This window comes from Gorilla gorilla, chromosome 1 (assembly GCF_029281585.2).
Source record: "Gorilla gorilla gorilla isolate KB3781 chromosome 1, NHGRI_mGorGor1-v2.1_pri, whole genome shotgun sequence".
Classification (NCBI taxonomy): domain Eukaryota; kingdom Metazoa; phylum Chordata; class Mammalia; order Primates; family Hominidae; genus Gorilla; species Gorilla gorilla.
Window position 1 is genome coordinate 93,560,429 of NC_073224.2, and position 144,179 is coordinate 93,704,607.

The following is a 144,179-nucleotide window of genomic DNA, read 5'->3' on the forward strand; positions in this document are numbered from 1 at the left end:
AAAATTATGAGAGTACTGTTCAATTCCAAATTCAGAGCTTTTCTTACAGATTATTCAGTGCCACTTTTTTTAAAGCCTGGACTCATGCCTACCTTTTAGGCATTTACATTTACAGATTAATTTATCAGCACCTTGGGCCCCGACAAGATAAGACACAATTCAGGTAAATTTTGGTAAATATTCCTTGAGTGATAGGAAGCAGGAAAAGTTTGAAGGAGAAGGAAAGACAAGCCTAGGCAAGGATGGCTACGGTGGGGAGGTACAAAGAATTACAAAGCATTAGTCATCCAAGCAAAGAATAATCAGAAGACCACTGACAGAATTAACAGAGTTCAGAGATAATATCATTATACTCAATCCCTACTAAGATTTTGGTGTTTGGTCTCCTAGATCACTTTTTTAGTACCTTCACAGACATATGGATTCATAAAGAATATATAGTAATTATTCATATTTGTTTTGATTTATATAAACAGTAATCTTGTCTCTCAGCTCCAGAAAACCTTGCCTGGTGCTTCCTGAAGGCTCACAACATCCCAGCCCGGCCTCCATCACTTACTTATAATGTGTTTTGGGGTCTCGAGGGCAGGGAGCTTTCTCTTTCTTCTCTGAATTCCTAGCATCCAGCTGAGTGCCTGGCACTTGGTAAGTATTCACATACACATTCCTTGAATTCCCTAGATTTCAGTTTCCTTCACTGTGAAACAAAGTGGGCTAAACGATCTCCAGGAGCCCTTACAGTCCTAAGAATCTATGACTTTGACCGATCTGAAGTGGTCCAAGACACTTTGCTTCACAGGAAGCTCACATCTTCCTTGTGATTGGCCTGAGATTAGGAGTTCAAACAACCAATGACCTGTGCACAGTTTAGGGCCTAACCCTGCCCTGGCCGGTTAGCAAGAGAGTGTTGTGATAAGAGCAGATGAAAGCCTTATGCCACAGTAGTGCCTGTAGCAGAGAAAGGATTCCCTCCTCCACCTCAGGACCCACTGCTGCTGCTCTCCAGCCTGCAGTTTCCTCTAAGGCTCTGGATTGGCTGGAAGAGCAACAGAGGGCTGGGAAAGAGCTTCTATATATACCTCAGGAGGAAAGGCATCCCAGACAGTTTTGAAGTTTTCAAAGACTGGCTCTGCTGTTAAGAAGTTGTACTTAAAGCGGAGGAGCTAAGCCACTGCCAAAATGTGCAAAGGACTTGCAGCTTTGCCCCACTCATGCCTGGAAAGGTGAGAACCAAGTTATTTTTGTTTAAGAGATGCAGATATGGAGAATCTTTACTCAAGGGAGGCTGCCCAGGGGTAACAGAGGTATTGTAGTTTATGGCTAAGCTGAGGTGAAACAGGTGCTTGACTGTAGATTGGGTGTTATCTCTTCTCTGTAAACAATATAGAGATTTTGAAAGATCAAGCTAGGAGATTAATACAATATAGAGTATTTCATACATCATTTAATATCCAGAACATCATTTCCTTCAAGAACATGCCTATTCTATAAGTCCTTATTTAGAGTAAAAACTGTATGGTTAAGGATATAGATTCCAACATTAAACTGTCTAGATTAGAACCCTGGCTCTACTACTTACTATTTGTGTAAGTACTATTTGGGCAATTTATTTAACCTCTATGTAGCTCAGTTTCCTTATCTGTAAAATGGAGATACCGAGAGTTCTCTACCTCACAGGCTGGTTATGAGGACTGAATGAATTAATATATATGAAGCACTCAGAACCATGTCTGGCACCTAGTAGACTGTATAAATGTTAATTTTTATTAATGTACAGGGACTGGGAGAGGGAGGCAAGTTTGCAGTGAGGAAGAGGAAATTTCCCATTGTTCTTTGTTCTCTGACCTCATTAGATAGAAGTAACTGGATGGCTAGACAGAGAAAAAGCCCTTGGGACACAGGGGTTATTTATTAGCTAGCATTCTTTTTCAGATAAATGCATCAAAATCTTTGAGGCTCCCTGGTTGTCCGTAGGCTGGACAATATTCTGGAGAGAATCCTAGGTATCTAGGCTAAACAAATAGAAGAACAAATATCTTACTTGTTAGAAAACTTAACCCAACCATCCTCTCTGATGGAGAGAAGTAGGGATGTTTCTCCTTTTATTGAGAATGGATTTGATTAAATTGGGTTTGATCCCTCGTTATTTAAAGTAAATAAAGAAGATCCTTGCACAGATGTTCAGCCCTAAAGGCATTAGCAGTGTTTGTCTCGGGAGATTTTATTGTTTAAAGGGCCATCTATGACTTCTGTCTCTTACAAGTTCAGGTCTTCTTTTTGATGCCTTCCACTCTAGAAATAACCTAAAAATAATTTTTAAGGAGATAACATTGTAGCATATAATTTTTTCTCCCAACAATACTATCTAGTAACTGAATATGAAACCTCCAGGGAGACTTACTCTCTGAATTATGGCTTTCAAACTTTTTTTTATTATGATCCATAGTAAGAAATATAGTTTACCTAATGACCTTGTGCATACTTACATATTGATAATTAAATAAAAGCATAGAATATTATTATTGTTTTTTAAATTTACATAAAAGAAACTTGTAGCTGTTAAGTTGTAGAAATTAGATTGTAACTAGGGGATCAATATTGTCTATTGTACCAACCCTGGGGAAGAGGATAGGTTTTAAAGGTGGATACTATTTATTGCTATTAGCCTGTTCTTTCCTCTTACCTAGTATATAGAAAGCCTAAGAAATAGGGAGAGTTTTCTGTGCCTTTCCAGAAACGCACAGGAAACTCCTTGAATATGGGACAATGTATAATTATTTCCTTTGCCATTTTTGCAACTATGAGAATTGCAACTTGACTTTAATGGATGCTTTTAGCCTACTTATTGTTTGAAATTGTGTACTCTTATGCAGTGAATAAATCTTATCTTATTAATTGGCAAACAATTGACTTTAGAATGATTGTAACATCAGTTTGCCAAGCATTTTGTGATTCTATGACACATTGCTTGGCATTTGGTGAGAAATCAATAAAATTTCTGTTGAAAATTTGCCATGTTAATTATTTTGCTCTATGTTTTCTCATAAGTATGCATAATATTCACTGAGATATATGGATGGAACATTTCTTTCAATGATTCCTATTACTGTATTATATCTGATTCACTAGCAACATTAATATTGGATCACTTTATTTTTTGATGCACAGCAAATTCTTATGCACCAGGATATAGCTAATGTTCATGTAGAATATTGAAGAGTGGTGAGTGGTAAAGGAGTGAGCTTATTTTCCCCATAGGTTGACTGAGTCTTTTATGTATTGGGATGTGGTAGAATACGCAATTATTGTGAGCTATTACATATTGTTTCATAATCTGTTCTCATCGTAAATAGGGTCATTGTAATTTCTAATTACCATGCTGCCTGAGAAGAATGTTTTGGAGAAATGGAATTGTGGAGCTGTGAAGCTGTTAGTACTTACCCATGGAAAGGGTCTAACACTGTCTGTTCTAAGGGGAAAATGACACTTGAATAAATGCTTCCAAACCTGCCTTCCATGGCTCTATTATCTGACTCCCACCTTCCTCCCCCACACAGGCTCCTGTCTTTGCATTTCTTCTCTCCAAGCCACAAAAGGAACATGGATATGCTTCAATGCTTAGATAAAAATATTTAAAAATTCATACTAAATAAATTAGGGCAACAAATACACATTATGAAAAATCTGCTTTAAATGAAAAGCTCTGCTGAAGAGTTCAGTTCTGACTTCCATATGGCATTAGAAATATAATTCACTTTACAAAAATCTGAATAGCATGTCATTATTTGTCAGAGTGGAAAGAGTACTAGTTAAGGAGTAAGGTGCAGACTCAATTTTGTCATTATCTGAATTTGTGTCCCTGAGCAAATTATTTCACTTTCCCAGGACTCTATTTTCTAATTTAATAGGTAAAAGTTGGATTCATTGTTCTCTAACATGTTTTCGAGTTCTAACCTAATGTAAATGAAGTGAGGTACACTTAGTCTCAATGACTACTAAGAGATGTGATTAAAGGAAAATTTTCCTATTTTTCTATAAAAGTTTGAGAGCAGGTGGGGCATGGTGGCTCATGCCTATAATCCTTGCACTTTGGGAGGCTAAGGCAGGAAGATCCCTTGAGGACAGGAGTTTGAGGCTGCAGTGAGTCATATTGCACCACTGTACCCCAACCTGGGTAACAGAGCAAGAGCCTGTCTCTAAAAATCAATTAATTAATTAATTTAAAATAAAAATAAAGTTTGGGAGGAATGAAGAATCAAATAATGAAAAATAATCAAGGACCCAGCCCTGTGCTGAAACCACTGGGCCATGGCAGAAGCAACCTGCTCAGTGATTCTAATGCTGATTTATAAGAAAGCAATTATAAGAATAATTTGCTTCCTGTAAGGGGAATTGTTTTTTGACAGCAACTCTTTATTAGCAAAGAATATAAAATAAACTTTTTTTTAACAACAAAAAGAGAAGTTTTTTTCCATAAGATTAAAGGGTGGAATATATATAATGGGTAAGGATATCCAAAAATCTGCCGCATAAAGTAAGAAAATTTCAACAATTAACAAAGATTAACTTTTCCATGACATGTAAGGAGAAATCTAATCCTAGAAAATATTCCTTTCTGAATGTCCAGGGAAGCTTTCAGCCAAAGTCAACTTTGATATATTTGTATAAACTATTCTTTATTTATTTAGATTTTTAAGACTATTGCTTATTGAAATTTTAAGTAGGCCTTGCAAACTTTTATATGTTTAAAGAGGCAAATAATTCAAACATTTGGGCAATGAATAACCATAAGCACACAGTTTCTACCCTCTGGCATATTGAAACCTGTACTATATGGGTGAGAATCTTATACTGTCAATGAAAAAGAAAAGAGTCGTGTCAATTTAATACCTTATTTTTACCCATGATTTTCAAGTTTGAATTTTAGGCTTCTTTTGAAAATTTATTTTATTTTCAGAGTCTGTTGAATTTCTCTAAACAAGTTTAAATTTTAAAGTAAATATTGCTCTTTGGGAAAAGATGAATGTATTATGAAACAAAAAGTATTACTATTGGCCAGGCACATTACTCCTGCCTGTAATCCCAGCACTTTGGGAGGCCAAGGTGGGAGGATCACTTGAGGCCAGGAGTTTAAGGGCAGCCTGAGCAACACAGGGAGACCCTGTCTCTAAAAGCAAACAAACAAACAACAACAACAACAAAAATAAATAAAAACACCACAAATATTAGCCAGGCACAGTGGATAGCACCTGTAGTGCCAGCTATTCAGAAGCTGAGGTGAGAGGACTGCTTGAGCCCAGGAGTCTGAGGCTATAGTGAGCTATGATCGCTACTATTGCACTCCAGCCTGGGTGACAGAGTGAGACCCCATCTCTGAAAAAAGAGGATTATTTTAAAAAACTGATAATACTAATAATTGAACTGGTTGCTTTATGTTATGATGACAACTTTGATTTTTAGGCTTAAAACTGTGTGCTTATGGTTATTCATTGCCGAAAAGTTTGGATTATTTGTCTCTTTAAATATATAAAAGTATATGAGGCCTCCTTAAAATTTTAATGAGCAATAGTCTCAAAAATCTAAATATCATCATAATATAAAGGAACCAGTGCAGTTATTAGTATTTTAAAGAGCTACAAGCCCTTTGCTTCTCTGGGTGACTGGCATAGATCTGATTTCTGTTTCAGACTGAAAAGGGCTAAGGGTATAATGTGTTTAATCCACAGTTCACACAGGGGCTTTTGGCCATCTCAAGGGTGTGTCAATGCTAGGAATTTCAGAAGCCATAGGAAGTAAATGGGAAAGGTAATTTTCAAACATTTATTATTTTTAAATTTATTTTAAATTTTTGTTTTTAAAAATTTTGTTTTTAAAATGTATTATTATTTTACAAAACAATCATTTTTTTCCCACGTTCTCTGATTTATGTGGGTCAAGTGTGGACAATTTAGAATAGAAAGGCAGCTAATAAGCAGGACTACTAATGAACTAATCTTCTGAGGCTGTTAAACCTTTAAAAGCACTAGAGTGAGTCAAGGTTCCTGGGTTTTCAGGATTAATAAATTCAAAGGCATAAGCACATCCTTGGGCTAATTGTAGAGAAAAGGCAAGCACCAAGTGAATTAAAGACTGGCAATTAGCTTGAACAACTGATAGCTCAATTGGAATGAATTGAGGACCATCAAAGAAACCTGAGAGAGGTCCTAGCAGAGCTTCTGGTTGGGTTTAGGATCATGCTTGCTGAGAATAAGTATGAATTTCAAGCTTACTATACCTGATATTCTAGAGATGTCATTGAAAGCATTGTAGTGAAACTTTAGAATGTTAAGAAAGTGAATGAACTATTTAATAAAATTTGGAGGGGGATCACTAAGAAAAACATTTATTTTGATTCCTACTGATGAAACAATATCAGTGATTTCTCTAGATTGCCTTTCAAACCTGTGTACTTGCCTTAGGCATATGGATGAAAGACCCATGCCCTGCTCCCATGGAAATTTAAGCCCAGTTAGGGAGATAAATAAGAAAAAATTAATGCTCAGTGTTGCAATCCACTACGAAGGAATATATCCATAAAGTGCCAAGAAGCACAGAAGTTGGGGTGGTAGGCGGGGCCCCTAGAGCTTTTAGTGGGCAGGGAAGAATTTACACGGTTATAAGGATGATGCTTGAACAAAGTCTAAGAGGACAGAGGAGTTAGCCAGGTCTAAATAGGAAGAGGAGAGAGAAGGAAGGCCATCTAGGTGAAGGGGACAGGCCTGTGTGTGCAGAGACCCAGAGATGGGAGGGCACAGCCAATTTGGCTGATGTTATGACATCTATGTACACAACCTGTATTATCTCTCAGAGGCCAGCAAGGAGGGAAACCGCTGAGTTTCTAACCACAGTTAACCTCCTGGGCAGCAAGTCCTGCATATGGTTCTCTGGGACCTTCTCCAGTGCTCATCTGTTCCGAACTCTGAGGACGGAAGAGATTTATTCAGGGGAAAGATAGTCCTCCCCTTCACCTAAATGATTTTATTACCAAAAGGATAGACTGTATTTGGTATAGTAGACACCAAATAAACATTTTGTTGAAGGAATACATGAATGAATTTACAGCAAATAGAGACAAGAGCACTTCTAGGACAGCTTGGTGTTTTCTCTGCTTTCCTTGGGTATTGGGGAGACCAAGAACAGTATCAGTGTTGACATTTTAGGCCACAATCGGAAAAAGAGTGTGTGTTGCTAAATAAAGAGAGGTGCCTGCTATGGGAGAAGGGGAGTGGGTTTAGGAGAAAAAGAAAAGTGAAGGAGACTGTCTGCATTTCTATAATGAGGAAAGCCTTGTTAAAGAGGTGAGTCTTCTTTTGGCTGCAATGATAGTATCCCTTAGGCGAGCTCTAGGAAATTGTACTGCCTGGGCTGTTCCTCATGCAGTTACTGTTGAAGCTTTAGTGAATTGCATTCTGTATTCCAGCTAGTTGCCCCTTTCTATTCTTTCTTTCATTTAGTCTGGGTTATGCTGAATCACCAGATATCAATTCATAACACTTTTAGATCCAAGAATCTTACATTTTGAAACATCCCTGAAAGGTTATCTAATTTGTTTCTCCTTCTCTAGCAAGGACTACACAATATTATGGGATAGATGATATCTAGGGAGAGAGTTTATTTATGTCTCTGGAGCCATTGTTAATGGTTTTTGTCTGTACTGCTGGCCAGAGAGCAAAGGGGCTAAATTTTAATTAATTCAGTCAGGATCAGTCATTAGTAACAGGAACCAGAATATGGCTGGAGGCCAGAAGATAACAGTTTCCTATCTCTTTCCTCCCTTAAAGTTCTAATCAGTTCTCAGATAACATTGCATCTGCACTACTTTGAAGGCTGAGTCACCCAGAGGATAAAGACAGTGAAAGCCTGATTGTTTCTAACGATCGGAGGAAGTTACTCTTAAGACTACAGGATTCAGGAATAGGAAAGAAAATGTTCACAGTAAGGAAGGATGTGAGCTCACAGTCTCTCCCCTGCCTCAAGACCAGCGCTTGAACTGCAGTGTGGCGGGGTAGAAAGAACAGTGCTCATAACTTCCTCTATTTCTTCCTTACTGTGTGAACTTTGGGAAGTCACCAAACCTCTCTGAACTTCATTTTCTCAGAAGTGCTAAGAGAAATAAATGAAATATTATATTTAAGGTGACTAGTTTTTAGTAGAAGGACCCCTATTAAACAATTATTTTCCTTTTATCTCTCTTTTCCCCTTTGTAGGCAGTGAAGGAAACATAATTTAAGTCAGTCAATTATGTGCTAAGGCCTTTGATAAAACTTACTCCTTTTTATCCTTCCTCATCATAACCTCATCTTTTAAAAAAAAATAAAGATAAATTTTAAAAATGGTACAGTATTTTAAAAATATCCATAATTTTTTCAACATATATATATTTTAAATTATTATTGTTACTTTTGTTTCAGTAGTTTTGGGGGTACAGTTGATGTTTGGTTACATGAATAAGTTCTTTAGTGGTGATTTCTGAAATTTCAGGGCACCCTTCACCCAAGCACTGCACACTGTAGCCTATAGGCAGTCTTTTATCCCTCATCCCCCTTTCACCCTTGCCCCCTGATTCCCCACAGTCCATTATATCACTCTTATTCCTTTGCATCCTCATAGCTTAGCTCCCACTTATAAGTGAGAACATGCAATATGTGGTTTTCCATTCCTGAGTTACTTCACTTAGAATGATAGTCTCCAGCTCCATCCAAGTTGCTGCAAAAGACATTATTCCATTCTTATATACAACATGGTATATGTATACCACATTGTCTTTATCCACTCACTCACTGGTCGATGGGCACGTAGATTAGTTCTATATCTTTGCAACTGCAAATTGTGCTGCTATAAACATGAGTGTGCATATGTCTTCATATAATGACTTCTTTTCCTTTGGGCAGACACTGGATTGGGATTGCTGGATCAAATGGTAGTTCTACTTTTAGTTCTTTAAGGAATCCCTATACTGTTTTCCATAGAGGTTGTACTAATTTATATTCCCACCAGCAGTATAAAAGTGTTCCCTTTTTACCACATCCATGCCAACATCTATTGTTTTTCGACTTTTTAATTATCAACATATATTTCTTCTTACAAAACATATCAAGTCTTTACAAAATGATAAAGCTCATTAAAAACCATGATCATACTTAAAAATTAACAATAATTCTATAATTCATTGAATATCCGGTAAGAATCGAAATATTTTCAATGCTCTTTTCTCAACTGGATTGTTTGTGTTAGGATCCAAAAATGTTCACACATTGAGATTTCTTAATCTTATATCTCTCTCAGTCAATAGGCTTCCTGTTTATTCTTTCTTTGCAATTTATTTGTAAAACACAGTCTTTTTAGACACAAGTATAAGAGGCTATATAACATGTGGGAAAGGTACTAGATAGGGAATACAGGCACCTGAGCTGTAACACTGGCTTCTACTACCTAGTGGAGGATAAGTCATGTGCCAGTTCCCCTCTCCAAGTATCACTATTACATTTGTAATAGGACGTGATCAATTATATGGTCTGTTATACTCCTTCTAGCTCCAACACCTTCTTATTCTGAATTGGGACACCATGTATTTTGAGAAAATATTCCATTTTTATTACAATTTCTTATCTCATCTAAGTCATATAGGAAGGCCTGGGAAACAAACTTCTGAATGTAGCTTAAAAGAAGCAATCAATTACATATGTGCAATTTTCTTCCCATAATGTTTAAAAATCTAAGTGGACTCAATTGAGAACCCCATATTTCTTTAAAAGACTTGTGATAAGTTCAAAATATACTCGCAATTTGTGAAAAGTATATATTGATATGCAGTGGAAAGTGATTCTGTTTTATTTCGGTGAATTCTATGAAGAAAAAGGGTGGTCTCGGTTTCTTGTGCAATTTGAGGATGAATTAGAATCTGAATCTAACAGTGTATGATGCTTGCACTTTATTTACAGTTAACTTCATTTTTTCCTCTTCAAGTGTATAATGTCACTGAGGGCAAGATAAAAAAGTAAACACAGACGCATGTGACTTTGGGGGTGTGGCACCACTGACTACATTTATACTACACTACATTTTCTCCAGTGGGAAAGGGTGGCCCACTCCTGCCCTTCTGAATGCTGCTTAGAGGTAAACTTGTCGTTTGCCTTAACAGTGGAAAAGTTTTCTTCCTTGAGGATGGGATGAGAAGGGTATGTCAGGGTTTCCAGGTCTTTACATAATTAACCAATTTTCATCTGCCATCTGGGTAGATCATGGAGTACTGACAATTCTTGGAAGTGCTATGAAGACTGCTGACTGCATAAATCCATGTCAGGCGTGTATATGCTCAGCAACTGCAAATTCCAACCAGATTAGGAACATATAGTTTGCCTCCAGACTAGGCATTAGAAATTGGGTCTTTCCTGGAAAATCTGTAGGTGTGATCAACCTAATTATAGGATGCATGTATTATCAACACAGCTAATCCATGTGCGTTTTTAGGCTTATTTACCCTGACCATAGAGCTCCTGAAAAGTCCAAACAGAGTATTTATTTGCAAGGTATTCCATTCAGTTGCCATGCCTAGGTAGAATAACTTAACCTGATTTTTTTTTCTCCTTCAAAAAGAAAATATTTCAGTGTTTAAAGGAATTGGCCAAGCAGCTTTTGAATACTTTGGACAGTAGATACTTGATGACCATGTTGGTTTCATGAATAGTAAATGAGGCTAAGACCTTTATTCTATATTCTCCATGTTTTCCTTCCTAACTGTTTCCCCAGGCACTGCTCAAAACAGCACCTAGCCCATCTGGACAGATCATTTAGAGACTTAAAACTCTACATTCTAGAAAGACATTGGAACTATCATATTAGAGTCAGAAGAAGAAAAGCAACACGAAATAAAGTACTTGTAAAAATGTGAAGTGCTCTCCTTTGCAAGTGTTTGTTATTATTAGAGAAGTATGTGGAGCTGTTTTGGTCAAGCTTCCACTTTTTGATATTTTCTTGTGCCGAACATCTGTTTCTTGATGAGGCACTTGTCTATGGGATTCAGGAAGTTCAGAAAGAATCAAGATGTTCCATTAAAAAATAGCTTCCTGTATTTTGGCAAGTTATTTTAAGTGATAGTTTATGAGAGATATCCAGTGAATGGGAGTATGAGACCACATAACCTGTGTACTTGGGACAAGGTCAACAGTGCAGGTCACACTGAAGACTTTCCCAGAGGATCTGGTGGTCTGATGCTTTCTGGATGACAAACTTTCAGAGTCTTAAATCTTGCTTCTGAATCACCGAAGTGCAAAACAAGATGTCATTTGAACACACACATGCATGTGCAGGCACACACACTTACACACATGTACCCTCAATATTGTTTATGACTTGGATAAAAGATGGATTGTTTGTTGAAATCAGAGATTTGTGCACGCAAACTGAAAGTGTAGCTGGGCCTGGTAGGAAGAAACATTTTTCTTTCACAAAGATGAACGTAGATTGATGGGAATTTTTTCCACCTTAGGCAAATAGGTACTTTCTATCTCCATAGTTTGGATTTTATACTAAGTGGGAAAAACAAACTTTTTCTCTTTCCTCACACAACACTTCACTTCTGACACCCAATGTGTGGGATTTCCCCACCAAGAAATTCTCCAACATTTTGTAGGCACCAAGGGTGTGTTCTACAATTCAATTCAACTCTGACACTATCTACTTGGAGTTAACGTCATATCCCACAGGTTAAGGGCTCAGCCCCACAAGACTGCCCCCCACTTCAAATGCCAGTTGTAAGTTCAGCTATAAATTGGGGTTTCCTGTAATCCCTTCTTTAGCTTCAATAATTTATATAATGTCTCATAAGACATGGTAAAACATTTTTACTTTTACTGATTTATCGTAAAGGCTATTGCAAAAGATACAGTTGCAAAGGATACAGTTGAACAACCAAATGAGGAAGTACATAGAGCAAGGTATATGGGAAGGGGCACAGAGCCTCTGTGACTTCTTCGGTCACACCACCCTCCTAGCCCCTTGATGCATTCTTGTTCACCAACCCAGAAGCTCTCTGAACCCTGCATTTTAGAGATTTTTACGGGGGCTTCATTACTTAGTATATTTGATTATTAACTCAATCTTCAGCCCCTCTTTTCTCCCCAGAGGAAGCTTTGTTGAAAGCTCCAAGCTTCTAATCATAGTTTGGTTTTTCTAGTGACCAACCCTTATCCAGGAGGCCACCAAGAGTTGCCTCATTAGAGCAAAACATGGTCCTCTTACCCAGGAATTTCCAAGGGATTTAGGAGCTCTGTGTAAAGAACCAGGGTCAGAAACCAAGTATTAGAACAAAAGGTGCTCCTAGCACTGTTATCACTCAGGAAATTAGAAGAGTTTTAGCAACTTTGTGCCAAGAGTTTATGGCCAGAGACCAGGGGTTAGACAATGGCATAATAAGAAATGCACTCATGAAGGCAGTAAGACAGCCCTTCACACCTTCACTGCTCCCATTTTAGACAACCAATGTTTCAGTTACTTGTTTCACTTCTCCATTAAACTGTTACTCTGAAGAGGATATCTATCTGCTCATTGTTGGACATTACAGGCTATACTGTGTGTTCCTTGGTCTGAATAAATGATGGTTGGCTACCCAAATTGCTGCACTATCTTTTTTTTATAGCATTTTGAGCATTTGCATCTGACACTTCATAAGCAAAACGCACTCTAGGGTCAGTGGCTATTCCTGTCAAGACCCATTTGTAGCCCTCCAAGGCTACTGGCATCAGTCTTACTTGCCAGCTATGTTCCTGCCCTTCCCACCCAAGAATCTGCCACATAGCCATTGGCAGTCTCTGTCTCTTTTGCTGACAAACAGGACAGTTCTTACTGGCATTTTGTTTTTCAGAGTGTGCAAGAAGAGTATGTCCAGATTTAGTCCATCTCTGCCTTGCTGTAGTACTCCCATATCCACTCGTTTCATGGACCCAGGTGGCCATCACAGGAGAGCACACGGGGATATATATATATATGTATTGATCCAATCACCTTTCAAACCTGAAAGGGACTTCTGATGGCCATCAGCATGTCCTACTTTAATGAACCCCTTGAATTCCCATAGTCATTTCCATAGAGCTGTGCCCCATGTGGGTATCCCTTTAATGGGCTAGGCTTCCACTGGCCATATAGCCAGGCAATTGGCCACTACCCATGAGTCAGTAAAAACTGAAACACAGGGGCTTTCATCATTGTTAAATTCTTCATCATTGCTAGGAAAACAACATGCAATTCAGCCCACTGGGCTCACCTGTTTTTATCTTCTTTGATAGGAGTGACAGCCTTCCAACAGGGTGCTGTCCATACACCTTGGAACTACTGTCCACAAACCAAGTAACTCTGTTAGTCAGTCGAGCACTGTTTATAGGGTATTGTCTAAATGATGATAGAGTTTGGCAGCTCCTCACACAGTTCCACAGTCAGTCCTAAGGGAAAAGGGGCTCCCTACTGGTATCTTCTCCTTGCATTCTCCAGGTAGTATGATCCTGTGTAAGATCCTTTTCATTTTACTATGGAACTTTTCCAGGCACTGCCATCCCCATTAGAGTGTTTCTCTGATATCACCAAGACACCATGGGTATTTCAGGTTTCAGGATTATTTTATGTCCTTCAGTTATAGAGGTATTTAAATTAATGTCCAATAGCAAGCTAATAATTGACCCTCAAATGGAAATTCTCTAGTCCAAAATCCTCATAGTTGTCACAGGGAGGCACTCACAGGCTTTTGCTATAAGCCTCAGTCTAAGCTCTGTATAGGGCTTTCAAACAAAGAATATGTGCATTCAGCCTCTACTCTATATTGCTTGGGCTTGAGCAATCTTATTGGTTCTAATTTAGTGTGTTCAGTTAGCATTGTTTGGAGAGCAGATTTACATGTCTTCTGTGTTACAATACTAGGTAGGGGAAATACTCCCCAGTCAGATACAGTGTTGATCCCCATAATATAACCACTTCACACAGAGCCTGCTTAAACATTCCAACTTTCATAATTCTATCAAATTCAAATATTTTCATAATTCTATCAAATTTCAAATTCTATCAAATCTCAAATTTTTCTGTTCTCTCAATTTCATTGTAGCCTAAGTGAGGACTTTACCAGTGGGTTTTGGTACCACGGTGCATGAGACTCCTGTTTCTAGGAGCTCTGGAAACTTTTCTTCTCTACTCTCTGACCATTTACCCACTCATAGCAAAAGGCTTTGGGTTCCCACAAGGGGGTCAAGCCCAGAGACCCTGACCCCTTTATTAATCTTTATCTCAATTGAGTGGTCTAACTTTTGCTCCAAGCAATTGCAGGTCATATTTCTCCTTGTAATCTTAGTCTTCTGGCTTTTTAACCTTCTCCAAACTGGGGTAGATGGAAGGACTTGGTTAGGGCCCTTTAATCACCAGAGATCACTTTGACCGACACCAGCTTTGACAGTGTTGTATTAAGACACTTGTTTTAACCCCATCAATGTTTGCTTTATTCATCGCACTTCTTAATAACCCTCTAAAGATTTTATCGTGCTTGCATGAGTACCATTTAACGTCTCTTTATTTTTCTGTTTGTTTTGCTCCATTGAATCACCTAATGCCTTAATAACTTTTTGAACATTTTTACCTTGTTGGGAAGAGTTCCTTGACTCTTCCTTCTGCCCTTTGCCATCCTCTTGTTAACTACTCTTATCGTTTTTATTAGCATATGTACAACCCATGAGGGGAAGCCAAGATAGCAAATTCAATAAAACTTCCCAGATTGTCATTTAATTTTGCCACGGTAAGATTATATGGAGTGCCCATGCAAATGGTGCTTTCTTACCCACAGCATTTACCATGTCCTGGGAACACAGGCATATTCAGTGAGTGAATAACCTGATTATCACAAGACAGTCCCACGTGGCCTGCACTCTAAGCAGAATAGCTGCTTCATCTGGGCTGTTCTACATGGCATTTATGTGGGGAAAGGAACAGTTCATTTCTTGGGATAGACAGACCTTACAACTTTACAGTAGCTTTTTTTTTTTTTTTTTTGAGATGGAGTCTCGCTCTGTTGCCAGGCTGGTATGCGGTGGTGCAATCTTGGCTCACTGCAACCTCTGTCTCCCGGGTTTAAGCGATTCTCCTGCCACAGCCTCCCAACTAACTGGGACTACAGGCTCGTGTCACCATGCCCAGCTAATTTTTGTATTTTTAGTAGAGACGGGGTTTCACCATGTTGGCCAGGAAGGTCTTGATCTCTTGACCTCATGATCTGCCTGGCTCGGCCTCCCAAAGTGCTGGGATTACAGGTGTGAGCCACTACGCCCAGCCACAGTAACTTTTTTCTAGTTCGCCAGGTTGCCTCTTCCCTCAGGAATAACCTCCTGTGTCTCTGGATCCTGTTTTACCATCTGTGATTATCTCATTTTGAGCTGTGGGTCCAGAATCCACCCCAAATCCGTTTTAGTAAAGGTTCTTCAGGAAGCTGATGATACCAATCTATAAAGTGAAGGAACTCCTTCACACTATATGCCCTGGTTTCAGTAGTTCCTGGGTTGTGCCCTCTCCCTGTTGACTATCTTTTGGGTGACCAGAGGACTCACAGGTAGTTCTGTTGTTCTGTGTAATTTTTCCTTTTGTGGGTGCCTTTCAGGATAGTGGCTAAAGCTCAGACAAACTTACGCCTGAACTTGGTCCAACACTGAGGTCTAACCCAGCACTTTGAATTTAGCTATTAAATATAACAATGACCATGGGGTTGTATGCTTAGCATGCCTCATCTTAGTTTGTATTTCCTTACATATCCAATGAACTAGCTCCTCAGGAGTCAGATCTACCATCATTTCTAAACTCCATTGATAACTCTGGCTTTTAGTAACCGAGTGCAGTGCAGCTGCAGTTTCATACTATGTTGGAAAAACTCTCCTCAAGCCGTATTTTCCGTCTGCTCTCACACCACCACAACAATCATCAAGAAGACTTCTGCGACTTCTGGAAAAACTCCCACACACCAAGCAGTGGACACCAGCTGAGAGTCCTCCAGTTCAATTCCGGCACTATCTATGCAGAGATAGCATCAAATCCCACAGGTTGAGGGCTCAGTCCCGCAAGACCACTCCCCCTACCAGTGGTAAGTTTGCACCTCCGGAACTTCTGACAAACTGGCTTCAAGTTAAGGTTCTCAGGACCCCTCTTTGGGTTCAGTTAATTTGCGGGAGTGGCTCACAGAACTCAGGGAAACACTTAACATTTACTGGTTTATTATAAAGGATATTGGAAAGGATACAGAGGAAGAGACACTAGGGTGAGGCATGGGGGAGGGGGTGCGGAGTTCCTATGCCCTACCTGGTACACCATCCTCTGGGAACCTCCAGGTGTCCAGCTATCCGGAAGCTCCCTGAACCTGCTTCTCTTGGGTTTTTATGGAAGCGTTTCTTCTGCCAGGGTATGAGGCGGGATCTGTCAGGGGAGTGTCTTAAGACCCACAATCACAAAGGTGGGAGAAGATTAGAGTCCTGCCTGTGATAGGTGAAAGGAAGGCTGGAAAGAGATTCTGTTTCCTGAGGCCTAACACACCCATTATCACAACAGACTGTAACAAAGGCTAAGGGAGTTATGAACCAGGAACTGTGGACGAAAACCAATGTATATCATAACACCACACATACTGTAGGTGACTAGGGGGCCATAGCCATTCTCATTTAGCTGGCAAGATTGAGAAAAATGCAAATAAGGTTTTCTCAAATTCTAATCTGAGGGTTAAAATAACTTTTATTTTATTTTTTAAAATTTCCCTCTAATCTGTTATCTTCTGGATCCACTAAGTATAGCTCAGCTTTTATCTCCCTTCCTGGTCCAGATTGGGCCCTGATGTTTGTAATTATGCTGAAATGTGAGTGCAGATGGCTGGAGTGCAGCTGAGGGAAAGGGATACGTAACTGCCATTAGCTACTTATGGAAAACATTTTATTAAATGGATACTGGCTCGAGAACATGAAAAAGAAAAGAATAACAAAGCCAGTTGACAATTATGACAGACTAGGAATGAGTACCTAGCACAATTTTGATCACACAGAGGCATGTAATAAAAGTCTATTGAATTCAATTGATAGATTCTGCTCCATATATGGGATGTGATTTTTTTCCCCTTTCTCTAATATGACCAGCTTAGAATCACAGACTGAGAATTGATTCAGGGTAACAGACCAATTCCTTCTTGTATAGATGAGAAAAGAGGTCCAAATTGTTTTGGGGACTTGTCTAAGGTCACATAGTTGTGAGTTTGAGCTTATGAAAGGCCTCTGGATTTACATTTCATCTTCATTTTATTTTATCGGATGAACTTTTACTTAAGAATTTTGGTCATATATTCATAATTTTGTCTGTCTTTGCTTTTTTTCTTTCTTTTTTTTTTTTTTTTTTGAGACAGAGTCTCGCTCTGTCGCCCAGGCTGGAGTGCAGTGGTATGATCTCGGCTCACTGCAAGCTCTGCCTCCCAGGTTCACGCCATTCTCCTGCCTCAGCCTCCCGCATAGCTAGGACCTGTCTTTGCTTTTAAGATATTTATTCTTCCATTAGCACATCTTTCACACAGTTTTGGTTACTACACTGCAATCTTTAAAAAGAAATGGGGCTGGGCACAGAGGCTCATGCCTGTAATACCAGCACTTTGGGAGGCCGAGGTGGGCAGATCACGAGGTAAGGAGTTTGAGACCAGCCTGACCAACATGGTGAAACCCCGTCTCTACTAAAAATACAAAAATTAGCCAGGCGTGGTGGTGGGCACCTGTAATCCCAGCTACTCAGGAGGCTGAGGCAGGGGAATTGCTTGAACCTGGAGGTAGAGGTTGCAATGAGCCAAGATTGTACCACTGCACTCCAGCCTGGGTGACGGAGCAAGACTCTATATCAAAAAAAAAAAAAAAAAAGACCTTTTTTTCTCTATTTCTATTTGCCAGATGCATATAACTGCCAGTTAGAATAACTGAGCAACTGAGAGAGGTGATATTGCATGATAATAATCAAAAGCCCATATGCTGACATGAGACCAGGTTGAATTATACCTTTATCATTACCTTGTTTTAACCCCATCAATGTTTGCTTTATTACTTGGTGAATTTGAGCAAATTATCTAAGTTCTCTATGAGGTCACGGGGTCACAGTAATACCTGTCTCATAGGATTATTGTGAGCACTAAATAAGTTTATGCATTGCATGTGTTGAGTGAACCATGCAGTTAACTGAGAAATGTGTGGTTTCTCTTAATGTTTGCTTTTTCTTAGTTATCTTCAGGTTGCAACAACCTTGCAGCCAAACCTCAGAAAGGATCTAGAACAGGGAACTGGAAAGCATCAGGAATTATCTTCATCTCCCTACAGAGGTATAAGAATGGGACTCCCATGAAAGGGCCCCTTGCAAGGGACATTAGATAGTAAATGAGACAGCTGGATGACAGGAGGAAAGAGAGAAGGGAGGATCACAGATAACCAAGTTGAGCCTGGGGGGTTGAGAGGATAATTGGACTCTTGATGGAGTATGATTACATGAAAGGGAAGCTATTTGTAGCAGGTGATGAGTTTGTTCTTCTGAACTCTCACCTTGTCTTTTAGGAATTTTTAGATGATTTCAAGTCAAAAGCCCTGATCTTCCTGGACAATTTTATAGTTGTTAGTTATTAATTTGATTTAAAAAAACAGCCATGACTCCCATATGCAAGACTCCAGGGAATAATTCATAGGTAACATAGCCATAAAAATGAAGCCCACTCACACCCCTCTGCGTGTGTGTGTGTGTGTGTGTGTGTGTGTGTGTGTGTGTAAATAAAGACTATAGGACACTGTCTTGCCTGGTTTGAGCTTTTGGGTTTAGGAGAGAAGGAGCAATATTGGAACAAATAGCTGGTTCAGGAGAGGAAGATTAGATAAGGCTGAGAAACAGATAATTCAAAAGAGGTTAAAAGAATTAGGATTATCTATTAACTGAAAATAGAATGGTAGAATGAGGATCACAGAACAGTCTGACTGGTTTTAAGTCTATTTTCTATAGTTAACTAAGTTTAAAAAACAAAAGCTAAGTGAGGTGTATTAGTTTCATATTTGCTGCTATAACAGTTGCCACAAGCTTAGTCACTTAAAGCAACATGAATCCATTCTCATACAGTTCTGGAAGTCAGAAATCAAAGATGGATCCCTAGGGCTGCATTCCACCTGGAGGTTCTGGGGGAAATTGATTTATTTGCCTTTTCTAACATCTAGAGGCCACCTGCATTCCTTGACTCATGTTACAGCCAGCAGTATAGCATTTTTTAATCTTTCTTTCTGATTTCATTGTCATATTGCCTTCAGACTTGACCCTCCTGCCTTCTTCTTACAAGGATTCTTGTAATTATATTGGGCCAACTTAGATAATCCAGGATAAATTCCCACTTCAAGATCCTAAACTTATCACTTCTGCAAAGTCCCTTCTTCCACCATGGAGGGCGATTTGGGGATGTAACTTTGGCCATCTGACTTGTTCCCCTTTCTCTTTTTATTTCTGTGTCTATGCCTTGCTAACTCTTCTTCTGTCACCTAGATACTTTTTCATTTAACAGACATTGTTCTTCCCTTTTTTTTTTTTTTGGAGGGATGGGGTGGTCAGGAAAGCTTCCTAACACTCTCTGTGGCTTCTCCAAGTTCTCAGGTCTTTTTGTTTCCCTTGGTGGTGTGTTTTATAACTGATGGTCTCCTGTCACCTGTGACTTGCATTTGAGGTACATAAAATTACATTTCTATTTGTTTAAAATGGTTCATGTCTACAGTCTAGAAAAGTGTACTCAGCCTAAAGACACCCTGTTGTCTTGTGGCAACAGGGTGACCTTTTGCTTGGTTCCTAGACTTTGTTGCTCCATTAAGCCCAGATCTCTAACTTAGAGACTCCTATTCCAGTAACCACACAATTTAAGGGAGTTTCTATTCTTTAGTCCTCAACGTGCAAGAACCACAGGGCAGACTGCATTGCTCATTGGGAGGAAAAGGAAGGAATCGTCTAAGAATGCTGAGGAGAAGTTTTCAGGAATGTGATTTGCATGTACCTCGAAAACTTATGTGAAATTTTTAGAAAACTTATTAGGGAAATGTGAACTTCCATATTAAACGTTGGAAGGAATCACTGGAGAGATGGGAGAAAGACAGAAAGAGGGCGCCTGCTTTGGGATCCAAGCCAATACCACTTCCTTCTCTGGCATGCAAGGTCCCAGCAAGATCTCCCTCAGGGAGAAGCTATCCCTTCGTTCTATAAACTCTCACAGAACTTTTCAATTATTCTTGTAGTTTATATCACTTTTACTCAATTTTCCTCAACTTGTCTGTGTATTTGATATTATCTAATTTAATTCTTAGCATAATCTTCCAAGGTAGATATTATCAACATTATTATTTTACCAGCGAATAAGTTAAACATCTGGCCCAAGGACAGAAAATGCACTCCATAACCCTGAGTTTACCTTCAGGTGTGCTAATTCAAAACCAAGGGCTCTTTCTGCCATATCACAGCTGCATCTCAATAAAAGCATCTATACATGTCTCCTTTGTAAAATGAAAGCAATTTCAGGTCAGGAATAATTGCTTATTAATTTTGTAAAACAACCCCATAGCATCCAGTACAGTGCCTGACAAATGGTGGTTGCTCTATTAAAATCTGACAAGTAAATGAATACATAAATGAATTGAATGCATGAATCAGTAGATTGTTCCTGAAAATAGAAATCTTGGGAATAGTAAGTGGCTGTTAAATTTTGGGGGGAGAAAGAAGAAATGGTTTGAGATCTAATTCTATGCTTCAGAAACAGTCCTCTTATTCCTCATTGTTATGTTATTTTCCTCAGCAAACTCTTTTAAAAAGCTGGCAAAGATAAATGTTGACTAAGTATTGTTGTTTGTAGTAATGAATTTGTATCTTTTATGTAAATGTATTGTGAGAGGACACATTAAAGTTCTGGGAACTGTAGTTTTATTAAGTGATGTAATACATGTTAATATTTATTAAGATCTCAATTAATTTTACATTTCTCCTCTTTCCCTCCCTCCTTCTCCAATACCTTTTACTACCACTTTCATTTATATTTTTGTGGTATATAAAATGAGTTACTAGTGCCATGTACAGTAAGAAACTTTCAGTCTATAAAGTCCCTCAGTATAATTCAAAGCAGGAGGACATGGAGACACTCAAAGACTTTGAATGACTGCAGTGTTCAGAGGAGCTCTCGTGGGAATCCCTTCTGACCCCTCCACCTTTGGAACTCAAAATAAACCATAAATGCCTGTCTTCCTTGACCTGAGGACAATTTTCCCACTATTCATTATCTGGCTTCCAAAATGAATTGCCAAAAGTCCAGCCATCCTGCCAACAACATTTGGAATAAGATGGGAGAATTTAAGGTCAAAGAGAAATAAACTGTTTCTGTCTTGTTGGTCTTGTCCTTCCACTGTCTCCTTCCTTACCCCCAGTAACCTACTCTGAGGGATAGCATGTCAGAGACAGCCCAGAAAAGCATGGGAAATATCTCAATTTCCACGGGAATCCTTGAGTAGGGAGTGGCCAGTACTTGGGAAAAACAATACTCTTTTAAAAACTAAAGTAAAATTACAGCATCAGGGGGGTGATAATACAATGTAATTGAGCTGAACTAGGCAGCAGCGGAGGTCTCCACACTTGCTTTCTTTGTCACTCCATAGGAGTTCCCAATGAAGAGGCCAGCAGTGTATCTTCTCTTTGCTATCAGAATTGGTTGCATTATTATGAGGTGGAAATCTTCTGAAAGGAGTTTACCTTGAATGTTAGTCAAATAGATCTTTCTTGAGCCTATCCTATCCTATCCTATCCATTTGTCCATTCAATTAACATATTATTAATCAACACATACATGCAAGATACGGTGATAGGGATAGGACAAATATGATAGTGACAATAATAATAATAGGTAACATTTATTGAGTATTTATAATACTATACACCAAGTTCCATGCTAAACCTATTAATGCATTAACTTATTTAGCATCGCAACATATCTATGAGTTAGAAATTCTATTATCACCATTTTTACATAGAAAAATGAAGGGTCGGAATTTAAATTAAGGGTTGGAATTTAATTTGTCCAATGTCACTCTGCTGGTAAGTAAGAGTTGGAATATAAACCCAAGCAGTGCGGACCTGTGGTCTTATCATCTATGTCGTCCTAAGAGTTAAAGCAACTTTACGGTACTTAGTTATTTTTAAGGTTATTTAAAATAACCTTCCTTGGTCTTCCTTGGGGAGACCAAGGAAGTAAGACAAGGCACCCATCCTCAAGGAGCTTGCTATCTCACTGGGAGTACATACATATGGGACTCTTAGGTATACATTTACAAAAAGCTAGAGTCATTCAGTGAAAACGTGCTATCCATAACTTGAGAAGAAGAAATGTGTTCTGTTCTTTGCTCTGTAACTTACTGGCCATGAGAACTTGGAAACATCTTTTAATTTCTGTAAATCTCAGTTTTTCCACTTTTAAAATGGGGGAGGGTGCAAATTAAAAGCTCCCTGAGGCCCCTTAAATATGCCTCTGTTTTGTAATTTTATAGTAGATAAGAGAGAAAGCAGTCTGGGATGGAGTAGTTACAGAGGTTTCAAGAAAAGAGTGAGACTTGTTCTGATCCTGGAGTATTAAACTGGCATAGAGGTGGAGGGAGAAAAAATGGTGTGCTTGGGAGATACTGAGGAGGCCGACAGGAGTAGGTGTATATGTGGTTGTGGAGAATAATGGGAAATAAGGTTAGCAGCTGAGGATGTTAGAAGGCAGAAAGTGATGTCTGAAGTAGATATGGTAGATCAGTGATTCTCAAAGTGTGGTCCTGAACCAGAGATGTGAATCCTCAAACCCCACCTCAGACCTCCTGAATGAAGAAAAGCCAGAGGCAAAGGTTGCATACCATATGATCTTATGTATATGAGAAAAAACAAAACTATAAGGATGGAGAACAGATCAGCGGTTGCTAGGGATAAGAACAGGGGGCCGGGCGCGGTGGCTCACGCCTGTAATCCCAGCACTTTGGGAGGCCGAGGCGGGCGGATCACGAGGTTGGGATATCGAGATCATCCTCGCTAACGCGGTGTAACCCCATCTCTACTAAAAATACAAAAAATTAGCCGGGTGTAGTGACGGGCGCCTGTAGTCCCAGCTACTCGGGAGGCTGAGGCAGGAGAATGGCGTGAACCCGGGAGGCGCAGCTTGCAGTGAGACGAGATTACACCACTGCACTCCAGCCTGGGCAACAGAGCGAGACTCCGTCTCAAAAAAAAAAAAAAAAAAAAAAAAAAAGAACAGGGTAAGGGCTTTATTACAAAGGGGCAGCATGAGGGAATTTCTGGGGTGACAGAACTGTTCTGTATCCTAACTGTAGTAATAATCTGTGTGTTAAAACTCGCACAATTGTACACCCAAAAAACGTGGGAATAAAGAAACTTTGGGGTGGAGCCCAGCTCTCTGTGTTTTAACCAGGCCTCCAAGTGATTTGGGTGTACACTGGAGTTTGAGGACTACTGTGGTTAACATAGAGAACCATTATAGGTGAGGAGGAAATTTGTCTCTGCAAGGCTGGTCTGATAGGGAGTGCTGAAGGCACTGCAGTAGGAAGAGGAAAATGGGCAGGTGGGATGTTACAGTAATTCAGACCTGGAGAAGGGTGGTAAATATAGGTATGAAGAAGCAAGGAGACATTTAACAGGATTTCCTTGGCTGGGCGCAGCGGTTCACACCAGTAATTCCAGCACTTGAGGAGGCCGAGGCGGGTGGATCATCTGAGCTCAGGCATTTGAGACCAGACTGGGCAACATGGCAAAATGCCATCTCTACAAAAAATATTAATACAAAAGTTAGAAGAATTGGTTGAGCCCAGGAGGTGGAGGCTGCAGTGAGCCAAGATCATGCCACTGCACTCCAGTCTGGGTGACAGAGTGAGACCCTGTCTCAAAAAGTAAAAATAAAAGGATTTTCTGGGAAGACAGAAAAACACTTGTGACAGATTAGCTATTGGCAATGAAGAAGAAAGTCTAAATAATGTAGATTGGAGCATTTATAAATTATGAGAGTAAGGAGAATATTATAGTTACATAAAAATGGGATATTGGGAAGAAGGGTTGAGTAAAAAGGAATACATGGTGCCATTCACAAGACATTGAACACCTCAGGTCCTTGATTGTTCTCATTTATATAGTAAATATATTGAATGTGATCCTCTTGAAATCTTAATTTTTTATAGCTGGAGGAGCTATTAGAGGTTTTCTCACTAAACTTATTTCCTTTCTCCCTTTCTCTCTTTCTACCTTTTCTTTTTTGGCAGAAAACAAGAGAGCTCAAATAACATATTCAAGATCACCCATGAAAGTACTGACTGAGTTGATAATAGGATTTAGTCAAGGGCAAATCTTTTGCTGTTGTACTGTTTTGTTCTGTTTTTCTCTATTTCCAATTGTTATGCTCTATGTTATGTTCTATGTTGACAGCTGTCATTTTTTTCTGTTAATAATCTGGACATTTTCCTTCATTGGCACAGGACTTTCTGTAAGTAATAATAATAATAAACCTTGCCACTTATGGAGTACCATAGTACATGTGCTGGGCACTAATATTAGTGTTTCACATATAGTAACTCACTTAATCACAAGAGGCTTATGAAATAGATACCATTATTATCTTCATTTTACAGATGAGAAAACTAAGGCAAGGTAAGGTTTAAAAACTTGCCAAAAGTCACACATGTAGTAAGATGAATCTGGGCAGTTTGGCTCCAATATGCATGCCCTTTACCACTATGTTATTCTGTCTCTTGCTTTAAGAAAACAAGAGTTTAGTTTTGGTATTAATTGGATTTTCTAAGAGTTCAATGTTCCACTTGACTTTCTCTCTAGGAACAGTCTTTTTAACGTGTATCGTATTTGCTTTACAAGCTTCCAGTTACATAATCTGAGACAGGATTTTTGCCACACTTGGGAGTTGGACATTGTCTCTCTCAAGTGTGGGAAAGATTTAACACAATTCAACATGTTACTTTTGACTGTAGTAATAGAATAGGGATCTGGAAAGTATCTTATGATATTGCTTGGACAGATCCAGGTGGTCATATGACTTAGTTATCCAAAACAGCTGGTTGCTAGTCTTTTCTTGATGACTCTTCTTCTGTAATGGAAACTTCACCACATTTATTGTTCACGATTTCCATGGTTTCATCACCATTTTATGGTAAGTTCTCCTGAACACTTCCTGTTTAAGTTTAAGCAATCTTTGTGTGTGTGTATGTGTGTGTGCTGGGGTAGGGGCCTTTCACGCTTATAGATGGCTGGGTTTTGAAAATTTATAAATGCATTATTATTTATCAGTTTCTTGTTCGAAGCTTCATAATCTCTTGAAGCTAGAGCCCCTTGTGTGGGTTTAGGTATCATGTTGGTTAAGGGCAGGAACTCTGGTGCTTTTAGGATCAAGTCTCATTAGGCGTACTACATTGTTGTACCCTTCTGTGCTCCTACCACCTCCCTGGACTCCTGAAAATGCATATGTGGCTAGAGAAGATGAGGATTTGATTAGTCACAGAACCCTAAATCCCTGTCCTCTGACATTTTCTCAGGCATTCTCTCTTTTCCCTATTTTTCTGCTTCTTTTATTTATTTATTTTTAAATTTTTAATTTTTTTTTAATTCTTTTGAGACAGAGTCTCCCTTTTGTTTTCTAGGCCCAAGTGCAGTGGCACCATCTCAGTTCACTGCAGCCTCCACCTCCCAAGTTCAAGCTATTCTTGTGCCTCAGCTTCCCTAGTAGCTGGGACTACAGGCACGTACCACCACGCCTGGCTAATTTTTTTGTATTTTTAGAAGAGACGGCGGGGAGTGTTCACCATGTTGTCTAGGCTGGTCTTGAATTCCTGACCTCAGGTGATCCACCCGCCTCGGCCTCCTAAACTGCTGGGATCACAGGCATGAGCCACCATGCTCAGGCTTTCTGTTTCTTTCTTTACCGCTCATCAAACACAGTAGTCTTTCACTCCTTCTCTCTGGGAACAAGCTGGCGTATCTCAGTGATTTTGGGGTTTTGGAAAACAAATACCAAAATGGGATACTCTTGTCAATTATCATTTGCTTTTGACGTCACAACACAACTCCCTCAGAGGCAAGAAAGCACGAAATGCCTGGCAACAGTCTTTAAAGAGGAAAAATTACATGTGGAGGAACATATGAATTAACACCTGATACATTAATATGTATTTAAGCTATTATTATTATCTTTAAGAGTTGCTACAGATCACTTGTTTTCTGCATGTTTGCCGTGGAGAGGGGTGACTGCGTGATCATGGGTGGAGTCCTTGCACCTAGATTCAGGAATTGTATGATTAAATGAAAGTCTGGTGACCTCATGTGGTCCTCCACACTTGGATATGTCAGGGATCTGGGAGATAAAGTGTGTTTCTCCCCCAGGTGACTGAAGAAGAGGATGCCCAACAAGTAGGGCCAGGTTTATGAAAGCAAGACCACCCTACGCATAATGAAATCCAACTGTGCCATACTTTTTGGACAAATACTTATTAACAAGCTCATGTAAAATGTTTGTATGACTTATTCTATAATCTCAATAAAGTCCTAGTTCTTTCTGCCCTGACTACACCTTGTATGAAGGGTTTGCTCAGATACAATAATATTCTAAGCTGGGATTCTAATACCTTTTAGTTGATATCAGGCAACAAGAAATCTTAGCATCAATGTCTGGATAGAGGACTTTGTGGGAATCAAGCCACAGGTGCCATCCCTAAGGGTTAAGAGTGAATTACATTTTCAAAATCTTTCTATGGAATGGGTGGGGGTTTCCACAATAGTGTCACAAGTCCAAATAACTTGAATATTATTGTGACTGGAGAGCCCATTATCTAATGAACAAGCCTACATGTAAACACTCGCTTCTAGCATGCATTCCGCTAGTTGGCAAAGCATCTGATTTTGATCTCGATAGGGATAGCTGAGGCAGCTACAGCAGCCACCTTTGGAGCATGGTCTTTCTAAAGAGCTTGCTGACCACCGTTGAGATGTGAATGCTTGATTAGGTCAAGTAGCTGAATTAACTATGACATACATCATGTCATATTGTAGTGATTACAACCAGCTAAAATTTTTTATTTCATTGTTTTTCATTTCTTGTTTTGTATCTGTCTTGCCCAATTTAAACATAAACTCAGTGAGAGGACCTTATCTTTTTTATTTCGTTGAAAATATCAAAACATAGCGTACATCATGTGGTAGGCATTCAGTAAACATACTTTTAATTTGTTGAATAAATAAGTGAACAAAAGGAGAGGCTGCGCAGGGTTTTCTTTTTCTTTTTTTCTTTTCTTTTTTTTTTTTTGAGACTGAGTTTCACTCTTGTTGCCCAGACTGGAGTGCAATGGCGTGATCTCAGCTCACCACAACCTCCACCTCCTGGGTTCAAGGGATTCTCCTGCCTCAGCCTCCGGAGTAGCTGGGATTGCAGGCATGCACCACCACTCATGGCTAATTTTGTATTTTTAGTAGAGACGGGGTTTCACCATGTTGGTCAGGCTGGTGTCGAACTCCCAACCTCAGGTGATCTGCCCGCCTTGCCCTCCCAAAGTGATGCGATTACAGGCGTGGGCCACTGCACCCGGCCTGCACAGGCTTTTCTCTGTCCACCATGGTCCTAAGAAATTAAGTCAGCTTATTTAAACAAGAACCCTGGGAGACTTCCTAGTCTGTTACTGCAGGTTACTTGTGATGGTCCCTTACTGAAAATGAGCTAACCTGGGGTAGTTGAAGTAACAGCTTGAACATAAAAATGAAAAGAGTTGTTATTAAGACAATCTGCTGAAGGGAAACGTTAGAACATATCAAGAGTTGAAAGGGTATAATAGATAAACGTGCTTTCTGTGAATATATTTGACACAAATGACATTGTCAGTTCCATCTTTTCAGCCATCTTATAGTTTGAAGGGGCTTATTATGTAATTAATCACTAATATGAGCGAAAGCCTAAAACACTGCTAGGGAATGATTCACTTGTGTTTAGAAACAGAGCTTTCGTTTCTGAAGTCATATCATAACACATTAATACTACTACTACTATATATTCCTTAGCATTTTCTTCACCTTTGTATCATTTGGAGCACCCGAGGAGTATTTCATATTAACTAACCATAGAGTCATTTTCCATCATGTATCATATATTAATTATATAAATCAAGTAAGAAAATAAATACATGTTTTAACATGATATCACACTGTATTACTAAACTTCTCTTTCATATGCTGTTAAAGCACAAGCAATGAGTGAATTTTCTGTAGTTCAAATTGAAGTAGGTAAATTCAGAAATAGGGTAGATGGTAGATGCCAAAATGATAGATTCTTTCCACCACAATCACCCGGCACTGCCTTTCTCTGCAGTTAAGAGTCCATCTTGATTTTAGGGGCCATGCTGAGGATCCTGGCAAGTTGAGGATTTCAGTCCCAGAACTGAGCCGACTTTCCACTAGCATATTCTTATACTCCCCCTAAGGGTTTTCAAGATCATCCATTACCCTGTCTCGGAGCCACCTACGAGGAGCAAACTCCACTGATATGAAGTTTTAAATGAGCAGCCAGGAAGAAGGCTGTTCCAGCTTTCAACAAAATGCATTCTCCCTCTTGATAGGCCCGCGCAGGGACCCTCTGGGCCCCCTTCGCTCTGTCAGTCTGGGTTCTACCTCTCAGATTAGTTCTCAGCTGCACGGAACTCAGAGGAGCTCCTCTCTCCTCTGGTCTCTAATCCGGCAAATGTCTTACTCTCGGCTGTGGACATTGACGGCTAGCGACTGTTTTAGAAGCTTGTGTTTCTCTTTCCTGGGTATCTATTCCAGACATGTTCTTTTTAGTCCGTGGAAAGAAGCCTCGTAGTGTTTCTTCAGAAGGAAACAGCCTGGAACCAATCTGCTCTTTGCTCAGTTCTTTGCTAATGCTCACGCCTTCCCACAGCCAGCAGGGGGCATCTGCGACACGGATTTAAATTGCATTGAATTTAAATTGGATTATCCGATGTTAGGACACCTCTTTTGGAAATGTGTTGTAAAAATCTTGCCTTATGCTTCTCAACTTTCCTCCCTCTCTTCTTCCTTCTCGTTGTTCCTGACATATGTCTGGCGTCTACAGCGAAACCTGTTTGTGATTGCCGAAAGCCTTTCAACCACAGGAATAGCCTATGCCCCAGGGCTACTTCTGTTTCTTTTAAATCCTGAAAAATTATGGTCTCATAATTGATTCTTTTCAGATTGCTAGTGATTGCAATTATCCTCCCTGCCTCTTCTCATCAGCATATGTCCTATATAATATGAGTAACTAAATGCCCCACTTGACCATTCTCAATCTCTTTCAAGGACAGAAATTGAATTCACTTACTTTATAGTGCTTATAGTCATTTAATGGTGTTACCTCTGTCCAGTTAGCAAATTAGAGACATCTTAGTCCTCCGTGACTCATTCTAAGCTGCTCTCCAATATTTCACCTACTCCACCCCAAAATGCAGCTTTACTATAACCTAGCAATTCAGTTCATTCATTCATTTGCTCATTCATCAATTTACATGGCAAATCTTTATTGAATGCTATTAAATGCCAGGCCCTGTGCTAAGTGCTGAAGCTGTAATTGTGAACTAAACAAATGTTCACTCTGCTCTTGGGGACCTGACACTTTAATGGGAGAGATAGACAATATTCGCATATACATATACGTATGGAGATATAAATGCCAATTGAAAAATGCCATGAATGGAAAATTCAGAGGGCTCTGAGGATATATTAGGAGCAGTTTTTAGGTATATAATATCTCCCATTGCACATTGGGAAGTTAGGGCTCCTTGAGGTTAGAGTCTATGTTTGTTTGTTTGTTTATTTATTTATTTAGAGATGGAGTCTTGCTCTGTTGTCCAGGCTGGAGTGCAGCGGCATGATCTTGGCTTACTGCAACCTCCACCTCCTGGGTTCAAGCAATTCTCTGCCTCAGCCTGCCGAGTAGTTGGGATTACAGGTGCCTGCCACCACGCTTGGCTAATTTTTTTTGTATTTTCAGTAGAGATGGGGTTTCACCATCTTGACCAGGCTGGTCTTGAATGCCTGACCTCATGATCCACCCACCTCGGCCTCCTAAAGTGCTGGGATTACAGGCATGAGCCACTGTGCCAGGCCTACGTTCTTTTGTTTTTATACTCCACCTACCTTCATCAGTGATTGGAAAAATATCTGCTATACAGTTTACATATGTGTTTTATATTCAATTGTTCCAAGTGTCTCTGAAGCGAGAAACAACTCTAACCCTTGAAACACCTAGTATAAGATTTTATATATAATTGGTTCTTCACACATTCTGGTGGAATATAATTGTATTTCTCAAAATTTAACTATGTTTCTGTTTTTAGTGTTGCTTGTGCTGGTTTTCCACACTTATGCATCTTAAGGTGATAGCCCACTGAATTCACTCACTAGCAGGAAGGACTGAGGTGGTCCGTGGCCTTTTGAGTTTTGACTTCCCAGCCAGCCAGCATACCCACACAGGGAGCAGATTTAAAACTGCAAAACCCCAGAATTATTCAAACCATTTTCAGTTTGGAATCACTAATGTGAGTCATCTAGACAAAGAATTATCTTCCTCTGAGCCTTTAATTAAACTGTAACTCATGCATTTTCAATTGATTTTATTTCAAAACAAGTTTTTCTTTGTAAAACAAAAGAATAACAAGAGGAGGAAGAGAGATGACAGGAGATAAAAATAGTTTCTTGTTAACGAGCATTAATGTAATGTGGCCAGGAAAAAATGTCTAGTGTGCAGTCAAATAGAGCCCGAGACCAAGCATGAAATTGTAAACAAATTAGAAAATTATCTTCTCTGGATGGTGTTGTTTTTGATGTCAAATTAATGTCAGATACATTCAAGTTTATCTATAAAGGGAAAATAGTTTGGTAAGCTGGAGCTATTGTTTTGTTTGAATTTTTCATTTGGTTTGTTTTATTTTCTTATGTCTGTGAGGCTATGGTAGGGAGGAAAGGGAAAGGGGGGATGAAATAATATTCCAGGGATTCTTGAGGAGTAAAACAAATCTAACATTATTTAGTCTTGTGAAAAGAGTGCAATGTTTAAAGTGATTTGAACTTCAGCATTTGTCAGCTCCTTGGCCTTTAAACTTTACTGTTGTATGAGCAGAAATGCAATAATACTATTCATTCCCTGAATAATGAACTCCTAATTAAATTTAATAGACTTCACAACTTAAATACTCTTAACTTTATAATGCTCTATACTTGAGCCTATACCAAGCCAGAAATTGAAGCCATAGAAAGAAGTGTTTTCCAAAGCACTGAATATCTTTTCTCCCTTACATTTCCAGGGCAAATATGAGGAAAAGAGTAACCTGATGTTCTGGTATGTTAGTCTGCTCTGAGGAAATGGAATACGATTTTCTCTTGGCAATGTTGTAAATGATAGTTGATTTCTAGATCATTCCACAAAAAACTCTATTTAAGCAGTGATATAGATAAAATAGTAGTAGGGTACTGATTCATCCTGGTTTTAAAAGGATTTTGTGGTATGTCTTGAGCATTTAACTACCATTTATAAATGGTGTTTTCACAGAAAATGCATTCTGAAATAGTAAAAGAAAATGTGAGATACATTGTGTTCATATGATAGGATGCCACGTCTTTAAATACAGACAGTCTTTGAAAGGCGCTTTTCAATAGTTTTATCTCTTGTTTGTTTTCATACCAACTTTGCTGCAAGCTAGGTGCTGTATAGAGGTCCCTCCAACATCCATCCCTCTATCTGGAAGGGAAGCAGAGTAAGTTCTTTGAATTGGCTTTCTGCTGTCTCACATTTCACCCTCTTGCAGTACAAACTACTTTTACATCCCTTAAAATAACACGCACCCACCCTTCCCTCTGGAATGCTCATTCTTTTCTAGCCCAACTGACTGACTGCTGCTCGTTCTCTAGTTCCACGTTTGCCTCCTCTGAGAAGTTCCCCCTGATCTACCGTTGTGGACACTGGTGCTCCTCAGCGAGAGTTCTGCTGCTTTCTGGACAGTCTGTCTTTAAGCACCTGTTTGTGATTGTTTCCACATCTAAGACCTCTCCGGGCTAAAAGCACCTTGAAAGCAAGGAGCAAATCTAATGGTGTTTGTATATTTACTGCATACTGCCTGACACAGTAAACATGACCAATGAGTAAATCAGTAAGGAATAAATGAATTAAGTCACTAATAATTCTTTTACATACTTTCGATTTCTTTGTTCTAATTATCCCTTAATCTCCAACTATTATTCTTGCATCAGGAAATCAAACACAAATATTTTTCTGCCTTTTACAAAAGCAAAAGGTTCAAATGGAGCAAGAAATAGAAAAAAAAAAAGGAACTAAATTTGAGAGGGGGGATAAAGTTAAAACCAAAACAACCAACCAAACAGAAACCTAAACATGAGAGACTTTCATTACATCATTGTTATCTAAATAGTGGTGAGTGGACTATTGGGTCAAGGTTGAAACTGAAAACAGTTGCAGCATGGATTCCACAGATGGGTGCACAGGAAGGGAGGGACCTATGGAGCCAGGAGGACATGGATTATGGATGAAGGTTTTCATGGACTGGGTGGGATACTGTGTCCTAGTGCACCTTGCATCTCTGACTGTAATACTGCACATTAGTCAGCAGAGGGTAGCCACAAATATTGCATGCATTTCTCCTCCCCACTTAATGTTTTCTTCATTTTTCAGATAAACATAAAATTGGCAATTCTTTTCCCCAGAGGTAGAATATAGAAGGTTGTGGGTGTAGTAATTCCTTAGTAACTTGCGGGGAATTTTTTGTATGTTTCAATGTAATGTTCGAAGCTAGGGAACATGGGCGGTGGGTTGGAAAAATGATTGTGTAGTTAGAACTAACTTTAAAGAAGCCGTGTTCTATGCCAAATGCTGTGCTAAGTGACTCACATGCATTAGTATATTTAATCATCTCAAAAAGTCTTAGGATATACTATTTTATCAGTCCAAATTTCTAGGCAAAAGAACTAAACATTAGATAATTTAAGTAACTTGCAACACTTGGAATCAAAGCGACACTTATTCTAATTCACAATGTTATATAAGCTCCCTCAGCAGAACAGTCCCAGTTTTTACCCTAATGCCGTGCTGAGCTTGATCTGAGGTACTGTGGGACCTGAGTTGGCTTTAGTCAATGAGAGGGTCTTAGGGAAAGAGTGAAAGCAGAACAAAATGAAAAGGAAATGACACTGTAGAGATGACTGTTCCTAAAACACAGTTTTCAAAACCATATTTACTAGCCTAAAGGAAAATATGTTATAATTAGGTATTTATGGAGTTTTTATAAGTTACCACAGGTTTCCTTACATTTTTTTTTCCCTAATATCCGTAACTGCAAATCTTAGGCATTTACTTAAATTGCCTCATCACAGCCTCCCTGTGAACAAATGAGGAAAGTATGTGTACAATAGTAAAATCCTATTTGGCTGCCATGTGAACTTCACCACATCTCTTTAAGACTTTGGTTATGATTAGCATTGACTGGGAGGTAAATGTTAGCAGATTTGTAAAGAACAAAATCAAGATATTTTCAGTTCACTTTGGCAAATATTTTTAAATGTTTACTATATTGCCAAGCATTGTGCTAGGCACAGGGGTTAAAAGGTATTTAAGACTAAATTCCTACCATCAAAAAGTTCTCATATCCAAGTAGAAGAACAGAAACATAAGTCAATGACCATAATGCAATATGATGAACCCTGTCTTAAAAGCACGGGTAAAGTGCTAAGGTGACTGGGAAAGGGTAGCTTTTTGGGTCTCCCAATATTCAACAACTTGTCCTATGGATTAATATTTAAGATTTGCCTGGTGCTTTTCTAGTATAGAATTGTGATAAAGTGATGGATAGATTAGAAGGTTAGTTTTAAAACAGAGCGTGAAAATAGTTGCATCCTGTGATGGAGGAGTACCCAGAATTCTGACCATATCTACTCACTAAAATACTGAAGATACAAAGAAGCAGTAAATTCTGCTGTAGTTTGTTTTTTGGCAATTAGTACTCATTTATTAAGGCTTACTGCACATAAGATCGTCTGACAACCATAGAGAACAATGAATAAGGAGTTGGAAACAAAAATTTTATAGAGAAATAAATAATCAAGTAGAATGATTTAATTTTATAGCTGGAAATAGCTCAAAAAACATCTAAAATGATGGATAACTTCATCATTTTACAGATGAGGGAACTGAGGTCTGGCAGTAAAAAGTGATCATTTTACTTCTCAAAAGAAGATATTTATGCAGCCAAAAAACACATGAAAAAATGCTCATCATCTCTGGCCATCAGAGAAATGCAAATCAAAACCACAGTGAGATACCATCTCACACCAATTAGAATGGCGATCATTAAAAAGTCAGGAAACAACAGGTGCTGGAGAGGATGTGGAGAAATAGGAACACTTTTACAATGTTGGTGAGACCGTAAACTAGTTCAACCATTGTGGAAGTCAGTGTGGCGATTCCTCAGGGATCTAGAACTAGAAATACCATTTGACCCAGCCATCCCATTACTGGGTATATACCCAAAGGATTGTAAATCATGCTGCTATAAAGACACATGCACACGTATGTTTATTGTGGCACTATTCACAATAGCAAAGACTTGGAACCAACCCAAATGTCCAACAGTGATAGACTGGATTAAGAAAACGTGGCACATATACACCATGGAACACTATGCAGCCACAAAAATGATGAGTTCTTGTCCTTTGTAGGAACCTGGATGAAGCTGGAAACCATCATTCTCAGCAAACTATCGCAAGGACAAAAAACCAAACAGCACATGTTCTCACTCATAGGTGTGAATTGAACAATGAGAACACATGGACACAGGAAGAGGAACATCACACACCGGGGACTGTTGTGGGGTAGGGGGAGGGGGGAGGGATAGCATTGGGAGATATACCTAATGCTAAATGACGAGTTGATGGGTGCAGCACACCAACATGGTACATGTATACATATGTAACAAACCTGCATGTTGTGCACAGGTACCCTAAAACTTAAAGTATAATAATAATAAAAAAAAAGTGATCATTTTTTCCAAATGTCATATATCTAACAATAGTGAAGACCAGAGCCCTCAGAAGACTAGTAGGCAATGCATGCAGAGTTCTACCTGGGAACTCTAGCATCAGACAGCTTGGGCTCACATCTGTCTCCACCAAATACTGGCTGGGTTATCTTAAGTTATTTAAACTCCTGTCATTCAGTGACCTCATCTGCAAAATGGAAATAGTACTATAGTGTCTGCAGACATAAAATGAGAGAACACAGATAAAACAATAATGAGGATTAAAATGTAGTGCAAATTAATGAAGGACATACTAAGAGCTTGATAAATGCTATTTATTAGAACTTACATATCCTAATTTCTGCATTAGTATTCTTTCTGCCACAAGAAAAATAAAAGTGAAATGGGATTTTGTTCATTTTTGTTTCTCTGACACAGGAAGAAATCTCTTCTTAAAATCTGTATGCACATGTGGTGTCCTCATTTCCCCTTGTGTCTCTTCTTTCAGGGCCAAGGAGATTAAGATCAAGTTGGGAATTCTCCTCCAGAAGCCAGACTCAGTTGGTGACCTTGTCATTCCGTACAATGAGAAGCCAGAGAAACCAGCCAAGACCCAGAAGTGAGTCATGAATATGGATTCCACTCATTTCCTCCAGAGGATGGCTATTTTTCAAGTGTTTAGCACCATTCCTCATCTGTAGAACTACCCCCTTCAATTACTCATTAAGGATCATAAGAGCCCTCAGAGAGTTGGTTTGCAAAGAAGCTCTTTTTTTTTTCTTAACTATCTCATGTCTGGAGCATCTTATTGAATACAGGCAGAATACATAAAAAATAAAAGATAAGACTCTGCCTTATTTTTGAGAGACAGACATACTTATAAAATAGACAGACCATACTTATAAAATGATACCAGCCACTACAGCAGTGTGGTAAAAATACCTGCTCATTTACCGCCTTGGTAACCACTCCTGATCCAGTTAATTATGAGCCCTGGATGCTTACCTGCTGATGAACTATCTAAAGCTGCTTCCCAGCAGGGTGATGTGAGAACATTTCCCTCAGAAAGATACTAAGGACAAGGCAGACAATTTCAGCCTAATCGTTCCTTCTCCAAGATAGTGCCCCTCAAGTTCCAACAGAGGAACAAAGTCTGTTACTTAAGTGAAGAATGAACACTTGACTAGCTATTTCTATTTAATGTACACCAAGTATTTTTCCCAATTCATAAATTAATATTCTTGATTGGATTTCTGCAGTCCTCCCTCATCCCCATTCTCCTCTCCCTACACATTCCTCCTGTCAATTCAGGCATCCTAGGGAACTATTACTTCTAAAGAGTCATGATGTTATGGCAGTGAATCCAGGTCTCACAGTGTACATTGGCCCTGCTTTAACTCAGGAACACGACTCCCAGGATTCCCATCGTTCATCATCATCCCTGCTAGCTGCAGAGACTGTCACTACCTAGACAGATACACTCCATCTTCCCATTAAAACAGATATATCCATGAAAATCAAGAAAGGAAAATGGGAAGAAGAAAAGGCCAAGGCATTCAAATTCCTTCGCTCTGCTATCTTAGAGCTTTGAGGATATCACAGAAGTGTGGTAAAAATATAGGAGTCCCTCTAACCTCCTTTTCTCTTTTTAAATGGAACATTTGTGTAAATTGGCCAGCCTGTCCTCTGTCCAAATGACCTCAGCTTAACATAGCTGGATTGATTGGGAGATAAAGAGATGAGTTATTCTTTTTCTTTTTTTAATCTTTTTCCATTAGCCTAAGTGAATATTTCCATTCCTCCTTTTTTTTTATTACTTCAAAGTGATTCTAAACAGGAAGTGAGGCATAATTGCGTTTTCTGCATTTGAAAAGGAGAAGCTAATTCAGTGTGGAGCAGCAGGCACCAAGCGGTAGTGGAGAATAAGAACCACATTTCATAGCAGCAACAGATCAAAACATCTATTTTGAAGTAAACAATGTGACAATTTATTGATCCGTTGGAATTAACTTTAAAAAAATAGAGTTCTACATTTCCTGCTTTAAATCTCTGCTTTAACATTCACATAGACCCTTAAACTGTTGAGGTTAAAAGGGATTCAGAGAGAAGCTGTTCTGGAAGAAACCCTGGGGCTGACCATTTATTGGATTATTTACTTCTCTTGTCTTCCATCCCCTTTCTTCCTCCAGAAGCCTAAACTGCTTTGGAAAATTCCTTCATATCCCTAGAGAATAATTCTGTATCTATTGCATTTTCAACAGTGACCAATAAAAAAGTTTCCCACTCTCTTCTGAATCCACAAACCCTATCCCACCTCCTCATGTTTGGCAACTTTCTATGCCATTTATCTGACAGGAAATACTGTGTTCTGCATAAGCTCCATCTCTCTCTCTCTTCTCTTACTTTAAAATTTCTCTGTGTTTTTAACTCATGTTCTTCTTTCAGAGGGGAAAATAATTCTTCTCTTGATTGGAGGTATTTTTAACCCTTCTCATATTCTTTGGGTTACTGACATCAGTAGAATCCGTTTTTTTAAAAGCATTTTCTATTTTTTAACATGTATTTTTGAGTTCTGACTTTTAAAAACAAAAATGGACCATTGAGAAAAACAGAAATAAGTGCTTATATTCCTACCCACTAAAGACAGCTCTGTTCCCCTTTTTGCACTTTTAGTAGCCCTTTTTCCCCTGTGGACCCTCTTCCCCAGGAGCAAACAGGTACCCATGTTCCATGCTGAAAAATTCTCTCCCTGCCTTTCTCTCCTTCTGCTTCTATGCCTTTCTCTTACTTTTACTGGCTAACTGTAGAAAGAGAAGTCTGTACTCATGGCTTTCAGTCTTTTCTGTATCTCCTTCTTAACCAGCTTCAACCTTACTACATCACCCGAACTGTTGTTTCTAAGGCCCCATCTGTGACTTGTCTGCAGCGTTTGACGGTTCACCAGTGACCTACTGTTTTTTGTGTGTTTTTTTGAGACGGAATTTCGCTCTTTTGCCCAGGCTGGAGTGCAATGGCATGATCTCAGCTCACCGCAACCTCCACCTCCCAGGTTCAAGCAATTCTCCTGCCTCAGCCTCCTGAGTAGCTGGGATTACAGGCATGTGCCACCACGTCCGGCTAATTTTGTATTTTTTAGTAGAGACAGGGTTTCTCCATGTTGGTCAGGCTGGTCTCGAACACCTGACCTCAGGTGATCTGCCCACCTCGGCCTCCCAAAGTGCTGGGATTACAGGCGTGAGCCACCACGCCCAGCCCAGTTGACCTACTCTTAAAACTCTCTTTCTTAACTTCTAGTCCCGCATTCCCCACCTGCCTTCTCTTTCTCTAAGTGCTCCCACTGTTGCTCACCCTCTGGATGTGAGCATTCCTTAAGGCTCTGCTGTAGGTCCTCCTGAGAAACAATAGACAACATTAGCCAACCACATAGGTTTAGTTTGTGATAACTGTTATCATGGCTTACGAAATCATCAATTGTAAAATGTTAGGAGCTGATATAGATATTCATATAGTTTATTTTATATTATAAATGTCTCCCTTTCCCCTGCCTATGTCAGCAATTTTTAACCCCTTTTTCTGGTTTGTTGTTGTAGTGATCATTTTATACTAAGGAATGACCTCCACACATAAACAGTACCTAGCCTGTGCTAGTGGAAAACAGTTACAGAAAGTTGTCCTGCATACGCTCACCTGGTTAGGGTGAGCCTGGTTGTGAGTACTAAAGATCTATGTACAATTTCAGACCCGCATAAGGATGTCAAAAAATGACATGTTTTGCTTGTTCTTAAGTCTGTATACCCAACCATGATGCCCAGGTCACCACTGGTTATCAGGTAAGGGCTCAATAAATGCTCATCAACTTGAGCCTGGTCATGAGCAGACTGTACTGTTGGGCAGGAAGGGAGAGGGGACTAGGCACATCTAATTGACAGTAAATAACTTGAATTTTCTTTTCCTTGTTAAAAGCACCAATGTGTAAGAACATTTTTAAGACATTTAAGTATGTGCCAGGCACTGCGCAGATTAAAAACCAAATCAAACAAAAACAATACAAAAACCAAAAACAAACAAAAAACCCAACCACAGGCACTTGAGGTTATAGCTAGTAAGTGCCAGCATTGCCAATAGCAGTAATAATGGTTCATGGGACTGGTCATTAAAATCTGAGTTTGGGGTTATTTGTGGCTTTCATCAGCCAGGCTAACTCAAGGCAAAACCATCATTCATTTACTTATTAATCTGACACACATTTATTGCAAGGTGGATTGATGCTGTAAGGGTACACCACAGGATAGGGTGGAATGGGAAAAGTTCTCTGTGCATGACAACCTATACCCTTCGGCAGTGAGTGCCTCATTGCCATGTGAGAGATTCAGTGAGTAAAAGTGGTAAGAGTAGAGTAAAAAGAGAGACAGCACTTCCAGCAGAGATGGCCGCTTCCTGGGCCAGGTGGCATTTACACTAGGCATTATAAAACATGTGGTTAATCATCTCTATAAATGTTTATTTTGAGTTTCATTTGAAATAGCTTTCTCTCTCTCCCCCACACTCCCACACACAGAAACTCCATACCCATCCTCTGTGGTCAGCTATGACCTTGCAAACCAGAACATTTATTGGTCATTTAGATCTGCATCTATCTTGTTTCCAATGAAGTCAGACCTAATGAGGACTGGCAAATTCTGAGAATAAGGACAGGATGAACCTCTGTTAACTCCTAGGCTGGTAATCAAAACACTGGGCTTCATGCTGTGGGGGATGTGTCCTACTTGACTGTGCCCTTAAATCAATTTGGACCAATTTCACCCCCAAGCGGGCTCTGCACATTTCCTTTTCAGGAATTTAATCTTGGCTGTGATGTGCTGCTGTTATTGACCATTAGCCTGGTTCCAACAAGGCCATTTGGGACAAATCAGATTGGATAACATGCTTAAGTCTGGTATACCTGCTCATGTAATTTCTTCTTCCTTTGCTCCTCTATACTAACCAGAGGAAAAGTGGGGCAGGAAAGTGATTTCATTTAATGAGAATATTTATAAAATCAGGAGATCCTGTGAGTAAATCAGCCTTCCTCTTGCTCTGAGCTACTTTCTTTTGTCTAATAATTTAATGTCCTGCTGCTTCTGTCAACAATGAATAGGGAATTGGTGGGTGTCTATTGTGTGCAAAACTTTGAACCTACTATAGTGAAGAAGGTAAGATGTGTAAGACCTTGTGCTAAACATGTAGGCATGAAGTAATATGTACATAAAACAGTTCTCCACTTGCAGTAATATAAAAGAGCCAAGAGGAGTTATTGACCTCTAGTAGATAGGTCCTTTTCTGGTTAGAAATAAAATGAACAAGAATGCTATAGAGACATAATTATAATCACCCCGTTCATGCCATTTTTTTTTCTTCGTGTGCTCCTTTATACTAGCCAGAGGAAATGGGAAGAGGGATGGGTAGCTCACGTGTTAGAAATAAATTTCTGAGGCATCAGTATGTTTTCCATCTATGATGCCTGTGTTTCTAGCCAGCAAAACAGAAATCAACCAAGATTATTTCACAAGGTTTGTTACCCTCAATGTGGCAAGTTTAACTTGGAAAGAGTGAACACATGAAAGTTTATGAAAAATCATACAATCAGGACTCACAACCGATGCATGTTCTGCAATAAGGAATAGAGAAGTAAAGGGATTATTCACAATACTTTACCCAAAACCTACTGCCGTCTTGGACTCCTTACATAAATAAAGTGAGGCTGATTCTGCGCCTGGGACAGCAAAATGAAAAGTAGAACAAGCAGCTGTCACATCAACCAAAGCTGCAAATCTGAATAATTAACCACCATCCCCGAAATATCATTGTATAAAAACTAGAAGCAGGAATTTTTTTGATTGCCTGGACAGTTGATAAACAAATTAAGAGCTAAGGAAATTCCAGTTTAGGAAAAACACCTCAATTGGCCCTAATATTCTAGTAAATGCTTTGTCAGTCTGTTTTGATTTGGCAACGAAGAACTCACATCATAATGCAAGAGTTCGAGCTGGGTGAGCCGAAGAGTGTGCAGTCAGCCATTTTTCCCAGACAATATCAGCTCCACTTGACACATCCTGCTGTGAGAGAAAAATTGGTGGTTGAGATGAAATAGCTTCAGGGTTTCTGCATATATAAATGTTAAAATAGAAACAGCCTAAGGAGAAATTATATGTTGGCTATAACCTTCTCCTTTTGAGTCAGCATCTCGAGCATTTGTGTATAACATTCCTATTCAGGATATATTAACCACTCTTTTTTTTTTTAAATTAGAAAGAGTAAATCTTTAAAAAAAAAAGTCTGATCCTGTTCTAAGTGGGTAGGAAAAATGCACCTACATTTTTAACATGTAAATTTGCTATGATCACAATCCCAACATAAGGAAAGCATTATACACTCACATCTTCCACTATCCTTAATTAGACAGCTTTGGGATGTGGATGTGGAACCCCAATGCCCTCTGCTGATTCAGTTAGGTGGTTAACATGCAGTATTGGTGAGGCAGAGAACAGGAGTTCAATCTCTGTAATGGGACAACTGCATTTCAAATTATATTTGGAAAAAAGACCACAGTTGGAACAACTTTCATGGGATACATAAGACTATCAAGACACAGCTTAATGTCAAACAAACTCTACTTTTAAAAAGGGAAAGACCTAACCAAAATGTTCAAAAAAGATGAAGATATGCAATAAAGATGTATGAAAGCAAACCCAGCTCATCAAACCCAATTGTTAGAGAAAAAATAACTTAAACTTCCTTGTCCTGAGGACAGACCAGCAGTCATATCATTTCCATGTAAGAGAAACAGGAAGTAGTTATTGCTGGTACATGTGGTTCAATGTCTACTTACGCCATACCCCTTTTCTCTCCTTATTATTGATGTAGACCCTCGCTGGACGAGGCCCTGCAGTGGCGTGATTCCCTGGACAAACTCCTGCAGAACAACTGTAAGTTTCCATTGTTTGTTTTTTTAAATAAAGGTCAGGTTAGAGACAGAAACAAAAAAACATCTTTGTATTACCTGTGTTCTTCTTCCCCAATGTTGACATTTCTTCAATTTTTGAAGGTGATATCAATAAGGGAAGGGGGCTGCAGGTATGTGATTATCCAGTTCACAAGAAAAGGAGGGTCCGTGGCACTATAAGGGAATGTGAACATAAGGTATTCTGAAGACTCATGATTGCAGTTGTGTTCCCATCTGTCCTGCTTACTTGCATGAGCCAGAACAAGTGGCTTGACCTCCTCAACATTCTTACCAGTAAAATAGAGAAATTACATTTCCTGACTTAGCCTTATAATAAATTGATAAAGATCAGATATAGCAGCATAAAGATCGCTAACAAATCATGAGTAGTACATCCTGGTTCAAACTATTATACTGTCAACTGCTCTTGTGACCTGACATGGGTTGTTATCTCCCCCAGCCTGTTTCCTCTTCTGGCACCATGCCTTTTACATCTTCATTCAAGAAATGACAAAGGTGCTGATCAGTGCAGACTCTTTTCCAAGCTAATACCAGTGCATCAATAAGCACTAGGTGCATTTCCCCAATCCAAAATCCTTACTGATTCCCATGGCTTACAGTACCAAGTTCAAATTTCTGATGTTCAAGATCACCATAACTATATGGCCGGTCTGTAGGCAAATTGAAGAGTTCTCTGTTCCATATAGGATTTCTACATATAATCCCCTTGGCTGGAATATCTTTTACTCATATCTCTCTCTCTTGAAATTCTCCCTCTCCTATAATAGGTAATTCAAATAAGAAATGCCTAGTGTTCCTTGACCATCCAGAACAATTTATCCACCCTCTGAACTTCCAAAGTCATTTGTCTGCACATCTTTTATTCTACTTAATACTTGCTGCCTTATGTTCTGTTCATAGTTGGCTCACTTCTATGATAGGCTATAAACTCACAAACGGGCAAGAGTTAGTCTTTTTCATGTAGATAATTTCACAACAGGAAGTATATAGTATTGGGAAAACAAATACTTGTTGAATAATTCACTCTAAAAGTATGAGTCAATTTAAAATACCCTACCTATATTTCTCCATCTTTATAACAAGAATGGAATATGAAACTTTGTCACATGCTTTGCAAAGATAAGGATTTACAAAATATTTCTCACAAGACCATTATGATTAATGGGCACAGAGTAGATGACAAAGAATATATGTTGGATTGTATATGAACATTCCTTATGTCTTACTTTTGGTGTCATAAGCTTCTGCTTACCTGCAATAGAATTAATCTTTTATTTTTGGAGACAGAACCCCACAGTCTCTAATTTGGAACTTTCTCTAGCTTATTCATTTCTGATTCTCTCTCTTTTTTTCTTGTGCTAAACAAAGTACCCTGCCCTGACACATGTAAGATGTTTGGTGAATATTTATGTAGTGAATGAGTGAATGAACTAAATTCATTTTGCTTCTTGGACCTAGAAATTCCACAAGGTCAGCTAGTAGAATAATATTTATGTTTATTAATGGACTTATTGTCTTGCCTTAGTGGTTTCTGGGCCAATAGCAGATTGACAGATGACCTATTGATAAATTATGAATACTAGTACTCTGAGCACAGGTATTTATTGCTATTGTTAAAAAACCTGAGTTAGCAGAACTATTTTCATGTTTTCAAAACCTTTAAGGAGAAGAATAAATATTTATGTGCCCATATACAATCCTTTTCAGTCACACTAAATCCTTAGGGCTACATGTCTATATATTTCAGGCTTTTGGGAGACAGAGAGCTACTAGAATAAGAAAGCTAGGGTTAGATAGAGTTAAAGAGAGGTAAGCTAGAGGCAGTTAGTGTTTGAAGGACTGAAGATTTTCAGCTTGCAAACAGATGATTACCATCGTGTTGAGATTGAGGCCCAAGAGCCTCACAGTAATATTTTCTACTTCTCAGAGGGGAAAATATACATGCACTTGTGTGTGTTCATGTATGTATGTGTGTATAAACATGTATGTATGTGTATATATATAATATTCACAATATTTCATTTAATTTATATATGCATTTTGAAATTATATATGTGTATATATGTGTATGTAGTATGTATGTGTATGTATTCCTGTGTGTGTTTGCCTGTGTGTTTATATATAAGTTCCACATAATTATCTTCTTAAGTAATTAATATTTTTAAGACCTGGGCAATTAATTTCCCTAAAGCAACAAATAAGAAAGCATTTATAACTATTCTAGTCAATGCTTTCCTTGAAAGGGACACTAATCCATTCGAAGTAGCCCAACTAAAAAAGAAGGGTTATGGTATGGAGACCTCACAGAAACAAAGGCAAGCCATGCCCTCTGGGAGGCAAAGCCATCAGTAAGTGAGACAGTCTCTCCCCTCTGTTGCAGGAAGTCAGGGACCCCGAATGGAGGGATCGGCTGAAGCCATGGCAGAAGAATATAAATTGTGATGATTTCATGGACATTTATTAGTTCTCCAAATTAATACTTTTATAATTTCTTACACCTGTCTTTACTGCAATCTTTGAACATAAATTGTGAAGATTTCATGGACACTTATCACTTCCCCAATCAATACCCTTTCTTCCTATGCCTGTCTTTACTTTAATCTCTTAATCCCGTAATCTTCATAAACTGAGGAGGATGTATGTCACCTTGGGACCCTGTGATGATTGCATTAACTGCACAAATTATTTGTAGAGCATGTGTGTTTGAACACTATGAAATCTGGGCACCTTGAAAAAAGAACAGAATAACAGCAATGATCAGGGAACAAGGGGGACAACCTTAAACTCTGACTGCCGGTGAGCTGGGTGGAACAGAGCCATATTTCTCTTCTTTCAAAAGCAAATGGGAGAAATATCACTGAATTCTTTTTCTCAGCTAGGAACATCCCTGAGAAAGAGAATGTGTCCCTGAGGAGGGGCCTCTGAAATGGCCGCTTTGGGGACGGCTGTCTTTTATGATCGTAGTTGAGGGATGAAATAAGCCCCAGTCTCCTGTAGTGCTCCCAGGCTTATTAGGATGAGGAAATTCCTGCCTAATAAATTTTGGTCAGACCAGTTGTCTGCTCTCAAACCCTGTCTCCTGATAAGATGTTATCAATGACAATGCGTGCCCAAAACTTCATTAGCAATTTTAATTTCACCCCGGTCCTGTGGTCCTGTGATCTTGCCCTGCCTCCATTTGCCTCGTGATATTTTATTGCTTTGTGAAGCATGTGATCTCTGTGACCCACACCCTATTCATACACTCCTTCCCCTTTTGAAAATCACTAATAAAAACTTGCTGGTTTTACGGCTCAGGGGCATTACGGAACCTGCCGACAAGTGATGTCTCCCCTGGACACCCAGATTTAGGATTTCTCTCTTTTGTACTCTGTCCCTTTATTTCTCAGACTGGCTGACACTTAGGGAAAATAGAAAAGAACCTATGTGAAATATCGGGGGTGAATTTTGCCCAATACCCCTCTCTAATTCTCTACTCTTACCGTCACTCTATTGCTCTCTTCTTCTTTATCTGTCTCTGCTTCTCCCCATGACTTGTCTTTCTCTGTGTCTCTCTTGCCACTCTGTCTTTGCCCTTTGCTTCTCTCTGTCTGGCTGTTCCTAGAGAAGAACCAGTGGAATGCCAGGCTTGCCCAGATAATTCTACTCCAACATCACTGACCTGAAGAGACAATATTTGACCTATTTTCCCAGACATCAGCTATAGAATACCATGAATAACTGTAAGCCAAACTGACAAATCAGTTCTTATGAGAAGTTCTTATTTGAATCCACAAAAACTAATAGTCTATAATCAGAAATTACCCAACATTAGCTGTGGCTGATGCAAAACAGGTAATGAAGAAAGATACATTTGGGACATATATACATCTAAAACTTCACAACTGGGGCCAAGTGCGGTGGCTCATATCTGTAATCCCAGCACTTTGGAAGGCTGCAGCAGGAGGATCGCTTGAGGCCAGGAGTTCAAGACCAGTCTGGGCAACATAAAAAGACCCCATCTCTAAAAAACAGAAAAAAGAAAGAAAGAAAATTAGCCAGGTGTGAGGCAGGAGGATGGCTTGAGCCCAGCATAGTACCACTGCTCTCTAGCCTGGGCCACAGAGAGAGACCCTGTTGCTATAAAAACAAATCAAGACAAACCACTTCACAATCTCTTTTTGCATGTTTGATTTGATAAATTTAAACCATTTAAACTTGAGGAGTAGCATTTTGTCAATTTATAAGGGAAATTTGGCATTGTTATGTTAATGTAGGATATTGACTTTCACAGTTGATGTGTTAAATAGTTCCCCAAGAATTCCTTACATTCATATCTTTAATTTTTATTGAGTGGAAATGAAGTTAATTGGTACCAAGCTTCTAAAAAATATAAGACAGTTAAGTTGCTACTCAATCTCTTCTAACAAGGTTCTTCTCACTTTCCTTCATTTTTAAAGTAATTTTTAATCATCCAGTATATGTGACTGTGTTCTGAAAGTATATCAACTTCCTACATGTTTTGCCTTCAATTCTTTAGGTGGCACCATCTGTTTTCATTTCATAGTCACGTTGGGCATATAAACAGTGTGTTGTTCTTCAAACACAAAAATAGATTTCACATGGGAGTTTAAATAAGAGTGACATTTAATAGTTCCCCACAACCATTTTTAAGAGCAGAGAAGAATGAAACAAGCCAGAAGCAGCAAAGTTTTTATGTGGATCTCCCTTCCCTAGGAGTTTCAGAAGGCCAGAGCATCTCCTTGAGACACCCTTGTGATTTAGATTTGTCCATGGGAAATGAAGGAGCCTGAATCCAGACACATCTTTTTGTTTCTATCTTTGCACTCCCCTTTTGCTTCTTTCTCTTTGGTTTTCTTCCTTCTCTTTTCTGGCTCATTTTTGTCATCATCTTCCTCGCAGGCAACCATAATTTCCTTGAAAATAATTATTATAATAATAAAAGCAATAGCTAACACTTATTATTCATCATGTGCCAAGCACTGTTCTAAGCACTTTGCATATGTTAATTTAATGACTGCAATAATTTTAGGACTTGAGTGCCATCACAATCCCTAGTTTTCAGAAAATGAAATTGAGATTAAGGGGAATTAGGTAACTTGCCCAGAAATAAAATGCTATAACAGCAGCAAAATCCATAATTAATTTTTTAAAGTTAGTGTTCTTTGATTCTGTCACTTGGAAGGAAATGCTTCCCTGAATGTGTCTTATTTCTGTGGGAACCTCTATTAAATGTTAGGTGCACAGATTTAGACTGGGAGGTGGGATGCAAAAGAGAGGCAAACAGGTGAAACATACTCAAAGAATTAACAGCCTAATGGAAAAGATATAGAAGCAAACAATCCCAATAAAAGAACAGAAAGTGACTGCTTCTCTCATAATGATAAAAATCTTCAAGAGCAAGTCGATGGTAGTAAGTAAAGGCTACCTCACAGATGAGGCAACATTGGAGTTGGGCTTAGAATTAATTAAAAGATTAATTTTAAATTTGTAATGAATAACAATAATGAACACCAACATGTATTGAGCTACATAATGATTATTATGTCAGGTACCATGTAAGAATTTTATATGAATTATTTATTTCTCTGCACAACCCCATCAGATAGGTTCCATTAGTACCTCCATCGAACAGATGACGCAACAGAGTCTCAGAGAGATTTGATGACTTGCTCAAGTTATTGCAGTAATATAATTTTTAACCAATAAGCTAGAAATGGTGCTTATCAACTATCAATGACTTCATTTTTATCCCCCCTGGTTGAAGAGATTTGCACTAATCTAGTTTTTAATATTTTTTTCCTTTGTAGCAAACTGACTTGGATTTGTCTAATGCTCCTTTAATTTTCAAAGTGATTTTATAGGTGTTTTCATCTTGTTCTTAGGTAGGGCTGGCTGCTAGTTTACATGGATGTCAAAAGTGACACCATTCATTAGGGTGAACTCTGGAATTGTAATGTAGATTACAACCTGGAGTGTTTCCATAAGACCAGATAATCAGGTGGGTTTCATTGGCTTTCTAGAGAGTGGATGCCTGGCGAGGTGGGTTGAGAGGTACTCTGACGCTCCGTGCAGGCTCAGCAGGGAAGAATGTGGTGATTTGTCAGGGAGGTGTGCTGAGGCTCTACTGGAGTGGGTAGAGGAATGGCTGTAGGGCAAAGAAAAAATGTGTGTTCTTTGCAGAATAGAGACATTTGGCCTGGATTGTGTTTGACTGACCCAATAGGATGTCCGCAGGGGTGATAGGAACTAAACAGAGATAGTGGCTGAGGAAGGAACTGACAGACAACCAGAGGCTAAAGAGGAGAAGGGGTCTCAGGGGTCGCTTTAGAGGGACCTCTAGAGAGTGCCCAAAAGCCAGGTGCACAGATTTAGAGAAGGAATAGCTTTACACATCTCGCAGACGAATACAATATAAAGAGCTATTTTATGAGTTATACATGAACAAAAAGGTTAAAAGAATATTGTGGAATTCAATGAAAGTTACAAAATTAGTATCCAGGAAATGGACTTGCTGCACAGAAAAGTTATTTTGCAAGCTTATTCCCTGGAAAGTCAGTAAATGTGAACATTTCTGTGGAATCCCGGCATACATCCCCGGGTCATAAATAAGAATGTTTGGGAGGACTGAGATTTTGTCCCTATGCTTTCCAAAGATGCAGAATGGGTGATTCAGAGATAGGTTGTGGGGATATGGGGCTAATTAGAATAAATTTGTCACAGACTTATTCTGTGGAATTATTTTTGCCTCCAGCCGTCTTAGACCTTATTGTGTGGGAGCTCATAAGACTTCATTTCCTGGAAGCTAAAACATGCCTGAGAATGTTTTCATTTTGACAGAGACTATCTGACCCCTTTTGTTTAAGAAACAATGGACGTTTTAACCATGACAGAGAGAGAAATAAGTTTTATATTTTTCTTTTAGCACTTATGCTAACTCTCATGTCACCAAGTTAAGACAAATAGTGCTGGAAATATAGTAGGAAATATTAGAAGAGAGAGAAAATACACCTGATTTTATCCAGTTACAGGTTATCAAATGGTTTTAAAGTAATTCTTCTGGCCAAGTTTCTAGAAAAAGTTTTTTTTTTTCCTTGTTTTCCTTTTCCCTTCTTTTCACAAGTGTTGAAAATTGTTTATTATACCTACCATTGCTCCTAGATATATTTTTATTGTTAATCAATTAAAAATGTATTTAGGGTAAGTACAGGAAGAAGGGATCAAATTACAAAGTGTCTTTTTTGGATCCTGAAATTGATGGTGACCCTAATACAAGTTAACGATCATCCTAGGCATTCTTTTTCTTTAAAATTGGGTATAGTTTCAGGGTACTGTGAAGGGTATGAGAACAGTAAAAATATACAGGAGGTAAATTGAAAATGGATAACTATATATAGCGTCTTTGTTTTTATCATTGCATACATTTTATGCTTGTGTGAAATCAACGTATTGGCAATGACTAATAAATAAAACTTTAGAGCCTATAAAAAGAATAGTTAAAAAGAATAAATGAAAATTAGGCCAAAGGAAATGAATTCAGAGTGTAAATATGATGCCTAAGCAGAACTAATGTATTGCAGAAGTGTTTCCAGGTGGGGGCAAATTAGAGAAAACTGGACCCTAAAGTACTGGTGACAATAATCCTTCCTTCTGCCCTGGGGGGCAAAGTGACATTCGAAACATGTTACTGAGGGTAGGTCTGTGATTTTGATACAGCTTCTGGAAAATTAGAGTTTTTCTCTCTCCTCCTGTTTGAAATCTTTACTTTTCTTAGATAATAAATGAACATGAATTCTCTCCCTATAGCCATACATTGTTTAGAATTTTGGTTTATATATATATATATGTGTGTGTGTGTGTGTGTAATATATGCTGAATAATACATATATATATTCAGCATTAAGGAGAAGGAAAATATTGGATCAGGCCCAAGAATCCTTACATATACATAGTTTTATAGTTTTAGTCTTATAGTTTTAGTTTACAATTAAAAACTATATCTATATATAATAGGCTATATCTATATCTATATAGACTAAAATATCTATATATTATATATAGATATAATTTTTAAATTATAAACTAAAGTTTATCCTACATGAGCAATTGTACACTGGAAACAGAATCATAATAGCTATAATCATATTGCATTTAGCATGTTAAAGAAACCTGATGTATAATTGATGGACATGGTAAGTACGCTACATGGGGTAACTTCATCTGGCCCTTTCCCACTCATCCTTTGGGTCTCAAATTGAAAGTTACTTCCTTGCCTTCCCTTAGCCTAAAATGAAGTCAGGACTCTCCTATGACTCTGCTACTACCTTTCATACAGTTTTCCTTTCATCGTGTAAATGTTTCTTCTGTTTCTTCATTTTCTTTCTACTTTTTCCAGAATCTATAAGCTCCATTAGGACAGGAACCATGTCTATTTTACTTATCGTGGTGACTTAAATCATAGTGCTTGGAACATAATAGTTAAACAAAAATCATCTGTACAAAGATAAAATAAAGAATTGTGAGTAGTTCATAGTGATACTTAACATTAACATTACTTGTATAGACAAGCCAAGTTTTAAATGTATTATTTTCTCCTTGGTAGTTTAAGTGTCCAGAACGGCATTAGTGTTAATAGTGTTCCTTGATACGTAAATAGGTAAACGTTTGTCACTTAAATAGACATTGCATTTGATTGTTTGGAAAGACAATGTGGTAAATCTCTCTGTCTAGTTCTAGAGTTCCATACGGCTCTGCATGATAAGCAGGGCTTGAGCTCTGTGTTCTCTGCTGTCTATCTTCCATCTCTGTCTCATTCCTTCTGCATTTGAATGAAGGAGTAAAGGAAGCTAGACGTGAATGAGCTAAAACTTTGTGCATAGAAGAGTATTGCTAAGCCCTTTCCCTTTCTCTCATGGATACAACATTTGTTAAGTAAATTAATAAATTTCTCCAGCTGACTGTTTTTTTCTTTCCAGATGGACTTGCCAGTTTCAAAAGTTTCCTGAAGTCTGAATTCAGTGAGGAAAACCTTGAGTTCTGGATTGCCTGTGAGGATTACAAGAAGATCAAGTCCCCTGCCAAGATGGCTGACAAGGCAAAGCAAATTTATGAAGAATTCATTCAAACAGAGGCTCCTAAAGAGGTTGGTGTGTGGGTAGGTGGGTCAGTTAAGGGCAGCTCATTGGCTCTCAGGAAGGATTTACATCTGAGACACAGACCTCCCTTTGGGAGCCAAAGGCTATTCCTATTTGTGAGTCGACCACCTTATTAAGCACCTACTGAGTACAAAGGAAGAGCAACATGGTCAAGTATATATGAACATGAATCCTGTTCAGACCGCTTTCTAGTTTTATGGGTCTCACCTCCACTAACCTCCAGTGGAGATCATACCAATGTGAAATCTTGCATGAATTGTTGAGTCTCTGTGAACCTCATTTCTTCCTTTGTGAAAATAAGAATAATGGAGACTACTTTATGGAGATGTTGTGAGGATTAAATTAAATAGTGGGCGTAAAAACTTATACAGGTTGAATATCTCTGATCTGAAAATTCAAAATTCATAATGCCTCAAAGTCTGAAACTTTTTCAGCACCATGATGCCACAAGTGGAAAATTCCACTGACCTCTTATGATAGGTCTCAGTCAAAATACAGCCAAAACTTTTTTCATGCCCAAAATTATTAAAAATATTACATAAAATTACCTTCATGTTATATGTATAGGTATATATGACACATAAATGAACTTTGTGTTTAGACTTGGGTCTCATATTAAGATATCTTATCTCATTATGTATATGTAAATATTTCAAAATCTCAAAAAATTCAAGATCTGAAACATTTCTGGTCCCAAGCATTCCAGATAAGTGATGTTCAATCAGTGTATTATTCCTTTCTCTCACTGCTATGAAGAAATACCAAAGACTTGGTAATTTATAAAGGAAAGAGGTTTAATTGACTCACAGTTCCGCATGGATGGGGAGGCCTCAGGAAACTTACAATCCAGACAGAAGGCACCTCTTCGCAGGGTGGCAGGAGAGAGAATAAAAGTGGAGTGAAGGGGGAAGCCCCTTATAAAACCATCAGATCTCGTGAGAACTCACTCACTATCACAAGAACAGTATAAGGGAAACTGCCCCCATGATTCAATTATTGCCACCTGGTCCTGCCCTTGACATGTGGCAATTATTATGATTTAAAGTGAGATTTGGGTGGGGACACAGAGCCAAACTATATCAACCAGTATCTCAGTGTCTGAACTCATTAATGCCTAATGAGTATTTCTACAACTTTTCTTTGTTTTTCTTTCCATTCCCATTTCTATTCTTTCCTTTAAACACCTCTCTTTTTTTTGCCCTCTCTACTCTTCTTTATCCTTTATTTCCCCACTTAGACTTTTCCATTTACACTGTACTTGGGACAATGGTATATTTACTCATGAAAATCAAAATATTACAAGAAAATGGTGCTAGAGATGTTGAAAGCCAATATACCACTGATTGACTGCTAAAGCCCAGATTTTTGTTGATTTCAAAGAAACTTTGGGGAAGTTGATCTGCTTTTTTCTTTGTTATTTATAAAACCACATTGAAAGCCTATTGTGGAATTCAGGATAGCCACAGCAAGCCCTGTTCATCATGGTTTGGTCAGGTAACTCTAATTTCACTTGTTTCTTTTAATCCAGTCTGGAAAGTAAATGTTTCATCAAGGTTTGGAGTCAAGCACGGAGGTGATCTGGGCAAGCCTTGTTGAGTAGGCAGCAATCTACTTAAGATATTTGAGAGAGAAAAACTCCCAAATATCCCTTCTCTACCACAGATGCTCTAGACTCCTGGAGTTCCACCATTAGATATATATTTCTTTAGTTATGGGTTACCCTAAATGTGTTTGAGTGGATGGACAAATTATGTACCTTGATACTAGTAGATGTGCTTCCTCCATGACACAGGGTTAGAGGTTAGGAGTATGAGAATGTACAGTACTGTGGGTCAAAGCCATGAAAATGAAAAGGTGCTAGAAAGAAACTAGATTTGGGTTTGATGTGGATATTAATCTTGAAATTCTCTCCAGATCACCCCTTCTTCTCCTCAACCTCCACCCTAAGCACATATGTTAGCTCTACCCTACTTCTGTTACCATTTGTGCTGGGCCATCCTTTCTTCTGTCAGCATGTTATTTCTCTGTATATATTGACAAGAAGATTAATTTAACATTAAATTGGACATGTATTTCCCCATTTCAAAGGATTCTCCAACTTACCTTCCTATCAACTTGACTTCCTCTTCGCAGAATTCTAGGATTTGCTGAAATACCTACAAATAGTAGAAACCCATTCAGATAATTGTTAGTTACTCTGAGCTCTGGGAAAACATTATTGGTTATTATGAAAATATGAGACATTAACCTAAAATATAATTTTAAAATAAATAATACCATGGCTAGCTGAGTTATAGGGACAAATAAATTGTGGTCACTAGTTGAAAGACTGTAATTAAAATAGCCTTGCCCTTCATTCTAAATGATCTATGCTTATGCGAGAGTACAATAATATACATTAGACCCAAATACAGGCATCCCAGGATTATGTAGAATAATGATCCTGAGCTGGGTATTAGAGAGAATGTGAATCCTACTCCTAGCACATAAAAAGCTTTCAAGAAATATTTTTGAGATGAAAGCATGAAAATATCCAACTTCAGACATTCTTAGATGTGGGACTTTGGGCAAGTCTCTAGCTAAAGCTCTCTAATCCTCAGTTCTTTTAACTGCAACCATCTTGTATATATGTATGTGCACCTGAAGTATGTTAAGTCATAGCTTTTATTACTTAAAAAATTCTCCAAATTTTGTATTTTGATGTAAATATTTACTATTTAATTTTGATGAAATTGACCTATATAAGACCTAGACTACCCAGGCAAATAGTAATCTGAATTTTGTTGCTCTGAATACTCACCTCAACTCTTTAATACAAGAAACTGACTGAGAGATACAATGGTAAGAATTGGAACTAAATTTAAACGAGAAATGGCCATGTGGAGATCAATAAGTAGATAATTTATACATTGCAAATTATCATTTGACCATATTTGAAATTAATGAAATGATATTGTTTCTGGATAACTAAACAGATAAATATGTATCAGAATGACTCATTAAAGAAGGCTTAAGCACATAAAAATACTAAGAGAAATAGCTGCTATTTGCTGGTGGATACTATGTCCTAGAGGGTTTTAAATACATCACTCCTTTAAAAAATAAGATTAGGAGCTACTTTTATAATTTTTAGAAACTCAATCATTTGGAATAAGCCTGTCTACCAAGCTCAGTACAGATATATATTTAATATAAGAGAAGGAAGAAGCATTGCTTTCAGTGTGGCGGGAAGAATAATAGACTGAAAACGGAGAAATCTATGTTATAGTCTCACCTCTAATCCACACTAGCTGTTTGTGGGCATGTAACCTGACCTCTTTGAGGTCTTCACATTTAAAGGCAGACATTGGACTTCATCAACTCTGATGCTGATCCCAATTCTGACAATCTGGTCTTCCAACAGGCCTGCATAAAGTACACTGACCCCTTTCACCTCTGGAAAATCTTAATGTAGCTCAACGCCCTTCATCCTAGACTTTGAAGCACAGCTCAGTCCTGCTGTCTGTTCTGACCTGGCTCCCCAGGGAATCATGCATTTTGTCTCCAACTCTAACTAATAGCTGCTTCATAATTCTCTGAGCCCAAAGAGCTCTATTCAGTACCAAAAACCTCTAACAGCCCAGGAGAGACCCAAAACCTTTATCAGTGTTTCAATTCACAACCATAGGCTGATTTGGATTCTATTTCTGTCTGTTTACACTCAAAATCCTTAAAAACCATTAAATCGTACAACATGGAGTATAAAAATTCCTTTAAACTCATAGTCAGCTAAGTTCAAACAGGCTGTACCTTGTACAACTCCAGAGGAACCATTCACATAGACCCTAGTATGGTTGCAATGTAGTGGCCCTGCACTCAGGACATGTAAGCCACAGTGCATCCCAGTGCTGGAGTCTACTGGTTAAAAGGCTGGGCTCTGGAGCCACATCACTGGATTTCTGAATCTTCTCTCTACCATTAATGAACCTTGAGTAAATCATGTAACATTTCTGTGCATCTGTTTCCTCAACTGTAAAATGTAGACAACAGCATCTATTATACCTCATAGAGTTGTAAGATTAAATGAGTTCATCCTTGCAAAGTGCCTGGCACCGACCGAGCACTCAATAAATGTTAATTGCTGTTAGCTGTTTTCATTATTATTCTGTCAGAATGACTGTTTCCTGGTTTGTTTTTGGAAAGAACAAGTTTTCTTGCTCTTCTGGAGCCATGCAAAAGGTCCTGGATCCCCAGACAGAATTTACTTCTCTCTGTTCAATTCCTCCAATAGACGTGAAACCAAATGTTGTGTTAGAATTTTCAAATTAGGCACCAGGGCCGGACGCGGTGGCTCACACCTGTAATCCCAGCACTTTGGGAGGCCGAGGCAGGCAGATCACCTGAGGTCAGGAGTTCGAGACCAGCCTCACCAATGTGGCAACACCCCGTCTCTATCAAAAATACAAAAATTAGCCCGGCGTGGTGGCACATGCCTGTAACCCAGCTAGTCGGGAGGCTCAGGCAGAAGAATCACTTGAACCCGGAAGGCAGAGGTTGCAGTGAGCCAAATGGCGCCACTGCACTCCAGCCTGCCTGAGTGACAGAACTAGACTCTATCCAACAAAAAAAAAAAAGAAAAAGAAAAAGAAAAAAGCACCAGGACACCTGGATTCAAATTCTGATTCCTAGATTCAAATACACTTATCAGTTCTGTGATCTTGGGGAAGCCACTTAACCTTCTGCATATACATATTTTTTTCTATAAAAGGAAAGAATCATTCTTAGGATTGTTGTCAAGGATTAAATAAGTAATGTGTGTGTTAGCTTCTACAGGAGGTCTGACACCTGGTGGGTGTCTAATACCAGTTGGATGCATCTGTTGGAACATCAGCTGCCTTATCCCATCGCCTATAAAGTGAGAAGTGACATGTCTCAGTTTTCAATGACTTTCCTCCCCTCTTATGTTTTATTGATGAGAAATTCCACCTCCCTCTTCACCCCTCATCAAATTCTATAACTTAGGCTTATGTAGTGACCCTGTTTCCTGGCCCACAGGTGAATATTGACCACTTCACTAAGGACATCACAATGAAGAACCTGGTGGAACCTTCCCTGAGCAGCTTTGACATGGCCCAGAAAAGAATCCATGCCCTGATGGAAAAGGATTCTCTGCCTCGCTTTGTGCGCTCTGAGTTTTATCAGGAGTTAATCAAGTAGTAATTTAGCCAGGCTATGAAATCATCCTGTGAGTTATTTCCTCCGTAATAACCCTGCATTTCCCATTAATCTACATATCTTCCCACAGCAGCTTTGCTCAGTGATAGCCACATGGGAAAAATCCCAGGGGATGTTGCTTACTCTTTTTGCCCACATTGCTTTGGATACTTATCTACTGTCCGAAGGCCTTCTTTCCCCACTCAATTCTTCCTGCCCTGTTATTAATTAAGATATCTTCAGCTTGTAGTCAGACCCAATCAGAATCACAGAAAAATCCTGCCTAAGGCAAAGAAATATAAGACAAGAATATGATATCAATGAATGTGGGTTAAGTAATAGATTTCCACCTAAATTGGTCTAAAAAAGAATATTAAGTGTGGACAGACCTATTTCAAAGGAGCTTAATTGATCTCACTTGTTTCAGTTCTGATCCAGGGAGATCACCCCTCTAATTATTTCTGAACTTGGTTAATAAAAGTTTATAAGATTTTTATGAAGCAGCCACTGTATGATATTTTAAGCAAATATGTTATTTAAAATATTGATCCTTCCCTTGGACCACCTTCATGTTAGCTGGGTATTATAAATAAGAGATACAACCATGAATATATTATGTTTATACAAAATCAATCTGAACACAATTCATAAAGATTTCTCTTTTATACCTTCCTCACTGGCCCCCTCCACCTGCCCATAGTTACCAAATCTGTTTTAAATCAATGACCTAAGATCAACAATGAAGTATTTTATAAATGTATTTATGCTGCTAGACTGTGGGTCAAATGTTTCCATTTTCAAATTATTTAAAATTCTTATGAGTTTAAAATTCATAAATTTCTAAATCCAATCATGTAAAATGAAACTGTTGCTCCATTGGAGTAGTCTCCCACCTAAATATCAAGATGGCTATATGCTAAAAAGAGAAAATATGGTCAAGTCTAAAATGGCTAATTGTCCTATGATGCTATTATCATAGACTAATGACATTTATCTTCAAAACACCAAATTGTCTTTAGAAAAATTAATGTGACTACAGGTAGAGGCCTTCTAGGTGAGACACTTTTAAGGTACACTGCATTTTGCAAAAAAAAGAAAAAAAGTAATCTTTTAGCAACCCCAGTATTCCTTCGCTATTTCGCTTCCTGCATTAGCAAATTTTACTTACAGTCAAAAGTGCAGAATTATACTCCTGACGTGCCTCATTCACAGCTAAATAATAAGCCATAGGACTTTTGGTAAGTTTAAACTTTTAATTCTGTATTTCATGATTATAAGTCTTGCTAGAATTTTTTCTAATCTTTAGTAGATTTGATTAAATAATGATTCACAGAATTTAGTAACAGAATCAAACTAAGCCATGTATGAGGGTAATCGAGATGAGGATATTAACTCAAAAGAAAGAGGGTGATTTTTAAAGGATTAATAAAATTCTGAAATGTTAAGTAGAAGATTACATTGTCTAGTCTTGTATTTCCTCCTTCTGTTGCTCTCTTTCATTCACACACTCTCAGTTTCCCATATTTGTAGCTCATTTATTTGGTTATTTCCAAAGAATAGTGAAAGTGAAGCAACTATGTGACTGTATTCTTCAGGTAAACACTGACTGTGCTTGTTGGATTTTCCCTATTTTTGTGACTTCAAGAATAATATGCCCTGCTGAATACATGCCATTTCACATTCTGAAACTGGGTAGAGTGGCTGGGTGTTCTGCCAACAATTGCTAGTGGTGTGAATTCATTCATATTTGCCAGTATTGCTCACTTCAAAGAAACTCTTTCATCAAGCAGTCCAGAGCTAGGCCAGATCAACGCTACAGTCATGAAGTTCTCATCGCATGCAATTGTGTAGGATTGACAAGGAACTCAGTTAAAAATTTCCAAGGTGCACTTCCAGAACCAGCTTCAACATCTGTCTACATTGCCCCCAAGTTGATAAAGTGCCAACCCTTTACTCTCTCATACAGCCAGAAATGTTAGAAATCCAAAATCTTGGTGCATTATTTTTTCATAAATGCTAAAACATTTGAAGAAACAATTTAATTATTTAAAATTCAAGTATTTTATTCACATTATTTGCAATATCCAAATGTTTAAAAATTCCCAGATAATTAACTAGCTATTACAGATCTCACCTAGAGGGTTGATGTTATGAAGACTCCAATGGACTGTACTCACAAATTGACACAAATTGACACCCTATGAAAGTGGGTAGACTTCTCAGTGGAAAATAAGAAGGGCTTTTACCTACAGGGCAGGACAGGGTCCCATGAGAGCAGTTCTGTGGAGATATAAAAAGAATGGAAGAAGGAATGCCTTATAGTGATATTGTGACATTATATCTTTATATCTACATATATCTATCTATCTATATCTACATCTATGTAATCTTACATTTAAAATTGTATTCCTACACATATTAGAAACTCTTCTAATATATGAAGTGAAAAAATTAAAAACAATACAAATATTCCAGCCCCAAATAAGAAATCAAACATATTAAAATTGTTCTAGAAAATTTCTTTGAACACTTTTGAAAGTTTTTGGAAACTTAGAAAAGAGGAAAAAAAATCCTGTGTTACTAGTAATTTCCATGGTAATACAGATAAAATACATTCTTTTAATTCTGGGAAATTAGAAAAAGTGGGGTGATCTTTCCAGGAAAAACATGTAACATCTGCTTATCACTCCATCATCTCCCTCCTCCTCCTCCTCTCCACGTTCCCTTGAGTAAATGTCTGGGAAAGCATGAAGCTTGATGCAAGAACCCTGTTGTACTGGAGTTTTCCTCCCCTGTGAAAACGTAACTACTGTTGGGAGTGAATTGAGGATGTAGAAAGGTGGTGGAACCAAATTGTGGTCAATGGAAATAGGAGAATATGGTTCTCACTCTTGAGAAAAAACCTAAGATTAACCCAGGTAGTTGCCTGTAACTTCAGTTTTTCTGCCTGGGTTTGATATAGTTTAGGGTTGGGGTTAGATTAAGATCTAAATTACATCAGGACAAAGAGACAGACTATTAACTCCACAGTTAATTAAGGACGCATGTTCCATGTTTATTTGTTAAAGCAGTGTGAATAGCCTTCAAGCATGTGAATAATCTTCCATCTTCCCTGCCACACATACACACACACACACACACACACACACACTTTTTTTGTTTCTTTCAGGTAGACACCTTTTAAAATGCAGAACTAACTGAGGCATTTCAGTAACTTTGCTTTCAAATCAATAAAGTCAAATGTATGGAAACATTTTGTGCCCTACTCTCCATACCCCATGTACTCAAATTCTCTACTGTATGAATTATACTTTAAGTAGAATTCAGTGCCAAGGAGAACTTGGTGAAATAAATTATTTTAATTTTTTTTTTATCCTTTACAAAGCCATGGATTTTATTTGGTTGATGTGTGCTCTGTACACAAGCCATTTCAATAGGATGGAGCTGTTAATTATTTTCCAAAGAGTAATAGACATGCAAAAGTTTCAATAAAAACTGGGCCATTAGCAAATAAATTAATAAACTAATAAGCATTCCCTTCTAGGTTTTTGCCAAAGTGCCTATCCAATAACAAATTTGAGAATCATTGAAAAAGCTAGTTATATTTCAGAGAAATGATTTTCATTATTGAAACTGTTCTCCCTAGCAGGCCATTTTCCCTTTTTCCTGGGAGTTTAGCAAGTTTAGGAAAGAATAGTCATGAAAATAAAGGGAAGAAAGGGGAGAAGGGAAGTGGTTAAAAAGTAAGTGCTCAGACCTATGAACGTAATCCCTTTGCTAGAAATATTTAAGAGCAGCTCAGCTTGGTTGAAACTGAGTTTTGTCATCTTCCATATTTGCAGGAAGGTATTTTCTGACTTGCAATGCAGCTAGATGTAAAATTTTATTTTATCATCCTAGAAAGCCTTGACTAGAAAAATGAATAAATATTGAGGGTTTCCTGTCCATATCTGGCTTGCATGTGCCAGAAAGCAGAGAATAGAAAATGCAATCTCCAACATCCAAGCATCAAAACCCAAGGGGTAGGCAATTCTACGTAGGTTTTGGACATAAAGTTTGGTGCATCTTGGTTTATGCTGGCTCAACTGCTATTAAACCTCTCTGGCTTATAGTCTCTTCATTCTATTAGACAAGCATGTATTGAACACTTGCTTCACACAAGGCTCTTTAGTTAACAATTTAGCAGCTACTGTTTGTGTTAAACACACTTTTCACCAAATAGGTTCTGAGGCAAACGAGAGCAATGAATATTTAAAGAAAGGCTTTCCCAGCATCACTTACACATCCCAAAACTAAAAAGATCAACTCTTCCAACTGAGAAAAGACTCCTGGCTTTGAATGGAAACTTACAGCAGAGAGTCACAGGCCACGGCAACAACAACAACGACAACAACAAACATTTGGAATATTATTCTCAACTCACGTTTTAATAATACATCTTATTATTTTTCTAGTAGAGAAACTACAAATCAGCCTCTTCAACATTTATATACAGTTTAATAAGCCTCTTGCAAGTTACTTGTTCTCTCACCTGAGGTATTTTTTCCTCCCCACCTTGCCCCTGTTCCTCCCTTCCTCTTCTCCCTTTGCAAGAGGAAATATTTAATATATTTGGGTCCAACTTCAATTATGTAATAATTAATACATTAAAAGCATTTAACTTCCTTTCTAGAAAAACGCACAGGCTAAGGCATAGACAAAACAAAGAGAAATGCTGAGAAATTTGCCACTGGAGACAAGCAATCTGAATAAATATTTGCCAAAAGTTCTTTTTATGTCATATAGTGTCAGGATTTGAATGAGCTATTTTTCTTAATGTTGCAACTAGCAACTCATCTTCGGAAGACACAGCCAGGAGAATGAAGTAGAAGTGAAAGGTTTATAAATCCATTTGTAAGCATTTATAACATATATTTTAAATTCAAGAAAAATTGTGTTTATCTTTAGAATTTTGTATTCAATACTTTATGTACTATGTGACTCATGCTTCTGGATAAATAAAGCACCAAATATGTATCTGTAACCACAATCACTCATATTATATTAAATATATATCTATATAACAGCCTCATATGAGTCCTCCTTGACTCCCAAGTATTTTCTGTATGAAATATTCTTCCTTAAGATAGGCTTGTTCTTTCACCGTGCTTCTTACACCAGGTGCGCTCTTGATCAGTTGGGAGGATGCTTACTAATAAAGGACAACTAAAATACAGCCTGACATGCAAAACTCAGGGAAATACAAAGTGCCCATTTTCATAAACTCTGTTGACTACTTTCCCTTGGATTCAGGTGACAATAATTTATTGACTCAGCTGCCATCACTGTTAGAAACTGACTGAACATATATCATTTGGATCCTGCAATATTCAGTGAGTATAGTAATTCCTTTCTCTTCCTCCCCTGGTGAAAGATCTGAAAGATTTGAAATCCAGATGCCACTGTAAGCAGCTTAATTCTGTGACCATACATTTGGTGATCACATAGTTAAGATAATGTGGGATTGAGAATGGGTAAAAGGGGATCATACAACTAGTGGGATTGGGACTGGGTAAAAGGGGAAAATTTATATTCAGATAGAAGCATTAGGAGAAGATTTACAAGGAGAAACAATGGAAAGAGAGAGACAGACAGACAGGGAGACATAAAGAGAGATTAAAGCGGGTGTCTGTCTTGGTCTCTGATAAGTTTCTTAATTTTCATTCCCAGGCCCCATGAGGCCTAGCTATATTTAATATAGATATAATGCCCCTGAATCATTTCGATATCACCTACTCTCCTCTTTATTTTAATTATCTTGAATGAGTTTCCAAGAGTTTTCACCAAGAACTATTATTAGAGCAAAGATCATCGACACCTCTTTGTTTCCCCTACAGAGAAGTGATATTCTCGAGGTCACTCTGCAAATCAGTAGCAGAACAGAGACTAGAGATCAGTTTGACTGTCTCTCAGATGCCCGTTTGGTCCGATAAACAAAAGTAACCCCATATAATCCCTCATGACATTAGGGTTATTGGCTCTAACTTGAGCAAAAGAGACTAAATTAACCACTCTCCAAGTGGGAACCCATTCTACCATCTGTAAAAGTCAGGTAGGCCAAGCTCTCCAAGTTATGAGCTTTCTAAAGCACATTGTACCAGTTTTACATTTTCTAAATCAGCAGTACCTTGAAAATTATTTTGCCCATAAACCACTTTCCAAGTTCATTAACTTTCCAGATGGCTTCCCAATGCCTCCTCTGCATTCTGTATTTGAATTAGTCTCATCCAGCAAGTTCCTAGTCCACTTTCCACACCTTTCCACTTTTTGGTCAAATCTTGCCCTCTTTTAACAGCTTAACTTGTTAAAGCAATAAAAGATATCAATGAAAATTTTATTTAAAAGTAAACCTTCTTGCTCGATCTTTGGCAGCCAGTCTTCTTGGCCAGGTTAGCCTGGTCTCTGTTAATGAGGTCACATTTTCAAGTCACTTTCACTGTAGAAAAATGCTGTTGATAACAGGGTTACAGGGGTGGGTATGCCCATAGACAATTTTGAAGGTCAGTTATGCTTTGAAAAAGCGATGCCTTGTGACTGCCACTAGAAGGAACTGTCTGTGACAACTGAGAAATAGATGCCTGCCTCAGATTTTGCTGCTAAATGCCCTAAGCCTCTTTGCTTCCAAGCAGAATTCTTGGAAAACAGAAGAGACACTTAAGCAAAAATTGGAGCCTAGACACTTTCATGAATAAACGTGAATGAAGATTGATGTTCCCTTATTTCTTTAAACTGAACATTTATTTTGACTATTTTAATTTCATTAAACAAAAGCCTTAACTTCTATACTATTTGAGTTTCTCAAGCAATTCAACTAACAATGAGCGAGGAAGGCAATAAAGAAAAAGTCTAGGCCGGGAGCAGTGGTTCACGCCTGTAATCCCAGCACTTGAGGCTGACGGGGGCTGATCACGAGGTCAGGAGATTGAGACCGTTCCTGGCCAACGTAGTGAAACCCCGTCTCTACTAATAATACAGAAATTAGCTGGGCGTGGTGATGCATGCCTGTAATCCCAGCTACTTGGGAGGCTGAGGCAGGAGAATTGCTTGAACCAGGGAGTCAGAGGTTGCAGTGAGCTGACATCATGCCACTGCACTCCAGCCTGGGAAACAGAGTGAGACTCCATCTCAAAATAAGTAAGTAAGTAAATAAATAAACAAATAAAATAAAAAAGGAAAAAGTCCAGATACAGAAAATGTCAGAGTTGGAATAGACATTACAAATGCTCTCATACGCCCAGGATGAAAGTTCACTCCTCCTCTCTGTGCAGATTCTTTTCAGCTTAGATGCCAGCAGCTTGGGGGACACAGACACTGAGAGTCCAGAGAACAAAGGAGGAACCTACTCGCCTGGCCAGTCATATCAGCCAAATAACTAATAGCGATTAGTCGGGTAATGGTCATCACACACAAAAAACCACTCTGCCCTCCTACAATGGCACCACACCCAGCCCAATCTCCATTTTATATATGAGGAAATTGAGGCCCATAGAAGTGAAACGTTTGTCCAGAGTTACACATCTGTATAATGCCATAATCTTTACAATATGATCTGATTCCTAGTGTGGGTGTTTTTTCTTTTTTCTTCTGGAATAAAATTCATTTTATGTCACATTTACATATCTATAATAACATAATAATGGATATTCTTAAAGTTGATATCAGAGAACTATAAGACACTAGAGAAATGATAGGATAGAGTTGACCCCAAAACACCCTGCTTCTCAAAATAGACTCCTCTCCTGTATCTCTGTAACAATTTTCCCAACTAACTATCCTTTTGGGTTAGCAAACTACTCCTTTAAGTGTAAAATGTCCTATTAGGAAGTTAGCAGCCATTGATTCTTTAATATATATAACTCCAATGGGATGATACACATTGCTTGTTTCTTTAAATCTTTCTGAAGACAGCCCAGAGACAAAGGGTGTTCTGATTGAGAAGACTGGTTTGATTGAGGAAGAGAGAGTTCTGTGTATTGTAGTGTACTTTTTGAAAATTGGTAATTCATATGTATTATATACATCCCCATTACATACATTCTCTGACAACACCAGGTAATAAATAAAGATTTATGCACACATGAGTCTTTTATCCTAAATAATACTCTAGCAAAGATCATGTATTTGCTTTATTCTTTACTGAGATTTGAAGAACTGGTAGAGTTCTCATACTAAATTTCCCAACTACCCATTGCAAACTGATATTTGCAATTTATTCCATTTTGTTAGGCATTGTCCATCACTTAAGAATTCTCCCTTAAATGAAAATTCTCATAAAAAAAGTAACACATACAATCTTTAACTGCTTTTTGTGACAAGGGAGGAAATAACTTAGAGCATTTATCTGATTATGTTATTCTTCTGTTTCAAACCTTTCAATACTTTTCCATGCTTTTCAGCCTCCTGTAGTCTTCAGACACAGAGGACAGAGAAAGACTTGTCCAGTCTATAAATCCCTGTGGGTACTCTTCACTATCCATTGATTGAATAACACCTCACATATCCATATATTATTATTATTATTAAGATAGGGTCTCACTGTGTCACCCAGGCTGTAATGCAGTGGTGCAATCTCGGCTCACTGCAACCTCCGCCTCCCAGGTTCAAGCGATTCTCCTGCCAAAGTCTCCTGAGTAGCTGGAACTATAGGCATGCACCACCACACCTGCCTAATTTTTGTATTTTTAGTAGAGATGGGTTTCACCATGTTGGCTAGGCTGGTCTTGAACTCCTGATCTCAGGTGATCCTCCCACCTTGGCCTCCCAAAGTGCTGGGATTACAGGCGTGAGCCACCATGCCCAGCCCATGTATTATTTTAAACTCACTCAGGTGCAGTTGTTAACAGTAAAATACAAATTCACTTTTAGAAATTTCTGAATTTCTGTTAGCTTGCATTTTGAATATTTTAAGTGAATAGATAATGATATTATAGCCAATCATATGGGGATGCCCTCAAAAACCACTCTTAGTCTTAAAATGTTGTTTTAATTCTAAAATTTTGATTACCACTGCTGTGGAGAATAGTGTCTTGAATCCTTAGCCTCGTAGATAAAGTTCTCTAAACCAGCCAGTCATCAGCAACTTCTTGCAGCTCTCCAAATGCACCAAGCTTTCTCATGCTGTAGGCTATACACAGGCCAGTACTATTCACTATATTCCCTCTATTTCACCTAGTCAACACCTACACATTTTTTAAGACTTAGCACACAGATGTCATTTTCCCCAGGAAGACTTCCTTCACACCCATCAGACCCCAACTGGCCAAAATGGGTGATATTCCTCCAGTTTGGCATACTTTCACTAAAGATATGTCTCTACCAATTAGATAAGATAAATGTTTGGGATGGTTAGAGAATTCTCTTTGAAGTGTGTTGAAAGAGCCAATGTCTGGTATTTTAACTTCTGAAAAAAAAAATCTGGGCATGTAAACTTCCAGATACCCATCTCCTCCCAAGTTCCTAGGAAGATAGGCCAAGAAAGGAAATTAAAATTACTATGTCTTTTAACTATGCCCTCAGGAAACAATATCCCCCCCATGTCCCGGTGTTATCCAATGTGATGAATACCAAGTCAGAGAGGCGGGAAGGCTGGTACCAAGACAGACAGGAAGCTGTTGGGACCACTGATAAACCCAAACCACTCCAGGCAGATAGTTACCTACTCTGTTTCCTTCAAAGTCACTGCGTATCAAATTTCCTTGACTCTGTGGCTTTGCTCCTTTCCTAGATAAGTAGACTAGATACCTATCAGGTTCTTTAGCCATCCCCAGCCAATTTGCTAACCATTAAAAAAATAGAGAAAATAAATGAGTTGTTTTTTATTACTTTATGGCAGGTAGCTATTGTGACTTTCCATTTTAATATCATTCTGTTTCACTTAAGGCAGTGAGCAGTTATGGGGGATTATCTTACTCCTTTGAAACTGCACCTTATTTCTCTAAAAAGGTTTAATGACATTTAAGAATTACGTCTCTCATTTTGCCAAATTTTCTCAGTCCAGTCTTTCTAGAATGACTAAGTATAGGTAGAGGAAACAAAATAACATATATTTTTAGCTTGTGTGAAGGGCCTTGTGTTTTATTAATTAGCAGCCTATAAAGTGTTTGCTTGTGAAGATAAAGGCAATTGAAATCCAAATGAATGAATTTACTCAGAACCTAATTCCTCAAGATAGGCAACAGACTTAAAAGAGATCCCAAAGGTATAGATGGCATATTTTAGTAAAAACTTCATCAGTGGCTCTTTGAACTGTAAGTACAGACATCAGAAAATGGTGTATATGCCATGCAACCTCAAATTATACTGCAAGGCTACAGTAACCAAAACAGCATGGTACTGGTACAAAAACAGATACACAGACCAATGGAACAGAATAGAGAACTCAGAAATAAGACTGCACATTTACAGCCATCTGATCTTCAACCCTGACAAGAACAAGCAATGGAGAAAGGATTCCCTATTTAATAAATGGTGCTGAGAGAACTGGCTAGCCATATGCAGAAAATTGAAACTGGACCCCTTCCTTATGCCATTTACAAAAATTAACTCAAGATGAATTAAAGACTTAATCATAAAACCCCAAACTATAAAAACCCTAGAAGAAAATCTAGGCAATATCATTCAAGACATAGGCATGGGCAAAGATTACATAACAAAATCACCAAAAGCAATTGTAACAAAAGCAAAACTTGACAAATGGGATCTAATTAAACTAAACAGCTTCTGCACAGCAAAATAAACTCTCATCAGAGCCAACAGGCAACCTACAGAGTGGAAGAAGAACTTTGCAATCTATCCATCTGACAGAGGTCTAATATCCAGATTCTATAAGGAACTTAAACAAATTTACAAGAAAAAAACAATTAACCCCATTAAAAAGTAGGCAAAGGAAATGAACAGATACTTCTCAAAAGAAGACATTTGTGCAGCATATAAAAACATATGAAAAAAAGCTCAACTTCACTGATCATTAGAGAAATGCAAATCAAAACCACAGTGAAATACCATCTCAGGCTAGTCAGAATGACGATTATTAAAAAATCAAGAAAAAAAAACAGATGCTGGTGAGGTTGTGGAGAAATAGGAAGGCTTTTACACTGTTGGTGGGAATGTAAATTCGTTCAACCATTGTGGAAGATGGTGTGGCGATTCCTTAACGATCTAGAACCAGAAATACCTTTTGACCCAGCAATCCCATTACTGGGTATACACCCAAAGGAATATAAATCATTCTATTACAAAGATGCATGCACATATATGTTCATTGCAGCACTATTTACAATGGCAAAGACATGGAATCAACCCAAATGCCCACCAATAATAGACTGGATAAAGAAAATGAGGTACATATACACCATGGAATACTATGGAGCCATAAAAAGGAATGAGATCATATCCTTTGCAGGGACATGGATAGAGCTGGAAGCCATTATCCTCAGAAAACTAAGGGAGGAACAGAAAACCAGACGCTGGATGTTCTCACTTATAATTGGGAGCTGAACAGTGAGAACACATGGACACAGGGAGGGGAACAACACACTGGGGGCCTGTCAGGGGGTGGGGTTGGAGGAAGGGAGGGCATTAGGAAAAATAACTAACACATGCTGAGCTTAATACCTAGGTGATGGGTTAATAGGTTCGGCAAACCATCATGGCACACATTTACCTGTGTAACAAACCTGCACATCCTGCATATGTACCCCAGAACTTAAAATAAAACTAAAAAAAAAAAAATGGCGTATAGGTAATATGAGGCTTTAGGGCTGGAAGAATGGCTTTTCTAATTACCACCATCATCTCCCTCTAGCTGGATTAGTATTATGTGGCTCAGAGTCACAAAAGTTTAGTTGTAGGGTAGATTCTTTCTCTATGTGATCTTGGGCAGCACAAGAAACTTAACTCCCTGAACCTCTTTTTGTTCATCTGCAAAAATGGAACTACCTAGATTTCTATAACACAGTGAGGTGATGAGGAGTAAATGAAATAAAATAGAGAAAAAGGTTTTCTAACCTGTAAAATAAGGCTATTTTCTCAAATCCTCATCCAGGCCAATTTGCTTCCTTTTTTTATATTCCTGGTGTGAATCATTAGGACATGATCAGAGAAAGTAAGCAATAGGTATCACCAGGAGAGACAGCAGTAATATGTCCTTATTTCTGTCCCACTACCTCCTTCCTTCTGCCATTTCCTAAGTGTGAGCTAGAAAAAGACATAGAACCATGCCTTATTCCTGGTGTTCTTGTGCTCTGAAAGCCTAGAACATAACTTAGCCAGTTGACACAGAATTATGGCCAGTTAGCTGGTCTACTGGACATCTACTGCAGATGCTTTGGCCTCCTCAGCACCACAGTCTTCTCGATGACCTAATAATAAGTACTGTTTGTGTAACTTTTCCCTATGGTATTTCACTTGATCATCTTTGCAACTCTGTGACTTGGTTAAAGTAGATAGGATTCAAGTGTTCATTTTACACATAAGAAGTCTGAAACTCAGAAAATTTAAGGGACTTGGCAAAGTCACATGGATAGTACTGGCAGAGCTGAGCCTAGAGCATGGGTCTCCACCTCCAGCTCTGGAGTTCCTTCCTTATACCAGATTCTGCAGCGTACTGCTAACAAACTCAGCATTATAGAACCTTTTCAGGGCTGGTAATAGAGACAGAAAAAAATCTTGGGTGACATCTGTGTCCTCTGTATTGGAGATCTGTGGTATAAATGTGTGTGTATGTATACTATACATATGGTATCTCATTGTGGTTTTGATTTGCATTTCTCTAATACATATATATTAGATAATATATATTTTATATATGAAATAAATATATACACACACACATATATATATGTATATATATAAAATCTTTTAGAGTTATTCTTGCTGGGCACAGTTTCTCATTCCTGTAATCCCAGCATTTTGGGAGGCTGAGGTGGGAGGAATGCTTGAGGCCAGGAGTTTGAAACCGCCTGGGAAACATAGCAAGACCCTATCTCTATAAAAAATAAAAATTAGCTGGGTGTGGTGGTGGGTGCCTGTAGTCCTAGCTGTTCAGGAGGCTGAGGCAGGAGGACTGCTTGAGCCCAGATGTTCAAGGCTGTGGTAACCTATGATTGTACCACTGCATTCCAGTGTGGGTGACAGAGCAAAGCCCCAGCTCTAAAAATAATAATAATAGTAATAATAATAATAATAATAATAAATCCTTCTCATTAGAGATTAACACTAACAGGTTCAAAGTTTATCTAAGTGGTTAAGAAAAAAGAGAAAGAGTAGCACATATGTGAAGGACTGTTCTTTAGTCTGCCATTCAGGCTTGCATACAAAGACTTTGCCTAGCTTTCTTTGTTTAAAAAAGGTGTTTGATCTCAGATTACAGCCAGCTGGACCATCTGCCACTCTTGTTTCCTCAAAGTCTGGAGCTCTTTACTAACATTTGAGGTTATGCTTTAATGTCCACTTATGGAAGCCTAATATTGGCTCATTTTGTTCATGGTTGTCTCACTTTAGTATTTAATGACTTCATACATCTGGATGTTTCCTTTACATTTCCAAATCGTTTCTACATTTGTAATTACATTAGCTTTCAAAGTCCAGTTTCTCTTCCTTCAGAGTCTTCGTAGCTACTCTGTCTCTGATGTTCCACAATTTTATTTTTTTGATATGTTTATATCATTTATTCTTGGGCTTAATCTTTGCTGTCTTTTTCTGAACTTCCTCTTTTTACTACTTGAGTCCTTTCTACTACTTCTTTCTAATTTCTGTGGTAGAAATTCCTCTTACTTCAAATTTAATTTGCTTATATTCTTGTTGGATACTATGCCAGATATCTTGCACATGTGATTTTATGAGACAAGAATTTTTACTCCATTTTTCTTATGAGAAACTGTATTAGTCCATTTTTGCATTACTATAAATTAATACCTGATACTGAGTAATTTATAAAGAAAAGAGCTTTATTTGGCTCATGGTTCTGCAGGCTGTACAAGCATGGCACCAACATCTGCTCAGTTTCCAGTGAGAGCCTCAGGAAGCTTCCAATCATGGCTGAAGGTGAAGTATGAGCAGGCACATAACATGGCAAGATCAGAAGCAAGAGGGAGAGAAGGGAGGAAGTGCTAGGCTCTTTAAACAACCAGCTCTCGTGTGAACTAATGGAATCAGAACTCACTCATTACCATGAGGAGGGCAGCACACCATTCATGAGGTATTCCCCTGACCCAAACACCACTTGCCAGATCTCACCTTCCACACTAGGGATTACATTTCAACATGAGGTTTGGAGAAGACAAACATCCAAACCATATCATCCTGCCCTTGGCCCTCCAAATCTCACATCCTCCTCCCATTGCAAAATACAGTAATATCTTCCCAACAGTCCCCTAAAGTCTTAATTCATGCCAACATCAAGTCCAAAGTCTCATTTGAAACTCAAGGCAAGCTCCTTCCGCCTATGAACCTGTAAAATCAAAACCAAGTTATTTACTTCCAAGATACAATGGTGGTACAGGCATTGGATATACATTCTCATTCCAAAAGACAGAAATTCACAAAAGAAGGTGCAATAGGCCCCACACAAATCTGGAACTCTGCAGGGTAGTCATTAAATCTTTAAGCTCCAAAATCATCTCCTTTGACTCAATGTCCACATCCAGGGCACATTGGTGCAAGAGGTGGGCACCCAAAACCTTGGGTAGCTCTGCTCCTTTAGTTTTGCAGGGTGCAGTCCCCATGGCTGCTGTCTCAGGTTGGAATTGAATGCCTAAGGCTTTTGTAGGTTCCAAATGCAAGCCGCCAATGGCTCTACCATTTGGAGGGTGGTTGCCCCCTTCCCACAGCTCAAATAGGGAGTTTTCTAGTGGGGACTCTATTTAGGGGCTACCCCACAGATCCTCTTGGTGCTGTCCTAGTAGAGTCTCTCCATGGGGACTCTGCTTCTGTGGCAGGGTTTCTGATACATACTCTGAAATTTAGATGGAACCTGCCAAGCCTCCTTCACTGTTGCATTCTGCAAGCCATCAGATGTAACACCATGTGAAAGATGCCGAGGCTTATGGTGGCTTTCAATCTCCAAAGCTGCAGCCCAAGCTCTATCTAGGCCCCTTTGACCCACAGCGGGAGCTAGAGCAGCCAGGATGAGGGAACAGTGTCCTGCAGCTGAGCAGTGAAGTGGCCCCCTAGACCTGGCCGCCAAAACCATTCTTTTCTCCAAGGCTTCTAGGCCTGTGATGGGAGGGGCTTTCCTGAAAACTTCTAAATTGGCTTCAAGGCCTTTTTCCCATTGTCTTGGATATTAGAAATGGCTCTCTTTTAGTCATGCTAATCTCTCTAGCAAGTGAGTGCTCTGAAGCCTACTTGTATTTTTCTCCTGAAAATGCTTTTTCTTTCTCTTCCATGTGATCAGGCTTCAAATTTTCCAAAGTTTTATGGTCTGCTTCCCCTTTAAATATAAATCTTTAAGTAACTTCTTCACTCCCATATATGACTATAGGCTGTTAGAAGCGGCCAGGTCACTTCTTGAATGATTTACTACTTATAAATTTCTTTTGCCAGATACCCTGGGTCATCAATCTTAAGTTTAAACTTCCACAAATCCCTAAGATGTGGACAGAATTCAGTTAAGCTCTTTGCTAGGGCATAACAAGGGAGACCTTTGCTCCGGTTCCCAATAACTTCTTCATTTCTATCTGAGACCTCCTCAGCCTGAACTTCACTGTCCATACTTCTATCAGCATTTGGGTCACAATCATTGAAAAAGTCTCTAAGAAATCCCAAACTTTCCCTGGTTTTCCCATCTTCTTCTGAGCCCTCCAAACTCTTCCAATTTCTGCCTGTTACCCAGTTCCACAGCTGCTTCCACATTTTTAGGTATCTTTATAGCAGTGCCCCACTTCTCAGTACCAATTTTCTGTATTAGTCTGCTTTTTGCATTACTGTAAATACCTGAGATTGAGTAATTTATAAAGAAAAGAGGTTTAATTGGCTCACAGTTCTGCAGGCTACACAAGCATGGCACCAACATCTGCTCAGCTTCTGGTGAGAGCCTCAGGAAGCTTTCAATCATGGCAGAAGATGAAGCAGGAGCAGGCACATAACATGGCAAAATCAGGAGAAAGAGAGAGAGAAGGGAGGAGATGCCAGGCTCTTTAAACAACCTGCTCTCACATGAACTAATAGAATGAGAACTCACTCACTACCATAAGGAGGGCAACATGCCATTCATGAGATGTCTTCCCCCTGACCCAAACACCTCCTACCAGGTCCTATCCCCAATATCAAGGGTTAAATTTCAACATGAGAGTTGGAGGAGACAAATATCAAGACCCATATCAGGAACTAAACCTCAGAGAGAGTCAGTGATAATTCCATGTTCATGCAGCTAGAAAGGAGCCAAGTTGGATCCTTGGGAGCTATCAACACTGAGTTTATTGTTTTCCATTCTTTCCTCTCTTAATTTTATTACTCCTTTTTTTTTTTTGATCTTCAAACAAGGTTATTTTACACTGAAGAAGCCCTATATTTTCTCTTTTACTTATTTTAGAAAACGTGTAATTTTTATGTGCAGAGTGCCTGTTCTTTTTTCTCTTCCTATCTACTTTTTGTTGATATTCCTCATTTATTCACCATTCCACTGAATCCTATCCAGCTCCAATTTCACTCTTATCAACCACAGACTATATCCCACAGGAACAGAAGGGATTCACACATTCTTAGGCACAAGTAAGTAATAGGCTATGCTAACAGCAACTGGAGGTTACAGAGATTTTCCAAGACAGTTGCCATTTTAAATATCTTACTCTGTTTTTTCCAGAAATACACTTGTCAGACTATGTGTTCTGATTTTGAGTTTAGAAAATATATTTCTTCCAGCCCAGCTGTAACTGAACCCAGACAGGCCAAGTTCATATAACCCTAGTAATGTTAACAAGTCAGCAGCTGTAGAAACATGCATTCCTAAGCTTCAAGAGACAAGCAGCTGAATTTTCCAGATCCTGAGGCATCAATGGAATAAGTCACATTATGCCTAAAAAATTTTATTTTAGAAAGTTGCAGTCTAGTAGGATAAACAAAAAGATTTTGATCTGATCATTATGGATATTACTGCTTAGGAAACCTTTGCCAACACTCAGCAAAGCCAGTGACTTCATGCTTTTCTGCACTTTAACACGTTGTTCTGAACTCAAGTGTAGCATTCATCACAGTTGTTTAATATACATGCCTTTATTGAATGCCAACCATGTGCCAAGTCCTATGCAAGTTAGGAATACAGATATGAAGTAAATCCAATCCCTGATTTCCAAGGAGCTTGGCATTTATTTGGAAAGATATATGTATAAACAGTTCCAACATAATGTGATAAGTGACATGCTAGAGCTCATGACTGTGGAATCCTCAAGGAGGGGGCCCCAAATGGCCCTCCCTGTATAGTGCAGCACAGTAGATGAATTTCATGGTATATCCATACTACATTGTCACTACCATTTACCTCCTACTTGAATGAGTTAAACAGGTGCTGCACTGCACACAATCACTCTTACTCTCCTCACTCCTCATGCAATGCATTCTCCTTACTTGCATGAACTTTCTCCATCTTCTCCCAGGTGAGCCATTCTTTAAAGGCTCAACTGAAGGGTCACTGATTAATGGAGATATTCTGACAATACCCTTCCAAATTAAGATTGACTCCTTTTGCCTAGTACATTATATCTAAAATAATGACATATATTTTTACCATTTCAATGGTTGCCTTTTAATTTTGTTGATTGCTTCCTTTGCTGTGCAGAAACTTTTTAGTTTGATGTGGTCCCATTTGTTTATTTTTGCTTTTTGTTGCCTGTGCTTTTGGTGTCATGTCCAAGAAGTCACTGTCCAGACCAATGTCCAGGAGCTTTGTTCTTAGTTTTCTTTTAGGAGTTTTACAAGTTAGTGTCTTATATTTAAGTCTTTAATTCATTTCAAGTAAAGTTTTGTTTATGGTATAAGGTCAAGGGCCAATTTTATTCTATTACGTATGGATATCCAGTTTTTCTGACATCATTTATTGAAAATACTACCCTTTCTTTATTGTCTATCCTTGGTGCCTCCTTGCAGGTCACTGTGCAGGTTCTTGGGAAGTAGGATTGTGGCTAAAAGGAGCTTGAACCAAGTCACAGGGCTTCCTCAGAGTCCACAGCAGGAACAAAGATCTACAGGTCAGCCTCTGGGGGTACGAATGGGTGTGCCTTCTGTCAAGTTCCTGGGAAGGTAGAAATGCCCCAAAACTGCAGCTGAGAGGGGCCAGAGCCTAGTCACAGGCTGCTTCAGGGTCTGTCACTAAGACTGAGGTTGGCAGGCCTGCTATCGATGGTATAGGTGGGCATGACTTCCCCGGGTACCTAGTCAGATGCTGCTGGTGACAGGAGCAAAACCAAACAGAATTATAGCTGAGTCCACAGAGGGACAGGGCTATTTCTGGATCTGTACCTGAGACCACAATCTGTTACTTGGGAGTAGATCTGCTTTCTCAAAATTACTGTCCTTGGTCTTGGGGTCCACCAGGGTTTTGCAACTTTCTACCTGATCTCAATGTTCCAGCATTGGCACTTTGTTCATGGCCTGCTAAATTATTGCTGTGGTGGAGTTTGAGCAGGGGGCCTCCTATTCTTCCATCTTGCTGATACACTTTTTTTTTATTTTCTGAAAATGTTTTTACAAAATTGGTATTATTTCTTCCTTAAATGTTTGATAGAACATAATATTGAAGTCACCTGGGCCTGAAGATTTCTTGACAGATATGGGCTATTTGAATTTTCTATTTTATCTTATGCCAGTTTTATTAAGTTTCAGTTTTTAAGGGCTTTTCCTCCTTCATCTAAGCTATTGATTTTGCTGGCATAGGTATTATAGGATGTATAAGATATTTCCTCTTTTATTTCTGATTAATAATTTGTGTTTTCTTTCTCTTTTTCTTGATTTGTCTAGTGAGATGTTTATTACTTAAGAAAACATCTTGAAAACCGGCTCTTGGTTTCATTGATTTCTCTACTGTTTAATAAGGTTTGCATTTTATACTTTTCCTGCTTTCACTTTTATAGTTGCCCACATATTTATCGTTTTCAGTATTCTTTATTCCTTTATTTAGGTACGAGTTGCCTAAAGAACTGACATTAGCATTTCTTGTAGTGCATATTTACTAGTAATACGTCTGCCACCTTCGTCTTAAAATGTTTTGTCTTCTTTTTTGATGTATATTTCTCTGGAAAGAGAATTATACATTAAAAAATGCTTTTTTTGTTTTGTTTTGGTTTTACTTATTATTTGTTGTTGTTGTTTTGGATTGTCTTCTAATTTGAATTACTTCTTATAAGAAGCCAGTAGTCAATCTTAACTTTGTGCATCAATTGTCTTTTTTTTCTTTTTTGTCATTAATTTATAGCTATTTTCCTATAATATTTGCCTGGCATTATGAGTGCCCCATTTTTGAGAGTCTGAGTGATGTTTTCTTCTTTTAGACAGTGTTGAGATTTTACTGGTAAGCAGATAATTTGTTGGCAAATCAGCTTTTTTTGTTCGCAAATTGGCTTCTTTTATGTGTGTGTGTAGGCTTGTTTTAGGCTTTGCTAGGATCAGACAAATAATACCCCTTACTTCTGAGCTGTATTCAGCATTGTGGCCCTTCTGCAGTTTCAGCTATATATCCCACATGTTATACCAGGATTGTTTAAGTGTTCAAAACTCTAATAACCCTAGAACTGTGTGAACTCCACAATATCTGTTTGGCTCACAGCCCCCCAGTGGCTTTCCTCTCAGTCTTGTGCAGTATCCCTTTGTGCATGCTCAATTTTAAATTTGACTAGAGACTCAGTGAGACTAATTTTCAGATTTCTGGAGCTCCTTTTTTGTGCAGTTCTTATCTCTTGAGTACTATGACCTGTAATTTCCAGCCTCTGTAGAAGTCTCAAACTATTTTTTTCTTCCACTTGGAAAAATCATTGCATTCTATTTTGATTTCACTTTCCTCAACTGCAGTTTAGAAAATGTTCTTAAGCAGAAAGCTGGGGTGAAAGTAGAGCTCAGTTTGTGTGCTTTCATTCTCTCCAGGATCACAGGACCACTGTCTGTGTCCAATGTCTGAAACTAGTTGCTTTATACATTTTCTCCAATTTTATACTTGCTTAAGACAGGGAGGTAAATCTGACACCTGCTATTCCAGAATAGTGTAAATGGGAAGCCCCCTGTTATTATTATTATTTTAAAAATTCTGGTTGAATTTTTCTTAAACTTGCATACATAAAGTTCATTTTTTGAGTTGCATTATTCCATGAGTCTTTGACAAATGCATAGACTTGTGTGACTATCACCACAGTACTATACAGAACAGTTCTATCACCCTAATATTTCTTTTATGGGACTTCTTTGTAATAAACTCTGTCCACCCTCTTCCAGCATCTGACAACCATTGATGTGTTTTCCATCTGTATAATTTTGCCTTTTCCTGAATATCAAGTACATAGAATCATCCAATATGTAGTCTTTTGGATCTTGCTCCTTTCCCTCTGCAAAATGAATTTACAATTTATCCATGTTACATGAATCTATAGTTCATTTCTTTTTATAGCTTATAGTATCTCACTGTATGAATTGCTATAGATTCTTTATCTATTTACCTGTTAAAATCATCTTAATTGTTTCCAGTTTTTGACAATTATGAATAAAATTGCTGTAATACTCATGTATAGATTTTTGTATGAATATAAGTTTTCAATTCACTTGGGTAAATACACAGTTAATGGATTGTTGGGTCATATGTAAGTGGATGTTTAACTTTACAAGAAACAAACTGTTTTCCAAAATTACTGTGCCATTTTGTATTTCTCACCAGCAATAAATATGAGTTCCTCTTCTCCACATCCTTAGGAGCATTTGATATTGTAATTTTGGTTTCTTACCTTTTAATTTAAGCCATTCTAATAAGAATGTAATAGTACTTCGTTGTTGTCTTTATTTGCAGTTTCCACATCTTTACATATGCTTATTTGCCACGAATATGTATTGAATAAAGTCGACTTAGATAACCTATATAGACAATATGCCACGACAATGAAGTGTATTTGTTTTCAAGTGGACATGGATCATTTAGCACAAGTGACCATAAACTGGCAGATGCATCAAGCCTCAAAGCTTTCCAAGATATTAAAATCATGCAGTTATCAGAATTAAGTAATGATAACTAAAAAATTCTTAGATTTTAGGAAACTGAGCAATATACCTCTAAATACTCCATGAGTCAAATAAGACTAGAGAAGATCAGAGAATATTTTAGCTGAATAATTACAAAACTATAACATAAAATTTGTGAGATGTAGCCAAGTCTATGTTTAGAGAATAATTTGCAGCTTAAGATGCTTATACTAGAGCGAAATAGTATCTAAATATAACAATGGTCTAAACAGATATCTGAAAAGGAAAACAATAGAAAAATATAAACCTAATGATAGTAGGTTGGAGTAAGGTGAAAATTAGAATAAAAAATAACTAAATAGAATTTAAAAGTAAAATCAAATGAATCAAGGATGCTATTGTTATTCATAAAGGCTAATGATAATTTAAAGCAATGTAAATCTAGTTATCTGTTCAATAAGTGCATGATACAAGGTAAAATGTTCAGGTCCATGGATAATTACATTTTTAAAGTATTTTAAAGTTTGAGATCCCTATTCTATTACATAAGCAAAGGCTTATGTAATAGAATATTACATAATAAATATTATATATGTATTAAAATATAAAATAATATTTTGTTATTCATAAAGGCTAATGAAATTGAACAAGACAAACGGAGAGAAAACCAAAATTGGAAAGAGATAAACAGGAATCAACAAGATCATAAAAAAGTACAAAAGAGAATAAAATGACAATTCACAGACTGGGAGAAAATATTTGCAAATTATATATCTGACAGAGGAGTGCATCCAGAATACATAAAGAACACCAAAAAACAGCAGTAAGAGAACAAATGACCAAATACAAATGGGAAAAATATTTAAACTTTATTTTTACATATCTAGTTATAACATATTTATAATTCTGTAAATGCTGAAAGCTTTAATTGTTAAACATTCATACATGTACAAAACACATGGATACACTTTTTAAACATAACTAGCCAAAATCTACCTACTGTGATTCTGTGATTTTTTTAATCCTACTTTTCCTTTTAAAAACATGTTTAGAAAATCAATGCACTCATTCTTTTACATGACATCTATTTGAAGGTTACTTTTTCTTTTTCTCCCAAGTTCTCATTCCTCCAGGCTCAACTGTTCTCCGTACAATTTTATTTTTAGATCATTTTCCATCCAGCTTTAAACCTCATTTTTTTGCCACAGGTTTTTGTGCTCTTGTCATCCACAGAGAATAGGAATAGGTGATATCCATGGCCTAATCCTCCAGATGGAAATTATAGGGCTAAGTGTGGAAGTATTGATAGTTCGCCAATTTGAATCCTATTTCTCTTAATTTTGCCTCGTTTGCCTTAAGAAAAACATTAGGCTGGGGAGTGGGGGGCAGTCAAATGTCACTTTACTTCTACAAATTGTACCCCAACTATCCTGCACTATCAATTTTTACCTTCTGTCTGGATCATTTCCACCAGCATTCAAACATGATGCCATATCTCCCTTTTTTCAAAACAGCAACTCGAAAAATTAAAACAATTATCATCCTTTAGGTATGACCTACTATATTGAAAGGGTTTTCAGTCTCCACAAACTTATTTTTATTCTCTCTTGAAACTGTTCTGGTCAAGCTTTTATCTTAATAATTCCACTGAAATCATTCTTGTCAACATCACCCCCTAACTCCCACATTGCCAAATCTAACAGTGAACTCATAGATGTTGCCTTATTCAAAGTCAGCAGCATCTGACAGTCAATCACTTTGTTAACTTGATTTAAGCTGTATTACCTTCTTTGTTTTCTACTGCCACTTCTTAGCGTCCTTAGTTTGATCTTTCTGACTTTCAAATGAAGAAGCACTCGAGGGCTCAGTTTTTGGACTTCTTCCTCTTCTTCCTTACTGAATGACATACAGTCATATAGCTTTAAATATAACCCATACACAGATAACACCAAAATATGTTATCTCCAGCCTCTGTTTATGTAATAGAATAGGGATCTCAAACTTTAAAATACTTTAAAAATGTAATTATCTATGGACCTGAACATTTTACCTTGTATCATGCACTTATTGAACAGATAACTACTTTACATTGCTTTAAATTGAAAAATTTTGTCTTCTTTCTATCCACCAGCCTCTCAATCCCCCTCTCTGGGGTTAATAAATGCTATCATTTAAAAATAGTCTTTCAGAGACAGATTATACATGTATAAGCAAATGTATACATCTTCCCCTCCTCATTATACAAATCATAGCTTGCTAGTTTGTACATTTGTATCCATAACTATATATCATCTTGTACATCACAACATGTGAACATAGATCTTTCTCATCTATCTCTTTTTTACTGCATATTTTATTATATAGCTGTATCTTAATTTGCTTAATCAATTCTTTACTGCTAATCAGTAGTAGATTGTCTCCATCTTTTGCTATTACAAACAATACTGCAATGAATAACTTTATACACATGCTATTTCTCACCTATGCAGGTGTATCTCTAGGATAGATTCCAAAAGTGGAATTTCTAAGTCAAAGGGGAGAAGCAACTCTAATTGTGATCAATTTCTGACAAATTGTTCTTCATATGGATTTCAAAAATTTACATTCCCATTAGCAATGTATGAAATATCTTGTTTTCCCACACCCTTGCTAACATTGCCTATAATGTTGTATTAAACTGTTTTATTTTGTCAATCTGATAAGTAAAAATATTATATCTCTCAGAAATTGTACTTAGCACTTTTCTTATTTTAAGTGAAACTGGACATCTTTTCCTATGTTTAATTAACACATGTACAGTATATTCTTTTCTGTGAACTTTTCATATCCATTTCATTAGATTGTTGGTAATTTTCTTATTGATTCATATAAACTCTTTATAGATAAGGAAAATTCATCCATTGTAATATGATCCAAACATTTCTTTCATGTGTCTTTTGCTTAGAATTTGCTTGTGGCTTTTAGAAACATATTTAGAAATAGAATATACAAACTATAGGCACCATTTAAAGAATAATACACAAATAATGTATCTCTGCATAGTCCCCTATATGCTAATCTTAAATGATGTATTATCCTCTCCAACTATTATCCTAAATTTTGTTAATTACATTTTGGTTTTCTTTTTAAGCTTATGTTCATATATCCTTAAATAAAATATTGTTTAATTTTGTCTGTTGCTGAAATTTACATAAATGGAATTATATATATTTTGTGTTCATGGTTTCTGTTGCTTGTATGTGTTTTTGAGGTCATGCTGATGTATGTCCCTTTAGTTTATTAATTTTTATTGCTGTATAGTATTACATTAAATAGAAAATATCATAATTTATTAATATGGATATTGACAGATATTTGACTTGCTTTTCTAATCTATCTGTACATTTATTCATTTTGCTATTATGAATAATGCTTCAGTGAGCATCTTTTACATCTCTTGATGCACATGTGCAATCATTTGCCTAAGATTGTACCTAGAAACAGAACAACTGAGTTTTAGATTTCATTAATGTTAAAATTGAATAGGTTATACCAAAATGTGTTTCAAAGTGTTTTTCCCAGTTTATACTCCTACAAGCAGTATATGTGTCCTTTTTCTCTATGTCTTTCCCAATGCTTGGTATTAGGTGACTTATTCTTTTATTAATTTATTTTTTACTATCATGGGTGTTTTTATTAAAAGGAGACTTCTTTCCTGTCATTTCTGAGTGCTTAGCAAGTCTGAACAGCAGGGTTGAAGAGGGCCACTTTTTAACTACCCATGTCCCAGTGAGGCCAATTAGTGTCTGAGAGTGGGAATAGGGTTCAAGGAGCTGTTCAGGGAGAGAGGGACCACTCTCTATCAGACTAAGGCCTCCTCCACAGCTTGGTGCCAGCCTTCAGACCTGAGGCACATGAAGACAGTGGATAGAGTGGGAGACAGTGCATGGGTGAGCTGCCTACAGCCTGGTTGGGCATGTAGGTGAGTTATTAATTCTTGCCAACCTTTATGGTGAAAAATGCTATTTTATTATGGTTTTAATTTACATTCCCTGATTATTATTGAGTATGAGCATTTTAAAAATACGCTTTCATTTATCTATACACTATTCTTGTTTCTCCTGTGGGATGCCTAGTCATGTCTTTTATGCCTTTCTTTTTTGTCGCTTTCTTATAATTTATATAATTGCTTTTTTATTTTTTAAAAACTTTGTCATAAAATATACACGAAATAGTGTTTATTATTGTAAACTTTTTTCAACTTCAATTTTAATTGACAAACAATTTATGGGGTACAATATAATGTTTATTTTTTAAGAGATTCAAATGTTTTGTTTCTAAGCAGTTAAAATATACAGAGAAAGGCCGGGCATGGTGGCTCACGCCTGTAATCCCAGCACTTCGGGAGGCCGAGGTGGGCGGATCACGAGGTCAGGAGTTTGAGATCAGCCTGGCCAATATGGTGAAACTTTGTCTCTACTAAAAGACAGAAAACAAAAATTAGCTGGCGTTGTGGCACGTGCCTGTAATCCCAGCTACTCAAGAGGCTGAGGCAGAAGAATCGCTTGAACCTGGGAGGCGGAGGTTGCAGTGAGCTGAGGTCGTGCCACTGCACTCCAGCCTGGGCGACAGAGCAAGACTCCAGCTCAAATAGATAAATAAATAAATAAAATTTGTTTTCAAACACTAAACAAAACAGTAGATCTTTTTCATAAATACCAAATGCCTTATGTTGAAGACAAATAAATGGGAATATTTCTTTGTTACAATTTAATCCATCCATAGATGGATATCATTTCTGGCATTCAAAAACATGCAGTAATTGGCAAAGCAATGCAACTTTTAGAATATAATAGAAAAGATTATGTCTTCAGGGTAGAGAATAAATTTTCTTTTTTTGTCATTTTGAAATATATTTTTAAATTTTTGAAATATGTTTTTTAAATTTTTTATTTTTTGTTCATCTTTCATTTTAGATTCAGAGTGTGTTACCTGGGCATATTGTGTGATGCTGAGGTCTGGGGTTTGATTGAACCTGTCACTCAGGTACTGAGCAGAGTACCTGAAAGGTAGTTTTTCAACCCTTGCCCTCCTTCTTCCCTCCTACCCCAGTAGTCCCTCCCACGGCTAGTAGTCCCTTTTAGTAGTTTCTATTGTTGCCATCTTTATGTCCATGAGTACCTGATGTTTAGCTCCAACTTATACATGAGAGCATGTGGTATTTGGTTTTCTGTTCCTGTGTTAATTTGCTTAGGATAATGGCCTTTAGCTGCATCCTGTTGCTGCAAAGAACATGTTCCTTTTTACTATTGCATAGTATTCTGTGGTGTATATGTACAACATTTTCTTTATCCAGTCCATGGTGATTAGCACTTAAGTTGATTCCATGTCTTTGCTATTGTGAATAGTGCTTCAATGACATGTGACTGCATGTGCCTTTTTGGTAGACTGATTTGTTTTCCTTTGGATATGTACCCAATAATGGGATTCCTGGGTCAAACAGTAGTTTTAAGTTCTTTAAGAAACCTCCAAACTGCTTTCCACAGTGGCTAAAATAATTAATATTTCCATCAACAGCCTTCCCTTTCTTCCACAGCCTTGCCAGCATCTGTTGTTTTTTGACTTTTAATGAGAGCCATTCTGACTGGTGTGAGATGGTATCTCACTGTGGTTTTGATTTGCATTTCTCTGACGATTAGTGATGTAGAGTGTTTTTCCATATGTTTGTTGGCTGCTTGTGTGGCTTCTTTTGAGAAGTATCTGTTCATGTGTTTTGCCCATTTTTAATGGGGTTAATTGTTTTTACCTTGTTCAGTTGGTTAAGTTTCTTAGATTCTGGATATTAGAATTGTGTCTAGTATTTGTGTAGTTTGCAAATATTTTCTCCCATTCTGTAGGCTGTCTATGTACTCCGCTGATCATTTCTTTTGCTATGCAGAAGTTCTTTAGGTTAATTAATTCCCACTTGTGAATTTTTGTTTTTGTTGCAATTGCTTTTGAGGACTTAGTTATAAATTATTTCCCAAGGCTAATGTCCACAGTGGTGGTTTCTAAATATCTTCTAGGATTCTTATACCTTGAGGTCTTAACATTTAAATCTTTAATTCCATTTTGAGTTAGTTTTTGCACATGGTGAAAAGTAGGAGTTCAGTTTCATTCTTTTGCATATGGCTAGCCAACTATCCCAGCACCATTTATTGAATAGGGAGTCCTTTCCCCATTCTTATTTTTGTCAACTTTGTCCAAGATCGGATAGCTGTAGGTGTGCAGCTTTATTTCTGGGTTCTCTATTCTGTTCCATTAGTCTATGTGTCTGTTTTTGTACCAGTGCCATGCTGATTTGGTTACAGTAGCCTTTTAGTATAGATTGAAGACAGATAATATGATGTTTCTGGGTTTATTCTTTTTGCTTAGAATTGCCTTGGCAATTCAAGGTCTCTTTTATTTCCATATGAATTTTAAAATAGCTTTCCTAGTTCTGTGAAAAAAAAATGGCATTGGCAGTTTGATAGGAATAGTGTTCAACCTCTAAATTGCTTTGGGTAATATAACCATTTTAATGATATTGATTCTTCCAGTCCATGAGTGTGGAATGTTTTCCCATTTGTTTGTGTCATCTGTAATTTATTTTAGCAATATTTTGCAGTTCTGCTTGTAGAGATCTTTCATCTCTTCAGTTACATGTATTTCTGGGCATTTTATTTTTTATGTGTGGCTACAATATGATGTTTTGATACATGTATGTATTGTGGAATGATCAAATCAGGCTAATTAATGTATCCATCACCTTACATACTTATCATTTCTTTGTGGTGAGAACATTTAAAATCTACTCATTTAGCAATTTGATATATATAATACATTATTATTAACTACAGTCAACATGCTGTGTAATAAATCACCAGAATTTATTCCTCCGTCTAACTGACACTTTTTACGCTTTGACCAACATCTTCCCTTTCTCCATCCGCCTTATTCGTCCCCACCCTCTTCAGCCTCTGGTAGCCACCCTTCTACTCTCTAATTCTATAAGTTTGACTTCTTTACATGCTACATACAAGTGAGATTATGTGCTGTTTTTCTTTTTGTGCCTGGCTTCTTTCACTGAGCATGTCCTCTAGATTCATTCATGTTGTCATAAATAAAAGAATTTCCTTCTTTTCTGGGGCTGAATAATATTCCATTGTGTATATATATTGCTTTTTAAAGAAATCCATTTATCTGCTGATGGGCACTTTGATTGTTCCTATGTTTTCATTATTGTGATAGTTTTAATTATTTTTAAATGTACAGTTCAGCAGTGTTAAGTATATTTACATTGTTATGTAACTAATCTCCAGAATTTTGTAATCTTGCAAAATCAAAACTCTATACCAATAAAACAACAGCTCCCATTTCCCCCTACCCTAGGCCCTGGCAGACACCATTCTACTTTTATATTTCTATGAGTTATTTCAATGAGTTTGCATACTCTAGATGCCTTGTATGTATGAAATTATACAGTATTTGCCTTTTTGTGATTGGCTTATTCCACTTACCATAATGTCCTCAAGGTTCATTCACGTTGTCTCATTTTTCAGAATTTCTTTCCTTTAAGGTTAAATAATATTACATTGTATTTATATACACCACACTTTGATTATCCCTTCATCCATTAGTAGACATTTGGGTTGCTTCTACCTTTTGGCACTTGTTAATAATGCTACTATAAGCATGGTATACAAATATCTTTTCAAGACCCTGCTTTGAATCCTTTTGTATGTATATCTAGAAGTAGACTTGCTGGATCATATGGTTATTCTATTTTTAATTTTTTGAAGAACTACCATACTGGTTTCTATAGTGGCGGAACCACTTTACCTTCCCATCAACAGTGCACAAGAGTTCCAGTTTCCCCGCAAGATGATACATCATTATGATTTTGATTTGCATTTCCCTAATGAATAGTGATGTTGAACATCTTTTCATATGTTTGTTGGCAATTTGTGTGTTATCTTTGAAGAGATATCTATTCAAGTAGATTCATAGAAGTTGTAAATACTGTATATACATGTATATACGTATAAATATTAGATTAGTGCAAAAGTAATTGCGAGTTTTGCCGTTACTTTTAATACATATTTAGTTACATAGATTTATAGGAGTTACAAATTTTGTATGCATTATGTGTATATATATGTGTGTGTGTATATATATATATACACACATACAAGTGAGATATACATACATATACATACATATATACATACATACATACATATAATTTTGAAATATACACACATATAATTTTGTGTTACAAAATTCTTCCAGTTTGGAGTTTGCCTCTTTTTTTTGAGAGAGTGTCTCACTCTGTCACCCATGCTGGTGCGCATTGGTGCAGTCTTGGCTCACTGCAACATCCCAAGCTCAAGCAATCCTACCTCAGCCTCTCCAGTAGCTGGGACCATAGGTACATGCCACCACACTCAGCTAATTTTTTTATTTTTTGAAGAGACAAGGTTTTGCCATTTTGCCTAGGTGGGTCTCAAACTCCTGAGCTCAAGCAATCTGCCTGCCTCAGCCTTCAAAGGGCTGGGATTACAGGCATGAGCTACCATGCCTGGTGTAGAGTTTGCCTTTTGATGAATAGAGTTTTTTTTTTTAATTGATATTGTTTAATATGCCCATCTATTCCTTAATAGCCCTGTACTTTTTGTTTTTAATATCTTCCCTATCTTAAATTCATATTTTCTATTGTTTTCTCCTAATTATGTTTAAGTATTGCTTTCACATTTAAATCTTTGAGATATGTAGAGAATTGATTTTGTAAATGTTATGACTGGTTCCTACTCCCATCCTCATTTTGACACTTGATTACCCCAGCACAATTTATTGATTAGTCTTTTTTCCACTGATATTAATTACCTAATCTGTTATTTATCATGCTTTTGGTATGTGAGTAGGTCTGTTTCTGTACTCCTTTTGTCTATCTTTCTCTCTTATGCTAGTACCATACTATCTTAATTGTTTGAGTTTTATACTATATTTAATAAATTATAAGATGCATGTTTATTTTATGTTTAGCCCATCTGATGATGGAATATCACTTGGCCAGAGGGCAATCATAATGCAGATTTTTTTCCTAAGCAACTGCAAATTTAATTATAGATGGTCATATTGTAGTCACTTACATTAAGTTATATGCATTATGATTTATACATGTGATGTGTGCAATTACTACTTGAATTGCTTTAAAAAATATGCACTATGGTTTTTCATTGAAAGGAAGATTCATTGTATATTCATAACATCCCCAAAACATAGCAGTTGGGCATAAAGTTGCAAAACAAATTCTTGTTGGAGAAATAACCATAATTTTATATTTTTAAAGACAACATCAAATGCTTAATAGAACCTAATAAATTAAGATAATCATAAGTAGATGACACTATTTTACATTTATTTATTAAGATACATGCAAAAAGTTTTCTATCACAATCAAAGTAATTAATCAAGAGACAGGAGAAATGGTCTAATAGATAAAAATGGTCAAATACATAAAAGAAATTTCAAAGCATTGAAAGGCTAGTGTGACTCATTCATGCATTATGCAGCTTATCATTAAGTCTATCATGCTTCATCGCATAGATAGAGTGATAGTGTTTTTTCTTTCTTAACGGTACATAAATAGTAATGTATATTACAAATTATGCCACCTTAGATTTGAGGAAATAAGATAATTAAAATCAATACTAGCAGAGCAAGTTCTGATTCTCGGTTTTCTCCTAAGAAATGCATAGATTATTTTTTGTTTCATTTTTTCATACAGACTTTGGGAACAGTTTATCAAGTTTCACTAAGAAAACAGCAAACAAAACCATTGATTGATTGAAATTGTATTGAATCAATGATTTAATTGAGATTGAATTCCATTATTCTGATAGTGCAAGTTTTTATCCATGAATATGACATATCTCTCCACTTTGGAATATCTTCCTTATTATATTTCAACAGATCATTATAATTGTCTTCATAAAGTCCACGCACATTTGTTATGGGTTGAATTGCATCCCTCTAAAACATGTGTTAAAGTCTTAAACCTCAGTATCAGTGAATGTGATCTTACTAAGAAGTAGATTATTTGCACATATAATCACATTAAAATGAAGTTATACTCAATTGAGTACAACCTAATCCGATGTAAATGGTGTCCTTATAAGGAGGGGAGAGAGACATACAAAGAGAAAACAGCCATGTGAAGCACAGAAATTAGAGTTAAGCTGCCACAAGACAAGAAACGCATAGGGCTACCAGAAGCTAAAAAAATCAAGAGGGATCCTTTCCTAAAGTTTAGGAAGAAGCATGGCTCTGCCAACACCTTGGTTTCAGACATCTAGTCTCCAGAACTGTGAGAAAATGAATTTCTATTGTTTTAAGCCACACAGTTTGTGATAATTTGCTATGGCAGTTCTAGAAAACTAATATTTTGTTGTATTTTAACTATTTGTGTATAGCACACAGAAAATCCATTGAGTTTTGGTATTGATATATTTTCATTAGTTTAACAATTTGTAGATTCTTTTGAATTCCTCGGTATAGATAAATATACCAGCTAAAAAAATATTGTAGCTTTTGTTCTTTCCAATTCCAAAATTAGAAAATATCTTATTTTTCTAATTTTATTGTGATGGTTAGGATTTTTAGTACAATGTTGAATTTAAGAAATGATAGAAGGTAACCTTGCCCTTTTCTGATTTAAGACAATAATTTTTAACAGCCCATATTTAGATGTGACATTCACCGTAGTTTTTATGTAAATGTCACTTATCAGATAAAGAAAATGCTTTTCAGTTTTTAATTTGCCAGATTTCACTATAAATGAAGAGAATTATTCTTTTTTAGTGTGATTAAGATGCTGGTTTATTTTTAATTTTAATTTTAACATCTGGGGTACATATGCAGCATGTGCAGGTTTGTTACATAGGTAAACGTGTGCCATGGTGCTTTGTTGCCCCTATCAACCCATCAGCTAGGTATTAAGACCAACATGCATTAACTGTTTTCCCTAATGCTCTCCCTCCCTCAACCCCACCCTCCAACAGGCCCCAGTGTGTGTTGTTCCCCTCCCTGTGTCCATGTGTTCTCATTGTTCAGCTCCCACTTATATGTGAGAACACGCAGTGTTTGGTTTTCTGTCCCCGCATTAGTTTGCTGAGGATAATGGCTTCCAGCTCCATCCAATGTCCCTGCAAAGGACGTGATCTTTTTCCTTTTTATGGAAGAGAATTCTTAATCAAATATGTTTCTATGTATAACAGACACTTACATAGTTTTCCCCCTTTAATTGATTAATGTGGTAAAAACATGCTGATTTTAGTGTTAAATCACTTCAGATTTCTAGAATAAATTTAAGTCATAATGTATTCCTCTATTTTCTTGCAGTGTGTTGTGTAAATATATATTTTTTAAATTTTTGTTTCCATTTGCATGAGTGAGATCTGCCTTTAATTTTGACATTGGTATCAAAATTATGATAGCCTTGTTAAATATGTTGAGAAACATTCTTTCTTTTTCTGTTTGCCAGAAGAAATTATATGTAGTAGGGGTTATCTGTTCCTTGACTATTTGGTGGAATTTATCAGTAAAAGCCATTTGAGACTGATTCAGTTTTGTTTTTGGTTATTGGATTCCTTGGGTTCTTAATTTTTCACAAATTAGTCTCTTTTGTGTTCAACATTTTTAAAAAAACTTATTCATATATGTTTTTACATATTACATGCTAATTTAAAATATCCTTCATTGTTTTTAATCTCTGGGATCCATAGTTATCACACACACATACATACAACTTTTTCTAAATATTATTTGATTGTGAATTCTTCTGATAATTATCTGAAAGTTTGGTTCATTTCATTGGCCTCTTTTTAAAAAAAACTTTTGGCTTTACAAATCATTTTTATTATATAATTTTTCTTTATTTGATTAGTTTCTGCTCATGTTTTTATGATTCCCTTCTTTGTTTTTGTGGTCTGTCTGGCTGTCCTTATTTTAAAGTCTGAAGTTGGATGTTTAGCTCATTATTTTTTAGACTTTCTTGGTTTTTACTGCATGCTATAGAATAAATCTCCGAAGTACTGCTTTAACTCCGTTATACAAGTTTTGATACATAGTGTTTTCATAATTATTTAATTCTAAGAAAATTTTGTTTTCTATTATAATTGTACCTTTAATTATTTACAAGTATGTTTCTAAATCTTCAAATGTATTTTTTCCAGTCATTCTTGGCTTTGATTCATAACCTGACTATATTGTTTAATTATAGATAGTCTTTACGAAAATAATTCATTGAAATTTGTTGGGGTTCACTTTATATCTCAGCACACGGTAAATTTTTGAAGAATTTTCCAAGAAAACTTCAAAAGAATGTGCATTCTCCAGTTGTTGGTTTTCATGTTATGTTTATAAGTGCTCAAATGTATAGACTGTACTTTTTAAATCATCGAAATTCTTACTGATTTATTGTTTGTGTGATCAATTAATTACTAACAGAAGGAACATTCATCCATGACAGAGGAGTAACTTGTATCATGCAAACCCTCCTGCTGAGAACAACTACAATATGTGGGAGAAATAAAAAATAGCCATATGAGGTCATCAAAATGCACCCAAAACAGTCAGTAATTGAATGGTAAGATGCTAGAGTGAAGAAAAATATATTGAGATAAATCCTACATTTATCCATTGCTTTTTTCTCCCAGAGAATTTGTTGACTCTTGGCGTGGAGTGTAAATTCTGAAAAGAGAGTAGTAGAACCCTACAGTTTGCAGTGTCATCAGTGGGCTGAGGGACAAACATTGGGAGCAGCCAGGACTGAGGAGCCAATATCATTGAGAGGGAAGAAATGGTAGAGAAATCAGCCAAAATTCTGAATTCAGTTCCCCCTATGTCAGTGATAGATTCCTATGCTGCACATGCATGGTATGGAGGCTATGAAACCAAGCAGAATGCATCTTGCATTTGCTAAAGCAGAGATTTTGACAGTGATGAGGGTTTAAAAATAACATTGCATCATAGGAAGACTTTGTCTAAATTAAGATTGTCTAATTTTCCAATTTTTTCCCTCACAATCTTATAGCTTCGTTTGCCATTAAAACTGATTCATTTGGAACTTATTCTAGCATAAAGTCCAAGATAGACTTTATTTTTTGCCATATGGCTATCCATTTGTCTTTGAACCACTTATTTAATAATCAACCTTTATATTCTGATTTGAGATGTTATCTTCATCACAGAGAAAATTGGCGTCTTAAAATAAATATAACAAAAATTAGAGTCAGACATTTTGCTCTCAAACTCACCCTCCTCTGTCCCTTCTCCAGTGTTTCCTATTTCAATGAATGATACCACTAGTCACCCAGTTGTTAGACCAAAACCTTAAACTCATCCTTTACTCCTCTTTTCTTTAAACCCATTGCCCATTCCTTCTACAAATTTTATTGTGTCACCTTCAAAAATATATACAGGATCTGACCACTTTTCACCACCTCCACAGTTACCATCTTGTGTCCAAGCTATCAATATGTTCTTCTGGGCTCCTGAAATAGCCTCTTAACTGTCTCTTTGCTTCCATTCTTGCCTTCGCTTTCTTAATTCACTATATTCGATTCTTCACACTGCAGCCAAAGTGATTTTTTTAAAAACCTAAATCAGTTAAGAGCCATATGATGGTTTCCCATAAGACTTAGGATAAAATCTAAAATGTTTACCATGATCTTATATGATCTAATGCTCACCTTCCAAACTCCTTCTTTACCACTCTTCCCCTAGTCATTCTTTATTATCCATCTCAATGTTCTTCAGACATTCAAAACATTCTTTTCTCTAGGACTTTGTGCTTGCTATTATTTTATTTAAAGTGTTTGGATTTTTTGGGTTAGGCTTAGTGGCTCACACCTGTAATACCATCACTTTGGGGGGTCCGAGGCAGGTGGATCATTTGAGGTCAGGAGTTCAAGACCAGCCTGGCCAACATGGTGAACCCCTGTCTCTACTAAAAATACAAAAAAATTAGCCAGGAGTGGTGGTGGGCGCCTGTAATCCCAGCTACTCAGGAGGCTGAGGCGGGAGAATCACTTGAACCCAAAAGGCAGAGGCTGCAGTGAGCCAAGACCGTGCCACTGCATTCCAGTCTGGGTGACAGAGCAGGACTACATCTAAAAAATATAATAATAATAATAATAATAATAATAATAATAATAATAATAATAAAATAATAAAGTATTTGGATTTTTTTCTGCCAGATATTCACATGGCTCACATTCTTAGGTCAATTTAAGCTTTCATTCAAATGTTCTTTTCTCTGACCTTTTACTAATACCTGTCTAAAATATTACATTGCCACTTTCTATTTTCTTACTCTGTTTTATGTTTCTTTACACAATATTATATACACACATGTGCACACATACACACACACATATGTGTGTATATTTCCTATTTGATTAACTACACATTCACTTAACTAAATTGTTGGCTTTTTCCATATTTTTCCATCTGGTATCCAGTGGTATTTTAAAATATATATTAAAAATTCTGCTGGAATCTAAATATATTGTTTTGACATTCTCTGATATGCCAGTAAATCTACTCAAAAAAGAATAATGAGGCCCATTTGCAATTACTTGTTTCCTATGAATCAATGCTTTTTTCCAGTAATAACTACTTCTTTCACTACAATATCTTACCAAGCCATCTGCATCTGCATAATCAACTTCTTAAAATTTTTTAGGAGTTGTATTGAGCAGATTAGTCTCTAGTACAGATAAAAACTCTTTTTTCTTCATTAAATCCTTTAAGAATATTCCACTTGAATACCATTTTCATTCCATCAAATTTTCCAAAATTATTGACTATGGTTCTGGTGTTTTTAGTACTCTGAAACAGAATTCCCTTGAACATGAAGACTTGAACTCATTTGGAAGCATAAAATTCATGCAACAGGAGCATAGAATAAGAAGAATCACAGAGGCAGATGTAAGCAGCACCCTAATCAATGGCCAAGTGAGAAGAGCTCTGTCATGTCAGTGTCTATTTGTGTGTATCAGAGACAAAATCCAATAAACCCTTGAAAATATAAATAACCTTTTCATGTTTTGATTCCATGCTTACTATGAAATCTGATTATCACACAGCTTTAAAAACTATCCCTAGAGCTGGAACTAGAGCATTTCTTCAGGAAGAAACTATTATTGTTTGGAAAAAAAGTTGATAAAGTTGAATTGGTAGGTGAGATCTTATGAGTATCGGTTGTCAAAAAACAAAACAAAACAAAACAAAACAAACCCAAGAAAACCAAAGAAATCAAGATAAAGTTCTCTGCTCCAGAAATAAAGAGCAAATTATTTGAGGTTGGGAGGTATCTTTATTGTCAATGTTCTGTGTTGTTTATGAAGGTGGATGTATTAATGTGTGATATAGTTTGGCTGTTTCCCTATTCAAATCTCACCTTGAATCATATCTCCCAGAATTCCCACGTGTTGTGGGAGGGACCCAGGGGAGGTAAATGAATCATGGGGGCTGGTCTTTCCCATGCTATTCTCATGATAGTGAGTAAGTCTCACAAGATCTGATGGGATTATTGGGGTTTTCGCTTTTGCTTCTTCCTCATTTTCTCTTGCTGCTGCCATGTAAGAAGTGCCTTTTGCTTCCTGCCATGATTCTGAGTCCTTCCCAGCCATGCGAAGGCTCTTTTTCTACGCAGTCTCGTGTATGCCTTTGTCTGCATCATGAAAATGGACTAATATAGTAAATTGGTAATAGGAGAGTGGGGCATCACTGAAAAGATACTCAAAAATGTTGAAGCAATTTTGGAACGGTCAAAGGTTGAAACAGTTTGGAGGGCTCAGAAGAGGACAGGAAAATGTGGGAAAGTTTGAAACTTCCTAGAGACTTGTTGAATGGCTTTCACCAAAAGCCTGATAGCAATATCGACAATAAGGTCCAGGCTGAGGTGGTCTCAGATGGAGATGAGGAAATTTTGGGAACTGGAGCAAAGGTGACTCTTGTTATGTTTTAGAAAAGACTGGCGGCATTTTGCTGCTGCCCTAGAGATTTGTGGAACTTTGAACTTCAGAGATGATTCTTCTGGCAGAAGAAATTTCTAAGGAGCAAAGTATTCAAAAGTGACTTGGATGCTGTTAAAAGCATTCCATTTTGAAAGAGAAACAGAGCATAAAAGTTCAGAAAATTTGCAGCCTGATGATGTAGTAGAAAAGAAAAACCCATTTTTTGATGAGAAATTCAAGCTGGCTGCAGAAATTTGCTTAAGTAGCAAGGAGCCTAATGTTAATCCCCAAGACCAAGGGGAAAATGTCTCCAGGCCATGTCAGTGACCTTCACAGCAGCCCCGCCCACTATAGGCCTGGAGGCCCAGGAGGAAAAAGTGGTTTCATGGACCAGGCCCAGGGTGCCCATGCTGTGTGCAACCTAGGGACTTGGTGTTCTGTGTCCCAGCTGCTCCAGCCATGGCTGAAAGGGGCCAACATAGAGCTCAAGCTGTGGCCTCAGAGGGTGGAAGCCCCAAGCCTTGGCACCTTCCATGTGTTATTGAGTCAAGAATTGAGGTTTGGGAACCTCCACCTAGATTTCAGAAGATGTATAGAAATGCCTGGATACCTAGGCAGAAGTTTGCTGCAGGGGCGGGGCCCTCATGGAGAACCTCTGCTAGCCCAGTGTGGAAGGGAAATGTGGAGTAAGAACCCCCACATGGAGTGCCTACTGGGGCACTGCCTAGTGGAGCTGTGAGAAGAGGGCCACCATCCTCCAGACCCCAGGATGATAGATCCACTGACAGCTGGCACTATGCACCTGAAAAAGGCACCGACACTCAACACCAGCCTGTGAAAGCAGCCAGGAGGGGGGCTGTATCCTGCAAAGACACAGCAGCAGTGCTGCCCAAGACCATGGGCATCCACCTCTTGCATCAGAGTGACCTGGATTTGAGATCTGGACTCAAAGGAGATCATTTTGTAGCTTCAAAATTTGACTGCCCTGCTGGATTTTGGACTTGCATGGGCCCTATATCCCCTTTGTTTTGGCCAATTTCTCCCATTTGGAGTGGCTGTAGTTACCCAATACCTGTATTTCCATTGTATCTAGGAAGTAGCTAGCTTGCTTTTGATATTACAAGCTCATAGGTGGAAGGGACTGGCTTTGTCTCAGATGAGACTTTGAACTGTGGGCTTTTAGGTTAATGCTGAAATGAGTTAAGGCTTTGGGAGACTGTTGGGAAGGCATGATTGGTTTTAAAATGTGAGGACATGAGATTTGGAGGGGCCAGGGGTGGAATTATATGGTTTGGCTCTGTCCCCACCCAAATCTCAACTTGAATTGTATCTCCCAGAATTCCCACATGTTGTGGGAGGGACCTGGGGGGAGGTAATTGAATCATGGGGGCTGTTCTTTCCCATGCTATTCTCATGATAGTGAATAAGTCTCATGAGATCCTATGGGTTTATCAGGAGTTTCCACTTTTCCTTCTTCCTCATTTTCTCTTGCTGCTGCCATGTAAGAAGTGCCTTTCACCTCCCACTATGATTCTGAGGCCTCCCCAGCCATGTGGAACTGTAAGTCCAATTAAACCTCTTTTTCTTTCTAGTCTCAGCTATGCCTTTGTCAGCAGCATGAACACAGACTAATACCAAGTGTTACTTGTGTATAATTTAAAATTCATAAAAAAGTAGCATCAACAAAACAAATAACTAAAATCTGGATACTGGGGAAATCAGGGAAGAGAGGGGAGTAGAGGACAAAATGTTATCGGGTATCTTAGCAGAGTGGCCAAAGTACTTTTAAGAACAGGGATAGCTAATGTAGAATTACAAGTTTTATGTTTTCTTGTACTGAAAACCGTATCTGCCTCCCAATGCCTTCTGTAAAGTCTTATACACATATCTTTGCCTTTTAGCCTTGTTATGTGTGTGTATGATGGTAGAGGGGAATCCAAGAACAAGAGATTGTGTCCTATTCTGCCTAGCTTGATCATGGAAAAAGAAAGAGCTACAGGAATTTTAGGTAGGTAACCAGTAAAAGAATGAACCATGAGGCAGAACTGACTGTAAACTGTAAGCTCATTAGCACACATAAAAAGGTGGAGATGGAGATAACAGATGATTTGAGCTGCTGAGTTTCATGATATTTTGATTTTTTCCTTGTCTATGGGAGGATAATGCTCCAATCCAGTGAACATAAATACCTTGTTCCAATGAGCATTTTCCTATATTAGTTGGCATTCTATTTATGAAGAGTGTAAGCTTCAGGTGAATTCTATCATTATGAGTCACCTTTTTTGAATTGAACTGACTCAGATGGAATCAACCTAGGTGCCTGTCAATGGTGAATTGGATGAAAAAAATGTGGTACATATACACCATGGAATACTATACAACCATAAAAAGTATAAAATTATGTTCTTTGTAGCAACACACAGGTGGAGGCTATTACCCTAAGCGAACTAACACAGAAACAGAAAACCAAATATCGCGTGTTCTCACTCGTAAGTGGGAGCTAAACGTTGAGTATACGTGGGCATAAAGTTGAGAACAATAGACATTGAGGACTACTAGTTGTGGGAGAAAGGAACGAGGGTCACACAGTATACCCATATAACAAACCTGCACATGGATCCCCAAGTCTAAATAAAAGTTGAAATTTTTTAAGAAAAAGAACTGACTCAGATTATTGACCAGCCTTCTTTGAACCTATGAAGCTGAGGTTCATCTCCTAATTCATGTTAAATTTACCATGGGACCTTTTAGCATTCAGCTATTCTTTCCTAGAGAACCCTGTAACATGCTTATATTATTCAACTCCTATACTGATAGCTTTCATTTGCTTCCCTTCTCTGTTTGTTGTTGCTGTTGTTGTTGTTGTTGTTGTTATGGAGTTTCACTCTTGTCACCCAGGCTGGAGTGCAATTGCACAATCTCTGCTCACTGCAACCTCCGCCTCCCGGGTTCAAATGATTCTCCTGCCTCAGCCTCCTGAGTAGCTGAGATTACAGGCACCCATCATCATGCCTGGCTAATTTTTGTATTTTTAGTAGAGAGGGGATTTCACCATGTTGGCCAGGCTGGTCTCAAACTCGAGACCTCAGCTGATCTACTCGCCTTGGCCTCCCAAAGTGCTTGGATTACAGACATAAGCCACTGCACCCGGCCGTATCCCTTCTCTTTTGAGTCATTTTTCTATTTAAAAAATATTTGGGACAGAAAATCACACCAAATTTTCTTTGGGAGTCCATATAATCTTCTCTGCTCAAGCGTAGGTCATAAATCTGACTATGTCCATGCTTGCCGTCTTGCCTGTGACCTCAGTCAAGTTATTCAGTCTTTCTGAGCCTCAATTTTAACTTTTCTAAAGTGGAGATAATAATAACATCATTAAAGCAGCAATAATTAAACAAGATACGTACTTGCCAAAGTGCTTATTACTTTTCTAGCTACATAATAAGGGCTTAAATTAACTCCAGTTCATCTTATTATTTAAAGATTCTGATGACTTTAATCACCAAGTTCTTTCTTAACTCAAGGGTAGCATTTTTTTCTCTGCAGTGGGATTGCTATCAAGGCAAAGTGAGAAATTACTAACTCTGTTGCTTCTGGCTAAATGACACTTCTCTGCCGATTTCATCTCTGCTTTTGTAATTCTTGGCTCAAATGGCAGGTTGGTTCTCCACAAAAATTTCATAATCCATTAATTACGTTAGTGGGGATTATAACTATTTTGGAGAGAAAAATTTAATCCTCTCTGTTTAGCACTTTGTAGAGGCTGAAGCTATGAAAAATGGTTGATCAACATTCACACTAGGCTCTGAATGGCAGCAAGCCAGATGTGGAGATAGAAAATATAGCCATTGTTTTTGTAACAGTATCTTATTGATTTCTAGGTGTTAGGCAGGGGTTAAGCTTGCTAAAATTATGTTGCATTCCCTAAAATAAATGCCACTGTATGCACTCTTTTAGAACTTAGTTATTATTTCCTAGAAAACTTTGTCATGTGTCTTATGCTACTGAACTTTCACCTTGTTGGCACTCATGTTTTAGAACTTCTCATCTTTTTTGAATCATTTACATTTTCAAACATTTGAGTGATCTGACCATACCTACCTTTTTTTTTTTCACTCTTATACCATCTTTTCTCTTAAGTATAGACCGCAAATCTGATTATTACCAGGACTCTCCTCTTGCCAGCTTAAACCCTGCCTAATATCCATAAATCAATAAAATGTGTTGTTAAGAATAATGTAGTTTTAAAATAAAGAGAGTGTAACTACAAAACTAACAATTAAAAGTAAGTGAAAATGTTAGGTGCAAAGTAACACTTCATAAATGCTTAAATTCACTGTTCCAGTACAGAATTATACAAGTCAGACTAATAATGTAATTTCTGAATCTCTGTTTCCTTTTTTTTAAAAATGGTTGAATAATATGATCTGATCCACTAACCTTCCAGAAAAAAAGACTTATATAAATATGAGCTTTATTATTATCAACAATGTTCTGGCTCTTTTCAGATCTTTGGTTCAGTTTTGTTGAAATAAAGCTCAGAACAGACAAAACAACTTGAAAAAAGAAAACTGTCCTTCAGTGGAAATTGTCTTTATTACATCTGCCAGAATACCAAGTGATGACATAAATCAGGACTCAATGTTTTATTAGGCAAGTCAGATTCCTCAGATCAATGTTTTGTTTGAATAAAGATAATTAAGAAATTTTTGCTCATCTTAAAGAAAATATGCAAATCTTTTTTTTCTTCTTAGGGAACAGGAAGAAATTTAGCATAACTTCAGGCAGAGTGAATTAGGAATGTTAAGGTTTTTCAAAACAAGTATTTCTTATAGAAAATGTGTTCTCTCTAAAATTGTCTATCTCCAGCAAAAATCCTTGGTTGTCATCATCACCAAATGCCCACATATGTTTATAGTTTTCTAAGGGTCTTATGTTTGCTTGAATGTTTAAAATATTCTGTCTCTTTCAAAAAGTGTTTGAAAGTCATGCAACAAAGAATATAAATAACCAACCTTCCTTCCTTCCTTCCTCCCTTCCTTCCTTCCTTCTTTCCTTCTTCCCTCCCTTCCTTCCTTCATTTCTTCCTTCCTCCCTTCCTTTTCTTCTTTTCCATCATCTGTCAACAAACATTTTTGCCAGCACTTAAAATAAATATGAAAGATAATAATGAAAAGATGATGAAGAAACAATATAAATGAGACATAATCATGTCTCGAGGAGCTGACAGCCTAGTGGCAGAGACAGGAAAGACTAAGTATAACAATAAAGATAAGAAAATGCTCTAAGAACAGAGAGCAGAGTTGACCAACTCTACCCTGGGGAATCAAAGAAGGCTTTACAGAGAAGGAGGCACTGAAGTTAGGTCTTAATTATTGTTAAAAAAAAATCAAAAAGATTTTGTTAGGCAAAAAGAAGCAAGGTCAATCCAGAGAGAAGAAACATCACAGACAAAAGAAGCGCTTCACGTAAAGGTCTGACAGGAGAGGCAAGGCCAGGAGACCGCTGGTTCTGCTCTGTGTCAAAGATGCAATGCAGAGAAGTCTGTTGACTTTAGCAGAACAGCTGATAAATTACTTTTCTCACATGCTACAAATATTTGTCAAAGCTGTTCTCTTGTGAAGTGTCAGGATTTCGGTCCAGAGGATGACATCAATATTTTTCTTTAATTTCTTACATTTTTTACCTTATCTACTTTTCTTTCCCTTTACATACCTCATATTCACTGGGTTATTAAAAACTGGTCTGTTCTAAGAAAAATAAATTGGTAGCCTCTGAAGATGAGTAAGACTTTTAAAATTTTCTGGAGAGAGGAGAAGAATGCACAGAAAAAAAAAAAAGACTGCAATGGTGCCTAGGAATCCCATTTATATCATCGTATTAAACTAACTTTGTGGAGGAAAGAAAAGGAACTCTGCTGTGCTAGGCTAGGAGGTGGACATTTTATATCTTACTTTTGAACTCCTGGCCTCAAGTGATCCTCTCACCTTGGCCTCCCAGAAAGCTGAGATTACAGGCATGAGCCATTGTGCCCAACCCTATATCTTATTCTCAAATCCCATGAAATACAAAGGCCTTTCAGTGTTTTGAGAACCATGATCTGGTTCATGATTCTAACCTGCTAACACTCTGGCCTCATTGCCAACCATTATTTCCATCACTTACTGGCCTTCCAGCTGGTCCTTAAATGTGCAAAGCATGCTTGCCATCTGCCTAGTACTCTTTTACTTCAGATATCCACGTCTCTTTTGCTCTGACATCCTTCGGGTCTCAACTCAAAGTAGCCTTCCCACACTGCATAAAACAGGATCCACCTGCCCCACATTGTACTCCAATCTCTTCCTCTAGTTTATTTTTCTTCTCAAAGTACTCATTGACATAGTATGTATCCTTATTTCTATATTTAATTGTCTTTATCTTCCCACTGGAGTTTGAGCTCTATGAGGTCAGGCATTAGTCTATTTGGTTCAAATAAAGTTTTTTAAAGAGTTGACATTTAGTTCCCATCAATGGTAAACTGGATTAAAAAAAAATGTGGTGCATGTATACCATGGAATATTTTGCAGCTATAAAAAATAGTGAGATCACATCCTTTGCAGTGACCTGGATGGAGCTGGAGGACATTATCCTAAGCAAACTAACATAGAAACAGAAAACCAAAAACTGCATATTCTCACTTATAAGTAGAAGCTGAACATTGAGTACATAAGGAAACAAAGAAGGGAACAACAGACATGAGGACCTACTTGAGGGTAGAGGGTGGGAGAAGGGTGAGGATTGCAAAACTACCTATCACATACTATGCTTATTACCTGGGTAATGAAATAATCCATACACCAAACCCCAGGATATGCAATTTACCTATATAACAAACCTGCATATGTACCCCTGAACCTAAAAGTTAAAAAAGAGTTGATATTTAGTAAATAGTTAATAGATATTTTAATAATAAATCATTTATATTTATATTATTAACAACATTTTACAGATGAGGAGCCCGAATTTCAGACAAGTGTAATAATTTGCCTGGGGTTCCATGACTCATAAGGCATCTGGATCTGAACATATGATGTCCCCCAAAGCCATGATTTTCCCACTATACCAAAATTTATTCCCTAAAAGGATGCCTTCCATGAGACATATCTTCAGACATAACTCATAAGCTTATTGCTTACAATATTCGTCATGGTTCCTAATTGTAAAAACCAAATCTTCTATAGCTAGTTTAAGCAAAAATTGATCTATTAACAGTTACAGACCATTCACAGAATTATTGGCAAGGCTGAAGAAACAGACTTGTATTGAGCTTCCAGAAATGACTTTAACAGCACGCCAAAGAACTGGCCTGCCAAGGAGCTGCTGCTCCTTCCACTTTCAGGGAATAGCAGAATCAAGAAAGTAGTTGCCATGGATCCTGCCAACACCTCGGCCATGAACACAAACCTGCTGAATCAGAGAAGTCACCACTACAGGTGCCAGATCCAGAATTTTACCACAATTGCCATGATTCTCGCCAGCAAAATAACTGTGTCATATCCTGGCTCTCTTTCTCTTTATCTCCCTTCTATATTAAAGATTCATACAATCATATCTAATTGGCGAAGTTCAACTCACATTCAGAAAGTTTGCTGCAGTGGGTTATGGGGAATATAATTCTTTGGTTTCCCAGGCTAGCAGGACTGGAAGGCAGCTTATAAGGGGCTCAGAACCTTGTTGGCAGAGCAAATCCACTGTCCTGTGTTAGGCACTTGTTAGTGCATAATTTTATTCAATCTTCACAGAAACACTGTAAAGTACGTACCATTTTGCTTACTGAATTGAAGAAGAGATGGAGGCTCTGTATTAGGGTTCTCTTAGAGGGACAGAACTAATAGGATATATATTATATATACATCCTATTTTATATATATATATAATATATACATGGGAGTTTATTAAGTATTAGCTTCCATGATCACAAAGGTCCCACAATAGGCTGTCTGCAAGCTGAGGAGCAAGGAGAGCCAGTCCAAGTCCCAAAACTGAAAAACTTACAGTCCGGTGTTTGAGGGCAGGAAGCATCCAGCACGGGAGAAAGATGTAGGCTGGGAGCCTAGGTCAATCTCTCCTTTTCACATTTTTTCTGCCTGCTTTGTATCTGTAAGCTGATTAGATTGTGCCCACCAAATTAAGGGTAGATCTGCCTTCCCCAGCCCACTGACTCAAATGTTAATCTCCTTTGGCAACACAGAATTAATACTTCATATCCTTCAATCCAATCAAGTTGACACTCAGTGTTAACCATCACGAGTTAACCCCCTGTGAACCTGAACCCATACACATCTTCTGAGATCATACATAATCTTCAAATAAAGACAACAATGAGGTCATAATTATGCCTAACATAATACAACTATCCTTCGTACAACTGGAAATGCACCGGTCCCCAACCCAAATCCTACTACATAAAGTTAACAATACTTAAATGCTGATATGAAGTCAATAAATCTTATGTCACATGATAAAGGGAAAGGAAATAAAATGAAGATATTTTCTTAGTACAAGTGCATACATGCACAAACATGCTTTTAACAAAAGAAGGAGGAAATACTCATGACAGTTACAGTCCTCATTTCTGCAGCTGGTCACGTGGTCGTAGCTAGTATTGATGACTACCTTCTTCTACTACCCATTCTGTATTCCCTTTGTCTTCAGCAAGCACCTCAGCAGGTCATGATTTTTGTCCTGGCTCAAACCTTCGTTCCTGAAGGGTCTGGACCATTTGTAATCCTGCCTGGATTGGGCTGTTGTAGTTTCCCATTATTGATCTTAATCACAGGGCATGGTAATATTAAGAGATGTCCTAATGGATCTCCTGTATTCCATGCATACTCTTCCTTACCTCCATTGTGGAGTAGTAGACTGATTTCATTTTGATAACCCAGGTCAGTCACCACAGCTAACACTCTAACCCCCTTCTTAGCCTGCTGATTTAAATGTAGGAGGAGCCCAAAGTGCCCAGGTGGCAACCTTAACTTTCAGTTTAATGGAATCATTCTTGTGTCTCCTGATAGCAGTGTTCCTTGCTCTGGAACTAAGACCTCTAGGCCAGCAGAACACAATGTCACAGGAACAGGAAGCAAAAATTTTGCTAGTGGATCACTAGGGGTGATGGTGAGTGGTGCCACTTCCAATTCCACCCCTTGATTCCTGGACCCGTGAATCCTGGCTATGGGAGAAACAATACCATATATTGGATGCTGATTCAGAGAATACACAGCCTTGTGGAGAACTTTGTTCCAGCCCTGCAAAGTACTGTCACCTAGTTGGCGTTGTAATTATGACTTCAAAAGATCATTCCATCAATTCAGCTGCTTCAGGATAATGGGGAACATGGTAAGACCAGTGAATTCAATGAGCCTGAGCTGACTGTTCCACTCCTTTAGCCGTAAAGTGAGTGCCTTGGTCAGAGGCAATGCTGTGTGGAATACCATGGTGGTGGATAAAGCATTCTATGAGTCTGCAGATGGTAGTCTTGACAGAAGCGTTGCATGCAGGATGGGCAAACCCATATCTGGAGTAAGTGTCTATTCCAGTGAGGACAACTTTCTGCCCTTTCCATGATGGAAGAGGTCCAATATAATCAACCTGCCACCAGGTAGCTGGCTGATCACCCCGAGGAATGGTGCCATATCAAGGGCTCAGTGTTGGTCTTTGCTGCTGGCAAATTGGGCACTCAGCAGTGACTGTAGCCAGGTCAGCCTTTGTGAGTAGAAGTCCATGTGCTGAGCCCCCTGCATAACCTCCATTCCTGCCACCATGGCCACTTTGTTCATGGGCCCACTGGGAGATGACAGGGGTGGCTGGGGAAGGTGGCTGAGTGGTGTCCACAGAACAGGTCATTGTATACCCTTGATTATTAAAATCCTCCTCTGCTGAGGTCACCCATTGGTGAGCACTCACATGGGATAAAAATATCTTTACAGTTTTTGACCACTCAGAGAGGTCCATCCACACACCTCTTCCCCATATTTCTTTGTCACCAATTTTCCAATCATGCTTCTTCCAAGTCCCTGACCATCCAGCCAAACCATTGGCCAGAGCCCATGAATCCATATATAATCGCATACCTGGCCATTTCTCCTTCCATGCAAAGGACACAATCAGGTGCATTACTCGAAGTTCTGCCCACTGGGGAGATTTCCCTTCACCACTGTCCTTCAGGGATGTCCTAGAAAGGGGCTGTAGCGCTACAGCTGTCTACTTTTGGGCGGTGCCTGCATATCATGCAGAACCATCTGTGAGCCAGGCCCTAGTCTTCTCTTCCTCTGTCAACTGATCATGGGGAACTCTCCATGAGGCCATTGGTGCAGGCTGGAGGAGAGAAGGAAGGAGTGGAGACCATGGGCATTTGAGCCACTTCCTCACGTAAGTTACTTGTTCCTTCAGGACCTGCTCGAGCCTGATCACGTATACCACTTCCATTTGATGATGGAATACTGATATGCACAACCCACTTTATGGCTAGATGGGCCAGAAAGCACCCAGTTCATGATAGGCAGTTCAGGTCACATGGTGACTTGATGACCCATAGTCAAATGTTCGGTTTCCACCAAAGCCCAGTAACAGGCCAAGAGCTGTCTCTCAAAAGGAGAGTAGTTATTTGCAGAAGATGGGAGGGCCTTGCTCCAAAATCCTAGAGCCCTCTGCTGTGATTCACCTATGGAGGCCTGCCAAAGGCTCCAAACAGCATCCCTATCTGCCACTGACACCTCAAAGATCACTGGATCTGCTGGGTCATATGGCCCAGGTATCAGAGCAGCTTGCACAGCAGCCTGGACCTGTTGCAGAGCCTTCTCTTGTTCTGGACCCCACTCAAAACTGGCAGCCTTTTGGGTCACTTGATAAATGGGCCAGAGTAACACACCCAAGTGAGGACTGTGTTGTCTCCAAAATCCAAATAGGCCCACTAGGCATTATACCACCTTCTTGGTTGTAGGAGTGGCCAAATGCAGCAACCTTTCCTTCACCTTAGAAGGACAAGCCCTACACCACTGGACCCCAAGAAATTTTACTGAGGTAGAAGGTCCCTGAATTTCCCATCCTCTGGCATGCAAATGTCCCACTGATAAATCCAGTGTATTTGCTACTTCTTGCTCACTGGATCCAATTAGCATAATATCATCAATGTAGTGGACCAGTGTGATATCTTGTCGAAGCAAAAAGTGATCAAGGTCTCTCCAAATAAGATGACACAAAGCCAGAGTTGATACACCCTGAGGTAGGAGAGCAAAGGCATATTGCTGGCCTTGCCAGCTGAAGGCAAATTTCTTCTGGTGGGCGTTATGGACAAGAATGGAGAAAAAGGCATTTGCCAAGTCAATGGCTGCATACCAGGTACCAGGAGTTGTGTTAATTTGCTCAAACAATGAAACCACATCTTGTATAGCAGCTGCAATTGGAGTCTCCACTTGGTTAAGCTCATGATAATCTACTGTCATTCTCCAAGATCCATCTTCTGTACAGGCCAAATGGGAGAGTTGAATGGGGATGTGGTGGGTTTCACCACCCCTGCATCTTTCAAGTCCTTGTTGGTGGCACTAATATCCACAATCTCTGCAGGGATGCAATATTGTTTCTGATTTACTCTTTTTCTAGAAAACAGTAGAAAATTTTTCTGGAAAATTTTCTAGAAATAGTAAATTGGGGTAGAGGCAGCTCTAATGGCTTCCATTTGTCCTTTCCCACCATAAAAGCCCTCACCCTACCAGTCAGGGAGCCAATGTGGGGGTTCTACCAGCTGCTAAGTGTGTCTATGCCAATTATGCATTCTGGCACTGAGAAAATGATGACAGGATGAGTCCAGGGACCCACTGGATCCACTGTGAGTCAGATCTGAGCTAAAACTCCATGAATTACCTGACCTCCGTAAGTCCCTACTTTAACTGGAGAACCACAATGACATTTTAGGTCCCCTGGAATCAACATCAGCTCAGAATCAGTGTCCAGTAGTCCCTGAAATGTCTGATCATTTCCCTTTCCCCACTGCACAGTTACCCTGGTAAAAACCCAGAGGTCTCCTTGGGGAAGGGTGCTAGAGAGATTCACTGCATAAATTGTCAGTAATGAAGTGGAGTCCTTCCTTAGTGGACCCAGCCTCCCCTTCATTCAAGGGATTCTGGGTCTTTAAACTGGCTTAAGTCTGGAAGTTGATTGGGGGACCATGAGTCTCTGTTTTTATAAATCAAATTTGTCTTTTGTCCATTTGACCTAGAACTTTTCTGTTTGTATAATTTAAGTAGGAATGCATGATTTCAGAATTGCTCTGGACCAGTGACTATGAGGGGTCTTCCATGCTTTCCCTTTCAAAATAGGAGTATATATCACAGTTATTCTATCCCCATCCCATTGTATAATCAGTGTGTGGAGGGCAGATTGTCTTGAAAGTTTTTAGGTCTATAGAATATGAGCCTCATCTGAACGTGATGTAGACCAGAACGTGATTCTGGACTTTGATCTTGAGGCTGGGATTGAATGAGACTCTTGGGGATGCTCGTGGGGGACCCATATTTATGTGTGGAAAAGATATTAAAATATGCATGAAAGGTGGAATGTGATAATTTAGAATACCTTACAGCAAATATTCACTCTCTTCTTCCTCCTACCATAGGTAAAAAGAACTTCCTAAGATAGCTTCCTGGCATGGCTTTGATCATGTGACCTTTTGGCTAATGTGATGTCAGTAGAAGGGTATTATTATAGGAAAGACTTGAAGTATGTTTGCACAGTGGGTGTTGCTATCTTGCCCTTCTCCCTGAGAAGAACATAGCATGGATAGCCTGCTGGCCAAGGATAGAAGGTGTATGGAGAAGAACTAGGCACAACACTGTAGCCTGAGGACAAGTCCAACTTTGCCTGGCTTGGATCAGAGGACCCTCAGCAGTTCCCTAAGCATGCAAGTGAGAGTAATTGTTTTAAGCCATTAAGTTTCAAGTTTTGGAGCAGTTTGTTGTGCAGCAAGAACTAATTGATATAAAAATGAATAAAAAATGATGGTGTTCTGAAGAGCTGCCTCCAATGGTCAAGAAATAAGGAAACTAAAATAGTAATCAGAAGGTTGCTTGGAGTACATACAAGAAATCTAAATAAAGAGAGTTTAAGACTCTTATGAAATACCTACTCACCAGAACACATTTCTGCAAGTGGCAATGTTATTAGCAGTAGTGACCTCTGATTTTAAATATCAGAAATCAACTTTGGCAAACTCAAGGAGACTCAAAAAGAATGCACTGTAGTTGTATAGTATGTACTGTATTATATAGTTGGCAAAATTAAAAGAATAACTGAGTTATCAGACTCTGAGAAGTTCAAAACTAGGGAACTGATTTAGCAGAAGAAACCCAGAGACAGTTTTATTCTTAACGTTCAAATAACCAGAGTCTGATACTGTAGTTGTATAGTATATACTGTATTATATAGTTGACAAAATTAAAGGAATAGCTGAGTTATCAGACTCTGAGAAGTTCAAAAGCAGCGAACTGATTTAGCAGCAGAAACTCAGAGACAGTTTTATTCTTAACATTCCAGTGACCAGAGTCTGATAGCCTTGCTTATTTCATGAGATCAATCTCATGGAGAGAAGGGTGGGGGCAGGCTATTATGACTGATGGCATCACCAGGAACACATGAAGTGAAGGAAAGACAATTGATCATTAACCATTCTCTGGGCCAGGTGCAGGATCACACCTGAAATCCCAGCGCTTTGGGAGGCCGAGGTGGGCGGATTGCTTAAGGTTAAGAGTTTGAGACCAGCCTGGCCAACATAGTGAAACCCCGTCTGTACCAAAAGAAAATACAAAAATTAGCTGGGCATGGTGGCACGCACCTGTAATACCAGCCACTCAGGAGGCACACACACACAGAGAAAAAAAAAAAAAACAGTTCCCAGTTTTCTCACCCCTTGAATGGCCTAGATAATTTTTTATCCTCTTACTCCCAATATTTTCTACTAGCAAGTTACCTAAGGATCCCAATATTAAAACATTACATCATGTTCCAACTTGCATCAAAGTTTTATCAAACCAGAAGGTGCCTGATTTTCTTTTTAAGAAACTATTTCTAAACCATAATGAAAGATGACCTGTAACTACATTAATTCATTGATTATTGAATGTTGTGAACACCTACTCTATAAATAAAATTTTTGAATTTCATAATCAGACTTTAGAGTACTTTTACTTGGGGCCATCCAGCACTCTCCGTTTCCTCGCAGGCTTAACTATAGCACCTTACATAAGTAAATCACAATGCTTTTTAAGGGCTTCACAGCCAATAGATAATTTAATTCTCAGGATAGCCTATTAAGTGTCAACTTGTCTTCTTTGATTCTACTCTAGAAAAAAAAATTTTAAAAAAACCCTCAAAACTTGTCTCCTGCTCATTTCTGAATATTTTTCTTAATACATTGTTACCAGTCTCTGGAAAACATAGATTGCATTGTCTATTTTTTTTTATTATTGTTTTTTCAGGCTGCAGATAAAGGCTTCTTCTTATTTGCGGGGGGGGGGGGGCAGGCACAGATGAACACATTACACTTCAGCCTTTGCAACATTGCTTTCACTTTACTTATTACTCTGTAGATATAAATTTCAAGAAGTTTCTGCTCCTATTTAAAGAACTGAAGATAAAATTGAGAAATATTGCTAACAAGAAAGGATGATAATTTGGTCATGGCTAAATGACCCTGATAGCAGGTATTTTTTTTATAAGCATGACTCATTGAAGATTAACAAGGTCTGCTTATCTTTATTCCATCACTGGCCTCATCCCATTCTGAATTAAAACTGATGAACTATAAGCAATAAAAGAGATTTATTAAAATATAGTTCTGATTTCAGCTTGTAAAGGTAGTAAATTGTCTTTCCTTCCTCACTTTATTTCTCTGGCTCTCATTTCATCTTAGTTGCTAATAAATGGGGAGAAAAGCTCCCTTTTATTGCGTCTTAAAGAGAAATCATCTTGGGTGATAGATATATCTGAGTCTTGTGGTAACAATACTGGCTTCATTATTGTCATCTACTGATGAGAGATTAAAAAACTATCAGAGTGAATTCAGCAGCATTTTGCTGGTGAGTGGGTTTCTTCCCAGTTTGGAGTCAGCAGTCTCTTTTTGAGAGAAAGAACTAATTAAAGGACAACCTGTCACTTGCAAGAAACAATGTAACTGCCCAATGTGCCTAAAAAATATTTGGAATAGTCCAGTTCCTGGAAGAAGCTAATCCAAGTACATCTGCTTGACTGGAACCATTGGAACTTCTTTTCTCCCAGTGATCTGTGAAGGGAAAATTCAGCTGACCAAAACACCTTTTCCAGTAAAACAGGCTATCTGACAACACCTCTTAATTGAACTGTGTCTAATGTGCATTTAGCTGACTGGGCAATAGTGCTTTCATTTGTGCACCAAATGGTTGCCAAGCACAACATGTTTCTGACTTAAATATGCTTTCTAATGTATTTTCATTTTCCTGTATTGGCTTTTAAAAATTTTGCCTTTCTTTCCCCTGAAACTCTATTGTTACAAATCTATCAGGGATTAAATTAATCAACTTTTCTTTCCCTTCTCTCTGTCTCCCTTCCTCTCTCCCTTCCTCCCATCCGTCCTTCCTTTCTTCCTTCCTATATTTATCTTTCTCTGTCTCATTTAAAAAATTTTTTTGTATTCAGTTTTCTTTTATTCAGTAAGCAAACATTTGTTGAATACCTACTCCTATCCCCCTTTGGGTTTTCCAGAAAATAATATGACTCACTTCCAAGAGCTTAGAGTCCTGCAGTGATGTGAAGAGGGAGATATGTCTCCGATGAGTTCTGGTGCTTGCATGGGAAACACCTTAAATAACATCACATCTTAAGTTTAACTGTTTGCAAATCAATGTCACTACATCTGTAAATACTTGCTGAACACTAGTTTCTCTGCCTACCAACGTTCTAGAGCTATAGCATACACAGAAGAAATCTTCCACATGTGTTTTGCCTTCAAAGACCTAACTTAAATAAAATAAACAGGAATTTAAGAAAATATCACAGAATTGAAACGGGAAAAGTTCCCTTGTGCCCCCCACAGGGCATGCGACAGGGCGAATGGCTCACTTCTTCAGTGTCCACTGCTCAAACCTCTAGGGGAGCATGCAGATGGGCAGGTTTTGGGGCTCTGACCCCACGACAGTGTCTAGGGGTGAATGTTTACAGCTGAAGCCCCAGTGGGCGTGCATTACAGGACGCTCTTTTAGTTTAGCCATCTGCTCAATTACACCCCTGCCTTATCACAAGGACAGAAGGCTGTCTGCAACCTGGGGTTCTTGCCCTGGTGTACCGGAAGACTCAGATCACATGTGGGCTTGGAGAATGAGTGCAAGGTTTTATTGAGCGGAAGTAGCTCTCAGCAGATGGGGGAGCCAGAAGGGAGATGGTTTTCTCTTGGAGTTGGGCCGCTCGTGGCCCGGGCTCTCCTCCAACTGCCCCAGCCAAACTCCACATGGTTCTGCGGCTGCTGGTCAGTGGCCTGCTGGCATAAAGGCATGTCGGTGAGCTCCTTTCAACGTCCAGACGTTTGTGTGTTCCTTCACTGATGTGCTCTTCTTGATGTCCAGCTGCCTGTGTGTCTGCCTGCTAGGGTCTGGGAGGGGTTTTATAGGCACAGGATGGGGGCATGGCAGACCAGGGTGGCCTTGGGAAATCCAACATTTGGGCAGGAAAACAAAAATGCTGCCTTCACCAAGGTCCATGGGCACACAGGCCCTGGGGTGGAACCCTAGCCAGGGACCACGCCCTCCTCTACCCAGCACTTCCGTTCCCACCTTCCATATCACTTAAAGGGACCATGCCCTTCCTTTCCCAGCACTTCCCTTCCGTATCAGAATGACATAAAGTAGGTAGAACTGAGTTTGATTAAAGATACGTATTTTGGAAATACAGAAGAGAGTCATTAAAACCAATAGGGTCATTAATATTTTCCTAGAAGAGTGAAACATCAGTTGGATTAGAAAATACAGATAGAAATGTGAAAAAGGAAGATGAAAGAGAATGTAATATTTTCCTATTGAAACAAAATATACATTATATTATTTGTTACTGATATGAATATAGCACCTCATATTTGATATTGGTAGGACAAGTTCTGTCTTCACTGTTCTCGTTTTTCATACTTTTTTCTTTGCTATTTTTTGAGCATTTCTCCCATTTGACAGGAACATTTTATGCAATTTCAAAATTATCTTATTGAGAATGTAATTGCAGTTGCATTACATTTATTAATTTGGGGAAAATTGATTTTTGGATGTTGTTAAGAGTTCTTATCCACTACTATGAATCTTTCTAGTTAGTTCTTACTTTATATGTTTGATAATATTTTACAGTTTTCTTTATATGATCCTGATAACATTTTTATTAGATAACTTATTATTAAATTTGTTCTTAAAGGTAATATACTAAATAAAATACTTTCGTTTTCATCTACAGACACATTTTGGTACAGAAAGGAAAAGTTATTCATATTGGATATATTAATCAAGATACTTGACCAAATCTTATTAGATCTAATAGATTTTACAGCAACTTTGGGATTCTGGGCATCCAGGTTGATCATTACATAAAAAGATTTTTTAATCTTATTTTCTGATATTTTTCTCAGTACACCATATATAAAAACAAATTATGTATGTTAAATGTAAATGCAAAAGTAGTAAAATAATAAAATAATTTTATAAGAAAAAACTCTGAACAGATTAGCTTAAACAAATCATTAGACACTTGTGGAAGGAAAAAACTAGTACACTGGAAGGCAGATCTGAAGAAATTATTCAGAATGCCAGAGAGCTGAGACATAAAATATTGGATGTAAAGATCAACATGTGTAAGGAGTTCCAGAAGAAAATAAGGGAGATAGTGGTAGGAGAATTAATTATCAAGCACATAATGATTATTTTCCAGAATTAATTAAAGACAATCTACAGTTTAACAAGTCCTACTAACTTCTTACAGAATGAATAAATCTACAAGTAAAAAAAATGGGAGACAAGAGAATTGTAAAAGCAGATAGCAAAAAGGCAGATTATCAAACAAAGAAAAACTATTACACTTATAGCTGACTTTCCATTAGCAGCAATGGACATCAGAAGATCATGGAAGATTATATTTCATGTGTTAAGGAGAAATAAAATTCCAACTAAAATTTTTATATCCAGTGAATTTCTCCTTAAAGAATGAAAATAAATTTAAAAGACTTTTAGATCACAAATTTTGTTTTTTGAGAATTTACCACTCACAGATTTCCCCTAAATAAAATCTAAGGGCTTTATATCTAGCAGAAGGAAAATTATTTCAGCAGGAAGGAATGGTGAAAAAAAAACTCAGCACACAGTATTGATTGTATAAGTATACAACAATATTCAGGTTGGAGTATTTGAAAAAAATAAAATTAAAGTAATGAACAGCAATGCCATATAAGTTGGGGTAAAGATAATCAGACTTTAAAATAGTCTAAGGTCTTTGAAATACAGTTATTTGCTGCATAACAACATTCTGGTCAACAAGACTACATATATGATAGTGGCTCCATAATATTATAATGGAGCTGAAAAATTCCTGTTGCTTAGTGACATTGTAGCTGTCATAATGTCACAGTGCAACACCATTATTCATGTGTTTGTGGTGATACTGGTATAAACAAACCTACTGTGCAGCTAATCATATAAAAGTATATCACAAGCAATTATGTGCAGTACGTAATACTTGATAAGGATAATAAACTGTGCTGCTGGCTTATGTATCTACTATATTATACTTTTCATCTTTATTTTAGAGTGTACTCCATCTACTTACATATATGAAAAATGTAGCCCCCTCAGCACTACTGTGAAACTGTGATCTAGAGGGAAAAAAAAGGCAAACATAAAGAAGCCTCAGGCAGGTTCTTCAGGAGATATTTCAGAGGAAGGCATTTTTATCACAGGGGATGACAGCTTCATGCATGTTATTGCCACTGAGGACCATCTGATGGGACAAGATGTGGAGGTAGAAGACAGTGATGTTGATGATTCTGATCCTGTAGAGGCCTAGGCTAACGTGTGTGTTTGTGTCTTAGTTTTTTTAACAAAAAAAAAAGGTTGAAAAGTAAAATAAAAAATTAAAAATAGAAAAAAGCTTATAGAATAAGGATATAAAGAAAGAAAATATTTTTGTACAGCTGTATACAATGTGTTTGTTTTAAGCTGAGTGTTATAACAAGTCAAAGAGTTAAAAAAATTAAAAAGCATATAAAATAAAAATGTTAGTAAGCTATGGTTAATTTATAATCAAACAAAGATGTTTTCTTCATAAATGTAGTGTAACTTAAGTGTACAGTGTTTCCAAACTCTAGAGTAGTGTACGGTAATGTCCTAGGCTTTCACATTCACTCACTACTCACTGACTGACTCATCCAGAGCAACTTCCAGTCCTCCAAGCTCCATTCACAGTAAGTGCCCTATAAAGGTGTACTATGTTTTATGTTTTATACTGCATTTTTACTGTACCTTTTCTATGTTTAGATACACAAATAATTTCCATTATGTTACAACAGCCTACAGTGTGGTACATACTGCACAGGTTTGTAGCTTAGCCACAACAGGCTACAGAGTATAGCCTAGGTGTATTGTAGGCTTATACTATCTAGGTTTGTGTAAATACACTACGGTGTTCACACAATAATGAAATCACCTAACAATGCATTTTTCAGAATGTATCCCTGTTAAATGACACATGACTGTATCCAGTTAAAGGGTAAATACTAGTTAATACATGGCTTGGTTAAATGTATGTGTTAAAGTATACAGAGTAAATTTGAAAATAATTGGAATAGAAATTTTAACTTGCAAAATAATAATGAGGGAAACAATTAAAATGAGAAGCAACAAGCAAGGGAAAAACAGACCCCACCCCACCCCCAAAAAAGTGGTAAAAATGAATCGAAATATATCAACAATAAGAGTTAATGTATATTCTACTAAAATACTTGAAAGGAGAAAATATTATCAAACTAAATGTAATACCCTATTTAAATTATATTTAAAAGCACATTGGCAATATATGGATATAAAATAGATAAAATTAAAATTTTATATATATGTATATATATATATAGATTAGGCAAGTAATAACCAATACAGAGCTCAAGTAACTATATTAATATCAGATAAATAGGCTTTACAGGAAAAAAACAAATATCCAAGAGTTATTAATAGATAACATATTTAGATCTCAAGAAGATATAAATTATTCTAAAGTTGTTAGTACCAAATAATATAGGCTTAAATATATAAAGCAAAAATAGGTGGAACTAAATCACCTCAATAAATTCAGAAAATTATCCACTGAAATTCAACATTCATTTATGGTTCTACTGGAAATCTTGAAATAGAAGGGAACTGCATCAACTTGATAAAGAGTACCTCCAAAAAGCCTAAAGCTGGCATTCAGTTGCATTCCCTTTAAGATTAGGAGCGTGGTTTTAGGTGTAACATTTAAGTCTTTAATCCATCTTGAATTAATTTTTGTATAAGGTGTAAGGAAGGGATTCAGTTTTAGCTTTCTTCATATGGCTAGCCAGTTTTCCCAGCACCATTTATTAAATAGGGAATCCTTTCCTCATTTCTTGTTTTTGTCAGGTTTGTCAAAGATAACCCCAGCCATCCCATTACTGGGTATATACCCAAAAGATTATAAATCATGCTGCTATGAAGACACATGTACACGTATGTTTATTGTGGCACTATTCACAATAGCAAAGACTTGGAACCAACCCAAATGTCCATCAGTGATAGACTGGATTAAGAAAATGTGGCACATATACATCATGGAATACTATGCAGCCATAAAAAAGGATGAGTTCATGTCCTTTGTAGGGACATGGATGAAGCTGGAAACCATCATTCTGAGCAAACTATCACAAGGACAGAAAACCAAACACCGCGTGTTCTCACTCATAGGTGGGAATTGAACAATGAGAACACTTGGACACAGGGTGGGGAACATCACACAGCGGGGCCTGTCATGGGGTGTGGGGAGTGGGGAGAGATAGCATTAGGAGATATACCTAATGTAAATGACGAGTTAATGGGAGCATCACACCGACATGGCACATGTATACATATGTAATAAACCTGCAGGTTGTGCATATGTACCCTAGAACTTAAAGTATAATAAAAAAAATTTTAAAAAAAGATTAGGAACATGGTGAGGATGACCACTATTACTACTTTCATTCAACCTGGAGTAAAATGAGAAAAATACAGTACATCAAAATGGTTAAAGACAACATTTAATTACAAATATTTGCAAATTATGTGATTATCTTTGGAGAAAATCCAAATTAATTTCCAAATAAATTATTAGAATTAATAAGGCAATTTAGAAAGAACACTGAATATAAAATTAATATTTACAATTCAAATACACTTCTCATCGACAACAAACAAACTGTAATTTAAAAGTGCTTTCAAACTAGCAGTAAAGATATAAAACATCAAGAAATACATCTTTAGAAAGTATGGATTTGTTTTACAGACAAGTTGTAAACCTTTTGAAAGATTTTGAGAAGATGCAAAGAGAAGGAATACCATGTTCATAAACAGGAATATTGATATTAAATATGTCAATTAGCTTCAAATGAATTCATAAGTATAATTCAATTCCAGTTAAAATTTTAGCCAAGGTATTAAGAATTGTTCATCAAAATTTCTTGGAGAATCTGCCAAGCTAATTCCAGGGGTGATGGAAGAATAAGGACTCAAAAATAACCAAGACATTCCTTAAAACAAAAAAAAAAGCTTGAGGGAATGAGGTTAGGGAAGGTGGATAAATAAACAATCCAATGGAATAGAATATTCCAGATATAAATCCTTATTCTTATGGCAATTTAATTTATGACACACCTAGCACTCACACCTAGTGTCGAGTGAATGGATTTTTCAGTAAATGTTACCTGGATACATGCAAAAGAAAATATTAATCAACTACTTCATGAAAAAAATCAGTTTCCTGTGGATTAAAGGTGTTATTATATATGAAAGGCATAGGTATATAATTTTGAAAACATATATGAAAAAATATATATGATCTTAGCATTATAGATAAACCATAAAGGGAAAACTGATGTATTCGGCTACCTTAAAATGAAAATTTCTGTTCATTAAAAGATATCATAAATATTCGGAAAAAACAAGAAACAAAAACTGGAAGAAAATGTGTGTAATATGTACAACTGACAATGAATTAGCATCTACGATATATAGAAATTTTTAAAAATCATTATTTAATAAAACCAAATAGAAAAAAAATGGACAAAAACTGAAACAGCTACTTTGCAGAAGAAAAATCACAAAGCAAGGAAACAAAAAGATGTGCAACGTTTGTTATCAGGGAGGTGCAACTTAAAATCATGAGCCATCAATCTCTATTTTGCAGACTGGCAAACATTGAAATGTCTAATCATATTAAATGATGGCAAAAATGTGAATCAAAGGAGACTCTTGCACACTGCTGTTGGGAATACAACTCAAGAGACAAACTCTAGCCTCTTAGAACATGGATTTGCTTGTTGCCATCCTCTGGGCCATTTTTCTAGCACTTCTATAGAACAGGTGGATCCTGGCCACACATTCTCATCACTAATAATTTTTATTCCAAATTTTGGAAAACACACACGAAAACAGCTTTAATGACAGGGTGGATTACGCTGTGGAAATAGGTGAGAGAAAATGCATTAATTAGGAGACATAAAGAATGGCCATTATGGAATAGCAAAAAGAACTGAAGGGTAATAATTTGTCATTTGCTCTCTAAAGTTTACACTTCACAAAGGAAGCGGTCTCCAGGTAAAATAATAATAATAATAATAATAATAATAATTGACAACGTTTATTAAACAATTATTATATGTAACAGGTGTTATCCTAAAGTCTCGTAATGACCTCCAGGCGGATATATTTCCATGAGAATGGTTAGCCAACTCAGGGAAATACTGTCTTCAACTAACTTCCTTTCACTTTGGTTCAACATTCAGTAAGAGACTTTATTATTATTCATTAATGGTTCTAGAGTGACCTTATTGGAAGGAACAGGCATTCTGAGTATCTTGTCCACATTACATCCTTGATTTTCAAAACTTGTCTCTTGAAGGTACATGATATAAACCAGCAATTTTTGGATTTGTTTACTCCTAAAGATTAATGACTTTTGAAGTTCTTCAACAACCTTATCATCTCAATTTACTGTCACATATTTGCCCTATCAAGTTTTCCTTTATGTTATTATCATTATTATTACTTTACCCAGGAAACAACAATTATAATTTAGAAAGCAGTGTGGTGTCATAGGAAGAACATACAATTAGGTGACTGAAGACTTTACCACTTATTAGCTAAGTAAATTTGTTTTTCGTCTGAAAAATGGACATCATAAAATAATATTTACTACAGAGGTTGTTGTGAATGTTGAATGAGGCAATGTGCTCTGTGAATTCTAATATGTTATGCTTGAGAGTAATTATGAATGTAAATTACTGGGCAGATGCCCTTTACCATGATCCCTCAAGTGCTTCATGCAAACTGCTCTCCTCTGCAGAGCTCCTGTAGGTCATGTGGTGGGAAATTTTTAAGTTTATTTTGCCAGTGGGGAAACTAACATACAAAGAGTGGTAGAAACTTACCTAATATGAATGAAAATAGAACCTCTTTCTCCTGGTTCTTGGCTTTGTCCTCTAGATCAATGGTTTCCAGACTCAACAGAGATATTGTTACATTGTTTTGTTTTGTTTTAGGTACCTGTCCCTAAAATTCCAAATCTCTGGAGTTGGGGCCTGGGAATCTATCATTTATATAAAGCTTCCCCAGTTTCTACTTCAGACAAACATTTTCTCTGGCCCAAGATTAGTTTTCTAGAACTAGATGAGTAACTAGATGAGTTATCCTCAAATGCTGGTAACTCTTATTTGAGAGAGCCATTTGGTGTTGATTATTGAAAGAAGTATAATTTATCCAACAAGCTCTGGATTCAAACTGACCTTTAATCTGGAATCTGTTGCTCATTGATTGTGAGATCTTGAGGTAATGACTCAACCTCACTCAACTCTGAATAGCTTTATTAATATGCAAAGTAAAAATATTGGAGGAATTGAGTGGAATAATATATGTAAAGCACAATTCCAGAGATAAACTTAATGGCAGCCCCCAATAAACAAAAACTACTATTATTACCTTAAAATATAGACTTAAACATTTACCTTTAATTATTTCCTCATTTCCTTTTGCTTTGCATGGAGCTTTCTATTTATACATTAAGTTATTCATCTGACTCAAACTTCCCAAAATATTTCATCCTGAAAAGTAAACAGTGCCAGGAGCCTATTTTCAGCACTCATTTTTAGTGCTGAGGTCACAGAATACCCGACTTATTTTCTCAATTATCCATGTGCTAAAGAGTCCTAAATCAGTGAACAGAATTGGAGGCAGGTGTGGAGGCTGCCCCACCTGCCATCTATAATTATTCCATGGGCCGAATCCAGATGTCAATGGGATGTAGAAATTAAGGAGACAGCTTAGTGAGCTGGCTGTCATGGGGATGCCAGTATATCACCGCTCTAGATTTAGTTTGGTTTTAGAAGTCCTAACTATCACTCCAATGATAAGAATATACTGTGTAGGTCACAAGAGGAGGGTTTGAAGGCAGCATGGAGTGGAGTATTCGATGATAATCTTAAGCAAGCTATTTAAAAATTTACAAGAAATAGAGAATAAAAACAGAAATAGGAGTATACCCAGAAATGAGTGTGGTACAAGATTAACAGAAGAAACTTTCAGAGAAATGTTTTTTTAGGAAAGAGTGGTCAATTAATCCACACTCTTTGAGTAATCACCATGTGGACAAAATTCCAGGCTTGTGTGAGATGCAGTCTAGCAAAGAGTGTGAGTTCTGGGGCCACACGGCCTTGGGGCAAAGTCCTGGCTCTTTTGCTTATGAGCCATGAGGTCTTGGAGTAAACTTGCCCCTCTGTGCCTCAGTTTCTCATTTGTAAAAAGAAGATAATAAATTTTAGTGTCTTGTCATCAAAGAGTTGTTCCATGTATTAAATCAGTTAAAATAAATCAAGTGGTATTAGTAGAGACTAAATAATAAATTGTAGTGATTTTATGCTGTGGGTATAAATGAGAAGGTTGTACATATAAAGGATCATACTATTTTAAATTACATATAATTATATAAAATATATGTAAACTTTTGTAATAGGTATAAAATAGCTATATGAAGACACTTTGTACTCCGGTAATGTCTTTAAAATCTTTTCTCTGTAAAGTGGCTTCAACCAGATCTTCCTTATTCTGATTATTTTACCCCAGCCCCCAGCGCAAGGCTAGGAGAAACACCCTTGTATTATTCTTCAAGAGGGAAATGGCAGGAATATAGTAGACTCTAACAGGATTATGTCACATAAACTTCAGTACACAGTAAGTACTCAGAGAGTGGGAGGATGCAAACTTCCTGTTTGCATCTAGGAGTACGTAAACTGATGTCAGTCACTCTGTCAACAAATGGTCATTTTCTATGTACTAGGCTCATGTCTTGATGCAAATCAAATGAGACATGTTTCATAACCTTGAGGAACTGGCAGTGTCACTTGAGATACAATTATAAATTAATGGTCACAGAACAATGTGCTAGTAATAATAAAAGCATGCCAGAGTATTAAGGGAATCCCACAAAGGAACATTTAAATCATGCCAGAAAGTGGGGGAAGGCTTCTCAATGTGAGTAGTCTTGAGCTGAGTTTAAAATAAAGAGTAGGGGTTAGCTAGATAAAGGAAAAGATCAGAAGACCGAGTTCGACAATGACAGTGGCAATTAAGAATGTGCTATTTCAGGAGCAGCAAATCTTTATGGCTAAATCAAAGGAGGAGTTGTAGAAGATGAGTCCAAAAAGGGAGATTCAAAATCATAAAGAGTATTGAATATTAGGCTAAAGTTGAGGGTTTTGCAAATTTTAAGCAGGTAATAGACCAAATGTGCATCTCAGAGCAGACTAGTAGTTATTTGGAGTACATTAGTGGGTATCAGATGGGAGATTGAGAGGCCAGTAGAAAGGATAAGGCAGTAACCGAGGCCATGCGCCATAAGAGCCTGGATGAAGCTACATCTGTGCAGGTGGAGAGGCAGGAATAGGTTTTCATAGAGTTTTTCTAGAGAAATTCTGCAGAGTCAGGTGACTTTTGAGTGTATGGAGTGAGTCAGAAGTAGGAACTAGGGATGATTCTGTGGTTTCTAGTTGGAGTGACTCCATATAAGATCAGGCCATCACCAAGGTAGGAAATAGAGAAGGAGAAACAACATTTGACCTGGAATTTACAAACAGTCCTTAGAGTTGTGCTTTTTAACACCCTCAAAGGCATTAAAAATATTAATATTTCCTATTTGTTATACCCTTTCCTAGAAGGCAATGGGTAGTAAAAATACCATGGCCTGACAGAGGAGAAACAAGAAGAAGAGAAGGCAGGCAGATCTCAAAGGTATGGTGGAGAGAGAAAAAGATAAGCAAATCTTGTCTTGAATGTGACTTCACTAGAATGTGTTTCCCATAATTTGTTGTTATTGAGGAGATGTCTCAGGGATATTCTGTCCTGTAAGAAGATACCTACAAAAGGACCAAATAGATTCGTGGAATAATCTAGGAATTTTACAAATAATACTTGAAAAAAATCAACAAAAATTTTACTTTTTTCAGAAGCAACGGCTTCAAAGTTAACCCTGCAAAGTCACTCTCAAGAGGTCACCACTCACTAATTCTCACGGTCTAACTTACCACTGATTTGCGCATGCTACCTTTACTGGACTCGTGTGTGCGTGTGTGTGTGTGTGTGTGTGTGTGTGTGTGTGGAGGCAATTCCCTTTGACCCAAACCTTCTGGTCACCACTGGCTCCCCTCCAAGAAGGGGAACAGGAACAACGTGACCAGGACCGTGTGCCAGGTGCCTATTTCCTGCCGGCATGCTGTCCGAGTGTGATTCCTGGAGTGGCTAACTCAGATTCCCTGTAAAATGCCTCCCCAAACAGTGGTAAAATAAAATCAAGGACAGTTGGGCTATTCCTTTATCTTTTTTTCTTTTTTGCTTCAGGTGTTAAACAACAGCAACAACCAAAGAGTCACTCTGTGGATGGTTCAATATCTAGCAAACTTAGAGAAAGACAAGGATACAGAAAAGTGATTCTTAGAGAGGAATCTGGCCTTGGTATCTATTTCTTGCCTCCAAAACTTACTTTTTACTAGTCCTTGGGAAACTTCTTACCTGCCCCAGCTCAGATGGGACATGGAGACCAGCCAGGAGTAGCATGGTGCTCTAGGATAGGTACAGCTGACTACATGCAGATCAGCCAGTAGTAGCACGGTGCTCTAGGAGAGGCACAACTGACTTATGACATGAAGACCTGGGCATACTTGGCATTTGTCCTTCCCTATCACATGTATCTTCATTTTCTTTTCTTCTTCTCTTTCATGTCCCTTTCTTCCACATTTTCTTTCCTGTCTTTTCCTTCTTTCCTTCGCTTCTTTTCTCCAGTCTTTTCATCTGTTTACCTCTTCTCTCCATTTCCATTTCTTCCTGTTATTCTTCCCTTGCTTGCTTTTGTTCGTTCTTTCTATTTGTCCCCTTTTTCTGCCATCTTTGACTAAGGTACTCAAATGTGTGAGCTCTGGAGGCGAACTTCTGGGTTTGACCTAGGCTCTACCACTTCTTTTGTATATGATCTTGGGTAAATTTTTAAATTCTCCTATATCAAAGTTTCCCCATCTACAATGAAATTATATCAGTACCATATGCTTTAGAGTTTTGTTATAAGGATTTAATAAGATAATGTAAAGCTGTAATGCACTCAGCATAGGCAGGACATAATGTAAGATACTACTGTTTTATATATATGTATATATGTATATGTATGTATGTACGTGTGTGTGTATATATATATATATATATATATATATATATATATATATACACACATTTGAGAGGGAGTCTCACTCTGTCCCCTATGCTGGAGTGCAGTGGCATGATCTCGGCTCACTGCAACCTCTGCCTCCCAGGCTCAAGCAATTCTCCTGCCTCAGCCACCCGTGTTGTTGGGATTACAGGCGCGCCCCACTACCACCCAGCTAATTTTTGTATTTTTAGTAGAGACGGGGTTTCACCATGCTGGCCAGGCTGATCTCAAACTCCTGAGCTCAAGTGATCTGCCTGCCTAGGCCTCCCAGGTAGGATGGGATTACAAGTGTGAGCCACTGTGCCCAGTGGTGGGATCACAGGTGTGAGCCACTGCACCCAGCCCTACTGTTCAATTTTAAGTCTCCTTTGGAAACCTAGTTCTCTCTCTAGGCATTGTTTGCCTCCATTTGCATGCCTTAGAAATGGAATAATTCCTGATCTCAAATTTCCCAATAATCGCTTTGCATGCAAAATTTTAAGAGTCTCATGCTCTACCAACTGAGCTAGCTGGGCAGCAAAATTTTAAAAAGCTATATTCTAATTCTGAATGGATTCTAAGTCATCTCACCAATTTTTTTCAATTTATATCACAAACAGAAGAAAATCCAGTATTTTCCTTCCTTGTGTCATATTTCCATGTAACATCTAGATAAGCAAAGCAATGCATATTAAAACATCAGATAATTTAATTGGTCATCTTGTGGTTTAATGGCCTAAGCAGATTCATGTTTTGAACTCAGCCTCTGAATTAAATAAATGGCACAGTTTAGTTTTTATGATGTGTTTTTGAGTCTGGCTCATTACATGAGCCACTTTGTCTGACTGGCTTTACTCTGATGCTTTTCTTTTTGTCCACATGTTTGGCATGGGCTGATAAGCAGTTGATTTTACCATCAAGGTACTTTTTTTTTTATTTCTTTTCTTTCCCCTTTCCTCTTTCATCCTTCTACAGTCACATTTCCAACTTTAAAAATCTAAGCATTATTAACATGGAGTGCCAGAACACAGCCCGAGGCACCTTGGCAAGTTATTTCTCTGTGCCTCAGTTTCCCCATCTATAAAAATTTTCAGGGGAAATGCTCATGGTTGGCATCTATATCTTAAGGTTGTTGTGAGAATTAAGTCTGTTGTTAAGAACAAGCAATAACGAGTGTTTTTCTGTTTTTTATTTTATTATTATTATACTTTAAGTTTTAGGGTACATGTGCACAATGTGCAGGTTAGTTACATACGTATACATGTGCCATGTTGGTGTGCTGCACCCATTAACTCATCATTTAGCATTAGGTATATCTCCTAATGCTCTCCTTCTCCCCTCCCCCCACCCCACAACAGTCCCCGGTGTGTGATGTTCCCCTTCCTGTGTCCATGTGTTCTCATTGTTCAATTCCCACCTATGAGTGAGAACATGCGGTGTTTGTTTTTTTGTCCCTGCGATGGTTTGCTGAGAATGATGGTTTCCAGTTTCATCCATGTCCCTACAAAGGACATGAACTCATCCTTTTTTATGGCTGCATAGTATTCCATGGTGTATATGTGCCACATTTTCTTAATCCAGTCTATCATTGTTGGACATTTAGGTTGGTTCCAAGTCTTTGCTATTGTGAATAGTGCCGCAATAAACATACGTGTGCATGTGTCTTTATAGCAGCATGATTTATAATCCTTAGGGTATATACCCAGTAGTGGGATGGCTGGGTGAAATGGTATTTCTAGTTCTAGATCCCTGAGGAATCGCCACACTGACTTCCACAATGGTTGAACTAGTTTACAGTCCCACCAACAGTGTCAAAGTGTTCCTATTTCTCCACATCCTCTCCAGCACCTGTTGTTTCCTGACTTTTTAATGATTGCCATTCTAACTGGTGTGAGATGGTATCTCATTGTGGTTTTGATTTGCATTTCTCTGATGGCCAGTGATGATGAGCATTTTTTCATGTCTTTTGCTGGCATAAATGTCTTCTTTTGAGAAGTGTCTGTTCATATCCTTCGCCCACTTTTTGATGGGGTTGTTTGTTTTTTTCTTGTAAATTTGTTTGAGTTCATTGTAGATTCTGGATATTAGCCCTTTGTCAGATGAGTAGGATGAAAAAATTTTCTCCCATTCTGTAGGTTGCCTGTTCACTCTGATGGTAGTTTCTTTTGCTGTGCAGAAGCTCTTTAGTTTAATTAGATCCCATTTGTCAATTTTGGCTTTTGTTGCCATTGCTTTTGGTGTTTTAGACATGAAGTCCTTGCCCATGCCTATGTCCTGAATGGTATTGCCTAGGTTTTTTTCTAGGGTTTTTATGGTTTTAGGTCTGACATTTAAGTCTTTAATCCATCTTGAATTAATTTTTGTATAAGGTGTAAGGAAGGGATCCAGTTTCAGCTTTCTACATATGGCTAGCCAGTTTTCCTAACACCATTTATTAAATAGGGAATCCTTTCCCCATTTCTTGTTTTTCTCAGGTTTGTCAAAGATCAGATAGTTGTAGATATGTGGCATTATTTCTGAGGGCTCTATTCTGTTCCATTGGTCTATATCTCTGTTTTGGTACCAGTACCATGCTGTTTTGGTTACTGTAGCCTTGTAGTATAGTTTGAAGTCAGGTAGTGTGATGCCTCCAGCTTTGTTCTTTTGGCTTAGGATTGACTTGGTGATGTGGGCTCTTTTTTGGTTCCACATAAACTTTAAAGTAGTTTTTTCCAATTCTGTGAAGAAAGTCATTGGTAGCTTGATGGGGATGGCATTGAATCTATAAATTACCTTGGGCAGTATAGCCATTTTCATGATATTGATTCTTCCTACCCATGAGCATGGAATGTTCTTCCATTTCTTTGTATCCTCTTTCATTTCATTGAGCAGTGGTTTGTAGTTCTCCTTGAAGAGGTCCTTCACATCCCTTATAAGTTGGATTCCGAGATATTTTATTCTCTTTGAAGCAATTGTGAATGGGAGTTCACTCATGATTTGGCTCTCTGTTTGTCTCTTATTGATGTATAAGAGTGCTTGTGATTTTTGTACATTGATTTTGTATCCTGAGACTTTGCTGAAGTTGCTTATCAGCTTAAGGAGATTTTGGGCTGAGACGATGGAGTTTTCTAGGTATACAATCATGTCATCTGCAAACAGGGACAATTTGACTTCCTCTTTTCCTAATTGAATACCCTTTATTTCCTTCTCCTGCCTAATTGCCCTGGCCAGAACTTCCAACACTATGTTGAATAGGAGCGGTGAGAGAGGGCATCCCTGTCTTGTGCCCGTTTTCAAAGGGAATGCTTCCAGTTTTTGCCCATTCAGTATGATATTGGCTGTGAGTTTGTCATAGATAGCGCTTATTATTTTGAAATACGTCCCATCAATACCTAATTTATTGAGAGTTTTTAGCATGAAGAGTTGTTGAATTTTGTCAAAGGCCTTTTCTGCATCTATTGAGATAATCATGTGGTTTTTGTCTTTGTTTCTGTTTATATGCTGGATTACATTTATTGATTTGCGTATGTTGAACCAGCCTTGCATCCCAGGGATGAAACCCACTTGATCATGGTGGATAAGCTTTTTGATGTGCTGCTGGATTCGGGTTGCCAGTATTTTATTGAGGATTTTTGCATCAATGTTCATCAAGGATATTGGTCTAAAATTCTCTTTTTTGGTTGTGTCTCTGCCAGGCTTTGGTATCAGGATGATGCTGGCCTCATAAAATGAGTTAGGGAGGATTCCCTCTTTTTCTATTGATTGGAATAGTTTCAGAAGGAATGGTACCAGCTCCTCTTTGTACCTCTGGTAGAATTCAGCTGTGAATCTGTCTGGTCCTGGACTTTTTTTGGTTGGTAAGCTATTGATTATAGCCTCAATTTCAGAGCCTGTTATTGGTCTATTCAGAGATTCAACTTCTTCCTGGTTTGGTCTTGGGAGGATGTATGTGTCGAGGAATTTATCCATTTCTTCTAGATTTTCTAGTTTATTTGCGTAGAGGTGTTTGTAGTATTCTCTGATGGTAGTTTGTATTTCTGTGGGATCAGTGGTGATATCCCCTTTATCATTTTTTATTGCGTCTATTTGATTCTTCTCTCTTTTCTTCTTTATTAGTCTTGCTAGCAGTCTATCAATTTTGTTGATCTTTTCAAAAAACCAGCTCCTGGATTCATTAATTTTTTGAAGGGTTTTTTGTGTCTCTATTTCCTTCAGTTCTGCTCTGATCTTAGTTATTTCTTGTCTTCTGCTAGCTTTTGAATGTGTTTGCTCTTGCTTTTCTAGTTCTTTTAATTGTGACGTTAGGGTATCAATTTTAGATCTTTCCTGCTTTCTCTTGTGGGCATTTAGTGCTATAAATTTCCCTCTACACACTGCTTTGAATGTGTCCCAGAGATTCTGGTATGTTGTGTCTTTGTTCTTGAATAATGAGTGTTTTTCAAAAGGTGGTCCTTGATATACATTATATTCAGAAAAAGGGTCAGCCAATATTTTTTTTTATTTCTTTAATAGACAACCATAAAGAAGAAAGAAAGAATGAGGGACGTAGAGACTGGGGAAACCAACACTGCTCACACTTGCTGCTAATAGCAGTGACTTTGAATTACCCTGCAGTTCTTGATAGATATTATCAAATGCAGGGAGCAGCAACTATACAGTCCCAGTGAGAGTCTGACACATCTATAGTATAAGAGAAGAATGATCGTTTTGAGGGGAGATTCTGAGAGTTTCCCCTCAAAACACACAAAATTTAGATTCCTCTCTGAATTTTTTTCTTAAAAGATGGTTCGGTCCATAGTTTTTACCAGATCCTTAAATGGATCTATTTCTCAAAAGTGTTGAAGATCATCTATCCTTAACACCTTGTAACTACTACTCTTACAATGGGAAAGAAGGGTCAGGAAATGGGAGTCTCATGACATAATAGACAGAGCACAGGGCCTATTACTGAGGATGTGAACATTCTATGACCTCTTTTCCAGGAAAGAGAATTAACAAAAGGGAGGGAAGGATTTTGAAGTTTGGGTAAGAGTCTATAGCTCCTTTCAACTCTCTCAATTTCCCACTGCTCTATCATCTCTCAAACAGGCAGGTAACTGGAAATAAAAGAATGGCTCTGGAAGGTGAACTCTATCCCTTGAAAATTGATTGAGAATCTGCAAGCAAATCACTTAATCTGTTTTGCAGTCTCTGAAGCTAAGATTGCCTTGGTTCTATGAGTAGAGCCAAGCAGAGCAGTGGCATGAACTAAAGAATAAACGATATTCAGTTTGTGCTTTCTTTCCCAGAGTTCACTGGCACAGGAGGGATTAAAGACTCAGTATGAGTATTTTTCTAAAGTCACCCTACACCCTGATGTTTCTCATAGCATGTCTCTGGATCATTAATGTGTTTCCAAGCAAATAGTTTCATATGGAGCGTTTATTTACCCTTATTATTAAGATGTGTGTGTTTCACTGGAAGCATCAGCTTTGAGGCCTATCAAGCACATGATAGAAACAGGCATGCAAAAGGAAGGAGTATTCTGTCCAGGGAGCATGAGCAGGCAAGCTCACCATTGGAAATGGTGATGAAATAACAGGGAAATACAACTCAAAAACACACTCAAAAATGTATTACATAAAATAATTTACTTCTCATTCAGAATGACCTTCCAGACCTATTAGTAAGACAGCAGTCTGTGAGTTCAGATACAATCTGAAAGTCATGACAATTATAATAGGGCAAGACCAATAAAGTTACACATTTGAAGTCAACTAGAGACAAAATTGTGGAACTGTCTATAACAGAAAATGACACTGATGAGGAACTCCAGGGATATTAATGGCAAGATTGCCAGAGAGACAAGAAGGGTACAATTAGAAAACCTACATCTTTAATACAGTGAGATTTGTATGCATACACTCTGGTGTCTTCATTTTGCAGCCCATTATATTGGCTTAAAAGCCAGAAAGGTGCTCATGCATGTAATTTATACTGGAGCAACGAATGCAGTGTATGTGGACGCGTGTGTGTGCACTTTGAAAGGCATTAGTTTTAGAAGAATGAGAAGAAAATTACTTCCTGGGCATTCATTAATAATTCAGGTGATATCCTGTACCTCCATTTATAAAACAATATAATAATAATAACACGTACAAAGTAACATCATAAATAACATAAATGAGAAGTTTTCAAGTATTTCAATGTGCCTTGAAAAGTTTCAAACAGTAATTCTCACAATTGGTTAGACGATCATTTTTTTTTCTTTTCTTTTCCTCTCATTTAGTCTCAGAGCCTAAAAAGAAATGCCTCCAGTCTCTGTTAGCCCCGACGTTTGGAATGAAATTAACAAGATTCTACCTTAAAAGAGAAAACTTATGTGGGCTTTTCAAATTGTGAAAATTTGTTCCCTCTTATAAAATATAATCTTTCCCCTGCTGCTGGTTTATAAATATAGGCATATAGCCCAGAGCCATTATAAAGAAAAAATCAACCAACCACAATAAACTAAGGAGCCTCATCTGATGGCTAAGGTTCTCAGGAAAAAATGAGAAGAGCACCTTGATCAGGAAAGGAAAAAAGGATAGAGGATAAAAACAGTAACCTTTAACTTCTATGCCCTCACTCAGCCAGTAACTTACAGCAGGTGTTGCTGGCAAGACCTTAGCTGTATTTCTTCATTAAGTTGAACATCCCGTCTGCCAACTCCATACCAACCCAGCTGCTAATAAGCATGCCCTGAGCACCCAGGAAAAGAAGGGAAGGCTGGCAGCTTAGGAGCTCAAAAGTGCCATCAGTGAAAACCAGCTCAAGGGAGCTAAGGTATTTGCTCCTTAGAATAGTGCTCAAGGTGGAGGCTGTCAGTGGTCACATCAAGCATGAAGTTCCTTGGATGCTTCTCCAGCAAGATCCATGGAATTTTACAAAACCAACTTTCCACAGGTTAGCATTTCTTTCTTAGCCTACATGGCAGTTAGTTCATTTTGCCCTGTTCAAATGTAGTATGAAAGAACAGAGATCAAAACACCCATGTAAATACATACACATACTCTAGTTATGAGCACCTAGGGTCTTTCCCATCACTCTTGCAAAAGTGTGTGTGTGTGTGTATACATACACTCACACATACATATGTATACACAGACATCTATATACAGAAATAATGTATATGTGTGTCTAATGTATATATAATATATACACATAGACATACACACAAGCACATATCATAGATCAACCTCATCTAAACATCTAGAGTCTGGAGAACGTGCTGGCCAACAGAATACATGTGCATGTGGATGTCATGTGACATGCACTAACCAACCATCCCAAGATAAAACTGTTGGGAGGAGGAAACTGCCAACAATCTTTGAAAATCCAGACCTACCAGGCCATTATTTAGATATTTGCTCCCATGGAACCCTCAAAGAAACTTAGGAAAATTGGACTGGAATGGGGTCCCACCCTGATGAACACTCAAACACCAAAAGCTATATCTAGTTTATGCGTAGAAGTGACTCACACATGGCAGGCAGCATGAATATTAGGCTACAATGTGGATAAAGCACTGGAGCTTAATACAGATCAATATTTGGCCTCAGGTTTTCCAGAGCATAGAGTCTTGGCATTTCATCCCTCTGCCTTCAGGTGAGAATTAGGCACACTGAGGGACCAGGGAAGCACAGTCTGCTGGACTCTTGGCTCCTTTCTGCTTTTCTGCCCCACAGCTGGAAGGGTTGACCAAATCAAGATAGAATCGAGACTTGAGGAAGCGGCGGTAGGAATCCTTCTCCATCAGGTTGAAAATCTTCTTCTGGGCCTCATCAAAGCAGGTTATTGTAGGCTCTAGCATGTTCCGGCTTGTCTCTTCCCTGGTGCAAGAATCCAGGTTCACCTGAGGGGCAAAGGCCAAGGCTTCATTAGACCTATATCCCTGTTGAGGATGCAAGCCTGTATGCTTTGGAGTGACTTGTAAGTGGCAGTGCACCCTCTGTATTTCAGAAGCAAAAAACAAAAGTGACATTAGGCTCCTCCTTGACACATGTGAGAGAGTATGAAAGGTTCAGAATGAACCTTTCTGCTTTAGAGAAAGCAGGGCAATATCTTCTGTTCTGTCTAACAAATTGGGGAGATTCGTCAGAAAAGTTCACGCAGGGAGGTTATGGTAAGCCACATGGATAAAAGAGATTTTTTAAAAAACTGATTTATTTGGGGTTGTCAAGATTATGATAGTCAGCTCCACTATTCTAGGAACCTTCACTAAGATCCAGAGAGTTCTCTGCCATAAAAGCTTACCTTTTTGGTCGGGTTGGCTAATGGGTAGAAGGAATAGATAGAAAGTTGGGTAGAGGGAATAGGTTCTAGTGTTTGATAGCACATTAGGGTGATATAGTTATCAATAGTTTATTGTATATTTTAAAATAGCTAGAAGAGGAGATTTGGAATGTTCTCAACACATAGAAATAATAAATGTTTGAGATATGTATATAGCAATTGCCCTGATTTGATTGTTAACACATTGTATGCATGTATCAAAATATCACACATACTCCATAAATATGTACAATTTTTATGTATCCATAAAAAACCTACCTCTTTGGTTGCCTGGACTGAGATGAATTCATTATAGATCTTTTTGGCCTTGGGACTTAGTTTAGATGGTGATTTGATTTTCTTGTACTCTTCACAGCTGATCCAGAAGTCAATATTCTCCTCACTATATTCAGACTTCAAGAAAGCTTTGAAAGCTGCCAGCCCACCTATGATACAGGAGAAAGGACCACAGTTGTCATCACACTGGTTGGCCTCTTGGATATGCTATTTCACATAAAGCTGAGGTACTTGGGGGATAAAGCATGGATTCAAGCAATCCCTTTTTTCCCCGCTTTTTTCAAGTCACCTGGAGTCAGGTAACCCTAATCTGTGTTTGATATCCAGTGGTTCCCAGTTCTACCTAATGATTCTTACTCAAGTTGGAAGCCTCTTTCAAGGAAGTATTTTGCTTCTGAAATGCCTATGCAGCTATCAATTACCAAGGTCAATTTGGGAAAGAGAAACTGAGATTGATTTTGCAAGAAGGTATTGATATTTATCATTTTTTTTCTCTCTTCTGTTTTTCCTTGTGATGAGAGAGATGGTTTTCCACATGGTTCCTGCATAAACTTTTCATTGTATATCACAAAGCTCTAGGGCATATTAAAATTTTAAACAGACTGAATGTAAGACCTAAAGAGTCTCCTGAGTCTGAACATCAGAAAGAAGCCAGGCCTTGCTGCAGTTTCTATTAGACCAGCATAATATAACTTGTCTTATCCAGAGTACCTCATCCCAGGTTGCTGTCAGACTTACATTCATGACTAATCAGGTTTTCCAGTGATTCAGCCCATTTCTTGACTTCCTCTTGGCTCACCCTAGAAAAAATAGAGAGAAACAGAATGATTGGAATGCCATGGTAAAAAAATTGGGGCAAGAAATCTAAGATCCTGAATAAAGGCAAAGATTTTATTTTCCACTGTTATGACAAAATATGTTATTGATGAGGGAAGTTTTTCACTAAATGTATAGAAATTTCAAATGTAGTTATGATCTCCATGAAAATGGAGGCTATCTGGATCCAAATCTGGTTTAACTAGGAGCACAAGTTCCTTCTCACAGAACATCCCCATCATCAGATAGTTAATACTAAGTAGATCTTCACCAAGGCCTTTTTTCTTACCTCTGGCAAATAACCACTTTGTCCTTCTTGTTGTGGGAAGAATTGTGTTCACAGGAATCAGATTTTTGCAGCAGGAAACCTAGCCGATGTTTCATATCTTTTGCACTGCACAGTAGAGAAAAAAATGAATAAATAGTAATAACCAGCTTTCTTTAAAAGATACCTAATGGTAGAGCTTGAAGAGTCCATTACTAGTCTATGGCTCAGAGACAGTTTAGGGAACGGGAGTTGGAGTTGGCATGACCTCTGAGGAAAACAAGATTCCTCTTTTGGTTCCCTATGACTTGCTACAAAACCTTGAGGCAGTCATAACACTATTTCCTTCATCCACAACTGGAATTCTGACCCTTCAGTTTACCTCAGAAACCTCAGAAGCCTTTATATGCCCGTCATTTTGACCAACCGAATACCTTTGGTATCTTCAACAGAACCTGAATCACTGAACACATGAGTGATCTCTGAGTAATTTTTAGGAATCAGAAAGCAGTAGCGGCAAAAGATGCACATCCTTGCTGCACGCCACCTTCTGGCAGGTGATTGCTATTTCCATCTGTTCCCCTGCTGGCAGAGGGAACTGTAGAAGCACCTCGGGAAAGTAGAAGTCTATTCAGTTCCAGCCATGTATGTGGTGGGGGGCCAAGCAGTTCCTGCTGTGAGGTATAGAGGGAGAATACACTGAGGTGCACAGTTCCAGCAGACGGAAATGGAACATGGGATGGCGAAAACAAATGCCCAAGCTGAAACCTCAGCTCCTTGGGGCTTCTTTCTAGACAATATCTGCTGCTGCTGCTTTCCTTCTTAATAGCTACTTTAAAGGACATACACACTCTAAAGGGCATTTGAGGCTTAACAGCTATTAGGAGAAGTAGGCTAGAGTCATCACTGAGCTTCCAGTTTATTGCCACCATTTAATAGGTAGCCAGGGCACATTAGGGCTCCTGACTAACTAGAAAAAGGGGATATTTTAATAAGCCTTAAGCTCAACTCTCTTACTTTTTATTAAATATCCTCTTGCTTGCATCTCTTTTTATTAAAAAAGTCAAGAAATAGTTCAAAAAGAGAAATACCATTTTAAAAGAAATGTGTCTATTTGGAGTAGGGAAAATAAAGCCTCAAAGATATAAAGACATTTAGGATGGCCACTAATACATTTATGTATGTAGGTTTTCCCAGAAAGTTTGAATTCCATTATGTTCTCTGACTGTCCCTTAAATAGTATTTTCTCTTCCTCGCAAGATTACTTTCCCTCCTCTGCTTCCCTGACTGATGACTGTTCAGGGGATGCAACATCCTTTTTGATTATAACAAGATATAATCCTCAATGTTAGAGTGATTCCAAGGTGATAATGTAAGTATATCATGAAGTCCAAATAGAAACGAATTCATATTTCTATGTGCTGGATCCACCTGAGGTCCTAGAGTTATTAATCAATGCAGGGGGTAAGTGTGCTTAGCAAGTATTCTTATAATAAAACCATAAAAATAAAAAACAAAATGACTTCAGAAGTAATTGGAGTCAGGAATTCTAGATTTGGTCCTAACTCACCCACCACCTATGTGACCTTGAGCAGGCAATGGCTCCTCTGGAGCCTCAGGCACTGGTGGTAAAGATGTTGGACTAGATGATTTGCAATTTACTGAGGAGGAAAGGGAAGAGCAGTTCATCCTGCTGACATAGAGTTTACCTCCTTAGATTAGCTGCTTAACTCTTTGAGGACAGAGCTCTAGTATTATCTTTTATTTGTTTTGCAAAATATTTACCAGAGCATAACTTTCTCCTGACACTCTTGTATTTTTGTACGTTTCATTTCATATGTAAGTTAAGTGAAGCTTGAAGTAATTTGCTCCACTCCATTCAGAAAATTAAGCGTGAAGGTCAGAGGAACTTATTTCGTAGATACTCTCTGCCAGACCCTCCTGCTTCATTTTAAAGAAGCCATCGATACTTCCATACTCCCGAATGACAGAATAGTTGAAAAGTACATGTTTTAATAGTACATAAAAAATTATGTTTTCTGAGATTATTTCCAAAATAAAGTTTGTGGTAATTTCTATTTGCAGCGCGATAAGAAAGCAGGTAGTATACCTTTAGATTGACTTTTTCCCTTTGACTGCAAGATTAAGTAATGTAATATGCATTCATTCTGTATTTAATTTTCAACTGGCTAATATATGATCTTTCTCTGAAGGCATTTCTTTATACCTTTTTTGAACAAACCAAAAACAAATGAATAGCTGTATGTCTGTAAGGTCTTTTTAAAAAATCAAGAGAGTATATTAACAAAACAATGTCTTTAAGATGAGATCTTCTACAAAACTATTAACTGATTTGTAATGATCAATATTTCTCCACCAAACTCATATGAGACACTTCAAGAACTAGAGATGGGGCAGAGAGATAAGGAAGATCTGGCTTTGAAACTCATATCTCATTGTAACATTTGCTTATAAGAACATAGAGAGTGAAAGTTACTGCACCACCACACGGAAAGCATAGTGCCTTTCTGATGATGGAGCCAAACCTCATTCTGGGGTACCTTTCCTGAAACAAGATGTAGCATACAATCAGAAAGCGCAGAGCCAGGCTTCTATGTACTCCAGGGATGCTCAAATAGCAGTAGTAGTCACAGATGGAGATACTACAGATCACTGTACATTGCCTCAAACCTCATCTCGCTTCTTAATTAAAACTAGCTTTCTTAGACCTGGCTTAAAGAACAGAACAGTTCTCAAAACTGAGGTCACATAAAACAACACATAAGGGCTGAAATTTGGGGAGCACATGTCTTAAGTCACAATATCTAGCTAGTCTTGGAGGAAAGTTAGAAAGTCGTGCTCTCCTGACCACACTGTTTCTAATTGCACAGAACTAGGTTAGTAAGTACAACATGTAAATAACTGAGAAAGTCTAGCCAAAAGTTTAATATGGTTAATGGCTGAAAGCAATCTTACCTCCTCAAGCAAGAAGCCGGCAGACCTGCAAGCCCTTTGCACATCTTATTTAACAGCTTGGAATTCGCAAGCAGGAAAGAAATGCGGCAGGAGGAGCTGTGGCTTCGGCTTTGAGAGTACTTTGCCTCTTCTCCGGTAAAGATATTGTCAGAATCCTCTGAGCGTCTTCCTGCTAAGCCTGTAGGAGTCTCTTTTATAGCCCAGCTACGACCGTCCAGCCAATCAGACGACAGCTCTGCAGTACCAGCTCCTCTGTCTCCCTCTGCCTCTCCAGCCCCTGAAAGAGATGAGGAAGAAAAGACTGACGCATCAGCAATGTTAAGTGAACGAGCAGAGAAAATCCTTCTGAAAAGTAGGGATATGGGAAAAAATGTACTCAATGTCTCTACCAATGTCAGAGGTTTAGAATTTCCAGAAAAGGAAAAAAAGTGTACAATGCTGCAAAATATAGTTTTTATTCATATGTCTGTAAAAAAAAATATCAAGGAAGTTGCTTCCTGGAAGGAAAAGTACCAGCAGGAATTCTGGAGCTTACTTAGGAGCTGACTCCCAACGCCCTTCCTCTTTTGGATCAGAAGCATCATATTATACATGGTCCAAGATCTGATCCTCACGATTTCCAAAAGGGAGCTGGCAGGATCATCGTCTCCACGCAGTGATTTGCGGAAGTTGCCTTGGTTGTTATGCAAACAAGAAGGTGGAGAGAAATAGCTGGATGACAGACAGTTATAAGCCCGGCAGCATACAGAAACTACCCTAGGAAAAATAGATTTGCTATATCTGTAATCAACCTGACTGAGGAATACTTTTCTAGAAATCTTGGTAACAACAGAATTCAGCCTAGCACTGACAGTTTCTCCTTCACATGCCTGCGTCCTGTAAAAAGTCTAAACCGGCAGCTCGAGGACCAAAGGAGGGAGTAGATGAGCAACTATACACAGCAATTCTTATATCAAATGGGTTTATGTCTTATGTAATTCTAAGTCTCCAAACTGATATTGCAAAAGATAAAGAAAGAGAGATGTAGAGACAAAGAGAGAGAGCAGGCAGAAAAATATGTAGTTTGCTTTGCGTATCACCAGCCTTCAAACTGATTGTAAGAATATTAAGCCCTATAGGTGTTTCTGAACACCTGGACAATCAGTATCTTTTACATACAATATCATGAACTGAAATGCCTGCATGGACAGAATCATTCAGGTGTTTCACATCTTATAGCCATATACCAAATACCTACACCAGACTTACAGAGGAAAGCTATAAGTGGAAGAAGGGAATTAATTGCTAGATCTGACCAAAACAGCTTTCATTTAGAAAGCAGATGGGTTCCTGATCATAGGCTACAGTGAGCAATACTTTATATATAAGAAACAGGCATCAAATAGTTTAGGTGGAAGAGATGAAAAATAGTTGGGTTCCAGTGAGATGCAAAATACCAAAAATATAGAAAGAATGGCACAAAGCAATGCCCATATGTGGCCCTACCCAATACGTGCCCTTGAACATCCCACACTGCCCCCACTACCAACACGTTCCATGACTAGCAGAGCAAGGAGACAGCAGACAAATGTAAAATGGTGGAGGGACCATAATCTACAGAAGATGCATTTAAATTATAGGAAAAAGTCTCTAGCCACCCTTAAGAGGGCATTTATTAGATTAGCTACTGGGCAACTTTTCCTTGAATTATAACATAGAACAAATGAATGTTGACAGCCATCCTTGATGGTGGTGTGGAAGGAACTGCAGTGCAATGTGAAACTAGGGAGGCCCTCAGACCAAGGAAGGTGGACCAGGAAAATGAGTCAGTCAGAACTGACATTAAAGAGGTCAGACTAATTAAAAGGGAAAGAAGGTCACTCAAAGAAAGACCATGGCCTTCTTTGTTTACCTGGGCACCTAAAAGAGTGATCACTCAAATAGATTGATTTTAGGAACATAAGTGAGTACCCAAAAAGATTTACTGATGCCTGAAATTCCACAATAAAAGCTTTATGTCTTGCACTTAGAATAAGAGAAGCCTGATTTGTCATGAGTTAAATATAAATCACTGCAATAGATGGGACTTTAAAGACAAAATGGGACTTCAAAGGCAATCCAGCCTAACACTCTCATTTCACCAAAAAGGAAATAGAGACCCAGAAAGAGAAAGTGACTTGCTGAGGTTACAGCTTCTTACTAACAGAGCTGGGTCCAGATACAGGTGTCTCGATACTCAGTTATGTGGATTGTCCACCATGCTATCCTGTCACTCAACAGTCTTATCAAATAAGGTAAACTGTGTAAATAGAGATATTTCTAAACTACAAAGTGCTAGTCAAATAATTTTTATCATTCTATTATACACGGTATAGAACATAACCCAAAATTAATTTTACACGTTTTATTCAAGGAGTGTTCACTTGCCCAATTTGTTCTTGCTCCTTGAAAGCAAGAGCTGCTGCTTTCAAGACATATTAACTAACATGTCTCTAACTTTGTGCTTAGCTCATTACTCTGTTCAGGCATTTCATGTTTACTCACTTCTTTGACTATTAAATCTTGCTTTCTTAGGAGTTTTAAGACTTTTAAAAAAGTGTTTGTAAAACGCTTCACATGAGTTAACTTACTTTTTCACTGTGGGACTTGCAGATTGTGTTTGAGGAGGCGAGGACTGGTACATCATGATACCTTGACAACCTTCCACCTTCTTTCTCTGATATGCACAAAGCATCAAATTCTGTTATTCTATGATTTGTCATTCCTGAATGACTCTGGTAGTGTGGAAGAGCTTTACTCTCAAAAGATCTACTTTTTATTTATTCATTTGTTTAAGAAATATCTTTTGACCACCTACTCTGTATCAGGTGCTGTTTGAAGCAGTACCTGATACAAGCAGACAAAATCTCCACTCTAGTAGAGTTTTCATCTCAGTAGAAGGAGTCAGAAAATAAACAAATCAGGTGATTCCAGATTTTGACCTGTACCATGAATAAAATGGGCAGGTGATGTGCTAGAGAGTAATCAGATGGTGAAGGGCTAATTCAGCCAAGGTGGTCAGGAAAGCCCTCTTTGAAGAGGTGGTATCTAAAATGAGATTTGATGGGTGAGAAGGAGAAAGCAATGCAAGAAGCCTAGGAATTAGTATTCCAAATAGAAGTAAGAGCAAGTGCGAGTGTTCTTTATCTAAATTGGGAAAGAACATAGCCATAAAAAAGAATGAAATCATGCCTTTTGCAGCAGCCTAGATAGAACTGGGGGCCATTACCATAAGTAAAACAAGACAGACACAGAAAGACAAATATTGCATGTTATCACTTGTAAGTAGGAGCTAAATAATGTGCACACATAGATGTAGAGTGTGGAGTGATGGACAATGGAGCCTCAGAAGGATGAGGGGGCAAGAAGTCAGCGGATGGTGAGAAATTACTTAAGGGGTACAATGTACATCATTCAGGTGATGAATACCCTAAAAGCCCTGATTTTACCACTATACAACCTATGCATCTAAAAAGATTTCACTTATAACCCATAAATATATATAAATTTTAAAAATTAAAAAAAATGGGAAAGAACAACAAGGGGCCAGCATAGCTAGAGAATTGAGAACAAGATGAAAGTAGCATAAAAAGAGATGGAAAGGTAAACGATAGATCGTGCAAGGATTTGTAGGCTGTGGTCAAGAGGCTGGACTTTATCAGAGTGCAATGGAAATCCACGGAAGAAACAGAAGCAGAGGAGGGGCCTCATCTGATCATTCTGACTCTTGTGAAAGAAAGACTGAGATGAGTGGGCAGAGTGTGGAAGCAGGGAGACCAGTTAGCAGAGTTAGCAGTTTGATTCCTGTTTCGTCGATTATATATATACTTATTATTATACAGTAAGTCCTTAATGTCATCAATAGATTATTGGAAACAGACTTTAAGTGAAACAATTTACAGCAGGTCCTTGAATGCCATCATTTCATCAATGCCATTTCATTATAACGTTGATGAGAAAAAAAATGGTTTAGTTATGTCCTTTCACTTGAAGTTGTAGTTTCCAAGAACCTATCCGTGATGTTAAGTGAAGATTTACTTTACAAAACTCCAGGAAAGCACAGAGGATAGAGATTAAACTCAATCTTTTGAATCTGGAGTGGTTTTTCACAAGGAGACCCTAAAATGATAGAGATGTAGTCGTTGTACAAAGAAGAGAAGAGCATCACAATAGTGGGCACAGTAATAACAGATGATTTTCTCGGTCACTAACCGAGCAAGGCACTGGTTTAAGCACTTTATGCCAGTTAATTCACTTATTCCTCATGATCCATCCTGAGAGAATGTTCTTCAATGATTCTCATTTTACAGATGAAGCATAGAGGACTTAAGTACTTACCTGAGCTTACACATTGATTAAGTGGTAGTAATGTTATGCCAGCTCAGACAGTGGGACTCGAGGGTCTTTGCTATTGACCTCTATGCCATCACAACCATAAAGAATAAAAGCAAGTGGAATGTTTGAAGGCCATAGAGGAGTTTAGCATGATTGCAGTGTTAGAGCTCAGAAAACCATATGCCGAAGTATAGTGCTTTGGCATGCTAAGAAGTACTTGGAACTAAAGGAGAGTGGAAGCCCTCAGAAGCAGCCAAGTCTCTTTCTGACCATCTCCTGCCCTCCTGCCTCTTACTCCTCTTTCTTCATGAAAGCAAGTCACAGAAACCAGAATTCCTCTTCCCCAAGATGGGTCATAGAAACTAGAACTCCTCTTCCCCGAAGCAAGCCATAAAACCTAAAAAGGCCACTTTCTCCCTTCTCCCTTGAAGACCCTCATTGAAGAAGAGTCCTGCCCCGTACTCAGGAGGAAAGAATGCTATACATAGAGAGAGAGAGATCAAGAAGAATCTGAATAGACAGGCCTTGCTGTGTTTCCCCCTGAGTCCTTTACCTCTAGATCATATCCTTTTGTCTAATCTACATGGCTACATGCTATCCATTCTTCATCGAACCTCAGCAAAAAAAACAGACAGTTTCCCCTGGTTCTTTGGGTCTTCATTTCTGAAGACTCCCATGTCATGTAAAACTTTGATTAAATAAATTCGTTAGGTTTTGCTCTTATTAACCTGTCTTTTATTATAGGAGTTTTGGTTGCGACCCTTATGATGGAAGAGAAAATGTATCACACGTTTTCACCCCTACTGCAGCTTTGAGAGAGAAGGAGAGATAAATGAAGGTGCATGAATACACTGAGAACTAAAGGGTGTTTCTTGTTACTCTGAAGACCAGAATTTACTCTGTAGTTAATGGGGGAGAAGAGGTAGTTCAAGTACTTAAGCCGATCAGGTTGGTATTCTACAAAGAAAGCTCGGGAGGCAGACTAAAAGAATAGATTGGATATGAGAGAAACTGGCAAAAAGTTTGAAGGCTATTTTAAGTTCCTTAAACTCTAAAATGCTAACATCTGGAAGGTATTGTTGACAACAGGCTGTAGAAGAACTGTTTCCTACTGGGGGGCAGACATTCAGCCACACAGCAGGATGTGAACTATGTGTGGTCTCTAGGTAAATTTCAAATTTTTCCAGCCTTTGCTCAGGGAGAACAAAAGAAAACATTTCTCAAGGATTGACGGTATCAAATGCAAGGAAATAAGTCATTGTGGCAGGCGTTGCGTCCTTTAGTTCTACCAGATGTTAAATGGGGCACTGATCCTCCACTTGGGCAGGATGTAGGCCAAGGCTCAGCCCCAGGCTGTGCTTGCACCACTTCAGATGACAATTTCCTCTCAGCTGTCAGAAGCCTCCCTCCTCCTTTATTGTTTACTACAATGGCCTAGACATCAATGAAAGTTCAGTTATTGATTTTTAGGACTAAAAAGCAAACATATGGGGCTGGAGGATGCTGTATACCAGGAAGGTAAACAGGGACTTCCCAGTATGTCTTACTTTTGGGAAATGTGTCCGATTCTTTGCACCAAGCTTTGTGGGCACATGCAATAAATCAGGAACTCCAACCCTGACATTTGATAGCAGCAGGTGATGCATGACTGATTTCCCTGGAAGAACAATACCACACTTAATTAGCCAGGGGAAGAAAACCTTGTTTCCCAAGAAGTAGGAGAAAACCCGAAATAGCCTTATCCCAAAGATTAAATCTTTTTTCTGCAACATTTAGCCCAGGATAGAAACAGCAGTTTCATAAGAGTTCATTTGCATTGTGCAGGTGGAAAGAAACAGTATGGTGTCATGGAAAGTGCTTGAACTTTACAGAGAGGCAGATCTGGATTCCGATTCTAGATCCTCTAGGAAATCTTGGTAAATTAGGGTAAACTTTATGACCTCTAGTTTTCTAACGTGCCCTGGACTTCAATTTGCCTTCACATTTTAAAATCTAGATTCCTTAGCATAACATTCTGGTACTTTCATAATTCATCCCCATTCCAACTTCTCATCTTTCCCTTCCACTCTTTTCTTCATTATATTCTACTATGTAGTCATCCCAGAGCACTGAATATTCCCACACATTTATGTATTTCCCCTATTCTGTGCCATCAACCTGAAATGTCCTCACAATACCCTGCTGTCAAGCTCTTTTTTCTCCTGTCCCCAGTGGTAATCAACTGCTACCTCTTATGCACTCTAGAAGTATGGTGTTTGAGCCAGACCTCTGTTTCGCTCCTCTTTAAATCCGATCATGTTACATTTGCCAATAACGTTCAGTTCAACAAACTTTTATATTGAGCATCTTTTATGTGTCTGAGAAAGGTGCTCATTCTTGAGATATTAATCTAACAAATACATATTGACATCCACCAGTGTAGTGGGTACTACACTGGATAGAACCCATTCTTGCATCCTTTGATCTTACACTACATTCTCATGGGCAGATGCACAAAAATATCAAGTATATAGGAAAATATAGTCATGGATCACTTCACAACAGTGAAACATTCTGAGAAATGTGTAGTTAGGTGATTTCATCATTGTGGGAATATCATAGAATGTACTTACACAAACCTAGATGGTTATAGCCTACTACACACCTAAGCTATATGGTGTAGCCTATTACTCCTAGGTTACAAACCTGTACAGCATGTTACTGTACTGAATACTGTAGGAAATTATAACATGATGAAATATATTTGTGTATCTAACATATCTAAACATAGAAAAGGTAATGTCCTGCATTACAGTTATGATGGCGGTGATATCACTAGTTAATAGAAATTTTTCAGCTTATAATGTTATGGGGCCAGATACATTTGTGCTCTATCCCTGACTGAAACATTGTTATGTGGCACATGACTGTAAATAAAATAATGATAAATTGTGAGAAGAACTTTAACAGAATGAAACACGGATGACTTAAAAAATAACAGGGTAAGGAATTTTACTTTTTTATAGGATGAAGAAGCAGAGCTTCTCTAAGAAGGTGGTAGTTATACTAAGACCTAAATGATGAAGAAGGTGCTAATTATACAAATCAATGGGCATTCTACCCAGAAGGATGTGCACAGTGCTGGGACCAAAAAAAGTGTGATGCATAGAAACCTCAATGCCTAGAATGCAGTGAGTATAAGGAAGAACAGCATGAGTTAAGGCTAAAGAATTTTTAACAGGACCAGATCATTGCAGGGCCTTGTTGACCCTGGTAAGGGGGTTGAACTTTATTTCAAAAACAATGGGAAAGAGCGACATGTTCTATTTTTTGACTTACATCTCAAAGTTCTCTAGCTGTTTTATGAAAATAGACTGCAAGAGGTTAGAAGAGTGTGTAGGAAACTGTAGCAATTGTCTAGATAAGGAGTGATGGGGACTTGGACAAGGGAGGTGTGTATGATCCCATCCCTAACCTTAAAGAGCTTTTGTTCTGATGGTGGAGAAAGTTATTGAACCATTCACTTCACCAAAAATGCCAAACATTTCCAAATAGGGATAATCATGTGTGCTAGGGGAGCAGGAGGGAGAAGCATGAGCTCCTCATGGATGTGAACCGAGTCTTGCAAACATGTTGAGTTTCATGTAGTTTATTTCGTGTAGTTTATGTAGTGTGTTACAAGACCCCCATTCCCATCCCTACCACTGCCATGGTGTTGGCCCCTCAGCATTTAAGTTTTAGGAGTAAAGCTGGAATCAAGACATCAGAAAAGTGCCCGTGCAGGTTCCCAAGCACAGGAGCCACCCAATGACGATTCCATAGTGAGGTGGAGAAGTAGGTAAAAGACAACCAGGAGGTGGCATATTGATCCTGGATAAAGGGAAGCCCATAATGAAATAATGGGACATGACATTGAAAAGAGGAAAAGAAAACAGAATGGGGACTTGAGCAGAGCATACCAACATGACTTTTTATGTCCCCTCCAACCCTCCCACCCCACCAGCTTCCAAAGCATTGACAAATCCACTGGAGCCCAGTTTAAGAGCTTCTTCTGTAAACCTACTCTGAACATTCTAGTAAAAAGTCAACTTTTTCTTTCAGGCAATTGTAATCTCTATCAATTTAGACAATATACTCTTTGGTTTATATTTCCAGGCCTTCCCATTCCAACACAACTGTGAATTGTTTAAGTGTTTTGTGCTGCTTTTGCACAATGCTAAGCTCCCAGGAGGTTCTCAGTTTTGATTGCTTTGGGGCATTTTTAATAGTGGTGACACCACCTAAGTTGGCATGCCACCTCCCTGGGTAGCTAATATGAGGCATACCACCCTTTTATGTGTAGCTGTCTCCAGAATCTCTGTAATAAAACCAGTTTAGTTTTTTTAAAAAAAATTTTAGAGGCAGGGTCTTTCCCTGTCACCCAGGCTGGAGTGCAGTGGCACAATCATAGCTCTCCATAACCTTGACCCCCCTGGGATCACGTGATCCTCCCTCCTCAGCCTCCCCAGTAGCTGGGACAAGTGTGTTCCACTTAATTTTTTTAATAGTTAGACACCATGGGTTTTATAATGCTTGTGAATTGTGTTTTTGTTATACTAAAAGGATATGGGAAACTTCTTATGGCAAATAATAATAATAACAACAATAATAATAAATTTTATAACAATTACGAAATGATGGTGCCTGGCTGAAAAACAGGTAACCTGCATTCTATTTAGCTTTGGCTAGTAAAATGAAAAGGTTAGATTGAATGTCTACATTTTTTCCTCTTCAAGGTTCTTTTATTTTTAAACTTCCTCTTGAAGAATACATGGTGCTCTAAAATGTTCTATCCAGCTCAAATGAGAGAACCAGGCTGACTTCAAATGTTGGCCCTTAAAAGCTGTGGACTCTATGAGAGATGAAGGAGGCCCCGAGAGAGAAGAGAACTGGGCCTTCAAAAGAAGTACTGGCATGAAAAGCTTCACTCTAGGCCCACCCGCTCTTCTCAATATCTTCATTATTGTGTCTCATTTCCTCCATCACTTCTGGCTTTTGCATTTTCTTGGTTCATACTCCAGGGTTTCTCACACTTAATGCAATATATGAACCTGGACACACCCTCCACCATGCCTCTGCCACATACACTGAGCTTTGGCATCTTAGCCATTCTCCTATAACATTTAAATCCTTGGCCCATCCTTTAGGTTTACACTGCTTTCTTGCTCTCAGCAACTCATAATAATAGCTAGTTCTTATAGGGCGTATATATATATATATATAAACTAGCTATTATATATATATAAACTAGCTATTATATATATATAAACTAGCTATTATATATATATAAACTAGCTATTATATATATATAAACTAGCTATTATATATATATAAACTAGCTATTTTATATATATATATATATAACACTATATATATATATATATATAACACTATATATATATATATAGTGTTACCTTCTTAACTTCTTAACTACCTTACGGATAGGCATTATTA

General features: G+C 38.0%; 2 protein-coding genes and 1 long non-coding RNA gene across 3 annotated transcripts; 1 reads left to right on the top strand and 2 right to left on the bottom strand.

Moving 5' to 3' along the window:
* Nucleotides 1–890: 890 nt before the first annotated feature.
* RGS5 (regulator of G protein signaling 5) lies at nucleotides 891–61,569 on the top strand. Its single transcript, XM_004027804.5, has 5 exons — nucleotides 891–1,223; nucleotides 35,662–35,772; nucleotides 42,057–42,118; nucleotides 51,132–51,298; nucleotides 56,346–61,569. Exons 1-5 carry the CDS (start codon nucleotides 1,180–1,182, stop codon nucleotides 56,505–56,507), a joined length of 546 nt encoding a protein of 181 aa, XP_004027853.1. The 5' UTR covers nucleotides 891–1,179; the 3' UTR covers nucleotides 56,508–61,569.
* Nucleotides 45,645–52,178, bottom strand: LOC134756458 (uncharacterized). Its single transcript, XR_010129152.1, has 4 exons — nucleotides 52,155–52,178; nucleotides 50,481–50,649; nucleotides 45,961–46,159; nucleotides 45,645–45,817 (listed from the first exon to the last, which is right to left on the bottom strand). It is a non-coding gene; the product is annotated as an uncharacterized lncRNA (long non-coding RNA).
* Nucleotides 61,570–127,111: 65,542 nt separating the features above from the next.
* RGS4 (regulator of G protein signaling 4) lies at nucleotides 127,112–135,228 on the bottom strand. The gene is made up of 6 exons (XM_004027798.5): nucleotides 134,890–135,228; nucleotides 134,355–134,631; nucleotides 131,403–131,507; nucleotides 131,036–131,097; nucleotides 130,280–130,446; nucleotides 127,112–129,581 (listed from the first exon to the last, which is right to left on the bottom strand). Exons 1-6 carry the CDS (start codon nucleotides 134,945–134,947, stop codon nucleotides 129,342–129,344), a joined length of 909 nt encoding a protein of 302 aa, XP_004027847.1. The 5' UTR covers nucleotides 134,948–135,228; the 3' UTR covers nucleotides 127,112–129,341.
* Nucleotides 135,229–144,179: the final 8,951 nt, after the last annotated feature.

Bases quoted from the DNA above. Each gene is read 5' to 3' on its own strand.
- RGS4 (XM_004027798.5), bottom strand. From the start codon at position 134,947: ATGTATAATATGATGCTTCTGATCCAAAAGAGGAAGGGCGTTGGGAGT. The intron at 134,632-134,889 runs GTAAGCTCCAGA...CATCTCTTTCAG, and splicing joins CGTTGGGAGTCAGCTCCTAA to GGGCTGGAGAGGCAGAGGGA. The intron at 130,447-131,035 runs GTAAGTCTGACA...CCTGTATCATAG, and splicing joins AAACCTGATTAGTCATGAAT to GTGGGCTGGCAGCTTTCAAA.
- RGS5 (XM_004027804.5), top strand. From the start codon at position 1,180: ATGTGCAAAGGACTTGCAGCTTTGCCCCACTCATGCCTGGAAAG. The intron at 1,224-35,661 runs GTGAGAACCAAG...CTCTTCTTTCAG, and splicing joins CCCCACTCATGCCTGGAAAG to GGCCAAGGAGATTAAGATCA. The intron at 51,299-56,345 runs GTTGGTGTGTGG...CCTGGCCCACAG, and splicing joins AAACAGAGGCTCCTAAAGAG to GTGAATATTGACCACTTCAC.